The 142,668-nt window shown below is 39.7% G+C and overlaps 10 protein-coding genes and 2 long non-coding RNA genes across 15 annotated transcripts in view; 5 read left to right on the top strand and 7 right to left on the bottom strand.

The window, feature by feature from the left end:
- Nucleotides 1-3,069: 3,069 nt before the first annotated feature.
- Nucleotides 3,070-6,035, top strand: LOC143881472 (uncharacterized). The gene is made up of 3 exons (XM_077384558.1): nt 3,070-3,710; nt 3,825-3,876; nt 5,660-6,035. Exons 1-3 carry the CDS (start codon nt 3,445-3,447, stop codon nt 5,750-5,752), a joined length of 411 nt encoding a protein of 136 aa, XP_077240673.1. The 5' UTR covers nt 3,070-3,444; the 3' UTR covers nt 5,753-6,035.
- Nucleotides 6,036-8,305: 2,270 nt separating this feature from the next.
- On the bottom strand, nt 8,306-12,421 carry LOC143881490 (uncharacterized). Its single transcript, XR_013251953.1, has 3 exons — nt 12,178-12,421; nt 8,708-8,764; nt 8,306-8,574 (listed from the first exon to the last, which is right to left on the bottom strand). It is a non-coding gene; the product is annotated as an uncharacterized LOC143881490 (long non-coding RNA).
- LOC143881482 (flocculation FLO11-like protein) lies at nt 10,053-12,167 on the bottom strand. Its single transcript, XM_077384569.1, has one exon. It carries the CDS (start codon nt 11,076-11,078, stop codon nt 10,470-10,472), a length of 609 nt encoding a protein of 202 aa, XP_077240684.1. The 5' UTR covers nt 11,079-12,167; the 3' UTR covers nt 10,053-10,469.
- A 2,120-nt stretch (nt 12,422-14,541) lies between the features above and the next one.
- Nucleotides 14,542-18,235, bottom strand: LOC143881463 (Pentatricopeptide repeat (PPR) superfamily protein). Its single transcript, XM_077384545.1, has 2 exons — nt 17,615-18,235; nt 14,542-16,135 (listed from the first exon to the last, which is right to left on the bottom strand). Exons 1-2 carry the CDS (start codon nt 18,205-18,207, stop codon nt 14,542-14,544), a joined length of 2,187 nt encoding a protein of 728 aa, XP_077240660.1. The 5' UTR covers nt 18,208-18,235.
- Nucleotides 18,236-18,596: 361 nt separating this feature from the next.
- On the bottom strand, nt 18,597-26,936 carry LOC143887567 (uncharacterized). Its single transcript, XM_077391646.1, has 7 exons — nt 26,523-26,936; nt 25,337-25,414; nt 24,037-24,183; nt 22,468-22,620; nt 22,242-22,310; nt 20,895-21,047; nt 18,597-20,535 (listed from the first exon to the last, which is right to left on the bottom strand). The coding sequence occupies exons 1-7, from the start codon at nt 26,878-26,880 to the stop codon at nt 18,677-18,679; spliced, it is 2,817 nt and encodes a 938-aa protein (XP_077247761.1). The 5' UTR covers nt 26,881-26,936; the 3' UTR covers nt 18,597-18,676.
- A 3,288-nt stretch (nt 26,937-30,224) lies between these two features.
- On the bottom strand, nt 30,225-41,986 carry LOC143881494 (ubiquitin-conjugating enzyme E2 2). The gene is made up of 5 exons (XM_077384589.1): nt 41,613-41,986; nt 41,471-41,496; nt 35,349-35,438; nt 34,838-34,926; nt 30,225-30,720 (listed from the first exon to the last, which is right to left on the bottom strand). The coding sequence occupies exons 1-5, from the start codon at nt 41,735-41,737 to the stop codon at nt 30,592-30,594; spliced, it is 459 nt and encodes a 152-aa protein (XP_077240704.1). The 5' UTR covers nt 41,738-41,986; the 3' UTR covers nt 30,225-30,591.
- A 4,236-nt stretch (nt 41,987-46,222) lies between these two features.
- LOC143881504 (uncharacterized) lies at nt 46,223-66,422 on the bottom strand. Of its 3 annotated transcripts, XR_013251958.1 has the most exons (5): nt 65,360-66,405; nt 62,825-63,020; nt 56,027-56,158; nt 46,457-46,650; nt 46,223-46,373 (listed from the first exon to the last, which is right to left on the bottom strand). XR_013251958.1 is itself a non-coding variant. In XM_077384602.1 (4 exons), exons 1-4 carry the CDS (start codon nt 65,677-65,679, stop codon nt 46,528-46,530), a joined length of 771 nt encoding a protein of 256 aa, XP_077240717.1. In that variant the 5' UTR covers nt 65,680-66,405; the 3' UTR covers nt 46,223-46,527. The 3 variants fall into 3 exon arrangements, 2 of the variants coding, with proteins under 2 accessions (XP_077240717.1, XP_077240728.1); XM_077384602.1 differs by having other exon boundaries at nt 46,223-46,650; XM_077384613.1 differs by lacking the exon at nt 56,027-56,158 and having other exon boundaries at nt 46,223-46,650; nt 65,360-66,422.
- A 3,178-nt stretch (nt 66,423-69,600) lies between these two features.
- LOC143881528 (uncharacterized) lies at nt 69,601-80,557 on the top strand. Its single transcript, XM_077384639.1, has 3 exons — nt 69,601-69,769; nt 70,049-70,139; nt 80,142-80,557. Exons 1-3 carry the CDS (start codon nt 69,700-69,702, stop codon nt 80,278-80,280), a joined length of 300 nt encoding a protein of 99 aa, XP_077240754.1. The 5' UTR covers nt 69,601-69,699; the 3' UTR covers nt 80,281-80,557.
- A 2,651-nt stretch (nt 80,558-83,208) lies between these two features.
- LOC143881519 (cationic amino acid transporter 2, vacuolar-like) lies at nt 83,209-92,439 on the top strand. Of its 2 annotated transcripts, XM_077384626.1 has the most exons (14): nt 83,209-83,468; nt 85,386-85,587; nt 85,836-85,920; nt 87,467-87,607; nt 87,696-87,814; nt 87,919-88,015; nt 88,463-88,635; nt 88,756-88,822; nt 89,416-89,574; nt 89,700-89,979; nt 90,164-90,272; nt 91,489-91,601; nt 91,701-91,776; nt 91,951-92,439. In XM_077384626.1, exons 1-14 carry the CDS (start codon nt 83,354-83,356, stop codon nt 92,105-92,107), a joined length of 1,893 nt encoding a protein of 630 aa, XP_077240741.1. In that variant the 5' UTR covers nt 83,209-83,353; the 3' UTR covers nt 92,108-92,439. The 2 variants fall into 2 exon arrangements, 1 of the variants encoding a protein (XP_077240741.1); XR_013251962.1 differs by lacking the exon at nt 91,951-92,439 and having other exon boundaries at nt 91,499-91,601.
- A 1,799-nt stretch (nt 92,440-94,238) lies between these two features.
- Nucleotides 94,239-97,312, top strand: LOC143881536 (uncharacterized). Its single transcript, XM_077384651.1, has 3 exons — nt 94,239-94,385; nt 94,620-96,034; nt 96,977-97,312. The coding sequence occupies exons 2-3, from the start codon at nt 94,848-94,850 to the stop codon at nt 97,089-97,091; spliced, it is 1,302 nt and encodes a 433-aa protein (XP_077240766.1). The 5' UTR covers nt 94,239-94,385; nt 94,620-94,847; the 3' UTR covers nt 97,092-97,312.
- Nucleotides 97,313-107,438: 10,126 nt separating this feature from the next.
- Nucleotides 107,439-108,885, bottom strand: LOC143881544 (uncharacterized). The gene has a single exon (XM_077384663.1). The coding sequence runs from the start codon at nt 108,134-108,136 to the stop codon at nt 107,618-107,620; it is 519 nt and encodes a 172-aa protein (XP_077240778.1). The 5' UTR covers nt 108,137-108,885; the 3' UTR covers nt 107,439-107,617.
- A 27,464-nt stretch (nt 108,886-136,349) lies between these two features.
- Nucleotides 136,350-142,668, top strand: part of LOC143881561 (uncharacterized) — a 9,002-nt gene continuing 2,683 nt past the window's right edge. The window contains exon 1 of the long non-coding RNA XR_013251969.1: nt 136,350-136,544. This is a non-coding gene — a long non-coding RNA (uncharacterized LOC143881561). The remainder of the gene's footprint in view (nt 136,545-142,668) is intronic.

Genomic DNA, 142,668 nt, shown 5'->3' on the forward strand with positions numbered 1-142,668 from the left:
AAAAAATTCTCTTCGCCCTACATCCAAATGGCCCATTGGAGGGTGATTGGATCTAGGGAAAAGAAAATTATGTAAAATAATAGCGTCCATGAAAAAGAAAAAAAAATAAAAAAATCAAAGCTCTTGTTAGGTTTAAAGTTTTCCTTGAAAATAAGGAATTTTTTTTATCACTAGACAAGAATCCAGGTGTCGACATATGTGTGACCAATGACTAAGAGATGAGAAATGAGGCACGAATCCACATGAAGTGTGTTACAAGGGCTGAGGGACACCATGTGCTAGGGCATTCCTTGTCTGTGGACCTTCATGTGTAGCCCAAAAAATAGTCCATCAATGATAAAGAAGGAAGACAAAAAAGGGCTCACATGAAGGACATGGCGGCCGCAACATTGCCCCATTGGCGTGCACGGTTACACGACTGTAGGCGTATCACATTCTACTACTTCACATGAAACTCTCAGGTTGTTAATGGGTCCATTTTGGATGGGATCCACCTATGTCCTTATCGGTCGGATCCTTTTCAATGTTCCAGTGACCACATGTTGTATGATGTAGGGGTAAATATTTTACTTTTCTCACCCATCTGTTTTACACCAAGCAGAGCATAGGGCTACGATCATTTTCGAGAAAAGATTTTTGGGTCATGATCTATCTACGGTGAGGATCACTAAGGCACTGTTCGTTTAAGATTATGACAACCGATTGTGAGTGCCAAACCGAGTATTGGACTCAAATTTAACATAAATTTGAGTTCAGTAATCGATTGTGAGTGCCAAACCGAGTATTGGACTCAAATTGGCACTCACAATCGGTTGTCATAATCTTAAACGGAAACGACTCGAAAAAAAATGGTACACGATCTACTATTTCAAAATCCACCAACAAACAAGGGAGCTGAAATCGGAGTCATCTGTTTATTTTACACTTCTGTCAAGCGAAAAGTGCCGTTATCAAGACGAGGGGCGTGGGATATTAACAAGTAGACATGCCTCTCTTTATTCTACACCTATATGGTTATTGGTGATTGAGATAGGTTGCTATTATATAAGAATGGCACCAAGCAAAGTGAAGTTAATTAAAGTGCAGACAGGAGTGTCAATATGAAACAAATGAGTGGAGATTTCAATTCATTATTTGTTCAATCAGGGATTTGCTAGCCAACTTCGAAGAAAGCCATTCTGCGGCTTACTTTTGAAGATGAAAAGGACAAAATCTGCTAAAAAGTGAGCCCGTGTGGCTGTTATCTCCTACAAAAGTGAGGCTGTTGCATGAGAACAGATTTTGTCTTATTCATGAGGTGTCTGCTTTCTCATGCAAGAGCCGGCTCGAGAAATGCCTTCTGTGATGGTCTCCAGCAAAACCCTTTATATAAAGCCCATTGTACATTTTTTGAGTGGCTTATTAAAATTAATTTCTCGAGTTGGGTAGTGGGTTGGACCGACCGACGGCCTAACCCTTAATAAAATCATAAAGAAGTGTTTTAGTTTCTTTTATTTATTACACTACCCCTCTTTCTCCAATGCTAATCTATATTTTGATTGACAGTTGAGAGCATCTTGGGAGCTGTAACAACCTTAAAAGAGGTAATTAGAAAAGTGCAAAGCAAAGAGGCCCTAGGACAATAATTGAGACAAAAGAGTGTGAATATCAATTTTGGTATCACCATTTTTATTATTTGGGTGCTGGCATTGTCACCCTAAATATTAGGCACCTCCGCGCCTTTTTCTTGTAAATGACAAAAGTACCCTTTATACGCATGAAGGTAGTAGCCGTCTTCCTTCAGTATCCCTTTTAAATGTTAGGAGTAATTAGGTCAAGCAAGATGTTGCTTGAAGCATTACACCCGAGGTATCTAATTTGGAATACCAAGTTTGTTGCCTCCAGCCCATATATATAGAGATACACTAGGGTTTTAATAGGTTAGTGGGCTCTAGCCCAAATAGGCCCACTACTCCGACCCATCATCTTATTGGGCTTATATTAGAACATACATAGGTTATATTATATACCCAACATTAAAGAGGTAGTTTTTTAGCAGTACAGTTGCTAAAACTCATATTTGGGCCTGTTTGGATGTACCAAGGAGTCCTGGTAGAGTAGCGAGCAAGTAGTCAATTGGTAGAGAAGTTTGGGTCTTATAGTAAAGTAGTAGCGAACCCCAAAGTGCATTTGGTAGTCAAGTGTGGGCTAGTAGTAATCTTAGTAGTCTCCTTGCAGAGTAGAGAGAGAGAGAGAGAGGAGATAAAATCACACAACTATACTGCTAAAAACCACCTTTTTAAAAGTTTCTTTAGTAGTAGAGTTAAAGGGTGCGACCTCTTCACACAAGGGACGGATAGGTAGAGTAGTGGGCACGTAATCTTCTCATGTTTCGACTTCTTTTTGCAACCAAACGCCATATGACATCTGGCCATATTGTAGCCGTTTTTTCTTATACTTCCATGATACCTGAACCCAATTTTTTTCCAAGGCAAGAGGATGGTGTCTTCTATCTCTCTCTCTCTAATAAAGGATATTTCTGTCGTTTAAGTGAATATATTTAAGGGTGGCAATTTATCATCATCATCTAAATTTATGGTGGTTGAGTGTGAAGATTCAAGATTGTACCCCTGGCCTCAATTTAAATGACAAATCGCCCTCTCACAACAAACCATTCATTTGTTGGACCCCAAGTTAAATAGGCAACCCCACGAAATCATCTCCATTGGATGAACCTAACCCTCCGATTTATAAAGAAATGACACATTATAGAAACCTCTAGAGATTAGAGGGTACGATCCCTCCGATTTATAAAGAAATGACACATTATAGAAATCTCTAGAGATTAGAGGGTATGATCACCAAGTCAACAAAAGATACAAAGTCAAATCCTAACCGAGTCGAGTCGAGTCGAGCCAAGCCAAGCCAACAGTAGTCAAGCCAAGCTATTACCATGTCATCACAGAGAAACTGCCAATCAATCAACAAAAACTACCCCAATAGTGACAAAACTCGACCAAACAACATTGGTTAGAGAATCAAATTACCCAACTCCCTCTACCCACTCTTGTTTTAAATGCAAGAAAAAAGACCAGCCATGAGACCCCCCCACCCTAACCCACATTCTCTCATTTGCCACTCCTTAGAACATGGGCCAAATTATGGCAGATTTCCCACCATAAAAAGAAGACAAAATCTCACATCACAACTCAAAACACCCCTCTTCATATGGCAAAACAACAACCCTATTTCTCCTTCCTCTTCCTTGTCCACAAGAACACCACCACCCAACAAACCTTCCATGATCATGACTTCACTATTATCACAACAAGGATATAGCTCCGATTATCGATAAACAATCCGCAACCCGCTTCTGAACAATCGTTTCAGAGGGAAAGGAAAACTTGAAAAGGGTAGTGGAAATAGTTGGAAGGACACGTGAAACTATCCTCCTCAGAGATTGATATGGAGATTGAATCGGCTAAGTGCGAGTGTTGTGGATTGAAAGAGGATTGCACCCAAGACTACATAAGTGATGTGAAGGCGAAATTCGAAGGGATATGGCTATGTGGGTTGTGTGCTGAGGCTGTGAGAGATGAGATGAATAGAGGGGGTAAGAAGAGTTTTGGGGTGGAAGAGGCTTTAAAGGCCCACATGTCCTTTTGTAGGAAATTCAAGTCAAATCCGGCGGTTCGAGTCGCCGATGGGATGAGGCAGATGCTTAGGAGGAGGTCAGGAAATCTTTCATCAACATCCCAAGTAGGCCTTTTCTAACAAAAACATTCTTTTTTGAATAATCTCAAGGCTCTCTTGGCTGTTTATATTTTTTTTATTGTTTTGTACAGAGGATGTGAACTCAATGAAATTTCAGGCTTCACTCCAGTTTTGTTTAAGATGGTATGTTCTTAAATTCCTCTGTTCAAGACTCTGTCAAAGAAAGTAGATTATGCAGTAGAAATTACTATGGATTAAATTGGTTTTTTTTTTTTTTTTTTTTGTCTTTTCAAAGAAATTGTCTTTACATGCTTGGAATTTGTATTTCTGAAAGCTTTGCTACTGATTTTTTTCATCTCCCTTATTTTTATTTTTTAGCTACTTTTTGCTTGATATGCCCATCAAAAAAGAATAACAGATGTTTTAACTTAACATATAATAATTAAAAGAATAAGAGACCCATTGACCAAAATTTGATAAAAAATTAGAGGGAATGATATCTACACTCCTTTGTTTTGACTTTTGATAGGCACTCATCTCTGTTTATTGAACACTTTTCTGAATGGTTTTTTTTTTTTTTTTTATAGCTTGTGAAGGAATTTCAATAGCCTCAATCAGCAATACAGTTTTAAAATAGAAGAGTGTTATTAATAAAACAAGGGAGTACAGATATCATCATCTCTCATAAGTCATAAAAGAGTGAATCTTTTGCAAGTTCAGTGACTAACTCTCCTTTGCCTGAGCTGAGTTGACTGGAACGAGTTGCCAGCCTGAGTCGCCCGTTTCAGCTTATTGCTTATACTCCCAAATAAGAACTCATGGTGAAACAAAGACACACTGGATTGAGGCTCACTAAGGCCATGTTTGGCAACCTTGAGAAAATATTCCTTGGAATATTTGTAGGGCCAGTTGTGAGAGATGAGTAAGAGAGGAAGAAAACTGAGTGGGTGGGGGTGAGAGGAGCATGAAAAGCTATAAAAAACCAATTTTTAGTAGGTAACTTTTTTCCACTTTGTGTTTCTATGGGGAGTTTCATGATATGAGAGAACCAAAAAGAGAGAGGGGGTGACATGAAGGACAGAAGGGGTGACATGTGCACTCCTTTACATTGATATTCTCACTCCTACTTTTAGGCTGGAATAGGTAAAACCATGTTTAAAATTTCGATTTCAGTACCGGTTTTGGACTTCCTTCCAAAATTCTGAAAATTTGTAACATATTTAAAAAAAAAAAAAAAAAGATTTCAATTTCTCGAAATTTCTGACCGAAATTTCATAAATTTCGGCCTAAATTCGTAATTTCTGGAAATTTCGGATTTCAGTCGAAATTTAAAACCATGGGTAAAACAAAGAGAATGTGAATATCAAAACTAGGGAGTGCAAATATCATATTCCTTCTTTTTATACTGATTTTTTTTATTTAGGAAAAAATACACTTAGACCTCATGTGGTTTCTGACACATTCAACTTAACCCCTAATGTTTAAAAAGTTACAAGTAGACCCCCTGTGGTTTCAATTTTGTATAAGGTAGGCCCCCTCAGTTGACGGTTCGTTCACAGATTGAAGGGTTAGGATGATCCGATGGAGCTGATTTTTTGGGCACACCCTATCTATGTCAGGGCCCATCAAATGAACGCTTTGGATCATCCAAACAATGTGGGCCCATACCCGAATCCAAACACTACCAAAAACACAGTGGGCCCGCATTGTTTGGATGATCCAAAGCGTTGATGGGTCCTGACATAGATAGGGTGTGCGTAAAAAATCAGCTCCATCGGATCATCCTAACCCTTCAATTTGTGGATGAACCGTCGTCAACTGAGGAGGTCTACTTGTAACTTTTTAAACATTAGGGGTTAAGTTAGAATGTGTCAGAAACCACAGGGGATTCTAAGTGTATTTTTCCCTTTTATTTATTCAACGTATTCTATCACTTTTTAACCCAATCTCTGTATTTTTGTTTCAGAGAGGTCCACTGTTGATTACTGATGCCACATTTCGCCAACCGTCTACTGGCACAAAGCATTTTGAATCAGATTTTAAGGTGATTATGGCATAATGTAATCCAAAGTTACTTTTCCATGGAAAATTCATCAGCGAACACAAAACATTGGGTATGTAAGGCCATTGTTGCAAAAGGTTATATAAAAACAACTTAAGAGAAGAATGAAAAGAATGGATGGAGGAATCTCTTTTGAAAGAGGCATCCAAGATCCCATGTTTATAATTCCTTGTTGCAATTTAATATTTCCTTTAACCAATAACTCTCCTGCTCTCTCATGTATAATTCCTTGTTTCAATTGAATATTTTCTTTTAAGCAAAGCAAGAAACTGTTACACAACACCTCTCTCTTTCCCATGGAATTTCCTCTTTTCAATTGAGTATGTGTATTTAACCAAAACTATTTCATAGTGACAATTGTAACTTCAATAATTTCTCAATTGATGGTGGAAAGATTAGTCAGGCGGGTAAGGAGAAGAGTTTTAGTTGGACAAAGTAAAAGTGAGTGCCCTCGGGCCACATCTGCGATTGAGGCAGTCACTTCTTCATTAACTCTGTGAATCAAAGGAATGAAATGGGAGAGAGATGGGGAAAGAGAACTACAAGAGGGTAAGCAGGAAGATATGAATGGAAAGATATATGAAAAATGTTGAAAGACATTAAAACATAACAATAGACATGATACTGATTGTGTTGTGCACACAAATTCTGATTATAATAAGCTTTGTTTGACACCTTCATTTCACCAAGAAGGTGACTCCAGTGCCCACGAAGCATCTGTCAAAAAAATAAAAAAGGCTTACTGGAGTTACTACACCATTTCGGAACAATCTTTTCTTTCTCATATCTCCATTTTACAATTTATTTTCACTTCCGAATGAGATCCAAGGCGGAGACGCCCGGCCCGGAAATTCTTTACGCAACAGCCCATAAGAAATCAGACTGTTCATGATTTTGAACAGCATCCGCCCAAAGGATGACTCAGTCCCTTTGAAGGTTTGCTCATTCCTTTCCAGCCAAATAGACTAGAAGACCACAAGAGGAGCCATATTTCACAACAGTAAGCGGTGTTAAGCAGACCATTGTTTGAGCAAATCCCCAACAGCTTCAGGGAAAACCCAAACAATACCAAAGTAGGGGGAGTATGAGAGGTAAAATCAACATTTTTAAAATTTCTGTAGCACCTCCATCCTCTCACCACCCTACACTCTCCTCGTAGTAGTATCACATTTGTTTTGAAAGGCATAGTAGTAAGAAATTTTTACCTCTTTAAATCTCACAACTTTATACAAGCTCGGATAAGCTGGGAACAACGGATTGGGCCGATCCACCTATCCTCCAAAAGTTTGATCTTAACTCCACTCTTCACTCTAAATCTGACACCGGTTCCAAAGTTTTTCCCAAAATCTGGAGCTTCTAGCAGCCTACCATTTTTTTAGTCAGCAAGTGCAATCCATTTTTCCCCAAATCTTCACACAACCATTTACCCAGCGAAGATTTATTCCTATCACTAAATTCCCGAAATCTCCACAACCTGTTGGCTTGAAAAATGCCCCATGGAAATGTGGTTAATAGAGTAGTAGTCTCATCTGCCCCCGTTCCTCCTTCATGCCTCAATGCTGTCCCCCCTTCTTTTGGACTTGGGGCTGTATGGATATTTCCTTATCATGTAGCGAGTCCTCCACAAAACAGAACTAACAAAACTGTTGGTAACTGACATTGAAATACTCACAAACCACGCAGAAGCAGTCTCCCTCGCTCCCTCCGTCCATAGTCCACGCCAATTTCAGTTCTCAGGCTATGTTTTTTCCTTTGTGCCACTTCCCAACCTTTCTCTTGGTCGTGCAAGGATCCATCTCTTATCCCTTCCCTCCTCGTTTCCTGCCTGTGCAAAGAATGGCCCTTTCTATTACAAACCCGAATGGTTTATATCGTGATTATCAGCCTCTTGATCCACTTAGAGGGAAGGATCAGTCCTCCTTTGTGCAAAAAGAGACAATTCTAAGATAATTTCTTCATTGAATTATAGAAAAGCTAATGAGTGTTTAAATAAAACACTCTAAGGGATAAACATAGAAAGACCTAGAAAGATCTTATGATAACAATGGAAATAACTAAATAAAGACTAATCTAAGCTAGTATCCAAATCAATTCTAGCTACTTAATCCAACCTATCTGCCAATCTACTGTACAAGCAATCCAATAAACATTTCTTCTAAGATATGACATATCCTAAATCCAAACTAATTTGTTCTACCATAGCGGGACCCAACTAGGCGCGTAACACTTTCTTTGTCCTGAAGGACCAAAGGCAAAACCTTTTCCTTCGAAAGTTTGAAAAACCATTGCCGTTGCACACGCAATCGTGTAGCATTCGGTGATCTCTGTTCCTCCATGCCATGCCAGTCTTTTGCCTTTCCTCCACTCTATGAAGCTCCTTTGAAATCAGTTCTTCACTTCATAGTCATTTTGGCTGGATTCAAAAGCTTCATTCGGTGATCTCTATTATTGTGTTGCCTGAACTAATATTTACAATCATACACACACACACACGTCATTGTTCAGCCTTCTGAAACTACTGTCTGACAATCGAGTCTACACATGAAAATGTCCAGGGGACGGAAAAATCAAAAGATAACCTTAAGATCAGAACCATGAGTAATATGGATCAGCACATAAACTGCATCAATAACAGTGCATGGGACACATAGCCAGTCCCATAGAAATTGGCATTGCTTACACAGAAAATGGTTGCAGAGAGTAATAGACATTGCCCCAAATGCATTCTCTGCCATGACTTAATCGACCAAGACTAAATTGCACAGTAGAGTCAAGAACAGCCTGCTGAAGATTCTTCCATTGGCTCCCGGGATAAGCAACTGATTCAAAAATGATCAAGGAGATAAAAACAACAATTAGTTTTAACAACTAGAGGATGCTTCAAAAAAAAACGCAAGACGGAAATGGATAAGGCTCAAGCTTATAAAACGGAGTACAAAAAAACAGTGTTACCTTGTGTTCAGCATATTCTGCAGTCTACGAAGAGGAGGAGCCCCAAACTTTCAAAACCTGAGCTAACCCAAAACAACTTTCAGAGTCAGAAGCAACTGCTAAAAGAGTTCCTCATTCACTCAGAAGCACAGATATCGTAAGGTATACTACAGTCAGCCAAGAGAAGATTAAAAATACGACAGCAGAACCAATACTACAATAGGACAAGAGAAGATAAAAAATAGGACAGCGCAGACTAAGGCGAACCAAACTAATTGAAAACAGGGGAGGCACACAAATACTCGGCGAACCAAGCTAATTGAAAACAGGGGAGGCACACAAATACTCTTCCAGTTCCCCTCCCAACTTTTCCCTTGTAAAATACCAGGAAAGGGGGAAAGGAGCAAGCGACACCCTCAAGAAGCATCCAGGAAGGAGTCAGAAATAACGGTAGGGATGAAAATGCAAGATAAGCGAAACTTCAAACTATTAGGACAACGTAAAAGATGACACCCTGACCGATGGAAGATAAAGAGGAAAACAAATATACTGAAGATAAGAAAGACTGAAAACTTTCCGGACCTACCTACTTAATCAAATTTGAACAGGTGATTGTACTGTATTTACATAGTTCCTATAACTAGCTATCCTAACTGCTAACCCAACAAAGGGCCAGTGAGACAGAAACAATCCTAAGAGGAAATTCTCAAAGATGAAAGACAGATACTTCTCTAAATCAGATATAGATCGGGCAACTTGTCTGCCAACCAAATTGGAAAAATACTAGTCATTTAGTGTACTTCAAAGACAAAATTCTCAAGCATCCTTATTTTCTTCTGTTGCTCATACACTTGAAATTGGGAGTCATGCTCAAGTGGAAGCTTCTGGTCCATCTGAGAACCCAAAGTCAGTAATCATTTTCTTCACCTTCAGAGAACAAGTCTAAGTTCATACCCAAGTCCATAGACTAGTAGCAATACTTGTTCAAACATCCGAACATTGTTGTGTCTACCAGTTGCAAAATGCTCTTCTGTCTGCTCCGTACAGAATCCTACATGAATTGCAGAAACTAATACCCATAGAATAAGTTATTCGCTCTCTTACCGTACTTCAAAACTTAAAATCTCGAGCATGTTTCTCTTCTTCTGTCTCAGACACATGGAAATGGGAGACACGCTCAAGTGGAAAATTCTGGGCCATAAAGAAAACCCCCAGTTAGTCATCATTTTCTTCTCTGTCAGAGAATACGGCCAGGTTCAGAGTTCATATCCAAGTCCATAGACTAACATCAATCCTTGTTGGAGCATCTGAACATTGTTATGTCTATCAGTTGGAAATGCTCCTTTGTGGGCCCCATACAGAATCCTACATGAACTGTAGAAAATAATACCATAGAATAAGTTATTCAGTCTCTTACCGTACTTCAGAGATTAAAATCTTGAGCATGCTTTCTTCTGTCTCGGACACAGAAATAGGAGACATGCTCAAGTGAAAACTTCTGGCCCATATAGAACACCCCCACTGAGTCATCCTTTTCTTCTCTGTCAGAGAAGAAGTCCATGTTCATAATTCACAACCAAATCCATAGACTAATGTCAATCCTTGTTGGAACATCTGAACAATGTTTTGTCTACCAGCTGTAAATCTACTTTGGCTCGCCCAATACAAAATCCTATATGAACTCTAAAAACTAACACCACATAGTAGGTTATTTGCTCTCTATATACATGTTTCCAACAACCCAATCTACACTAATATTTACAGAAACCAACCCTCCTCTTAGTCAATTATCAGCAATATCCAGATGGAGAATCCGCCGCAGATTCTCAGTCGCAGAAGCAGTGCTGAGAAAGAAATCACTCGCAGGCGAATACAATTCTCTCGTGGGAGAAGCCGGGGCAGACTTGGCAAAAGCATGGAGCTTAATCCCAGAGGCTGAATTAGGCAAATCAAGCGAAATACTCCGTTTCGGCCTGACAGAGAAGAATTTGGGGATCGGCAATGAACTTGGCAGCGGCGAGTTCGAATACGCCGGCCCCGCCCAGAGCTCTGAATCACAATACTCATCATTGTAAGCCCTATCAGAGAGTGCTAAGTTAATAGGAATTGCAGTGCTTTTTCCTCTAAGTTGGACGTGTTTGTGATTTTCGCTCAAAGAGTGATCAGATGGTGATGATTGATATAAACAAGATTCATTTTTTGTCACAGAAGGGCTTTCGTAGGCTGGAAGGGCAAAAGGAACTGGTAGAATACCTGCTCCTGATTGAAAAGTTCTGCAACTGATCTCTTTGAAGCCTTTGGAAGGTGAAGAACCAAATCGATCTGAGATTTGAGACTTGCTCCCACTGTAATACTGATTCCGGTGTTGATCTGAAACAACAAGCGTCTCCATGTTGAATTATTACGAAATCCAGACGGCTCTGAGGAGAAACTTCCAATGGAGTGTTAAAGCTTCATCCGAAAGGACTAATTATTCTCCAGATCAGAAAGCAAGGTCACTTTACGAGTAAAATTAACCAAAACAAGACAGAATGGAGTGTTAAAGCTTCATCCAAAAGGAATGATTATTCTCCAGATCAGAAAGCCTTGATTTTTATCACTACTCATAAAAGCAGATCTTACGATCACTAAAGTTTGGAATTTTCTAGGGTAAAAGGCCGAAGAAAAAAAAATCACCTGGAGCACGGATTGAAGAAAGAGATCTTAAGAAAAATACACAAAGCTCCTGTTTCAAAAGAACCAGATCTGGATTTTTTAAACCAGATCTGGAAGGATCTAAGCCTGCGAGCACAGATTGAAGAAGAGACTCGTCAAAATATCAGAAAACAGACAGAAATCCCTCGAGTCAGCCAACAAATGCAAGGAATCGCGAAAATGAGTCGTAATTCGCTGTGCGAAAGAAGAAAAGTTCCAAAAATGCGCGGATCGGAAGAAGAACCAAAAGAATTGAAAGAGGAGGAACTTCTTTTTCAACTGGAAATGCAGAGGTACAGATCTAAAGAATTTCCTCGTTTCAAAAGAACCAGATCTTGACGGATGTAAGCCTAAGAGCACAGGCTGAAGAAGAGACTCACCAAAACATTCGAAAACAACCACAAATCCCTTGATTCAGTCACTAAATGGAAGGAATCGTGAAATGAGTCAGTAATTCGTTGTGCGAAAGAAGAAATGCAAAAACAGACCTTATCGTATAATAAGTCACAAACCTTATCGTTTCAAAAGAACCAGATCTTGAAAGATCTAAGCCAGCAAGAACAGACTGAAGAAGAAACTCGTCAAATATAAGAAAACAGTCACAAAACCCTCGATTCAGTCACCAAATGCAAGGAATCGAGGAAATGAGTCAGTAACTCGTTGTACGAGAGAAGAAATGTTAGAAAAATGCACGGATCAGAAGAAGAACCAAAAAAGATCTGAAAGAGGGAGAAAAAGAGCAGAAATCACAGAATAAGAGAGAGAGAGAGAGAGAGAGAGAGAGAGAAACAGAATACCAGAAGGAGATTACTGTAGTGTAGATCGAGATGATTTGATGACAATTTTACGACTGTTAGCGTGATTTCTTTCGTTCAATTTCTCTGTTTCCTTTTCCTTTTTTACTGTGAGATGAGAAGCTCCTTCCCAAGCTTTGAAACAGAAGCGCGGATCCGAAATGAACTCATAATTGGATTTAAATGTCCAGAAATATCTTTTGGAAGTACCCGTTGCTTTATTAAAGGTACAATTTAGTTTGAAAATGATATTTACACCCCATCCTTTCCCATCATTTATCTTTTGTGACAATGGACCGATGGATCAAAACAAATGGACCGACCAAATCCGAACTTAAACCCACAAGAACTAAATGACATTAACTGGACCGTCCGAATCCGAACCTGAACTTGAACTTAAACTGAGAGGACCTAAATGACATTATCTGGATCCGTGGACACATTTTGGATCCGTATCATAGGATCCAAAATGATTTCAGATCGAATCCAGACAACTAACAAAACCGTGGGACAATCCTAAATTTGATTTATTATACTATTTTATGAAGGGATTTGCTACGGTCCATCGCAAAAGGCATTTCCGTTGTCTCCACTCACGAGCGAAATGAATTTTGCGATGTACACTAGCAATTCCCTTTTATAAAAGGGTAATGATATATTAATCTCTTTTTGCTACTTGGAACAGCCCCCTCTAGTGTAAAAGAGTAGTCATAAACACACCACATGAAGCTGTCCCAAGTTAAATCGGGGACGAATATATCACTTTCCTTTGTGGAAGGGCGATCATTTTTTCACCCCCCCTTACGAGGGATGCGCCCTCTTTAACATGATTTGACATCAAAAAGCTTTAAAGTTGCCCACAATTCATGTTTAAGGGGAGCGCATCCCCTCCTCCAGAGAAGGAAAGGGTAGGGGATGAAAAAATCATCTCCCTTTATGGAAATACCCTCTAATTTTTATAACTTTATGTATTATATTAGAGGTATTTTCGTAACAACAAGTATATGTATTTTTTTTTTCCGAATGATTCATTTTTTAATATTTTTCCATCCAACTCTCTCAAGTCTCGAGTCACTCACTTCTCTTCCTTCTGTCACTTTCTTCCCTTCCTTCTCTAACCATTGACACTAGTTCCTAAGCTATTGTCCCAAGACTGATGTGGCTCGCCTTCGTCCTCTTCTGAGAATTTTTAACTATGTATAATGTAAGACCAACCCGACACTCCGATCAACTATCTGTTTTGAAATGGATTGTGACCAAGACACGGGAAGTAAGGATCCAAAGAACACCTGAATCTGATCCAACTGATAAGGGATTTGATTGGTTCATGACTAAAAAATCGATGGATCTGATCAGAAGTGGATCCATTGACACTCATGCTTTGATTTGTACTTTCCTAAAGGATGAATGCTAGCGAGAGTTGCATCCAGCCGGATTGAAGCTCCCGAAGGTTGTCCTGCACCAAGCTTGGCAGCTGTAGCTGCCTGCGACCCACGAGCACAAAGAAGGCATAAAAAAGGCCCAAAGTCTGGACTCCGAGGGACCCTTCGAGACTTAAGTCAGACAAGGCAACAATGGTACAAACTAAGCTGGAGATATAGAATAGTGAGACCAAAGAGTTATCAGATGCGCACCATGGAGTTTGGTCCCCCTTATGATAGGCCTAAAGTCCACATCCGTTATTCTTGGAGTCTGCTATGATTGGTCGGGCTTTCGAAGAAGTCGGTTTCAAAGTTTATCCCATCTCCAATGCTTTTAGGGTTTCTAGACGAGTTGCGAGATGACTATCTTAGGCTCAGCGACCTTTCCGTGTTCTGGTGATCTTGAATCTCCTACACCAATAGTCAGGGCCTTATTGGAGGTTGGATTTTACCCCAAACAGTAACGGAAAACGAAGTCACTAACTTTATACTAAATATAATATATTTGCCCTATACTCGTGAATTCAAGGATTTTATCAAAGAAAGAAGACATGATCTCCTTTCATTATTATTTTTTTAAAAATGTGACTTTATTGAATAATCCAAATAAGAAAAATATGTTTTCAATAAGTCCGTAAGACACACCTATATGTTAACACCAAAATGCTATTGAAGTAAATCTAGAAGTATGTCTTGTGACTCTTTCCCCAAATATTTTTGTTCTGTATTCTTGCGAAACTGCAATAATTTATAATATGAGAACATTATGGCTACATTTTAAGAAGAAATAATGCTTTAGAATTTATTGAAGAGTATTTTCATAAAAAAATTAGATAAAGCATTGAAGGATCCTTTAAAAACATATTTTAATAAGTTATACCTAATGGCCATTAGCTCAATACAAATGAAGAGAGGATTTAAAAAATAAAAAATAAAAAAATTTGTGTCACCAAAAGTCCTTACAAGAACATAAGCCGTTCCTGTAATGGTGGAAACGAGTTCTATCTCTAACCACAATCTCCCTCTCAAACACCTTTGAAACCCACTTCATAAAACTGTGGCAATCTTCACATACTCTAAGATTCTTTACTATCCGAATGCAAGGCCCTTTTCCTCCATTCAACAGCCCAAGAGCAAGAGCCAATTTCTCACTGTGCAACAGAACTGCCTCCCTCTTCTCTTCCTCTTCCAAATCAACCAACACACTACCACTGTTTGGAGCATAACCCACCACCTTCAACTCATCAACAACCTCATTCAACTTCTCATAAATTTCATCAGCTTTCGGATGAGACTCATCACCCATAAAAAATTCATGTATCTCACCATCCAATTCAATCCAACTACACCCCCGTTCTTTTGTAATCCCCCTCTCTTTCATCAATCTCCTCACCTCACCCACATCTCCCCATCTGTTTGCTTTCGCGTAAATGTTTGATAGAAGCACATAAGCTCCATCATGATCTGGGTCAATCTTCAAAAGCCTCTTCGCCGCAAGTTCCCCTAGCCCCACATTACCATGGACTCTACAAGCCCCCAACAAAGACCCCCAAACCACAATATTAGGTTCAAATGGCATTCTTTCTATAAGCTCGGCTGCTTCTTCTAGACAATTAGCACGGCCGAGGAGATCTACCATGCACCCATAATGCTCATGCATGGGTGCGATTTGGTGTTCTTTGATCATAGATGCGAAGATCCAACGGCCCTCGTCTACCAAACCGGCATGGCTACAAGCATAAAGCACGCCCACAAATGTAACCTCATTGGGCTCAATTCTCTCTCTTTTCATTTGATCAAACACTCTTAATGCCAATCTCCCCTCCCCATACATGGCAAGCCCAATTATCATACTTGTCCAAGAAATCACATTTCTTTTTGTCATTTCATCAAACACTAGGCGCGCATTGTCCAAACTCCCGCATTTTGAATACATGTCAATCATGGCATTGTTTATAGACAATATATCACCAAATCCATTCTTGTCAACAAATATATGAATCCATTTTGCTTGATCCAAAGCACCCAAATGGCCGCAAGCCGAAATAACACTCAACATTGTAACTTGATCAGGTCTTATGCCTGAATTTTGCATCTCCTTGAACAATTTGATAGCTTCATTAGGACTATCGCTCTCCGCGTAGCCGGCAATCATGGCGCTCCAACAAACCAAGTCTTTTTCAAGGATTTGGTCGAAAATTGAACGAGCAATTTTTATTTTGCCAACCTTGGAATACCCAGAAATTAGAGCGGTAGAAGCAATTATGTTTTTAGAAGGCATTTTGTCAAACAAGTGGTGGGCAACATCCATGGACCCACAAGAGGCATACATGGTTATGAGGGAGATATGCAAATGAGAATCCGATACGAAGTTGGTGTCGGAAATGTATCGGTGAATTGATTTGCCGGAATTCAGATTACCGGAGCGCCCGCAGGCTGAAAGAACGGTAGCGAGAACGACGACATCCGGCGAGACGTCGGAGCTCTTCATCTCTTCAAATAGAAGTAACGTATCGTCATGGAGGCCGGCACGAGAATAACTGAATGTTAAAATTAGAGAGACTTGAGATAGAGAAATGATAAATCCACCCCTTTAATGACTAAGGTCAGTAGGTCACCACGCACAATAATACCTAGGGCTGCAACTCGAGCGGGGTTTTACCCGACCCGCATCGACCCGACCCGAAAATAGCCTGGGTTGGGTTCAGGTTTCATGGGTTTCGGGTCGAGCCGGGTTGAGCATTCAAAAGCCCGCATGAATCTCGGGTCGAGCCGGGTTTGAAGGGCCCGACCCGACCCGAGTTACATAAGTTATAGTATGTACATTTTTTCTATTGTTAGTTAAAAGTTAAAAGTGAAAACCCACGCACCCACTGTTATTGTATGTGAGTGTAATTTCTGCTTCTATGAGTTGAGTTGAGTTGAGTTGAGTTGAGTTGATTCAAGTGTTTGATTCAGCATTGTTTGATTGTAATTACAACATTGTTTGATTACAACATTGTTTGATTCAAGTGTATTGTGAGTGTAATTACATCATTGTTTGATTCAAGTGTAATGTGAGTGTAATTTCTACTTCTATGAGTTGAGTTGCCTTGCCAAACAAGAATTTTCCTTAAAAAATTGCGTCAACGTGAAAAAACCCGACCCGAGATTTATCATGGGTAGGGCCGGGTTTGGGAATAGTGGGTTTTCCGAAAAAAAATCTGACCCGACTCAAGATATTTCTCGAGTAGGGTTGGGTTCTCCAAAACCCGACCCGCCGGACCCGAGTTGCAGCCCTAATATTAATACCTATCAAAAAAAATTAATACCAGATGGGAAGTGATATACTCATCCCCCTTACTTCCCCGGACCACCCCTTCTAGTGTATTATGAAATGAGTTATGACTTATGAGTTATGACTACTCTTTTTACACAAGGGGCAGTCTGGGGAAGAAAGGGAGATAAATATTTCATTTCCCAAATAACTAGATTTTCTTTGATTGGGCGAGACTAGTGCATTTGTCAAAATGATAAATCCCAAAAGATCAAAACAATCCTAGCCCTTGATTGTGCCCTTCTCAATGGTCTAGTCATCCAGCAGGTAGGCCCCACAAGGTAAGTGAAATTTTCGCCCCCTTCTCTTCCCCATGCCACCCACTAGTGTATTTATTACTGCTCTTTTACCAGTGTTTTACCAGGGAGTTGAATTGGGCAAGTGAACAATAATGTAAGCCCTTATAATCCAATATTTTTGAAAAATTATTGAACGGGCTACGGGATGATCCAAACTGTCAAGTCAGTTTGATGGGCCACAACGTAAATAGGTTGCGCCCCAAAAATCATTTCCGTAAGATAAGATGATACTAGCCCTTGGATTTACAAAGGAACTGCATATTACGGAAACCTGTATAGATCGAAGGGTTGGGATCATCCTTCGGACATGATTATGATTATGTTGTGACCCATCAAATGGACGGTTTGGATGGGGGTAAGCTGTACATTTCACCATGCAAGACCATGTGCGTAATACTACGTACCCGTCCAGCATGACGCTCCACGTAACAACGTCTCTCACAGACATTCTATCAAACAGAAACCGAGCATCCCAAACCCGCCCACACCCCGCATAAACCCCGACCAAACCAGTCTGAAGAAACGGGTCCGAATCAAAACCCATCTTAACAGTAAGCCCGTGAATCTCCCTCCCTTCTCCGAAAGCCGAAACCCTAGCACATGCCTTCAAAATGGGCGGGAAACTAAAGCTATCGAGCAAAACAACTCCTTTTCTCCTCAACCCACCATAAAACAAAAGGGTCTTTTCTGGGTGGGGGCTTCTAGAGAGATGTCTAAGGATTTTATTACAGAGTTGGGTGTTGGGGAATTGGCGGAGGAGGGAGAGGGAGTAGTCGAGGCTGGAGGAGCAGAGGAGGAGTTTGGTGAGGAGAGACGGGGATTGTTGGAGGAGGCCGGTGCGGAGTATTTGGGCGTGGATTTGTTTTAGTTGGGAGAGGGTGGGGGTGGGGGTGGGGGTGGAGGAGGAGGAGGTGAGGAGTGTGGAGAGGAGGAGATGGGGTTTTGGGTTTGGGGGGTGAGTGAGGGTAAGACTGGGTTGAGGGAGGATTGTTGACATAGAGAGAGAGAGAGAGAGAGAGAGAGATAGCTTCAAAGAAAACCAAGTGGTGGGCATGTGCCATTTGAAGACTGAGTTGAGGGAGGATTGTTGACGCCCAATAATTGAATGGTTTGGATCATCCAATTATATGGGCCCCAATATATTCTTTTGTGAACTGTTACTTTGGAACTATCCGTCCTTACTTTGGAACGATCTGAACCATTGAACTTGTGAGCCCCATTCTAATACAGATATAAAGCTAATCAATGGAGGTTGACACCATGTATTTGATTTTGATGGGAAATCATACAACTGCAGTTGCTCGTTTCTCTGGAGTCATCAACACTATTATTTTTGGGGTGGTTGATTTGATCTTTGTGGTCATAAGTCATTCATAACATACAAAATTAGTGCAGTAAAACTTGAGAGAAATCTTATTATTAATTTCAATATTACTTTATGTTACAAGCAAAGGAAAGTTATACTATTACATCCAACAATGATTTCTCAAATAATGACAAAATCGTGACAGCTTCTCGATCCACAATTCAATATATGCATCCATGACCCCGAAGTATTTATGCCTCCAATTCTTATTGAAGATAAGAAAGCCAACGACTCCCCAAAATCCCATAGCATATGACATTGCCACGAATGAGTAGAAAATCACATGATTGTCAAGAACCCCAGAAGTTTTCCCCTCATCTTTAGGAGGTTGTGAAGGGATGTCCAAGGAACAATTTCTTTTAAGTGGTGGGCCACATAGATATGGATTTCCCTCATAGCTATTCTCACTAAAAGTGAAAAATTGTCTCTCATAAGGAATGCTCCCTGATAGGTTATTGTATGCGACTAAGAAAACCTCAAGTGAATAGAGATGAGCTAATTCATAAGGGATTCTCCCCACCAACTTGTTATGAGAGAGATCCAAACTCTCCAAGTTTTCTAAGTCTTGAAATGATTGAGGGATATGGCCAGTTAGGAGGTTATTAGACAAATTTAATGAGCGAAGTTCTCCTAGGTCTCCTATTTGGAAAGGAATATCACCCGTCAATTGATTCAAGGACAAATCGATTCCGGTCATCAAGTTAAAAGGTAGGCCCTCGTAATAGTAAGTTACTCCCTTAGTGGTGAAAGAGGTCTTAGGCCTAGGATCAAAGAATGTTGTATTCAAAACAATACTGTGAAATTGGATTGGAGATTTTTTCTTCCACGAAGTAATGTTGTTGAGACAAGAAGGTATATTTCCGTAAAGAGAATTATTGGAGAGATCCAAGGTATTAATGTTACTTAGTTGGCACAATTGTATTGGAATGTGTGCTTGGAAGAAATTATTCCCTAGAAGAAGTGATGCCAATTTTGAGAAACTGAATAACCAACTTGGAATAGGGCCAGATAGGTTATTTTTTCTCATATCTAGAATCATCAAGTAGGGACTATTCAACAAGCTAGATGGGATTGTTCCTGTGAAGTTATTGTGGTTAACAAGTAAAACTTCTAGTTGTGTCAAGTTGGCATCTAGTGGCAGAAAGTTTCCTTGTAACCTATTACTTGATACACTTACGTAAGCCAGTGAAGTACAATTTTTGGTTAGTTGATGTGGCATTTCTCCTGAAAGATGGTTGTTAGATAGGTCTAATACGTCTAAGTCTGCCATTTCACCCATTGACAAAGGTATCCTACCTAGCAAAATATTTTTGGACAGGTTGAAGTAAGACAAATAAGGGAGAAGTGTACCAATGTTTGTAGGAAGTGACCCAGAGAGATTGTTTTCAGAGATATCTAGAAAAGAAACAAGTGAAGTGCTATGTGTAGACTTAGGAATTGAGCCTTGGAATAAGTTACCCCTCAATGACAAGGTTGTAAGCATTGTAGTATTGTACAATAGCCAAGATGGGATGAAACCTTTTAGGGAGCTATGATCCAAATGTAAAGTGGACAAGTAATGCTGATTAGAAATGAAGCTAGGAATGTCATGAGTGCTATGTTGGTTGAGCTTGGAATTTTCTATGTAAAGGTCAGTGAGTTGAAAAGTAGGAAACCAATGTGGGTATTCAGTTTCAACCTCTAATTGGACATTGTTTGAAAGGCGAACTTCTGAAAGCTTTGAGAGGTTGGCAAACATTGAAAATGAGAACACACCCATGAATTGATTATTTGAAATATCAAAAGTCTCTATCTTCGTTAGGTTGTTGAAAATGAATGAAGGAATCATCCCTGTAAAGTGGTTGTAAGAGAGATCAATCGATTGCAAGTAATGCATGTCTTTCATACAGGGATGAATAATACCCTCAATTGAATTGTTTTTGAGATTCAAGTTAAGTAGGTTCCTTAGTTTGCAAATCCCTGAAAAAATAAGACAAAACAGAAAGGATTAGGATAATAAAATTATTATTTTGTTTTTTATTTCAATTATAAAAAAGTCTGAAGGTTGAAGCGCCATTATTGAAATATGGGAGTGAGAATATCATTCCCCATTTTCTTTGTTAAATTTCGAGTTTATTTACAAAAAAACCAACTATCTGCTCTTCAAGATTCACAATGCCCTTGGGCTTTTAATATGTTTGAAACAAGCAGAGTTGAAAATCCGCAAAAGCCAATCAAATGCATCATCTTATCATTAAAATGACAGAGAAATGAAAGTGAAAACCAAAACTAGTTCACCCATCATTTAATTTGGATGAGAAAATACTATTTCCCCATACCTGTAGAGTTTCCAAATGGAAATATAAGACTATTCTCCGATAAATCCAATATTTCTAGGGAGGAAAGGTTGGTCAGACATGATGGAAGATTTTGATCTTCAAGATAGTTTTTGCTGAGGTCTAGAGTCGTGAGTCTCTTCAACCCACACAAACCTACAAGGAAAATTTCAAACATTTTATTTATTACCAAACCACAAAGACATTTTCCATACAAGGGAAAAAAACACAAATTTCTATATCACACCCCCTTGACCATATGAGTTGCCTCATGATGGTTCACCAGATCAACCATCTTGATCACACCCCCTTGACCCAATGTGGGACCTGACGTTGGCCACAAGCTTATTATAACCTCATCCACAAAGTCATATCACGTAGCTCATTATATTGGTTGCTTTCGTATTGTGTGTTGTTGGACGTTTTCTAAGTTAAGAGGTTAATAATTTTATTGGATAGCAAAAACGTTTCCATGTTTTAGACTTTCTAAAACTTGTAATACTATGTTTTAGAGTTGCTAAGTCCCTGATTGTTTAAGATTATTACAACCGATTGTGTGGACCAAACCGATTATTGGACTCAAATTTAAATGTAATTTTGAACCCAATAATTGGTTTGGAGCTGACAATCGGTTGTCATAATCTTAAACGAACAGGTCCTAAAACGTGTTGCCTTGCATATTAAAGCAACCTTTCTTTGTCTAAGCCCATTCTTTAAGTTTGGAAATGTTTTGGGAGGCAAGTTGACTCAAATAACTATTGCCAATATTGTGCCTAAAGATCCAAACGAAATTGGGCGTAATTTAGGAGTTTTATGGGAGCTCTTTGCCTATAAAAGAGTCTCTTGGTCCCTCTATCATCAACACATCAAGAGACTTTATTGAGAGAGAGAGAGAGAGAGAGAGAGAGAGAGAGAGAGAGAACTCACTTTGAGAGAGGTTTCCCATTAACCTAGGAGGGTTGAGAGGTAAGAGAAGGCAAAGGGGCGTTATCGAGTCGCTCCTGTGCTCGAAAAGTTACAAACATCGTCGGATTGCGTAGCGTGGAGAGTTGGCCAGGGCACAAGGTATATCTAAGTATCTAACCCATCTCATTAATTCGGATTTTTCTTTGTTTTTCAATGCCAAAGATCATAAGAGATCACTAAAGTTAATGTTTAGAATAACATATGTATCTGTGTCTGTGTGTCTTGTGTGTACGTGAGGTGTGTGTATTGAGAGATCCAAGGAAGATCGAAAGGGAGTGGGAATATCATTTCCCATTTCCTTTATTAAATTTCTAGTTCCTTAGCAAAAATCCTTCAGGTAACTGATTGTAAAAGAGATCAAGTGATTGCAAGTAATGCCCATACATGAATGTATATTGCCTTTGATTGAGTTTTGGAGACTCAAGCTAACTAAGTTCTTTAGTTTGCAAAGCCCTGCAAGAATAAGACAGAGAGAAATTGATCATGGAATTGGATATATAGTTCAGTATGGGAAAATACCTGATACAATTTAAAGTAATTGGCCATAAGCCTCTATCTCGCCAGCATCAAACCATGCAAGAAAATCTCGAATTAGCGGGATGCCCCGTACCTGTTGAGATGCCAATTGAGAAAGTAAAATTATTCCCTGATAAATCCAGATTTTCCATGGAGGAAAGGTTGCCTAGACATGATGGATGACTTTGATCATTAAGATAGTTGTTGCTGAGATATAAGGCCTTGAGTCTCTTCATGCCACATAAACCTACAAGAAAATCAAGAACAAATAAAATCTCTTAACCCACTTCATTTAGTATCAAATAACAATTTCCTTTCAATGTAAGGGAAAAAACAGAATTTTCTTTATCACTTATGGCATGTTTGGCAACCATGAAAAAGTATTTCATGGAATATTCGTAGGCCTAACTGTTGGATAGGGGCTGAGAAGGAAGGGAGGAGTCATGAGAGGGCATGAGTCTCACCATGGAGTATGAGAAATCTCTAAATACGGTGGGAAAAAAATACCCTACTTCATCTTGAGTTTTTTTTTTTCCTTTTTTTTTCTGAGTCTATATTTTCATTCTTCCCACTCCTATCCTTTCAAAGTCCCTCTGACTCTGCCCATCAGTCACAACACAACTTCTCCTTACTAATATTCAATGAAACATTTTTGGGATTTGCTAGGGACCATATGCGATGGTCTGCCACATGTCAGACCAGCCACAGAGGCTCACTTTTCAGCAGATTTTGTGATCATTTATGAGGTGGCTGGCCTGACATGCAACAGACCATCCGTGAAATGTCATTTTGCCATAGTCCCTAGCAAAACCCAACATTTTTTAATGGTTACCAAACATGCCCTAAGGCCTTGTTTGGATTGCAAGAAAAACATTTCTCATCAAAAAAAAGATTTCTTAAATTTTATTTTATTTTAAGTATTTAGAGGGAAATGATGTGATTATGACTTATTTATAAATCATAGGTTTTCTAGAAAAAACTTGAAGTTGAGGGGTTCAAGTTACTTTTTTTTATGTGCAATCAAACAACAGAAATTCAAGAAATTTTGGAGAAAAATTTTCTTTTCTAAAGTTTTCCGAAAAGTTCCTCCAATACAAACAGTGCCAGCCTAAACGATCACTTTCTAGGCCCACTTATACCCCTTGAATGCGATCAATTCTATTGATTCAACAAATGAAAGAACCTTACCTTTTCAGGGATTAAAGTATTGCACTGTATAGTTTGTGTTGAAAGTATAAATGATTAAATAATACCCTACCAGCTTAAGCTTTTGGAGTTATTGGTTGTTTCACATGGTATCAAAGCTATTGCCTCATGACAGGTCCTGGGTTCCAAACCCAACAATTCCTTGATATTTAAAAAAAATCTTGTGTACGGCCAACCCAAAAGAGGTGCCACATGTGCCATGTATATGGCTAATCCAAAAAAAGGGGCTAGGGTTAGAGAGAGTATTGAGGTATAAATGATTAAATAACACCGACTTTAACAGCTTAAGCTTTTGGAGTAATTGGTTGTTTCACATTTTGTAATTGTGAAACAACCAATTTCTAAATTGGATCATCTTTGTGAGAAATTTCTAAATTGGAACATCTACTCTTTTAGTTCTTACATTCTTCAACTGGTATTAAAAAAGAAATGAAATGGCAAAATGCAGAATCAATACCAGATAAGTTTCCTCTCAGATTATTCCCAGATAAGTTTAATTCTTCCAATGGAGAGAGAGTGCTCAATAGACATGTCGGAAGCGATTCATCACCAAGATTGTTGTAGTAAAGATCCAATCTTCGTAGTTTTGTCAAACCACATAAAGCTGTAAGAAGTAAGCAAATTATACACTTATGTTGTGAAAAAAATGTCATGTACAATTGGGAAAAAAATATGGGCATGCTTCGCAACCATGTAAAATTATTCCATGAACTAACATTGAGAGGAGTTGAAAAGGTGGAAAGGGGAGAGATATGCTCCATACAAATCGTAAACAAGAGTCATACAGATCATAAAAAAGAGTCAATTTCCATCCAAAGCATATATAAAAAAAAGACGGCCCAGTGCACGAGGCTCTCGCCATTGCGGGGTCTAGGGAGGGCTAGATGTATGTAGCCTTACCCCTGCTTTGCAAAGAGGCTGTTTCCATGACTTGAACCCAGAGCAGCCTTACCGTTGCGCCACGGCTCACCCTCCATATCAATAGAACATAATTCTATTAACTGGTACTCCACTAATTATTTATTTGAACATGTGAAGATGTTGCAGCCGTGCAACTCCAAATCAGCCCGGTCACAAATTCTATTATTTTCCTTTAGCAATCAAGTAAGACACTAGTATTTAGATTTTAGAAAGCATTGGAAGTTTGTTTTATTAGAAGACTAATATCTCTTTTAGTGGTTAGTTTTAGAATTTAAGAGTTTTCTCTCTAGTGTTAAGGTATGTGACATTGGAAAGATAGAAGTTTTTGGACGAAATGAATTTGAATTCACATTTTAAGACTTGAAAGAAGTTTTCTCCTCCTCCTCTTACGGTTTTGGGAAAACCGTAGACTAGTTGTATCTTGGTTTTGCTATCTTCTTTCTTTCTCTGCACTGCTTAGACAAAAGATGGTATACCTACAACTACAAATTGTTGAAGTATAAATGATTAAGTAACGCCAACTCTAATAGCTTAAGCCTTAGGAGTAAATGGTTGTTTCTCATGGCATCAGGGCTATTGCCTCACTGTATGTCAGGTTCAAAACCCACCAACTCCTTATTATTAAAAATCCACGTGTACGGCCAACCCAAAAAATTGGGACTATGCGTTAGGGGGAGTGTTGACGTATAAATGATTAAATAGCACCAACTCTAACATCTTAAACTCTTGGAGTAATTGGTTGTTTCACACAAATCATAATTTTATTTTTGTTAGGGCGGTTGTGTGCACGTGTGAGATGTGAATTTGAGAGATCCATGGCATGGCAGAGTTGATACCCGACAATGATTGGCTGCTTTCGTTTAGCATATTCAGCCCAAGTTTCAATATCTTTAAGCTTTTCATTTGTGTGAACCCTGCACAAAAGAAAAATGAAGAAGCAACACTGAGAGGGCTAGTTGGTGACCATTATAGATTTCTTCTTTTAAACAATAAAAATGTTAACTAAATCTTATATGGGATTTGGGATAAAAACTTTCATAATAAGACTAAAAATCTCATAAGCTGGTAATGAATGTTGAATACTTTCAAAATAAGACTGAAAACTTTCGTAATAAGCCTTGTGGTTGTTCTCTCCCGCAAAAGTGAGCTGTGAAATGGCTTTCCGCAAAATTATCTAGCAAATCCCATTTTTAATGTGTCCTTTGTCCATTATTGTTAGGTCATTTCTTTTCAAAAATTCAGGTAAAATACAGAGGTTTCATTCATCCATTTTGACTCCTTTTGAAAAGTAAGAAAGACCAGATTTGCTTAATCTCCATCAACATATTTGAATTCTCAAAGGCTCCATTTCTTTCAACATAAAATGGGTCTAAAACAAAGTTTACTCCCACTTTCTCACTTACTTTCTCACTTATAAATGGGCACAAATATTTCCTACACCCATTTTAGTGCAAGTTTTTTTACACCCATTTCACGTCGAAAGAAATAGAACATAATTAAAGGAAATATTTTCTAAAGAGCGCTTCTAGCAAAACAGGATTTCGTTTGGAAAATAAAGAAGATATCCCATGTGGTGACACATGTGCAAGAAGACAAGGAAGCGAGCTTGAATCCCCACGGAATGCCAAAAAAAAACACTGAAAGTGACCAAGTGCAACCAGTGTTGATTTTTGGGAATTCTGGTTGAGCTTTTACCGGGTTGAGCACATGTTGTGACACATGTGCTAGAAGACAAGGAAGTGAGCTCGAATCCCCACGGAATGCAAAAAAAAATACAAAAAAATAAACACTGAAAGTGACCAAATTTAGGGGTGCAACCCGTGTCGGTTTTTGGGAATTCAGGTTGAGCTTTTAACCATGAAATCAGGTCGGGTTTGGGTTGACCCTAATTCAGTTTTTAGAAAAAGCTCAACCAGACCCGACCCAAATTGTTGGTCAATTTCACTTTCTTCTTTATATTTCGAACGAAATCCTGTTTTGGAGGTGTTTTACTTATTTAAAATTAGACAAATTCAAGATTACCGTGCGGCATAACCCATCCACCGATATCATTCCATGTCAAATCTAACAACTCCAATTCCTTGAATTGGGCAAATAGAGTAGCATTTGGATACCATGTTCCAAGCGTGTCTCCCCTTGCAGAGGTAAGGTCCAGATTAACAACACGAGATGAAGAAGAAGCACACAATACACCATTCCATTGGCAACAATCCTCACCAACCCAATCCATAAAATGAAAAGATGAAGCATTATATGGATAGCTGATGGAGTGCTTCAGTTGTAAGAGAGCTTTTCTTTCTTGCTCCAAACATGCTTGAAACCCATAAAAGCAGCAACACACACTCACAGAGAACAACACCACTACAATTAAACCCCTCATACTTTTAACACCTTTATGTCCAAACTTCAAACTCCACACTAGAAGCGAACTTGCAATTGCCTTCCAAGCAATATATAGAGAGAGATATAGAGAGAGAAAGAAAGGCAAGCGGGGTCCAAATTCTAAAGTCTTCCTCATCCATCAAACACCAGTCAAGAAAATACTTCTATAACTTGCTACACACTCTCTGTAACCTTCGTGGTGTAAAAGGAGTGGCCGAGAGAAGAAAAGGGTAGGAATATGTCACTTCCCTAACGTGTGTAATGACTTCCGGGCAACCCTTGTATGGAATATTTTTTCATTCCACATTTGTTGCAAAATGAGAATGAGATGAAACCCACTTTTGTCCAATCTAGACAGTCACTGCATTGGATCTACAGTTCCTGACCATTCGGCCAGACCCTATAAATGGAATATCAAGGAAAGAGAGATAGAATTTGGTCTGTAATTGGGGGTAAAAATTGACACCTTATTGGTCACCACATGACTCAAAAGTCGATCTAGAAGCCAAAGAGAATGAAGATAATCTATCTGCAACGTGCTCCACACTCCACATGACCATTTCACACCAGGTTTCCACATAATTTCCGGGTTAAAAAAAAGGCTGGTGTGTAAACATAAATCTTGTTGATTACTTAAGGGCGAGTCATATATTCCACATGACCATCTCAATGGCTCTTCATTAAGTCTCTCACCATGACTCGAAGTCCCCCCATCTAGAAACCAAGGGTCAAGATAATCCGTCTACGGCGAGTTGGACACTCCACAAGCCATAAACTATTAAATTTTAATTGCTTATTTCACTCATTTAATATATAGGTCTCTTCGCATCACTCAAAGTCATTCGTAAAGGATCTAGAAGCCAAAGAGAAGAAGATAATCTATGTGCAACGTGCTACACACTCTACAAGACTAGGACTGTCAATCGGGCCGAGCTTGGGCGGGCCGGAGGTGCTCAAGCTCAGCCCATGTCTATACGACGGGCTTCGGGCTTGACTAAATTAGAAAATTTGCTTGCCCAAACTTAGCCCAAACTCAACAACGGGCTTCAGGCCGAGTTCGGGCTTGCCCATCACCTCTTATTTTCTGCACAAGAAAAGACTAAGGCAAGCACAGAAAAGCCAATTTCATAGAAAGCCATTAAACTTGTTGGCTTTGGCATGTGAGAAAAGCCACACCGATTGATTTTTTGCAAATTGTGTCTTATTCATTTAATAAATCTGAGGTCGAACTATAGCCTATAGGATATGAGGATCCAAACCGTTCATATGGAGTGGGCTGAAGAGGGGCAAAATAAAGAAAGAAAAAAAACCTATTTAATGTCGAACTATTGCCTGTAGGATATTAATGTTTTAGTAACCTATTTAATTAATATCTACTGATTTTTAAGGGCATAAAAATCTTGAAAATTATATAGTAAATATATTATCAGGCCCGAGCCTATAACGGGCTGGACGACCCTTGATCAAGCTCAGCCCAAATTAGAATTCGGGGTTCAACTTTTGACCAAGCTTGGTTTGGCTTGTTCTCATTTTAATTATGGGCGAGCTTCAAGCTTGCCCATCTCGATTGAGAGTCCTATAGAAGACCATTTCGGTCACTCAAACTACGTCTTCCAACTTATCTTCATTAGTAAAAGGTCCCTTTAGCTAGCATTTTGTGCATCCCATATTTTTTTGTTCAATTATACATAGTTTTTCAAATCTTGAATTTGAAGAAATTGATGAAAAGATTAGAGGGATTTTTATTTTTTTTTCAATTATACAGCTGTAAGGCCAGCCATGCCGTACATCTCAGAATGTTAGGCCACAAAGAAGTAGCATGCATAAGATGAGTGTAGCGGCGATGCGAATGCTCAAATGGATGTGCGGCCCACACAAGGTTAGATAGAATTAAAAATGAAGACATTCGTAAAAAGGTGGGGGTGGCACCAATTGAGGAGAAGATGAGAGAGCACTGCTTAAGATGGTTTGGACATATCAAACGTAGGCCTTTGGATGCTCCGATGAGAAGAGGTGACTCGTGCCAAATTAATGGAGTAAAAAGAGGTAGGGGCAGACCGAAAACAACTTGGGTAGAAACAGCGAGGAAAGACTTTATCGCTAGGAACATAACAATAAACATGACCTTGGATATGGTAGAATTGAAGAAAATGATCTACGTAGAAAAACCCAACTAGAACCAGGATTAATTTAGCCGACCCTAACTAGTTTGGGACAAAGGCTTTGTTGAGTTGAGTTGAGTTGAGTATTAGATATTTTGTTGGTAGTCGTCATTCATGGATGTATGAGACTATCTAGACAATTTTGCAAAACAACTTATGTGCCCTCTCGTTTTTTAGGAGAAAGAGAGAGAGAGTCTTCTTACTTGTGTGTGCTTGTTAAGGAGAGATATTTTCTTTTTGCTCCTTGCAAGAAAAATATTTCTATCGGGAATATTTTCTCAGGAGATTTGTTTCTTTCTACAATTTAGTGGTTCAATTGTATAAAAAAAAATGTGAGAAATCTTAGTGATATTTTTCCTTTCCAAACTTCTCCAGAAAATTCCTGCAATCCAAACAGGTTTAGGATTTTTTACATGCGGAAAAGTCCGTATTTATAGAAATAAAACAAAAATCCTACTTAGGATAAGTTTTATCCTTGAGACCCAGAAATTAATCTTAAAAAGAAGAGAGAGAAAAAAATAGCAATAACCCCCTACAGCAAAATCTGATCATTTTAAAAAAGAAACAACCACATTTACTGGTTTTCTGCTAAAATTGCTAGACGAGCTATTGTCCATATTCAAAGGAGAGAGAGAGAGAGATCTATTGGGTTTCTGCTAAGGCGAGACGGATTAGTGTCAAGATTCAAGGGGTTTTCTGGGTTTTGGTCTGTTTCAGAAACTTCACAAACAGTGGTGGAGCCAGGATTTATATATAAGGGGGGGCTGGGCCCATTTGCGTTGGGCCTATTAAGGAGCTTGGCCCAACTCAACAAGGGCAGCTGCCTCCCTTATGCTACATGTCGCTCCACCCCTGTTCACAAAGGCATACTCACTTGAGTTTCAGGGGTGAGAAAAACAGGATTGCTGAGAAGCCCAGCCAAATAGACAGAGAATGTTGGGCGACGGAAGGTAGGTCTGACCGTCGGGCGTGTTCACTTGAGGTGTTTGATCTGCATTAGTTTTGGAAGATGACTACAACAAATTGCTGTTTCCAGGCTTATAAATTTCACTAAGCTGTTAAACTCGAAAACGAGTTTGCTCACTTTCTATTAATAGAAACAATTCCATCCAATTACACAGCCCTTGATCTGATTTTGAACAAATTTTTATAGGTAACAATAGAAACAAGAGACATAGTATCATGCAAATTTCAGACAGAAAGCATTCTTAAACAAACAGCCCTTGTGATGTTTCAAAGTTCCTCATAGTCCAACACACTAAGTGCTATTCCCTGATGCTCATATCCTACCCACTACGAAACGTCTGATTACCACATATGAGCTACAATCCTTTATACACACAAGTATATGACATAATATTACATGGATGAAGAACATGATGAGAAAAGAAGCTGAAAGGAATTCAAGAAAACGGTCAAGAGGCAAAACCCAGAATCAATCCTCCACGAACCATGCATGCTTATGTATGTAACAATTATAAGTCCGTATTAGAACCCAATTCAAACCCACATCTACTATTTTTAGCTAGGGCAAGATGGCTGTTGCCTTAATCTGCTGTCCAGCTCTGCTCCACTATCTCCCGCACTCTTCGGTTGTACTCTCGCTTGTTCTCACTGAACATGCGAGCCGCCTCAGAATTCGCCGGCGAGTTTGGGTTCGGATCGCAGAGAAGGGACTGAAAAAAGAATATGAAACACCAGATTAGTGGAAACTACATAAAAATATGGGAAACCTTAGACCTAAAAGACAGCAAATAAATAGCTTTGAACATGCTTTGAGAAATGACCACACAAAAGTCGTTTATCTACAACTAACGAGTTTTCGAGTGACAAAATCAACATGTAAGAAAGATGAATGGGAACATCCACCTTTACAAGGTTATAGTTAGGTATATTTTTTATCAAATTATATTTCATGTAAGCAAATGTGCAAAACTGATGGCCAAATGAGAAATTAAAGTGAATAAATTCAAGAGTCCTTAGGTAACAGATTGTCAGAGTAGTCAGTCCTAACAAGACTATAGAATGGGTTTGCTTTCCTGATCAGTTTATGGAAGTACTACAACAAGAAAATAATTGAAGTAATAAAAAAATGATTAACACATCAACATATTCCATAGCTTATAGCAAGAACTTCAAACGCACAATGTTAATCAACCAGCTCAACTAGTAACTTTGTTTGGATTGTTCGTATTATGTTTCTTTTCGGGACAATTAATTATCAATTGCCCCGATTTCTATAAGTATAGCAACTTCCTTTAAACTTGCACTTGTTATTACTCATGAATTTGTTAAACTTGCACTTCTCTGTCATCTTTCAAAAAAATTACTCATGAACTTGTTGTTTCACTTTCCCTTCCATCTTCCTCTTCTAAAGAACTTATCTTTAGGCTTGTCGTTTTCTAACTAGGATGGCCCTGGAATTAGGGTTCCAGAGTTTTTCTCTTTAAGTCTTCTCTAAGCTTCAACACATAGCAATTAAGGAAAGATTTTTTGTAGTTATTTGCTAACTAGAAAAGTTAATGGTACTATTTTTTATGCATATAGAAATAATATCTGCACTCCCACATTTTTATCATGGCACTCTCACTCTGTTTAAACACTTTTATGCGAGGGTCAAACCTTCCAAGCTCTGTACACCATAAGTACTCCTGGAGGGGCTACTCCCTTAAACGCAAAGACAGCAACACTATCACAAGCGATGGCAACGGCGACATGGTCTGCATGGAGATGTTGCAAGCAAAGGATGCAGAAAAGCAAAGAGAAGGATGTGGAATGGCCAAAACACACACACACACACACACACACACACACACACACTCTCCAGCCTCCAAAAAAACCATATTTGATGGTTGGTTAAGTCAACTACATATACCTATGGGTGGACTCAATTTCATGCAGGATTTACATTCTAACCTTCTATTTGGGTGTTGTGTTGTCCACTAATAGTCTTACAATCATTCAAAAGTAAAGGCATGAAATTTTTTACATCAAATATAAGCCAAGTGGCACCATCCATGCTCTCCCCACGAAGAGGTGAGATAGTTTCACAACCAAGGACTGCAAAGGACTCTCTTTGGCAAAGACCCTTCTTCTAAAGTAGACACATAAGAGATATGGAACTCTCCCTCATGCGAGTATGTTATCAGAGAAGAGTGACATAAAACATAACACCTCTTTTAGATTTTGCTCTACTTAAAATTTCTAGGTAATCCTCCCTTTGAAGGAATCATGAGATTTAACTCGCGCAAGGTTCTTGTGAGGTTTGATTCTCAAAGAAAAATAATATATTATTAAAAAGGATGTAATTATGGATCTGTTTCAATGAAATGGAACAAACCCTCCACGAGGGCAAAGTTTGTTGTGTACGCTTCTTTGCCTACATTCTTATTCATTTATTTACTTATTTCCAGAATTTAAAGGGCATTGTTTAAAAACTCCCTGAGTCAATCATTGGTTCTCCCATGTCGACTCCTATTTTGCTCTATCAAGCAATGAAAAAGTCCTTTCCTGGGTATGGATCTTGAACCTTCTCCAAATTAAATGGCCTTCAATCTGCTCCGTACGGTGAGTACCCCGGATAATAGGATAACAAAAGAGATCTGTAAATGCTAAAGTATAATGCGGGATCTTGGTATGGGTCTACTAGTCATAGCTTGATATGCTATTAGTTCCATCGGAGATAGGCCGAGTCATTAAAAACTCGCCTAGTCTATCATCGAATATCTGAATCAACTCAGTTTTAACTTGGGTGAGTTCTTGACTGAGTACATGCTTTTAAACATTTTGTTAGAACCTGGGCAGATTGATATTGGTGCATAACAGTAGAGTATAAACAACAAACATGCAAACCACACGTATAGTGGTCCCTCAATTACTTTACATAGGCACATGCATCTAAAAAGGCATGAAGTTTTCATGTGTAGAATAGCATCAAAAGTAATCACACCCATATGAAGGCTCCGCTAAAATGCATAAGAATGCTTATTTCTCATTTGGACTATGGTTTCCAGCTCAATTAATACCATTAACGCTTACAATGCCTGGAGAAAAAATTGCTGACCTAATTTACTCCAATATCATAGCTTTTCTTCCATCAGATTACTTTGTTTAAGTTATCTACTACTATATAGCTAGAGAGAAAAGGAATTTCTTTTCTTTTTCCCTGAGATTTACACGTCAGCATTACTCTTTTACCATTAACCCCTTTGCTGATATCTAACATCTATCTCTATGAGAAATTATTTGAGGGTAAAATCGTAATCTACATACGAAAAGTACCGACCAAGGGTACCTGTCTATGACAATTACGAAAAAAAACTACCAAGAAGAGGTAAAGACATATGACAAAGACAAAAGAACTACTTGATTTTACTCATGCAGGACACTTGCAAAATATTGACGGATTCCGAGCACCTGAAGAGGAACAACATTTATGGAAACCTCTATCGATTGGAGGGCTAGGGTCAGCCTATATCGATTGGAGGGCTCGGATCAACCTATGGAAATGATTTTAAGGGCACAACCGATTGATGTTGTGTTCCATCACATGGACGGTTTGGATCAACCCATACATAACCTGCTATAGATCGGAGGGTTCGGATCAACCTATGAATATGATTTTTGGGGCACAACCTATGTAGGCAGTGGCCCATCTAATGGACGGTTTGGATCATCCTATGGTACGGGCCATACCGTACATTTTAATAAAGTTGGGAGTGCGATCATCAAAATACAGTGAGTAGTGCCATTATAAAATATGGTGGTGAGGACATTAGCACTATATATAATTTGAAACCATCGTTGTTACTTGGATGTTCCCACGCGGGTCGGGTTCAACCCGAACCCGACGAGTTCAAGCCGAATTTGGGTTGGCTCAGGTTAAGCTTTTTCGCAAATCGGGTTGGGTTGGGTTGGGAAAAATCAACCTGAATTGGAAATCAGGTCGGGTTGGGCTGGGCAACCCAACCCGACCCGAAACCCGAATTTGGGTTCCATCTGAAGAAGTTCTGTATATGTGTTTTTCTTTTTCAACATTCAAATAGACTCCACAGTCCACAATGGACGGTTTGGATAATCTTATGGTGCGTGCCATACCGTACTTTAATAAAGTGAGGAGTGTGATCATCAAAATATAGTAGTGCGGATAACATTTCCCTTTGTTAATTGTTAGTCCCTGTTTAGTTTGGATTTTGAGAACCGATTGTGAGTTAAAAACTGATTATTGGTGACTCATTATTGGTTCTCAAAATCCAAAACAACCCGGCTTGAGTTGAGGTGGTCAACAATTTGTACCATATCAAATCGGGTCAACCCGACCCAACCCAACCCGAATTGGAAATCAGGTTGGGTCGGGTTGAGGAAATTGCAAATCGGGTTGGGTCGGGTTGAACCCAGTAGGGTTGGAAATTGGGAACTACTTTTCCTTATTCACTATGTGCGGGTCAAATTACGGAAAGTTTGATATTACGAATGCGGACACCTGTAAAAATATTGACAAATTCTGGGCACCTTAAGATGAACAACAATTATCGAAACCTCTATAGATTGGAGGGCTCGGATCAGCCTATGGAAATTATTTTACGGGCACAACCTATTTATATTGTGTTCCATCACATCGACAGTTTAGATCAACCTATGATGTGGTATGTACAATTCTTTCTCGGTCCGTGCATCGCACGGGGTTGTTTGCTAGTAGATAGAATAAGCATATCTTGAGGGCAAAAAACTAAAATAAAAACTGAAAACCGATTTTATTTCTGCTGAATCTATAAAATTTACAGAAAATCACACCTGAATAGACGTCAGTATGGCTGCAACATCATAGATAGGACTCCACTGATTCTGTAAAATATCCAAGCAAATGCTCCCATCCGCATAGACTAAGTCAAATCATAAATGCATAGTTAGAGGGTAAAAGGAACATCTTGAATTCAGAGAAACAGTCCATATGCCTAAGTTGTAAGGTATGGAGTAAAACTAAAGCAAAAGAGTTTTCTCCACTATATGCACAATGAAATGCAATCAAAAGAAGACTATTTTTGTTATTTGAACAGCTGATAAAACTTTATAAAAAGGGAAGCATATACAATAAAGCAAGCCTGGCAAGGGCCAGAAAGGTAGATTGGATGGTTATAAGAATAGGCTTATTTGAACAGCTGATAACAATTTATAAAAAGGGAAGCATATACAATAAACCAAGATCTCAAGCAAGGGCCAGAAAGGTAGATTGGATGATAATATAAAGAATAGGCAAGCACACACACAACCAAAAAAAACCTCATGGTTTAAGTTTCAAACTTACTGTTTGGATGAAACATTCGTGAGACAAATCGAACAGTTGGAGGCTTATTAGGATAATCCTCTGAAAACTGCAGTGTCAACTTGAACGTACCTGAAGAATCTCGGAAAAAACAATAACTTAGATGCTAAACAAAGCAGTTGGAATTTAGACATGGCAAGGGAATAAAGGCAACAATTATAATCCTAAATGGCTTAAAATGTAGGTGTTGCTTTAGTAAAAACTAAGCTCCTTACATCCTTCCCAATATAGGAACACAAAAAATGCCCTCAACTGAAGAGCTAGGTTTTACCAATTCCTAACCCTCAACAAAAAGAGTAACATATGGTGAAAGCAGTTTGTAAAATTGAATTACTTCTAACCCACAACGAGGTTTCTTGGCAGGGAACACTTATAGCATATGGATATATCCACAGCCAGTCCTCATTGATTAACATTGATTACGAAGATGTATAAATGAAAAAATGCTACATTTGGAGACATCCCAAAATCACAATTGCTTGTTATTTTCTAGATTTGTGATTTTGTGACACCGCACTTAGTGCTTCATTACTCAAATTGCAAAATACGATCAAAATCATAATTCAAGACTTCCTCTCAGAGAAGAAATTTAGGGGAGGTGTCTTCACTTTCTATTCCTCTTCCCCGGAGCTCTTTCTCCCTCCCACTCATCATCTCCCCTCTTTCCCTAGGTTGCCAGCAGAAAATGAGGTAGTGAATCCTATACTTGGTGTTGATGAACAAAGGAACAAACTAAACTAACTGTGGAAAGGTTGGAGCTAAATAAAATTGGATCAGGAAAAGTCTGCTTAGGAGAAGATGGTATGAAATTTGATCTTTCGTATGATTTCTCAGCAGATGGAAACTCGATAAGATGATGGGAATTTTGATTTCTTAACTGGGTGTCCTCTCTTTCTTTTGTCCATAGCCAAGAGGGGGCATTATGATAGGAAAAAGAACAGGAAGAAGAGAAAGGCGAGCAAGAAAGGTGAGAGCGATAGCTTTCCACTAGCAAAGAAGGAGATAAAGTGTCCTCTGAATAACCCAAAACTAGAGAGCAGCTCCCCGCTGCTTTTCATTTTCTCCTCTATTCTTATCTTTCTGGAGCCAGCTTGCATATTTTAGGTTCAAGACCTTTTCCCATGTGGTCTTGTCCTCTTACCTTCTGGTAATGTTATAATTGGGCTGGTTTTGTTTTTGGTCCTGCTTGTCTTTTTCCTCTCCTTTTCAGAGGTTTTCCATCCTGTTCTCTATTCCTAGCTATGTCCTTCCCTTAACCCTTGGGAGTAGCCATGGCATTGTAGCCCTCTATTCGCAGCTTATTCAGATTAGAAGTTGAAAACAAAGCAGGACCCCATTATGCAAAAGAGAAATCAGCAATCCCCTATTTCTTCTTCCACACCGCCAAAGGGCTTTGCATAAAAGATTTTTTTTTCACTTTTCTATTTCATCAACTGAAACCAATAGATAAGTATTTTCAAGCCTTTCTCTTTGTTTTTTTATCTCTTTTGAATGGCTTCAAGCCTTTCTCTTTTAAAACTAGAAGAAAGTGATTTTTTTTTCTTGTTGAATTTTTTATGGTTCCTGGCCATGATCACCTCGTACTAAGGTTAGTCCATAAGAGCCCAAATCGCATTATGTAGGCCCATTGAAATTTTTAAACTTCCCACATGTGCGACCCACCACATAGTTTTCAAAGGTTTCGAAGTTGGTGGAGTCCCCATTCCTTAACATGCAGCCCATCACATTTTAAAGAATTCCAACCAGGCGAAGACCACCAAATGGTGCAAAATTTTCAAGAAGACCTCTCTCTCAATGTGGATCCCACCACAGGATACCGATCGTAATCAAACATGCTCAAGAAATAAATATAATCAAAATGCAGTTTAAGCAAGTCCACCAAACATCCCAGTACAACAATTATGTAATACCACAGTTCTTGGATGACGAAACTCGCTCTTTCAACTTTCAAGTCCTAATTAATCACAATTTTATAACACCCAAACATGGGCAAAACCAAGAATACAAGAATAATAAAAAAACAAAGGTATAAATTCGAGAGAGAGAGAGAGAGTATACAGCATCCAGTTCTTACAGTTCCGACCCTGTTTTGCTTCCTTTTGGTTTAATGATAATAAAGTTATAACTCAACACAACTAAGCCTTTGTCCCAAACTAGTTGGGGTCGGCTAATGAATCCTTTAGAAAATTTTCATGAAGAAGGTGAAAGAATCTGCCCGGCTCAAATTGACTAAGTCTAATCCTGACACTAGTTGGGTTCGTCTACATGGATCATTTTCTCCAATTCTCTCCTATCCAAGGTCATGTTCTCTGTTATGTTCCTAGCCATCAAGTCTTTCCTCATTGTTTCTACCCAAGTTGTTTTCGGTCTGCCCCTACCTCTTTTTACTCCATCAACTTGGCACGAGTCACTTCTTCTCACTGCAGCATCCAAAGGCCTACGTCGGATAAGCGGTGCTCTCTCATCTTCTCCTCAATTGGTGTCATGCCCAATTGATAATAAAGTTATAAAGAAAAGAAAATTACAAGGATAATGAACAAGGTGGTCAAACACCAAAAAGGAAATGCGCAATCCAATACATCTATGGTGAGAAAATAGTGATCTACAACTTTGGCCTCCCAACTCCCTCTTTGGTTAACAAATCTGACTCTGACCTCGCCTCACAACAAATATGATGGAAGAAAACATACCCTGATAAAGAAATATCAATAATCTCCTCAATAGGATCAGACAATTTTCAAAGGATACCCTTTCCGATTACAGGTCCAGTTTATGACTTTAGATGATTCAATTTCTAGCAGAAAGGTCCCTCAAAATTATCTAACAACATCCTTGTCCCCCAGAATTCTATCGATGCTAAAGAGAAAAAGTTAACAGAAAATGCTCCGCTAGAATTCCACTTCCAAAACTTGCAGTCCCACACAGATTCTTATGAACCAAGTATCCTCAAATGAAGAGAAAACCCTAGCTAAAAGCTTAGTTTCATGATCCTTAAGGTTTCAATAGAAATTAGATTCATATGCTATCCTAACCCCCCTCCCAGTTATATAAATCAATCACTTACTTTGACATTAAAGGTTTTAAATGTTAGTTTCAACATGCATGCCGGTCGCAACAGAAATGGAAACATGTCGGTTTCGGACAGACTTTAGTGTAAATCCTATAGATTCACAGAAGTTTACGGAAAAGCATTCAAATGATGGAAATTTAACATTGGAACATCAGGAGATACTAGAATAAGCACAAATGCACTCTTAGAATAAGCCCAAATGACTGATTATTGAACTCCGCATAATGGAGATCAACCAATTGGTGCCTCCCAAAAAAATCTAGAAAGCATGCATGCTATGATTTTATTCCTAGCCAGTGATTAAAGTATTTTCTCAAGCAAAGAACGAAAGAAATTATTCTTTATCCTCTTTCAAGATGCATCATTAGATCCATATTTTACTATTGACATCCAGTCAAAATCATCTCTAATTAATTTATATTTCAGCAACAGGTCTACAGACCATTTTCTTCCTCCCTTTTCAAACTGATGGAGTTTCCTATATGACCACCATACCACCCAAAGAACCATTTGCATCAACTTTAGCCCATTCACATTTGCACTCACCCTGAACAAATGTGATTACCAATGATCCAAATTTGGTTACAAATTAATTAGAAGATGGTTAAAAATTAGAGGTGAAAGTTGGGCTGAGCTTATGCTAAACACTTAATTAGATACGAACTGAATCTGACCCAATGAACCTGAAACCCAAGCTTTCATCTCTAGCAGACATACCACTAAACAAGAAAGATTTCAAGGAGGGAGCTAACCATAATTGGTACTGTTGAAGTACAAATGATTTAATAACACCAACTCTAACGGCATAAGCTATTGGAGTAATTGGTTGTTTCACATGGTATCAGAGCTATTGCCTCACCGCAGGTTCTAGGTTCAAAACCTCACAATCCTTGATATTAAGAAATCCACATGTGAGACCAACCCAAAAGTGGGGCCACATGTAAGGCCGACCCAAAAAAGAAGGGCCATACATTGTGTGTGTGTGTGGGTTTTTTTTTTTTAGAGGGTGGGGGGGTAACTAACACCAACTCTAGCGGCTTAAGCTTTTGGAATAACTGGTTATTTCACAGGTACATTTGATCACATTTTGAAGCTCAAGTGCAGTGAACATTGAACCATCTACTCAATGACTTGTTTTTCGTGCAGCAGCTTCAACTCTCATAGCACCAATTGAACCATTGAACCATTGAACCATTGAACCATCTACTCAATGACATTGTTTAAACATTGTGCCCAATTACAATTTTGACTTAAAAAAAAACTTGTAATCAAGCACCTTCCCCAGCATCACCAGTTATGCAAATACAAGCTTCTTCATTTTAAATCAAGGAAAACTGCTAGTACTTTCAAAAAATCAATTATATGTCCCTTGCTAAAATGCTATGCCCAAGTTAACCAAGAAATTACCAACAATATTTAACACAAGTAAATTGAGAATGCATTCAATTCCTTGGCAAAAAGCAAGAGTTTCCATAAAGAAGGTTCAGAATTCATAATATTTTCAGCATCAAGCATATACATAAAGCAGGAGTTCCACCTCTCCAACCCATTCCTGCCTTATAAACAAGGTCTGCTCTGACTACAGCAGTCATTAGAATACTAGATTGCCGTTCAAAATTGAGAATATCACTATGCGAGGACTCATTGTCCCTCACAAGAGCCCCAATTCTCCAGCCCATTAAAGATATATAGCCAAGGTCCTCTATGACCACAAAAAAATTCTTTGGATTGATGTGCACATCCAGAATATCACTACACTAGGGCTTTTTGTTCGCCACCAAATTACTCCAAGTACCATGTACTAACCAAATTACAAAACCTATTCATAATAGAGGCTTTTATCTTTGAATTTGCAACTTGACTCCAGCTCCATAAACTGAAATTGTTAACATAGCAAAAACAAAGCCAATGAATTGAAAGGAGATTCTTAAATTTCCTCTCAACATCTATGAAATGACTACACCGATTCTAAGAGCAAGCATCACAGTTCCTCTCCAAAATAAGGGCAGTAAAGAAATTAATCCTTGTTGTGAAGCTGGAGTTGTGCTACTCCTCTTAAGTAATAATACTAATACCAATCAAACATAATAGTGAAGCGAAACACTTTCTAGTCTCAGCATTAAGAGCATTACTCTAAAGAAATGGAAAAATGTAGAAAGTAAACTTGATTTATAAGCAAATTGCTCCAAGATTTCTTTAGTTGCCTGATAGTTGCAGTTAGCAAGAGTTTTAAATCTAAGGTGCTCTCTTGTTTTCCGAATCAATGAAAAGCTTGGAAACAAAAATCCATAATTCCTGTCAAAATTCATTAATTAGCACCAGCAAGGAATCACATTTAATTCTTCTTGGAAGTCATAAAGAAGATAAAATCCCATTATATACTAAGTACAAACAGAACAATTTCACACTTCTCTGAATCCATAATCACTGTTTGCATATTAAGTAAGCCAAGAACAAAGAATATAATTGAAGCAAATCAGAAAAAAAAATCCTAGAAACCAAAAATAAAAAACCTAGTCAGATTTATCATGCCCTAGCTAGCAAAAGAAGACCAATTGAACCCTAAAATATCAATCGAACATACCCAACCTCACAACCAAAACCATTAACCCATTTCCAATCTAATAACCCATTGCTAATAATGAAATTTCACAACCATAAACAACAAAACCTAAAGCGCACTCTAATCTTAACAAAGAAAACAACAACAACACATCCGCAGGCATTAACAATCAGACCCAAAAGACATATCTAAATCAAACAAGAAGAAAAAAATAACAAAAAATAAAATTCACAACCATGAACGACGAAACCCTAAACCCATTTCTAATCTCTCAAGGGAAAACAATATCTTATATTACATGGGAAAACGAAATGCCCAAAACATAGAATTCAATCAAAACAACCAAAACCCATCACAATTTCTAATCCAACAATACAAAAAGAAAACCTAACAAAATTAACCATCATAAACAACACAAAACCAAAAAAACCAATAAAGATAATAAAAATTCAAGAGGCAGAATCTGCTCACCACCATCCCAAGGCGTATCATCCGGTCTGCAAATCAAAACCAAACCAAAACAAACCCATCAAAACTAATATCTCCAAAACCAATAAAACCCTAAATTCCAAAAGAAAAGAAAAAACCCTTTACTCAAGAAAAAAAAAATTACCCAAAAATTACAGCATTCCATAGCATGATATTATTATCCTGCGGTGCACCGCTGATCCCGGCCGGCGGATCTTGCTGCAATCTCTTGAAATCCCTCATCAGCCTCTTTCTCGCCGGTGTCGACATCGCAAAATTCTCAGTTTCCTTCGGAAATTTACAGTTTCCGAATGGAAAATAGAAAAGAAAAGAGGGATCAGAAAATCTAGGGTTTTTTTCTCCTTCTCTTTTTATCTTCTTTGTGGAAACTTAGAAGAAAGAAGAGGGAATTGTGAGAGAGAGATTTGGAAGATCTAGAGAAGACCTAATACAAGGAATCTTTCAATCTCTATTTCCCTGCAAAAAAACAACTCGCCAGAACAGGGGATTTTTTTTTTTTTTGGGGGCTTATATATAATATTAGGAAAGTGTTTCTAGTTGGCCGGCCGATTAGAGATCATTCTCTAGTCCGCCACCCAAAAACACATGGGTCCCACATATTTGGGTGATGCAAAGCATTCATTTGATGGGCCATGACATAAAGGCGGTGTCCACAAGAAATTAGCTTCATAGGATCATTCCAACCCTATGATTTGTGGAGCTTAAAATGGACGGCTATAAACCGCTACAAATCTGTCCATTTTTTAACTCCACAAATCGAAATGTTAAGAAGATCCTATGAAACTGAATTTTTGTGGACATCCTATCTATGATGAGGCCTATCAAATGAATGCTTTAGATCACCACAAAATATGTGGGACCCATGTGTTTTTGGGTGGCAGACTAGAGAATGATCTCTAGTCGGCCGGACTAGAAACACTTTTCTCATATAATATATACACGTCGGATTTCCCAATTAATTTCAGTATTTTTAATATGTCACTGATATTGGCACTACCGTGTTTTGATAACTGAGCTAACTCGCCTTGTTTTTTATTATTTAACAGTTGTCCAAGGTTATTGCAATTTCCAAAAAGTTCTGAGAAGCCTATTTAAAAAGAGGAAAGTGTCTCTAGTCTCTCCCCTAGATAAGCTTATCTACTCCTCCCTTTTAAAAAACACAGTGGGCCCACGCTGTTTGGATGATCCAAAGCATTCATTTGATAGGTCCTAACATAGATAGGGTGTGCCCAAAAAATCAGCACCAAAGGGTCATCCTAGAACTTCATTTTGTTGGGCATACCGTGTCCAAAATGGACGCATATAAACGTGGACGTTTATATGTGTCAATTCTGGGTACCACAAGGCACCACAAAACGAAGTTCTAGGATGACCCTTTGGTGCTGATTTTTTGGGCACACCCTATCTATGTTAGGACCTATCAAATGAATGCTTTGGATCATCCAAACAGCGTGGGCCCACTGTGTTTTTTTAAAGGGAGGAGTAGATAAGCTTATCTAGGGGAGAGACTAGAGACACTTTCCTCATTTAAAAAAGTAAGACAAGGTGAGTGAGTTCGTGCAATTATCAAAACATGGTAGTGTCAATATAAGTATCCCCAAGCATGGGTAGACGTGGAACACTCTCATTGATTGACTGTTCATCACGTGGTGGGCCGCTATATAGTAATAGATAGATATGTACATTTGTTAGAATATGTGAGATCTCACCATTGGATTGAGTTGAAATAAACCATTAGATCATCTTAGTGGTAGATTAGGCAAGTGGGTTAAATGAGTTAACCTAGCTAGATTAGGCAACTTGATTAAATTAATAATTAGGTTAGATTAGAGTATTGTATTCTTATCTTTTTCCATATGTTTATCATGTAAGTGATTGGTTTTCTTTGCGAGTTATCCAAGATTGGGCTACATAGGTTGTTGACATGACCCAACGTTGGAAGTCGCAAGCATTGAGTAATCTCTAATTGGGCTACAAGCTCATTCAATGTTCCCCTTTTGTAATTTGTAGGATCAATTACTGTTACGTGTCAAAGAGTTGCATTATTGACGTAAAAATGTCACTTGTTGAGAAAAACGAATAAATGCTGTTTTATAAAAAATCAAAATTCTAGGACCAAAATGCCCCTCAGTACATTTATTCTGCTTCCCTTCTTCTTTTCACAGTTTTACTTTTACCCTGTTTTTAACCTAGTTGAAGTGCTTCTTCTCCGGCGAAACCTACTCTTTTCTCCGGCAATACGTAAGAAGGTAAGCCTGAAATCTCATTCTCCCTCTCTCTCTCTTTATATTTCTATTTTTTGTTTCAAAACTCCATCTAACATCATCTCTCTCTCTCTCTCTCTCTCTCTCTCTCTCTCTCTCTCTCTCTCTCTCTCTCTCTCTCTCTCTCTCTCTCATTTTTTAGGGTATTCAAAGGTTTTTTTTGCTTGAAATGCACAAAATTAGACCCATCAGCCTTCTGCCTCGTCAAATCTTTCTCAAAAAGGGTTTCGAGATCTCCCTCTCTTCTTCTCAACGCAAAAACAGGTACTCGAAGCCAAAACAGGATATTCGAAGCCAAAATTTACTTGGTCGAAGCAAAAAATTACTTGGTCGAAGTGAAAAATGTGTTTCCTGTAACATTCGCCGTTGTGTTTTTCGCTTCGACTAAAGTTTTTTAGGCTTCGAATAACTGGTTTTTTTGCTTCGACTAACATGTTTTTGGTTGCGACTAAAACTTTTAAATTCCAGTAACATTTGGAACTTTTTTCGTCTTTAACTAATATATTTTAGCTTCGAGAAATATTTTTTGGCTTCGACTATCATTTTTTTTGGCTTCGACTATATTTTTTTGGATTCGACTATCATTTTTGGCTTGGAGTAACTTTTTTTTTGCTTCAATTAGCATTTTTTGGGCTTCGACTATCATTTTTGCCTAACTTACATTTTTCTTCGAGTACCATTTTGGCTTCCACTACGCTTTTGCCTAGTGAAAGCTCTTTGGGCAACTGATTTTGGCTACAGCCACTAGAAAAGGGGAAATACTTACAAGGATAATGAGATTTTGGATATTTGGAGGAAGAAAAAGAAAATGAGAAAGGGGCGTCTCTAGAGAACTCTTTCTAATCTCTCAAGACAAATGAGCATATGCCGGAGAAATGAAGATGTTTCGCCGGAGAAGAAGGCTTTATCGCCGGAGAAGATAAAGTGTAAAAACAAAGAAAAGAAAGATAAAGTAAGGTTAGGGGTATTTTCGTCCTAAAATGTTCTTTTTTAATAAAGTAGCATTTGTTAGTGTTTTTTCAAAACTCAACATTTTCTTGTCATTTTTTCAACTCTCCAGCATGCAACAGTAATTGATCCTAATTTGTAATCATGAGAATTTATATGATGGGTGTCCGTGAAAACACGTGAAGTCTGAAAAAAGTAGGTACGGCCCACTTTTTTCGATGATCCAAACTGTTCATCTCCAAACTATTCATATGTTTGAGCACAATGTAAATGGGTTGTGCCTCAAAAATATTTCCATAGAATGATCCTAACTCTCCGATCTGTGGAAGATTCCATATGCTCTGTTTGGTTGCTGGGTTTTTTTTGTTCCCAGGATTTATGTGGGTAAAGGTTTAGTGGTCACATCAGCTTTTTCTTGCTGACATCAGCAAAATCTTGTCTTGAAAAGGGTGTTCTCTCTTTCTCTCTCTACCCTTTCTCTCCACTCATCATAATATCTTTATCTAATTAATGCTTATCCCCTCTTTTGTCTTCTACCTTTACCCACATAAATCCCAGTAAAAAAAAAAAACCCGGCATCCAAACAGAGAAATGATTTTTGGAAATCTCCATTTTCAGACCAGCTCAGATTGGAGGGTTAGGATCATCCTATGGAAATGATTTTTGGGACACACCCTAACGTTGTGCCCAAACAGATGAACGGTTCGGATCATAAAAAAAAGTGGGCCGTACCTACTTTTTTAGACTTCACGTGTTTTCACAGCCACCCATTATATAAATTCTCTGTAATCATAATCTTCTTGTGCAGCGTAAGGGCAATTTGGGAAGAAAGTTATGATATTGTGGGGCGACTTTCCTCTTTATCATTTCTTACAAGGCTCATGTGAAAGGCCACTAGCTTGGATTCTCATCATGTGGAGGGGTTTTTTTAGCCTTGCAAAGTGAAATATGCTCTCAACGTGTATTCTCCTTTTCAGGAATTTTGAATAGTGATGAAGGGCATCCACATATTCTCTCTCCTCTGGGATGAAATTATTGGATAAGTAGTTTATGGGATTGGCCATAACTATGAGATTAAGTAGCAATTAGGGTCTATGCTCACAGAGTTTTAATGGGGGAGCTAAGATATTATTTGATAATTTGAATTTGGGAAGAAATAAAGAGCTTTCAAGTGGAGGGTTCATATCATTCAAAGGTGGGACCCACTGTGCTGCGTGGGCTGCCTCATTGTATTACACAATAAGGTCGCGCCCCACCGAAGCATTCCTTCTGGCAAAACAAGCTGGATCTGTTCATCAATCATAGATCTATGTTTTCGTTCTGGTCATCAGGGAGGGCCCAACATTTGGTGATCCAAACCAATCATGTCCTATACACAGACAGGTCTGCCAGATTAACAGTCTAGATCGGCGAACAATAGCCAAAGATCATTTTCCATCCCCCTTTGCCAGAAAAGAAGCTGCTCAAGTTACCTAGTTATGACATTAAAAACTTGTAGAATATGCTATAGAGAGACCTCCAATACAGTAAATGTTATGTCAGTTCAATGTACTTTGATATATAAAATAAAGAATCCAAAATTTCAGAATTACAGAAGTTGAATAGGTTTAGCAAGAATCCCTTCTCTCAGGACACAACAAAAATGGTGAGGAGAGCCAAGAGCATCAGTTGGGCTGTCACAGAATGTGATAGATTTCTTCATATTATATAGGAAAAAGTCATATAACTCTATTTTAAATGACAGAATGAAGCTTACCAAAAGAAAACAATGGCTGCGGAATGCTGCAGCACAAACCTCTGTAAGTTTGTGAAGTCAATTTACATGATCTATATCCTCTGTCCGTAAGAGTTTTCAAGGACTTGGACTCCCGGTCCATAAATCATACGGCAGCGATCGCTGAACGAACCGACAAGTCGAGAAACCACCTCCTTGAAGAACAAGGATGCCACCTGTCAGAAAATCATCAGTGTCAGTTGCATAGTCACTATGTTCAAAAGTCAGAATCAACAGTAAATTCTTGTGTTGGCCAGATAGAAATGAATTATAAAATCCGACTGCAAACTCTATGATGTTTCAAATTTTAGCCATTTATAGAATGAGGCACTAACCCCCAACATCATATTTTAGCCATTTATAGAATTCAATGGCATTACTTAACAATAAGATATGAAGAGCATAAAAAATATTCAGATATTAGAAAGAAGTTGGTCTTATATCCATTTCTAAGACAACTAAAGTCAAAAGTCAAAACCATGATCCTATGCAAAACCTTATGGGGCTAATTACTTGGTTCATGTAGGGTCATCTTCAAGAGGATTTGACTTGAATCAAGAACCATTTTCCATGGGATTTGAATTGAATCATACCTTTGAAATGTTAATTATAAGATTTTAACAACACTATGTCCCCTTAGAAGATGAGAATCCATAGTATAGTTCTAAAGAATGTAACAGATAGTAACAGAAGGTGCTCGATCACTATTGGCCGATAGCCTCCCCTAATGATCACTACTTAATGAGGAACCAACATGCACAAACCCTTGTCCCCCTCATAAAGCCAACAAGTCCATATCTACAAATATGTTAGAAACCCACCATCAGGTTTTGGTATGTGCTCAATGATATTAGAGTGCAGCTTGACTTCCAGTGAGTAACCAATGAACTTCATCTTCCAATTGAGTTGCCACCGCCAATGAACTTCATCTTCCAATTGAGTTGCCACCGTCACAATCAAATGCCACACCCCATGTAACCGAGGTTTCAGGTTTCGGTTACCATCATTCTGCAAAAAGCCTCCACCAAGATAAGGGAACAGTAAAGGAGATGCGGGATCTCAGTGACAAAGACCCAATGATGTCTTGAAGAAACCTTTAGGCTATCCATTGACTAGGATCAAACCCCACGTCATCGATAAACATTTTGACATCCACTCCTTATACTTGAGGTTGAAAAACTATTCTTTTCTTCTTATTAAGTAGTCAAGGAAATTCCAGTCCACGGTCATAGGCCTTTCCGATGTCCACCTTGCAAAGAACCCTTTGTTTGCCTGATCCATGATAAAATTCAATGCCTTCATTAGCAAGCAGAGTTTCATCGAGAATTTTTGTACCTTGAATAAAGGCACTCTGGGTTTTAGAGATAATGCCGCCCAGGGCACCACGATGCCAGTCATCCAACACTTTGGCAGTTTGGCCAGGATCTTATAAACACTCCCAATAATACTGATGGGACACACCATCTCTTTTTGGTACAAGGGCAATGAATGTAGCGCCGTGCACCTGTCTAGATTCCACCACCATAGAATTCGTCAGATAAATCCATGATATCCTTCTTGACCCAACAATTAAAAAAAAAAAAACAAGACATCCTTTTTGACCCATTCTCAGCCTCCCTAGCAGACGGCAATGCAAAAGTCATCACGTCCAGGTACTTTATCTCTTTTTAAGGAAAAGATAGCATTTTGACCTCCTTTAAGAAAGGTCTTCCGAGATCCACCTTAGCCCCCTCGTTCAATTTATCAAAATGCGCATTTTCCAAGTTAGGAAGGATCTGCTCCTTCGCATTTTGACAGTCTATGATGAAATGATACCTTGATCCTCAACTCTTATCCCATTCATGATTAGGGAATGAATTCTATTACTATGTCTTCCAACACTAACAATGCTATAAACCTATATTGTATTCTTATCACCCTCTTTCAATCGTTTAGATATAGATCTCTGTTTTCGCTTCACCTCTTCCTGAATAATGATACAATTGTATCCTTCCAGTGGACTCCTCCAAGGTATGTTGCCTCCATTAATGCCCTCTATCGTATCAAAGCTGTCCAATATTAAGGCTTTCCTCTGATCCACTTCATCAAGCACCTCCTTGGCCCAAATTTTAAGTTTTGACTTCACAAATCTAAGTTTTGGCCCAGTTTTACAGTCGAGGCTGTACCCCCTGCTTAACACACCAAGACCTGAGAATGTCAACGGCAAAGGCTACTCAAGCCACGCAATTCAAAGTGAAAATGCAGGGGCCATTCAAAAATAAATTAGAGTCGAGGAGGGGTATGTGATCCGAGACTGATTTGGGGAGCGTGATCTGAATAGCCCCTGGGAAAGCTGTGCATTCTAGAAGGGGCAATAAAATGAATAGATCGATTCGAATTTTTCCATTATTTCTTTCCCAAGTGAAGTGAGAGCCGGTTAGAGAAAGATTGACTAAGAAAACCCCAACACCCACGCACCCACCCAAATCACCAAGGGATAGGCGACTAACCCTGACTGCGTCAAATTCAATCCAAAATTGCTCACAGAAGGATCCGTCTGTAGCAATGCAGACAGTAGAAAAGGCCCAAGACGATATATCTTGAATTCTTCTCAATTTGACCAAAACTGAGGAGCCGATGACTTCTTCCTGTAAAGCTAACTTTCCCCACTCCAAGCTATGAGAGTTCCCCGTCGCGCCCCTAGAAGCGTGAGTAGAAAGCAAATATTTTGCGAGCAGCCGACGCCTCTAAGATCCAAGATCGTAAATCCTTCGATCTTAGCCTCTTGAAGGGACAAGACAGAAGGGCTGGCCAATAAAGAAAAGATGGAAGGGCTCTTAGTGTCTTGATGGGACAAGATGGAAGGGCTGGCAATATGAAAAAAGATGAGAGGTCTTGTTTTCATTAATACCTCATTCACATGGGCCTTTTTGGTCAATGAGCCCAATCCACACACGTTCCATATGAAGATCTTCATGGATAACCATATGTAGAAAAGTTCCCCATACTAGAATTCCTGCAGCTTCTGGATTGGTCGCCTGGCACTCTACCTCCTAAGCCAACGCCACAATTCACGTTGAATTCTTTTCTTCTTCTTTTTTTGAAAATCTTTTCGTTTTGATGTAGTGACCATCTGAGTTGTGGTTGTAATCTTTTTTCCTCTCCATTAATTTTTTTACCATTACAAAAAAGGCGGCTACTACGGCAATTCACGTTGAATTCTAATCTCGCCATCTATCTGTCCCTCCAAGAGGTTAAAACACCCCTAGACCTTTTTGCAGGAGACGAGTCCTTAAAACCTGCATTTTGACTTAAACAAAGAAAGTCCTTGCTTCCTTCTCCAAACCAGCAAAAGAGAAACCCATCACTTTGCTCATTTCCAGCGTGTGATTTTCTACTAGCACTTTTAAAGCCTCAAGCTTGCCAAGCCTAGGCAACCTACTAGAGTTGGAACAGGAAGCCCAGGAAAGAGGCTATGCATTAGGGTCTACCACAGCCAAAGTTTAATCTCTATCCTCACATCGCTGACTCCCAATCTCAAAACTTCTCTTTCTAGATAGGATTACCTATAGACGATTTACTATAAGGATAATCAAGACAGGTTGTTCCATGTTGATTGAGTATGAGCTTTGTCAATTCCTAAAGTAGCAAGAACATTCAGATCTATTTCTCTGGATTCATGGTAGTATGGACAGCATAGGACATGTCCCTACAAAAGATGACAGTTGGCACGTACAAGGAGTTTATGCAACTCCAAGAGAGGTAGCGTAATGCAGTTTATCGTGTGTTTACGCCCAAAGTTAGACCGATGCATCAGAGCTTCAAAAGGTTGAGGCCTATATTCGTATGCAGGTCACTATCGATGTGAGACCACCCTTCTCTTGAGTTTGGTTTTACAAGTTCAGAACAATTATAATGGGCAGCGGTTTTCAGCAAAGTACCTCAAATTATTCTCTCTTTACCAAATGTAACAAAGCAGGTCTCTACTCATGTATGTCCAAAATATCATCACTTCAAGGGATAAGTTCATCGATCAGCTGAAGTCTTTTCATCAGTTCACATTCAAAATGAAGGATTTAGGCTTGTTGACATAATTCATTTGTTTTGAGGTATTCCGCTCTGATTGAGGCATTAGTCAATTAGACTAAATATGGCAAGGAATTGGCCTCTCGAGAACATCTCACATATATGAAGATAGTTAACAAATTGACACCCGTCTTGAGCTCAGTTGGAAGTACTGTCAAACAGATGATACTCCAATCTAGGGCCCTTTCACCTGTCATTGCCTAGTGTTAACTTACGAGAATAGGCCACCTCTATTCCTAGAAAGTATCTAAGTCGACCCAAATCCTTTGTAGCAAACTCTGTCTGTAAGAAACTCTTCAACCTTTGAATTCCTCTTGAGTTGTTTCCTGTAATAATTATGTCATCAGCATACACAATCAGAAGAATGCACCCTGCAGAGGATTTATGACTGAATACTGGATGGTCTACTGCACACTGTCTAAGACCAAAGCGAAGAACGGCCTCACTAAATGTGGATTTTTGCTATCCGGGAGGTTTGAACTCGAGACCTTTGGCTTTGATACCATGTTAACTTACCAACTTCTCCAAAAGCTTAAGGTGTTGAAGAGAGGCGGTATTTATCTTTTATACTTTAACACTCCCCGGCACGCGTGGCCCACTTGGCAAACACGTGGCACATGTGGTCCCACTTTGGGCCGACCATCGCATGTGGATTTTTGCTATCCGGGAGGTTTGAACTCGAGACCTTTGGCTTTGATACCATGTTAACTTACCGACTTCTCCATAAGCTTAAGCTGTTGGGGAAGGCGTTATTTATCTTTTATACTTTAACACCTAGTAGCCAGTTTGATATATTTGACGCTAACACATCCAGATATTGGCATAATCTATCCAAATGGTGAGTCAGATTGTATCACCTCCTTATACATCTAATCCCACAGTCATGCATCACAATATCAATTATTTATGTGGGACATTGGATCGAGGCCTTCTATTTCCTTCATCATCAATGTTTGATTTCGTTGCTTATGCTGATGTTGACTGGGCAAGGTACCCAAATACTTGTTGTTCTACTACCTGATGGTGAATTTTTTATAGGGATGCTTTGTGTAAGAAACAGGATGTTGTCTCCAAGTCACTTGCGGAAGCAGAGTAGATCTATGTCTATGACTTCCAGTGAGATTGTGTGGTTGAGCTCGCTTCTCTCTAACTTTGGTATCTGTTTCCATCTACTCCACTTTATGGAGACAATAAAAGTGCCATTTTGATCTCATCAATCCAGTTTTTTTTTTTTTTTTTGAAAAATGACAATTTATATTCCAATCTTTCAAGCAAATGTACAAGGGCTGGTACCAGGAGTCCCAAAGAAACTAAAAAAAAGATACCCTATGATATGACCTCTGAAACCCAAAATATCCTACTACTCCAAACCTAATTCCATACCGACATTTGTATAGAGATCCCCAGAAGACCTAAAACTCTAGCAATGTCCCGCACGCTATGGAAACCACCCTTCTTGCACAAAATTTCAGCAGCATCTCAGCATTAAAATGCTGACCTAGGAAGAATACTTCTCCAACTCCTCCAAAATGTGCTGGATTTGGAAATCCGGCATGTCAGTGAGAAGGTCCTCCGGAACCATTTCCAAGAAGCCAGGACTCTTTCTGCTAGCAATCCTTTCTTCCGCCAACCAGATACCCACCGCCTTGTTAGCTTCCCACTGTCGCTTCCTCGCAGCCCTTTCTTCGTTCAAAATTAATTTGAAGAAAGGAAGTTTATGCAGCGGTGAATGGGTATCTTTGACCGTATCTGTACCGCAAAGGCTAAAGAATGTCCAGGACAATCTTGGGTCTCTAGCTTAAATATTTTTCATTGGTTCCTGAGAAGATCTCCAGACATCTCTTTATGGGTTGGGTCATTAATGGATGCCCTCTCTTCATCATAGACCAACGTCCTCATCCTGTTGAGGATTTTTTCTAAAACCAAAATCTCCATAAACAACCTCCTGTTCCGACCTCCAGAGCATGAAGATGACTCGCTCGTAGTACTTTGATTATCCATTCCTGCTTGGTTGAGAATGGGAACGGATCGCCCAATACTCCAATGGAATTCCAATGAACTATCCTTACCTCTTTTTATAAGGACCATCGTCCAGAACCTGTCCCCCAATATCCACTAGCGCATATATATACTTACCTACAAACACGGGACTAATAATGCCCTCTAGCCCAATACCATACCTGTACAACTTCCATGTCCTAGATAATAGATTTAAATAAAGGGGAATGCACTCAACACGCAGAGGCGCATCGAAAAAAGGTAACCTACTCCTGACAAAATGCTTCTTTTCGCACCCAAAATGTTAGATAATTAAGGAATATGGCCCACCATCCAACACCCAAGAAATAATAAAGAAAGGGAAGCTTCTGCAGTACGCTTTTAAGCCTCTTTAGCCTCAAGCCTAGTGAACGTACATGGGACCCCCATTCCCCCACGCCCAAAGTCTCAATCTGAGATAGCGACTATGGGAAGGCTAATGGTTGCTTATCCATAGGCAAGACCGACTCTGGGCGAATGGGAAAGTGTATTGAATGATTTTGGAATACAAGATTTCTCCATTATCCCTACTGAAGGAGATCCCAAGGGTTTCTCCAATTTCCTTTTAAGAAACTTTCCTTTTGAACTCACCTTCCTGGCCTTGGATTTTAATCCAAAATGGCTCACATCAGAGCTCGAGATTTGAAGGATCCATGAAAGTTCCTTACTTTTGGAATATGACCAGATTTTTTACTCTTCGTGGTGGGATGATCCAACCAACCAGCTTTTCTTATAGGGGCAAGGTGGTCTTTTGACTTACAGCCAGACCCGTCAAAAAACGGGCAAATTTGAACAAAACTCTTGTTTCCAAATCCCATCGCACGTTTCTCAGGTCCATTCTTGGGCAGCGCGCCATTGGAATTTGACTGATCAAATTTGAAATTTGAATTCAGCGTGGATCCCAGGAGTTCGCCAGAAAGCCCACCCTACACCTTCGGAAGACCTTCGAACGGTGCTACTGTCGAAATACCCATGTCAGCGAGACCCGGGGAAAGTTCAACCACAGAAGGCGGCCGCCCCTTAGAGTTGGACGGCTCAAAATTGGTTGAACATTCCCCTATTTTCGCTTGAATTTCAATTCCAATGGTAAAGTCATGGTCTAAGATCCTGATGTTAACAAAGGTACCTGAAAACTTCCACCGGGGGCTAAGATTTTGGCCGAAACAAAGCTCATACAATGCTGGTGGTTACCTTCCATCTTTGTCTCCAAAACCTTACCAAAAAGGCCCCCTATAGCCTCCACTGTTGATATGGCCCAAGCATGTAATGGGATACCATAGAAATTGACCCAGAGATCTTCCACACCTTGACAAAAATCCCTATTCCAAGGTGAGAGAGAGAGAGAGAGAGAGAGAGAGAGCAATTGATTCCCCAATGCCTCAGACCCCTTAGTTAGGATCTGCAAGGCCTGCTTTTCTTATTCGAACATAAAAAGGAACTCATCCTTCGCCAAGATGCAGGGGCAATGTAAAGATGGAATATCCCAATGCTTTTTCGCCCAGATCCAAAGATCCTCTAAAGTTTCAATGTGATTACTCTTTTTACCTATCAGACAAGCTTTTAGGGTATCCATTCGTATTTCCACTTCCTTACCCGAAATGGACAAGGTTGAATCCCCTCCCTCCACATGTGATGAGGTTTTACCAGTGTCAGGCCACCTCTCGATCTCACCACAGTCAACCTCCCTCCAGAGAGGGTGTGGGACTAATACGGGTCACCCATTTTGGAGAGTTTCTAACCTGACGACACTAGCGGCATTTATCCCGCCATTTGAAGTTGAGGTAATTGCAGGGGGCAAAACCAATCCCCAAGCCGGCTGCCTGATCTTTTCTTAGTTCCCCATTTGAGGTCCCCCTCCCACATATAGTTGCGGGTGGCTTTTCTCAACTATCGAAGCAGTTGGAGAGATCGATTTTGCTTTATCCTGCTTACACCGTCTGCATGTGTTCTGTCAACTGAAGTAATGGTAGTTGCAGTAAAGGCACGGCCAATCCCCAGACCATCTACTCAACTTATCCCTAGAGAACTTTTCCACGGACTTGCTCTTTAGAGTCTCAGTTGATGCCTTCTGAGCCAACACCCTTTCCTCCATCTCAGGGTTTAGGGTTTTGTATTTCTTGTCGTCATCAATCCAGTTTTTATCTGTGGAAAAAGCATATTGAGGTTTTATTGTACTTGGCCACCTCGGTCCCTGGCTTTCACCCCTTTTATAATACAACTCATTATAATTCCAAAAAAACAAAAAGCATATTGAGGTGGATTGCCAATTTCTTCATTAGTTTACTCCAAAGGATTGATAATAGGTTATCTTCACCAAGGCTACAACTAGATCTCAACAAGATTGAAGATTTCTTGATGCTTTATAACATAGTCAATCAATTTGAGGAGTGGGAAAAGAAATTTATATTTACACTTACATGCAAACTTGTATGATGCATGTAAGTTGTGTGTTTGATATTATAAATGTCGTATACACACATGTATGAATGTATATAAAATATTTAAGTTAGATTACTTATATGCTCATCAACTTTTTGTATAGCCAATGGCACATGCAATTTGCTTTATATTGAGTATATAAAGGAGACGAAGGACCAAAAGAGGCACATGGGTAACCTTTTCTTCCTTCTCAACTTCAAGTAATACTGATAGTAATCAGATAAATTAAAAAGGACAATCAATTGGTATTGAATAGTATATTTGTTGGAATAATTTCCCAGCATCATAGGCAGGACAAGACCTTTCAATTTTTCTCATGTACTTATTTGTTGTTTTGTTGTGTTCTTTTCCTATCATAGAGTCACAATCATATCCCTCCTTTGCTTTTTATGGATTTTTCCCTCAAAAAGATGTCTCAAAAAAAAAAAAAAAAAACACCAACCCATACTGCAGGACTTATAGAAAGGAACTATTCATCGTCAAAATATAGTTATGATTCTAATGCCCTGTTTGGTTGCTCAAATGTGGGAGATCATTGACGTTTGAAACGCCGATGATCTTCCGAAGATCTGCCCAAAGAATGTTTGGTTGCCCACTCCCTTTGACTACCATACATGCTCCAGACATCATTATTACCATCTTTTTTTTCCTACGTGGCGGCAATGTTCCCTCCTCTAATCTTCTCCCCATCTTTCACCATTTTGGTGGAATTTGGGAAAAAGATTCTTGTCTTATTCTCTTCTCTCTTTCTCTCTCTTCCACTCTCTATTTTGACAATGACACCCCTACATCTTCCGCTAATCTTCTCGTGGATTGCCGTGCAACCAAACACTACTTACCAATCTTCTACTATTCTTCTCCCCATCTTCCATGCCTGTCTTCTTCCCTTTGACTTCTTCTTCTACTAATCTCCCAGCCAAATTCAACCAACCAAACAGAGCATTACAGAACAGAAAACATGAAATCCTACTGAAAATATGAGAAAACCGAATTAGACAAAGTACACAATACCTGCCGATAAAGTGGAGAGTTGAACTTGAAATCCACCAAGAAATAAAGATCACAAGATCCTGGAACGGGTCCCGGATTAAATTCCCATAAATTTATTAGATGGTCGAAAAGACCACTTTCCGACACAGTTGTCTGCAAGTAACAAAGGTTTAAGAATAAGCACAACAAACGCAAAATTTAAGAAAATAACTCAATCATTGAATACTTAAGTAAAATAAAAAATTATACAATATATGGTGAACAGAAACAAAATGCCCCATTATTTCTTTTAAATAATCAAACTGACACCCACAGAATCTCTCACAATTTAAATGATGAATAGACATTTGAAGTTCCTTCCGAAGTTTAGACATGTCAGCTGAGACTCGGCCATGACAGCTGAGACTCGGCCACGACACACTGGATCAACTCTGCCTAGTCATACAGCATGCTGGATGTGGTAGGAGACCAGCGGAGCCAAGACTCCATTGAATAACTAACTGACATGCTTGGTCGGTGGTGGCCAACTTACGGGTCATGTCAGCTCAGCTCAGTAAAGATAACAGGAACTTGGCCATGTCCCCCAACCTAACCAAGCCAATAAGTCCTGCCAAAAAAAAAGGCTTGCCCAAAGATGACAGGAGAATGCCAAGAGAATGATCAGAGAACTGGTGCGTCTGCAATCAAGTGTCAACTACGATGGCAATGCTTCTAGCAGAGACAAAGGATGGGGGAGGGGGAGGCTTTGCACCTCAGGGGGGATGCTCTCATCAAAGGGCCATCTGACATGGTTATAAGCCAGGAATTGTGTTATGTGAAAGCAAAGCTAAAAGATTGGAATAAGGAGAGTAAGAGACAACAGGCAGAAAGAAAAGAGCAGTTGCTTTTAAGAATCTAGGAGATAAAAAGGATGGAAGGCCTCGGCGGCCTCGGCATAGCAAACATAGAGGATTTGGAGATGGGGAAAATAAAAGAAGAGTTTAATCACATCGTGCTTTGGGAAGAGATCGCTTAGGCCAGTTCTTCAAGGTATCAGGCTAGTGGATGATAGTACCATTTCAGCTATGGTGGTGGAGGGTGATTCCCTTAATGCGATAAGGTGGTTGAATGGTAATCATCCCCATCCATGGAAGTTAGCGGACTTTATGGACGAGATTCAGGATCGTATGGGGAATTGCCATGTATCCTTTCATCATATTAGAAGGGCGGCTAATAGTGGCAGACAAGCTTGCCTGTTGGGGGGTTAGTAGTAGTAGGCCTTGGTTGGAGGTTTATGATTTCCTTCCCCCTTGAGGCTTTGTGGTATTTATATTTCATCTTTTATCCATTTTTTGTCTTTTTGTTTTGATGTAGTGACCATCTCGGTTGTGGTTGTATCTTTTTTCCTCTCCATAAATTTTTTTTACCATTAAAAAAAGGCGGCTACTACGGTCAGGCGTAGATTCAGTGAGTTCTTAAACATGTAGTCGTATATAGCCAAATGTTGTAGGAGGTACAAGAACACACACACACAAACATGTGGGCTTTCTTTGTGACTATAACCAGTGTTGCATGGATTCAGATTCGCGTGTCGGGATCCGACACGGATTCGAGGAGTCGGATTCGGCAAACCCCCAAAAGTAGGATTCGGATTCGGTAATTTTTAAATAAAATAGGAAAAATGATAAGAAAAATGTACTTTTTAGCTGAAATTGTCAGAAAGGGGGGCTGATTTCTAAATTCTTAAAGAAGGGAGGAGGGAGAAAACTTAGCCAATTTTCGGACCACAATACCCTTGCATCATTTTGAATTTTTACTTTTTACTTTTGGTTTTACCTTCTCTCCCTTCCTACTGCAACACCCACTCCGTCTTCTCTCCCCATTCTCTTCGTCCTCTCCCTTCCACCCGTAGGTTCGGAGAAATCGAACCCCACCGGTGGCGAAGTAAACCCAACCGATGGGGTTGCACACACTCACTCCGTATTCTCTCTCCATCTTCTCCATCTTCTCTCTTCCACCGCCTTTGTCAGAGAAATCGAACCCTACTGGCGGCGAAGTGCACCCAACCGACACCGACGTCCTTCTCTCATCCACCCTTCGACGGAGAACGTGAACTCCATCTTCAACGGTAATAACATAAATCCTAATTCCATTTTATTTGTATGTAGGGTTTCTTCTATTAGGGTTTCATGGGTGGAAGGTTTTTTGTACTTGAAGAAGACATTTATTGATGGATTCTATGGGCTCAAAACCACTATAGATACCCTCAAGCATTGAGATAGTCGTTCAAAACCACTATAGAGGCTCAATAGTGGTTCAGTGGCCTCTGGAGTGGTTCAATGGTTGTTCAATGGCCTCTATAGATGTAATAGTGGCTCAATAGTGGTTCAATAATTGTTGAATGCCCTCTATAGTTGTAATGGTGTTTCAATAGTGTTTCAATAGTGGTTCAGTAGTGGTTCAATGGCTTCTATAGTTGTAATATTGGTTCAGTAGTTGTTCAATGGCCTCTATAGTGGTTCAATAGTTGTTGAATGGCCTCTATAGTTGTAATAGTGGTTCAATAGTGGTTCAATGGCCTCTATAGTTGTAATATTGGTTCAGTAGTGGTTCAATAGTTGTTCGATGGCCTCTAGTGTTGTAATAGTGGTTCAATAGTGTTTCAATGGCCTCCATAGTGGTTCAATAGTGGTTCAATGGTGGTTCAATGGCCTCTATAAATGTAACAGTGGTTCAATAGTTGTTGAATGGCCTCTATAGTTGTAGTAGTGGTTCAGTAGTGGTTCAATGACCTCTATAGTTGTAATATTGGTTCAGTACTGGTTCAATAGTGTTTCAATGGCCTCTATAGTTGTAATAGTGATTCAATAGTTGGTTCCATCTACCTAACCAGTGGATTGGATTCATTGGATTGGATTCCATCTACCTTACCGGTGGATTGGATTCCATCTACCTTTCCATTGGATTGGATTCATTGGATTGGATTCCATCTACCTTTCCATTAGATTGAATTCATTGGATTAGATTCCATCTACCTTACCAGTGGATTGGATTCATTAGATTGGATTCCATCTACCTTTCCATTGGATTGGATTCATTGAATTGGATTTTCATCTACCTTACCGGTGGATTGGATTCATTGGATTGGATTCCATCTACCTTTCCAGTCGATTGGATTCATTGGATTGGATTTCATCTACCGACTTAGCTTAATTCAGTAGAACATGGAAAATCAGAACGTACTAACGAATGATCCGTAGGTTCGATACCTTATTCATTTTTTCGAAACCGTAAAGAAAGTGGATATAAGTGCATTTCAATTTGACGAACCCTTTATTCGGCCCATACAAAGAAACAGGTGATGTTAGTCATCACTGCACTTGATGTTATTCGAGAATTCGTCTTTGTTATTCAGTAGTACTTAATTCATGACCTCGTTCTGTTTTGCAGCAATGATTGTGGGCTATTTGTTTTAAAGGAAATGGAATGCCTCACAGTGATGCTGTTCTAGAGATTTCACAGGAAGATATTACGCCGATGAGAAATACTCTATTATCTGAGTTTCTAGAGGGGGTATATGGGTGGGTCAACTTAGAAAAATCAGAAGATGGGATAGAGTAGACTCAACTTCGGAAAACTCTATTATCGATGGGAAAATTTGAATGTGTTATGTAATTTATTTATCTCTTACCCTGATGTAATTATGAGCCATTTGTACTTGTTTGTCTTGATGGCTAAGGACCGATTATCTTCACCATACAGTTATGTAAATTCCACAGTATAAATGTAGTTGACATGTTCAGCAGGAAAAATGTAAACATGTTCATCAATTTTGTTATTCGTAGGTTCATTGTTGTGGCCAAATTCCATGTTTGTCGTGACATGTTCATCAGATATTGGTGTGTTTTTTTGTAAGAAGTTGACATTTTTTTGTCTTATATCATCAGGTTGTAAATTGAACTAAAAAGTCGACTTTCAAGTCGGCCTTTTGCCTTCTTCTACCATCAGGTTCCATTTGCACTCAACAGGTCGACTTAGAAGTCAACCTATTTGCGTCTTATATCATCAGGTTGTAAATTGCACTTAAGAGGTCGACCTTTTCATGTCTTACATCAACAGGTTATAATTGCACTATATAGGTCGACCTAGAAGTCGACCTGCGAAGTCTTGTTTTTTTTTTTTTTTTTTAAAGCGTCAACAATAAGAACCACTATTTATCATTGTGAACCTCTATTTTCAAAAAACAAAGTTAAGAGGGATGGAATACCATAAATTTGATAGGAAATGGAATCATAGATAGCTTGCAAGAACCCAGGTTTTTAAATACAAAGTTTGGCTTTGAGAAGAGAAGAAATTGAAGAAGAGGTTTTTAAACTATGGCGGCTTTGAGGAGAGGATTTACAAGGTTACAAGGTTTTTAATTGTTTGAGAAGAGGAGATTGAAGAAGGCAAAATGGAAGAATGGAAAGTTTTTATGGAACTGTGAGAAGTGATTTAATGGAAGCTTTTTCATCTGGTAGAGAAGAGAAGAGGTTGAAGGAGAAGGTTTCGTTGGGTAGTAATCATGAAACAAGGTGAAAAGGTGCCTTGTGAGAAGTGGTTTAATGGAAGCTTTTTCATCTCTTTGAGAAGAGAAGAGGTTGAACAAGAAGGTTTCGTTGGGTAGTAATCACGAAACAGGGTGAAAAGGTGATTTTGGAAAACGTGAAAAATGAATGATTGGATGGGTTAACTTCAACAGCTAGGTAAGGGTATTGTGGTCCGGAAATTGGCTAAGTTTCTCCCTCCTCCCTTGTTTGAGAATTTAGAAATCAGCCCCCCTTTCTGACAATTTCAACTAAAATGTACTTTTTCTGATCATTTACCCAATAAGATAAAAAATTTAAAATTTAAAGTCTATATATATATATATATATATATATATATATATATATGTATTGTGTGTGTCTATGCATATATATTCATGAAAATTTTGAGGGTAGAGAGTTGAGGCGAGTTTTGTATTAAGAGAGTTCAAGGAGGAAAGGGGTCGATGTTCAAGGATCGAGGCACTAGGGTTTTTATTAAAAGAGTACGGGTTGTGCTTTCATATAAAAAAAAGTTAAGAAGAAAATACTTTTAAAGGACCATTTCAAAAAAAAAAATACGTTTAAGGGGAAAATATACAGGATTCGCATTTCAAAAGAGACAACGATGAATCGGATTCGCTCGAAAAAAAACAGGATTCATGCGAGACACGGCTACGTCAAGAATCCGGGTGTGTCCCACGTGAATCCATGTCCGATTCGGATGCGGAGATAGACCTGGCAAACGGGCGGGCCGGGCCGAGTCAAACGGGCCGGGGGGGATTTTACGGGTCACTAAGCTTGGACCCGCACCCGGCCCGTAAAGGCCGGGTCATTTTTGACATATTTTTTAAGAATTTTTTTTGTTTGTATAGGGTTTTGCTAGCCACCTTCGCCAACCATTTATGTTGACTTATTGTCAACGTGGTGCAAACTGCAAAGATTGGCAGAAGTATGATTTGTGAAAAGGTGGCTAGCAATAAATAATAATCATGGGTACTAAGTTTTAAATGAGAAATTACGGAAAAATCGAAGCAAAGTAGAAAAATTACACAAAAAACCGAAAGATTGTTTTAAAATATGACAATTACAGAAAAAACTACATGGAAGAAGCAAAGATTATGACAATTACGGAAAAAAAAAGGCCAAAAAGGTGCCAAAATAAAACCTTTTGCACTTCTCTACGGGCACCCACGGGTACACCCGGCCCAGTTTTGACGGGCCGGGTGGACCCACAGGTCAATTTCAAACGGGTCACTGATTGGTGACCCGGACCCGTAATTTACGAGCGGGCCGGGTGGACCCGCAGGTCCAGGTCACTTTTTGCCAGGTCTATGCGAAGACGTGTCGACACAGATTCGGCATAGGGAGGCAAAGCATCCATGCAACATAGACTATAACCCTAAATCTAGAAGGTTCTCACTTAAATCTGATGATAATAAAAATAAAAAAACTCATTTAAACTCCACGAAAATAAAACCCTCATTAAACAAGCTGAAGACTATGTTGGGCCCCACCCTTATTACTAGCCCTACTCAACGACATAATGATAAAACCCAAATGACTATAACCCTACTCGAAACCCCAAATCCCAAGTAGGCCCCATCTCATCTTTGAAACTCCAAATGAAAGCATCAAATTGATTTCTCTTCCCTTTCTCCTGGAATTGACTCTCCTGCTCTTTCTTGCTCTTGCTATTAGAGGTCGATCTGATCCCTATCACATTGCCAAATGCACAGGTCCCTTTTCCACTTCTCTACGGTTTTCAGTGTACACAATCTTTTAAAAATAATCATACAGAGAATTTTTCGGGTTACCTTTTTTTCTAGTAAATCACTCTAGCATTTTATGGAGATCGGCTCTGTCGATCTATAGTCTATCCCATTGCCTCGGGCTCTACCGCGATTGCACAATCCTAAGCCATTGATCAACACATTGACCAAAACGGAGAACCAAAAAAGAGAATTGTCTATCAAGGTGTTGATCAACGACTCAGGATCACCATATCATGATCCGACATGAGGCAATGCATTGGGCTAATAAGAGTTTTATTAGGAAACGGAGAATTTGACTAACCAACTTGCAAAACTAACTAAAATAAATGAAACTAATTTGAGACCAGTTTCACATTTCATTACAACAAAGAGGCTCACATGTCAAATCAAATTATCTTGATATTCTTTTTTCATATTTCTTAGAATATGTAACAATTATTAAATTCATCAATCTCCCATACTAATGGACAATATCCCATGGATAAATGTATAATGCTTACCTTTATAGACTTTGGTTTCTTCAATTCTACATGAGAGATGTAACTTTCAACGAGGAACTTAAAACCAATCTCCAGCTCAGCATCAAAAGATCCATCTTCATTGCGCGTAACAATCTGTGATCGCTGGCACCATGGTACAAAATCTTCATACAAGTCAACAGCTGCAACCACTGCAAATAACTGCTCTGCGGAGTACCTGATGATTGCAAATCATGTTAGCTTGTTCCCCACATAAGTTTCAAGAAACTAGGATAACATATAATGATTTAACATCCAAAAGAAAAGCAGTGGTCAAAATATTGCAAATGTTCATGTTAGCTTGTTGCCCACATAAAATTCAAGAAACTAGGATAACATATAATGGTTTAACATCCAAAAGACAAGCAGTGGTCAAAATATTGCAAAGGTGTATCAAATAACAGCCTCAAAAAATTCAAAAACACGATCCAACCCAATAATTTGAACAGAAGTAGCCATTCGATAACTTTCCATAGCTCAAGTTTTAAGTCAAATCCAGAGTACAAAACCATTTGTTACTTCGAGTATTCCAATTTGAAAACCGACCACATAATATAGGAATAGAATCTCGTAGTACAAATTGAAGAATAAAAGAAAACATAAAAAATCTACCAAATCTAACCAAAATCTTGTGGAAGGCATGGGTAGCTCTGATACAATCAACTGATAATACAGTGATCAACATTTTAAACACTGGAAACAGATTTTCAGAACTATACTTTGTCATGACAAAAGGCGAGTGTCGGAATATGCTTCTCTCAATAAAAATGTTGTTCCTTCCTCTATAATACATATATACAAAACTTAATGAACCCCCATGATTCCCTCAACAAAATCATTGTTTCTTTCTCAAAAATTCACAGATACAAGACTTACAGGATCATATTCAGACCAGAATCTTCAGAGGAATTTGGAGACTTGGCAACCGAAGATTCTTAACATTGTTGCCTGTGTAGCATCAAGTCATTGGTGAGATATTGATACATTCCCAAAGTCACCCACAGTCTAAGCAAGTTCCACAAAGTCACCCACAGTCTAAGCAAGTCCCACAAAGTCACCCACAGTCTACAACTTCCACGAGACTTAAAATCCCTCACAGCTAAGCCCCCCATGGACTTTCAAGAACGTAAATAACTAAAACACTTAATTAACATAAATTCTGAGAATTTTTAGACCATAAATGAATTAAGCAAAATTACAAAACTTCGCTTCATCCCCCAAAATGAAAGTAAATAAAAATCAGAACCTTTAAAGTATAAACCCAAACTATTCGAGCCACACCACTTGGTTTGTGAATCGCTTCCCATGCATGTGGATTCCATGGCTAGGGAACCTCACATGCGGGCCCTAATCCACGTTGACAATTCTAAATAAAATATTTGGCATTGGAATCCAGCCCTTTCGCTCTTCTTTTATAATTTGCTGGTATTGATCCCCACAGTAGCATTGCAGAGCAAAGACTTATTGCCGTTCATGAGGAGATAATACAGCCAAAGCTTCAAGCTTTCAATTGTCTAAATGAAAACTAGAACCTCAAACAAAATGGTCAAATAATTGATGCTATTATTATTTAGGTTTCAGAACGCACTTCTTAAACTAAATATTTATTGCCATTCGCCTTCGGATATCAGGTCTGAATGAATATCAGTTAGTTCTAGATCTTCTCCCCCATTACGACCCTTGGATTCTTGGTCCACCCATTCTTTGGGATGGCTCAAAGCTTTAACTTTGAAAAGAGTAGTAAAGTGAACATTGTTACTGTAACAGTCAAGAAAGCAGGTTATGGCTGCATCTTCTCATACCAAGTGGAAAATTTATCTTTGGCTATGCAGGGCCTTGTGGTGAGGTTCATGCCATCAAAAGTTGATGGCTGTTTGGAATCGGCTAAAGCTCTTGGTGCAATTCAATGTTCAAAAAATTTGGATCGAAGGCAACACAAGCAATGTTATTCATTGACTTAAAAATCTGAGCCATCTTCTGTGAAAGTTTAGGAGGCTGTTCATGAAAAGGCGTGATTTTACCACTAACTTAGATCATCTGAGTGGGTTGCCCATGTTCTATTCACCGGGAAAGAAATGATCCTGCTGATAAGTTAGCGAATTTTGGGGAAATTTGTAATTCTGCTAGGGTGTGGCATGGTACACCTCCGTTGTAATTTTGGTTCTTATTTTTTGGGTTAGCAGTTGTGCTCCCATTTTGTTTGTAATGCCTTCATTCTTGTTTCTTTTGCAATGTATTAGACATTAAAAATGCATATAGATGTATTTATGATCATTCTCTGACCTTAAAACCACCAAAGTATAACAAAACAGCACATTTTTAAGTAAAACATCAAACAGCTTACAGCTTCCAAGCTAACCGTAATTGGGAAAAGCATGCAGAAGAAACTTAAAAACCAGTAGAATTATTCAAAACAAAAAAGAGTACAAAAAGCAGCACTTATAATAAAAACTATGTAATTAAAACAGTGAAAAAAAAAACGAGCAACCAATAAAGCTAGGTCAGCCGTCAGCGTACCCAATCACGCGCCTCTCTTCATAAGTCTTGGAAAGAACGTTGCCCTCCTCCCCATCACCACAACCAAGAAACCATCTGGTCTGGATCGCAGTGCGCAAGTTACGGGACATTAAGTTGAGGTCCTTATCAGCGTCAATCAACGAATGAACAGATGGGGTTTGTGTACCCACAATACTACTCAAACATCGAACCTGAACAAATTGCCCAAGTTTCCCTCCACTCTTGCCTGACCATGTCAACAACCTTCTAACATCTAAAGGCCGTTCTGCGCGAGATAACAACTTCCCAATGGCCTTCGAAGCCGATAAAAATGGCGGCATTGTAAAAAAAAATGAATTTCCTTCTTAAAAAAATCACCAATCCAATACCCCTTTACAAAAAAAAAAATGATTTTTCACCTATTTTGTGTCCTGGGCAGGGAAAAATCTTTCAACCACACATATTAGGCATGCTCTCTGAAAAACCCAAAAGAGAATTCCAAACCCTAACAAAGAATTTCAAAGCTTAAATTTCTCTGGAAAGAAAAAATCTTTCTTCGAGCCACTCGAAACCCTAGAAACCCTAAAAGATCTCCAATTGATTCCAAAATCTCCAAACCCTAACAACAAATTTCAAAGCTTAAATTTCTCCGCAAAGAAAAACAGACAAAATTGCGCGCAAGTATTCAAAACCTATCAATTGCACGGAATTATTCAAAATCTATCTTCGAGAGACTCGAAACCCTAAATTTCCAGGTGAAAGTCTCATGCCCTAGAAAATCTCAGGCAAGTTAATATATAAACATCTCCAATTGATACCGACACCCTAAAATCCCCATGGCAGACAAACGATTTTCCACTCTACAAATGTCAGGTATAAATATGCAAATAAACGGGAAAAGGGACAGAAGTGGAGAAAAAACGATCGAAATACCTGAAATTATGGATTTTGATCGACGAAAGTGTGGACAAGATTGAATAAGGTGGGTAGTTTATAGGAGAGATTCCCCTTTCAATTCGGGGTTTTTGTAATTTCAATGACAGAGGACCTCTGTTTCTAAAGAAAGGCCCAAATTTGCATATATTTTAGGGGAAGTGATATATTCGCCGCTTTTCTTAACCGGGACAACCACTTTTTGTGTATTTATGCATACTTGTTTTACGCTAGACAAGGTGTCCTGTGGAATAAATGGGGCAGCATTTATCATTGCTGTATTTTACCGCACAAGACTTTCCCTCGGTTTTTTCGTGTGAGCTATCATGCAAAGGACACGCAAGTCCTGGGCGCAACTTGGGGAGAACCAATGATATTTTGCCGAGTATCCTGCCTTTGTTCTTAAAACAAAGGCACGTGGCCAAAAATCATTAACAAGTCACAAGGAGGGTGTCTTGTGCTTCCTCTTATCATTTCCATTTTATTTTTTTTATTTTTTTACTTTTTTTTTTTATTATATTATTTTTATTTGCCGCGAGGGGTGGGTGTTTGGTGGGGGCAGGGGCACCTGTTAGAAATTGGCGTGTCCTTTCAGTAAATTTTACTTTGATATGGTGAATGCGGGCTATCTTAAAGATGTTAATAATTGTGATTATTCTTGCTTAATTTGAGGAAGCTCATTTTGCTCTATCGTTGCATAGAAAATTTTTGAAGTTCGCTTCCATATCAACGATCAGGCCTGGGGGGTGTGATTTAGTTGTAATAGATTTTTGCAGCTTTTGGCCAATTTGACGAATCATTTAGATTTTTTGTAATCTTTGACGAATTTGATGAATTGTATATATTTTTTGCGGATCTCTGTCAAATCTCTGGCGGATCTGATGAATCGTATAGATTTTGGAAGATGATAAATTCTCACCCCTTGTAGGATGATTCGCACCCCTTTTACATGTCAAATTGTGTTAAAGTCTACTGGAATTCACATTAAAAGGGGTGTGAATCATCCTAAAGGGGTGTGAATATATCATTGCCCCTAGATTTTTTGCAATCTTTGGCAGAATTAGCGAATCATATATCAGCCGCACGTTCCTTTCTAGGAGAAATCTAAAATCATGCCTTAGACGCAAGTTCTCGAAGGTGCAAACTTGTAGCCGGAGATGATCCCGGACAACGAACTGTGTTTGGTTGCACAAAAACCCAACAGCTATCGGGATTTTGTTTGAATTTGGGATGTCATTCCTCATTTGGTTGCCAGTATTGCAATGAACTCTTCGGAGACTCTTTGGGATGTCTCTAGGAAATTATTGTATATTTGTTGAGATGGAATTCTTGTCTCCTCCTCGTAGCTTTCAAACCAAAATTCTCTCAGGAAAAGGTGAAATTTTGCTTTAAAAAAACTTAGGATAGTTGCTCTCTCTCTCTCTCTCTCTCTCTCTCTCTCTCTCTCTCCTCTCTCTTTATATTGCACCTGTCCTTATTCTTCCACTATAGAGAGAATATGCCGCATAACTAAACACTGCTTACCACTATTCTTCAAGGTAATCCCAGGCAAATCAAATACTTGTGTCCTACCTATTAACTTCTTATTCCATTACTCTCTAGGTTTATGCCTCCCATCCAAACAGACCCCTTAGAGTTTCCTGTATAAGTAAATACAAAGTTGTGCTATAATAGGTGGTATTTTTAATTGTGGTCATCCCTTGAGCCCTTGGGTCATGACAATCTCTGCCTTCTTCTTCCTCTAGGGCTAAGCATCTCTGTATCGAACACAATATTAATGGGGATGTTCTCCATCTCCTTCTCCACACACAAAATTCTATTTGGAATGCGCGACCCAGAAAGCCTGTTTCCGCCTATTTCCACTTTCACACGTTTAAACGATGAGATTCCACAGAGCGACTCGTAGTCACTTCCGCAGGTTCTCATCCATCCATTCCTACTTGATAACGCAGGCTATAATGAGAAGCCTTGCCGAACACACCCCTATTCAACAAGTTATTTTTTTCTCAGTTTTCTTTGTTTTCCTTTTAACCAAGAGGTTTTTACATATTTGGAGTTGGATTTTAAGGTGACCCATTCTCCCTTTTCTCTCATCCAACAGGGTTTTTTTTTATGTGTTTGTATCCCTATCTTATGGAATAATTAGTCAAGGTGTATACTCAAGCCCTATTTGTTTTGGATTTTGAGAACTGGTTGTGACTTGTGAGTACAAAACTGATCATTAGACTCAAAATTTAACATATATTTGAGTCTAGTAACAGAGGTGTTTATCACTATTGATTTCTATTTGAAAGGGAAGGCTACACACTAATGGTTGCCAAATCATCATCTCTCTCTGCCGCCAAATGATAAACTAAATTCCATGGGAAAAACTTTCGTGGCCATCAACACCTCACCTGAAAAACTTTTTATTGTTGGATCCAAGACAATTAGACACGAACAACAAGAAACGGAATGGATCAATAACCTAACTAAATAAGTATGTATCATAATTAAGTTCCGAAGAATTCTCTGTTTAGCATCCGAATGAATTCTCCATTTAGTGGAGCAGATGTGATTAGGTCCATAACAGGCCCAGATAGGGTTGTCAATGGATACAAATATGTATTAGTCACAAGCCATTCAAATCTCTTATCAGTTGGATCGGATTCGGAGTGTTCTTCAGATCCTACCTCATACGTCATGGTCAAAATCGATTTCAAATCAGACCGTCCATCGAAGTGTCCTAGTAGGTCCTACTTACATTTTGCACAGCTAAAATTCTCAAAGAAGTGTGTGCAAATGTGACCAATAGCTGCAAGGGTGAGCCACAACCATGGCAACACAGTAGGCTATAGACTTAGGGTAAATAGTTAGAGAAGGAAGAGAAGAGGGTCACTTGAGACTTAAGAGAGATGAATGAAAAAAATACTACAAGTAGAAATCGTTATAAGAAATGCAGGACTTATTTTTACTAAAATACCCCTCAAATAATACTGAAAGTTATAAAAGATTAGATGGTATTTTCGTAAAACAGTAAAATAAAATCAGACTTAGGATTGTCACACGGGCTTTGGCTTTTGCTAGGTTGTTTGAATTCGATCGGGAGTAATTTTGGATCTTATGATAGTGCCCTGAAACATGTCCATGGATCCTGGTAATGTGTGTAGATCTTGTCTGTTTAAGTTCGGATTCGGATGACCGTTTGGGGTCCATTGACACCGCTAGCCCAAAGGGTCCGAGAGTTACAATACAGAGTTCTGTCGCGGTGCACCTTCCAAACCAAAAAAACATACGAGATCACGTGCATCACGTGGTACAATACAGAGTTCTCCCCACCGACCTCTCTCTTTTCCTTTTTTCCGTCTATAGATACAATCGCTCACCGTTATTTGCTTTTGCCCTCTCTCGATCCCTCAAAAGGAAAAGAGAAAAGAAAGTCTGTAAAAATGGCAGAAAAGAAGAGCAATATCGAGTGTATGAGAGAATGGGTAGTCGAGCACAAGCTTCGTGCTGTCGGTAATTTCTTTTTCTAGTTGTTGTTATTTTTATTTTACAGTCCTGTTTTCGTTTTTCTTTTTCGATTTAAATTCTTGAGCTTAGGGTTTTGACGTGGGTTTTCATAAATTAGGTTTATGTTCGTGTCTAATCATTCTTTCATCATCACTGAAATCCCTGATTTTTTTTTTTTGAGGGGTTTGTAGTTTTTATATATGGAATTTAAGCTTTTTAAATCCTTTTCCTTTTTTGTTTTTCATGTATTTTTATTGAGTTTTCTTTTTCTTTGTTATGCAAAAGGGACCCTCTGGCTTAGTGGCCTTGCTGGTTCCATCGCCTACAACTGGTCTCAACCCAACATGAAAACAAGCGTCAGGATCATCCATGCAAGGTACTTCTAAATCCCTTGTGGGGATTTTTGGTGAATACTGATGTGGACTTTCTGCTTGTTGGTATTGGAACTTTTATGTGTACATATCCCTTGTTGAATGTGATTTGGATGTTGTTGGGTTCTGCTGTTTATGTTACCTTTTAAGGGTATTTAAGAGTAGTAGCTTTTGAAATGAAATGATGTAAATATGAATTGTTTGTGCATGCTGAGATTGAGAGTTTGATGGCTTCACGTTATGTTTAAAAGTATTGAGGAATGGTTAGTTTCGGTCTAAAAGATGTGCCAATGGGAGAATGTTGATGTTAGAATTTTAAAGGATGTGATTTATGCCTTCAAATATATTTACTGTCATGTTTTTTGTGAATAATGTTCATGAAATATGCAAATATATTAAAGTGACGTATTATGTATGTGAATGGATGAATCTGAGGAGGCATCCGTGGTCTCTCAATCATATTCGCACTCTATATTGAGGATTAACCTAAAACAGTGTGATACATTTAACCTACAAATTGGTCAAGTTTTAACTCTTGGAACGTGAATTCTTGAATCCAAAGTGGGGTCTTATCACATTTGCCACTCCCCTTATTTTAAATCTAAAAGTTCAACACATTTGGTAACACGAGTGACTATGCTCGTGTTTGACCTAATCCATCAATTTTTATTCTTCCAATGTGCTTAGCAGGGGATTTCCATGGGTTAGCATCTTCTTCTTTTTTTGAAATGGTAGAGTAATTCATTGTACAAACAGATCGAGATGGTCTGAGAAATACAGAGGAATGAGAAATAATACAAGGGTAAAAAATCACAAACGAAGAGGAAGAGGAGGGACGGCGTCACGGCAGAAGGAAGTCATAGAATTCCAAACCCGCTTTGGAGACACCTTCCCTGGCAAGCTTATCTGTCTCCTAATTTGCTGACCCTTTCACCATGTGAAAGGATATCCCAAAACCATTAACTATGTCTTTGATCTCGTCAAAAGAGGCAGCAAATCTCCAAGCCATCTGATTATATTAGGAGAATCTCTTTACACCACAACCTTATCGAAGATACCTTGGTACGGGAATTCGATCCCTTGAAGGACGGCTTTCACTTCCGCTTCACTAGCATCAGCTACTCCTATGGGGCCCGAGAAAAGCCCACTCCACCGTTTCCACATCGTCTCAAAGAAGGCCCCCAATACCTGAAGGGCCAGGGTTTCCCAAACCCGAGCCATCAAAATTAAGCTTAAAGAAACCAGGAGCAGGAGGCTCCCAGTTCGCACTATCAAAGGCTCCCGATCCGAAGAAAGGCAAATCCCCCTCCACCCATGCCATAGAGTGAAAGCAGAGACAAATATGAAGCAAGGAACAATCTTCACCCATGAGATCGTAGGCTACTACTTTGGTAAAAAGGTATTCATAGCTCTTAGCACGACCTTTAAAGACCTTTGCGTTCCTTTCTTTCCATATCACCCAAATAGTTGCTAGGAAAGATACCTTCCATAGGATCTTCCCCTTCCTACTACAATGGGACCAAGGACCGACTTTCCAAAAGATCAACTAAATTTGCTGCAAAAACCCAAGGCATGCCAAATCTATCAAGAAGGTGGCACCGCACTGCTCTAGTGATTTTGCAGTGTTATAGCTAATGATCAGCCCTCTCACCAGTCTTGATGCATGTCGATTTGATGACGTTCAAAACACTCCCTTTTTAAAAAAAATGGGACACCCACTTTATTGGCACTTCTTGCGAGGCAGCCACAGAAAATAACTCCGAAAAAACGTCATTCAAAGGTAACTGAGAACACCAACAATCATGCCAGAATCTAATACAGTCCCTTGAGTAGACCCTGAATCTGATCCCATCTCGAAATTTATTCCTGAACCGCAAGATATTCTGCCAAACTTTAACCCATTTATGACTATACTTATCCTCTGACCCCCAATTGCCCAAAAACGGATCCATACTTGCTTTCAACCACCTTAGCCCAAAGATGAGACTCCTCTTCCCGAAATCCCCATAACCATTTGCCAAGAAGAGCCTGGTTCATTTCTTTTATTTTTCTTATCCCAAGCCCGCCAGACTTAACATGTTTGCATACTTTTTCGCACTTAACAAGAGCAAGACCCTTCTTCTCATCCGACCTACCCCCCCAAGAATCTTCTTTTGATTTGTCCTGACGATTAACGATGTTCAAGGGACATTTGAAAAGGGATAAATAGAATACAGGGATATTTGCCAACATTGCCTTGATCAAAGTTATGCGACCCCCTCTCGACACTAAGTTTCGCTTCCAAATGTCCAGTCTTTTTCTCAACTCCCCCTGCTATCGACTCCCAAAACACTTTCTTCGGTCCCCCTACTCTCAGTGGCAAACGTAGATAAATGGCAGGGAGGATGTCTGCTTTACAACCCATGATACCAAGGAGTCCTTGCATCACTTCCGTTTCAATGTTAATTCCAAATATTCTTGATTTTAGAAAGTTTATTCTTTGACCGGATGCCATTTCATAACATCTCAAAATGTATTTAAGATTCAAGACATTTTCTGGGTCAGAAGAGCTAAAGAGGATAGTATCATCTTGAACGCTAGGGTTAGCATCATCGAGTCTCCAAATTTTGGAGGAACACTATCTTGTCATAGAATACTAGCATTTAGATGATGCAAGGAGCGCCCTTCAAACAAGAAAGTTCAATGAGCCTCATAATATTGGGTCACTTTTTTTTTAAGGAAAGGGACCTCAGTGCTCATCATCTTTGGTCACATGGTTTATAGGTTGCGTCTTACTTTACCACTGTGAGTTATGTGGGCCCTTAGTTACGTTAAGTGGTCCTTAGTTATGTTAAGTCAAGGATTTAACTTAGTTTAGATTAGATGTAGTTTAGGCATTGTGAAAATTTCATTTTTGTTTTTGTGGTCTCTTTCATTGTAAAATGTGAATATAATGTTCTCAGCTTTAGTGGTACCTCTTGGGTCAAGTTAGGTCATGTCAGAGTTATAACATGAAACTAGGATCAATTCCATTGTTGTTAGAATTAGAAGTCTGGGAAGGTTTATCAGTTTTTTTTCCTATAAATTTTGATTCCGTTTGATCACTGTTTCTAGAGGCGTTTGAGGCGTGCACCAGCTGGTCTTAGCCATACACCTCTCTCTCTCTCTCTCTCTCTCTCTGGAGAATGATAGCCTTAGCCATACGCCTCTTACTTAATTTTTTTTTAATTTTTTTGGGGCTTGATCCCTTTTTTCAATTTTAAACCTAATTTGGTTCACAAGGAGGTAGGAGTATAAAGGCTATTTTACAAACCAAGGCACCTTCGTGATATTTATTGGAGACGGAGTATTTTTATAATTACTATGCAATCATTTGTCGTAATCAAAATTTGTAACTTTTGGATGATTAGTCTCATCAAGTTTAATCGGTTGGGTATGAAGTTTTTGGAGAATTGGACATACTGCAACAACGAGTCGGCCTCCATTTTCTCTCAATTCTCTAGAAGCAAAATTCATTTTTTTACATTTCTTTGTGTTGTTTCGAGTTTTTTGGAGTGTATTGAGATTTATTGGTTTGTTAATTTGCTGGATATGGATTCTTGAATTTGTTATCCATTTGGATTTAGTGGATGTTTGAGGTTTTTAGTTTTTATTCTTAAATTTGGATGTTGGATATGTTCTCATTGCAAATTAGTGTCTAGACACAAGGAAAAAGCAAGGAAAGTCGGAGATTATCTTTTAGATTGATGTGTTAAAAGCTTATGATCACATAGACTTTGATTTTAAAGATTATCTTAATGGGCTAGGATAAGGTTTGATAACCAATGGAGGAAATGGGTGATGGACTACTTATCACCACCTTATTTCGTTGTTTGGAATGATAGAAAGGTGGAAAGCTGTATTAAAGGCTCTCATGTGCTCAGAGAGGGTTACTCCTTACTCCTTACTCCTTATCCTCATTCTTGTTTATTCTGACTGCTGAGACTCTAACTAGGAAGTCGTAAGGGATGAGAAACATGGTTTGTTTGAGGGTTTCTCTACTGGGAGTTGTAATCCATCCATATCTCATCCTTAGTTTGTGAACATTGTTCTTGTATTTTGTGGAGATTCCAATCTTCATATTTGAAAGCTAAGGACAGTCTTGCTGTGGTTCAAATATGTCTTAAGGGTTGGAATGGTTTGAGTACACACTTGCTAATTGGGAGAAAGCCTATTTTGTCTTTTGAGGACTGGCCGGGTTTTGGATAGTGTTCTCAATGCATACCTATAAGTTTGACTGCATATTGCTGCCTTATTTCTTTATTCTGATTAACAGAGAGTGGTGGACTATTTTGAGAGGTTCTCGTGGGCTCAGAAAGGGAGACACTTTATCCTCTTTCCTGTTTATTCTGGTTGGTGAGGCCTTGATAAAGATGCTGTAAGGGCTGATGAAAGGAGTTTGTTTGAGGGTTTTCTAGAGGTAGTTTCTAGAGGGATTTGTAATCCTTCTGTAGCTTATCTTCATTTTGCAAGCAACTGTTCTTGTATTTTGTGAGAATCATTTTGTTGTAATTCTTCGGAGGCTGATTGTCTTTCTAATTCGGCGGAATCATTTTGTTGTAGAGTGGGGAAGGTGCCTTCCACCTATCTTGGAATACTTTTGTGGTTTGGTGCTCCTCCTCAGGCTCTGGCGGGGATCATCCTTCACAAATCATGTAACGGGCTAAATATGTTGCTGAGGCCCATCATTAGTGTTAAAAGGGTCTTTTGTTTAGCCTTGGAGTGTTAATTGAGTCCTTTTTAAACCATAATGGGATATTTCAATTTTTTAATATAAAGTCACTTAAGTCATTCATAATAAGAACGGAACACATCAATTATTATGAAATTTGAATTAACAGAGCTCCTTTGGGTATAGTTGATTTTGGGTTTGTATTTTCATCGGTTTTGGAAGGGAAGTATCTAGAGTTTCGGTTGAGTCAAGAGGGCCCACAAGTCTTTGAGTTTTGAGTCGTAGAAGGAGAGTCTAGAAGTCACAAGGGGTTTAGAGTTCTCGAGAGATGATGATATGATGAGTAAACTTTGAAGCTTACTTGCACTTATAGCGTAATTCTCCATTGATCTTGGTGCGATGTCCTATGTCGACCATCGCGTGATACCCTTGGTATTCATCGTTCTTCCATTCTTCCAAGGCATTCTGCATTATTTCTATACATCTTACTGAAAACTTGAAATCCTCTCGGTTTTTGTTTAATATTCATAAGTTCCTGTGGAATATTGTTCGACTGAAAATGTGCCAGAGTTACAAGTCATCGAATTTCATCTAATGCTAGGTCGAATTTCATTATTCTCAATCATCATTTTTTTAGATCGATTCAGATCTTAAATCCAACAGATGAATCTGGCTGTTTTTTGTCTCAGACTCAAGTGCTAGATATTATATTTGAATTCTGTGGTTAGATTTGATTCAATTTATAAAATGCATTCAAACTCTTGTTGGATTGAATATTATTCGGTCTTCTCGTATTTGAACTGGTAGGGTTCTTGTTCTCCTCTAGTTCTACATTAATTTTGGTATTATGGCTACACAAACAAGTTTTTTTTAGATCCTTAGGGCCGTTTGGATACGCGTATTTTAGAATCCAGGTTTTTAGTTTGAAAACAGTGTAAAAGATGGTTCATGATCAGGCTGCTGCATGTTGTCCTGGCAGCATTTCTTGGATTTTAAGGAAGAAAACCAGGTTTTAGAAACCTCTCCCGCATCCTGATATTTCTAAAGCCTGATCTTCTTACTTAAAATCCATGAAACGCTGCCAGGACAGCCTGGAGCAGCCTGATCATGACCCCTCTTTTACACTGTTTTCAAGCTAAAAACCTGGATTCTAAAATCCGCATATCCAAACGGCCCCTTAGGATCCTATGAATTTGTGTGGGTGGGGGGTGTAAGAAGCTTTCTCATCGTGGAAAGCCCATTTGTTTCTTTTGAGGGTAGGATTACTCTAAAAAAGGCTGCGTTGCCGAACCTCCCTACTATGTCCCTTTTCAAGATTCCAATTGTTCTAGCAAAAAAGACTAAGAAGTTATAAAGAGATTTCCTTTGGAAAGGCAAAGAAGGCAAGAGGATGAAGTGAAGCGGGAAGCGTGTTGAGAGAGAAAGCGGCTATTTGGAGCAATATGTTAATAAGGAAATATGAGGTGGGATGGGAGAGTGGGAGGAGAGAGATTTAGTTAGAAAGACTGGCTCGGGAGTTTGGCATTCTATTTTAGTGTTGGGGATAATTTTTTTCAATTGTTTAGGTAGGGTGATTAGGTTTTGGGAGGATAATCTACTATTTCTTTGGAACCAGATTTGAACATCCCCTATTTCCCCTGGAGTTCAAGCTTTTGGGTGGTCATGGCGCTTTAGATATCAACACTATCGAATGGGCTCCAAAAGAACAGATGCCATTTGGCCAACCAATGTATTATGTGCAAATTGGACAAGGATTCTAGTTCTCATCTTTTCATTCGATGTTTTTTTGATGAGGAAAATTTGGAGCTTCAATCTTCGTTGGTTCGACATCACTTGGGTTCTCTCTCTTTCTTCTTGTGCAGGAATGGAATTGCTATCACTTGGGGACGGATGGTTATACTGTTTGGAGTATGGTACCTTTGTGGTGCATGGATCTTTTGGAAGGAAAGAAGTTGAAAAACTTTTGAAGATAAAGAAGTATTGGTGACTAGTCGAGTACTATTTTACATTGGGAGGTTTGAAAAGCAGACTTCCATGATTATTCCATTCTAGAGTTATGTCGAAACTGGGAGGGATATCATTATCATAGACTGGATTCCACACGTTAAGAGGCGGGCTAAATGGACCCATTGTCATGTCACCCAACTTTGATGGATTGTCCCTTGGGGATTCAGGACTGGTGGGAATTTAGAGGGTTTTTAGTAACCACTTGGGTAAGGTGATGTTGTATTTCTTCTGTTCGATTTATGTCCTGATCAAAACGATGGCAGAGCTTTTTACCAGTTTGCAAGTATTTCTGGATGGAATTGAAGGACCTTTCTGCCTGGGTGGGGTTCTTCTAGTGTAATCTCATGGGCAAGCAAAATAGTGTTGAATAGTGTGAAATAGCCAAAATTATTAATACATTGTTTGAATTTAAGTGACTATCTTTTATCGTAAGGGCCCTTATAAGTTATAACTCATATAAAAGACCGTAAAACCCTAAAAAAGCCCCTTTGGTCATTTTCACATTCTCTAAAGCTCCCTTCTCCGGATTCTAAGCCATAAGCCGCCTTCTCTAGATGCTATGCCCTAAACCATTCTTTTCTTCGCTTTCTCCTTGCTTGGTCGTGAGATTTCACGGAGGAATAAGAGCAATGCACGCTGATTCCATAGGTATGGGTTTATTTTTATTTTACTTTTCTATTTTTTTCTTCCCTTTTTCTGTTTTCTTCTCATCCCTTCTCTCTTTCTTCTCCTCAGCTACACTAGGATTTTTTCTTCATCGGTTTTCCCCTCACTTGAGAAAATTTTGAATCTCTGTTTGTTGTGGGTTTTGAGAAGATGTTCCAACCAGGGAGCACGAAGATCCAAAAAACGCATAGTTTCTCCTCCAAAAATGACCTCTCCTGTTGGGGCATGAAAATGAAAAAAGAAGAAGAATTCATTCCAATGGATCCAACTAGATTGGTATTTTCAAATCTCGAATACCCAAACCAATTCTTCTTCATTCATTTTCTTGGGGGACTACTCAGCCATAGAAAGATGATGGAGAGTTGACCGAAATGAGTACTAAATACTTATCGGGAGATCTCCTCCTAATCACCGGTATGGCTCACCACATAAAAAAATTTCCATTAGTGAAAGATGTAAATTCATTGGAAAATAAAAAAGACGCATGTCCGATGAAATGGTTCTTGACCGATTTGATATCACCCCTCAATTAGAATCAGCAAAAGCAATCTCCCCTTGCATAATATGGATTCCAAACACTCGTTTAGGTATAACCAATTCATGGGGTGGTTGGAGTATCACAGGAGCGAGAGCTTCATCTCGATGGAAGGGTTTCATTGCGACACTGGTCTTTGTCGTCGAGCGAAGCGAGTGGCGAGAGTTCCTTATGTTATTCTCATTGGAAAATACTAGAGATTTGATTCAATCTGTTGAATTATGAAGAACCCTTCTGCCTCCTGCCTAGATCAACCTAAGGCCATGGTTTTAAATTTCGGCTGAAACGTTTCGTTTCGGCCGAAATATTTCGGTTTCGACACAAACTGAAACAAAATTCACATGAAGTCGTTTCTTTACAAGATTTCGCCGAAATTTTACCGAAATTCCGAAATTTCGGTTGAATTTTGTATTTTTTTACAAAATTTCCACCAAAATTTTAAAAATGTTCACCGAAATGTTATAATTTCCACCGAAATAGCCAAAATTTCAACCGAAATCGCCGAAATTGACACTGAAATTTTAGACATTTCGGTTAAAATTAAAAAAATAATAAACGAAATCATAATCATATTTTTACATGATTTCGGCCGAAACTGACACCGAAACCGAAATTTAAAAACTTGCCTAAGACAGTCTCTATCACTCTGCTCCGACAGTCAAATATGATACTTCATAGACCTTAAAGCTTATAGGACGAAAAGACTTCATAAATTTCATTGTAAATGTGAAATACTCATACAAATACAAATGGGAGAGATCAAGAAGATTCACAGGCCGTCGATTTAGCGTTGGATACAAAAAGGGGGCGAGGCACCCATTTTTTTGGCCATGATATATCCGATCCATGCATAATATCATGAAATATGGATACAAATTTTTGACTGCTACTTAGTATCGGCAATGGCATGACTCCCACGAATTGGGATGGCATATGAAACAGCTTCTTTTAGAGACTGGGATGTAGCGAAACTGATTGCAAAAGAGGGTAAATTGGCCACATTAAGATTGCCATTTGGGGAGATATTGAAAAATTGATACCTTCCTTTGCTGATTAACTCGAATTCTATGGGGATCATGGATCATACCCAGAGACAATCAAACAAAAAGATCCTCTTGTGGTATGCTATGTTATCTTGTACCACACCCGTAACCCAAGTTAATTCGTGAGGTTTTTTAAATCCACCTATACAATACACGAAATACGTGCAAGGGTCCGTGCAGATCTAGTATAGTGCCTTTTTCGCTGCACAAGGATCAAGATCAAATCAGTTTTTGAAGCTTCTTACGTAGGGGACTATTTGTTTTAACGTGGGAAGGCAGGATTTGATTGAGTATCGAGGAGCAGAGGAATTTAGTCCGAAATACCAAATGAAAGTGGATCAATTTTTTTTCATTCCCGAAGAAGTGCATATCTTACCTAGCTCTTTGAATAAGAAATCATATTAGGAAGGGGATTCTTATTTGTACAAATGGTACTTCGAACTTGGGAAGATCCAAGATGTACTCCTGCAAAAAAAGGGGGTTCGAATATATTTATATATATTGATTGATTGTGCTTGGAAGGTATATCTTAATTGAATTATATGGAATGATCAGTGAATTCATTTTGATTCTACATTTATTCCTATAGAATCCTAGCAACAACCTATTCAATAGATATTTTGATTCTACATTTACACGTAAGTAAAATGTGCCCCTATGTACCTCATCATCCAATAACTACATATGATTATCAATAATCTCATCCTTGATAACTGAGTTATACTGTCTGCCAAAAAATTACTTTGGTCCAGATTTTAATGTCATTTTAGATTGTGCCAACCAGTTGTGAGACGGACCCAAGCCGACTATTGGATGCAAAATTAAATGCAATTTTGAGTCCAACAGTTGTTTGGGGCTCACAATTGGTTGTCACCATCTAAAACAAACAGGCCATAAGCTGTAAGGTTATAGGAGATTTATAAGTTGAAGAGGCAGACAGTTGGTTTTAAAATAGAATCAACATATTTTATTATCTTCCGCTTACTTTATTTTCTTCTCAATGTTCAAGCATAAGTTGCATTTGTGGTCTCAATTTCAATTCCTTTTCCATTCTCTGTGGTCACAGGCTACACGCCCAGGCGCTTACACTGGCTGCATTAGCTGGAGCTGCAGTTGTTGAGTACTATGACCATAAATCTGGGTCGAAAGCAGACAGATATGCAAAGCAGTTCTTACCAATGGATCCCCACACACATAAAGAGTGAAGAAAGTATGAAGAGGCTGTATCTACCTCCCTACTGCTACTGGTTCTCTCTCATTATTGGTTCATCTAGCCTAACCCTTGAAATATTCTATATATGCAGTGTGGCATATGTTTGCCACATTGGTATTTTAGTAGAAGGGTTTCAGAGTCTCTGAAATTCTTCCATTATGATCTGAAACTAAACTGTTGGCATCAAATTAGCTTGATGATAACCTTTTATTTGTCATTGGAATGTCTTATTAAAACATGCAAGATTATTTTGTGATAATTTTCCTTGATCTGTGGTTTATATGATTCTTGTTTAAAGGAATGCAAGCGCCACTCAAGCATGTATTAGAACATACGTCACCATCACGTTCATTGGCTCCCAGTTAAGAAGTGGTTGGGTCCCTCCTTAAAATGTTTGATCTCTCACCAATCAAAGTTGTTCTCTTGTGCATTTTTCTCATATCGATTGCACCTTCCACTACCTTTTGATATTTCAGGCCACAAGTTGGAAATGTCATTTTTTTTGGTAGGTGGAAATATCATGCCTCTTATTTATTTATTTCAATATAGAAGTTTCCTGCCACCATCAGATCAAGATTGGACGGCAATAAGATGTGGGCCCCGGGATTTTTATTATATCCACCCCGATTTCTTCCTCAGGCGACCCCTTGTAGTGTAATAAGAGTAGCACTAGAGGGGTGGTTCGGGGAAGCTAATAGGGGCGCATCTATCACTGATTGCTTACCCTTAGAAAAAAGAAAAATCGATGCAAGAACATCTATCTGGGCCTGCTTTTAAATGGAATAAAATACTATTGAATTTCAAAGACCCCGTATTATAATTGTTAATCAAGGTTGTTATTTGATTTGTATACAGATAGAAGTATAGAGAAGTCCCTGTTTATGATTTGCTTAAAAAAATAATAAAATGAGGATTTCATCATTTCTCGGGACTTGCCAAGGATTTGACTTTGAAGGAAATTATTTATTAATTAATCAGCAATTTAATCTTGTTATTTTTTTCGACTAAGCAACCTATATTTTCATTGCCAAAGTCACCACCCACAAAATCTATTCCCAATATTAAATATTTTTTACTTTTAAAATTATGAATATTTTAGCCAAGCCAATTTGATTTTAATTAGTATTTATTTAGTTAATTTTGGGTGACAGGATTCCAGATGGAGATTGTTTCCCTGGAATCAACAGTTCACTTTTTTAATTAAGGGCTGTGATTAATCTGACTAAAAGTAGGTTATATATCCTCAGCCCTTCATAAAATAATAATAATAATAGGGCGCTGATATTTCCCCCCCTTGTAGGCTATTCCACCCCCCCTTGACGGCTGGCTAACGTTAAACGTTAGGATTTAACGTATATGTCACTTTCCCACCATTTGACCGGCTCTCTCTCTCTCTCTCTCTCTCTCTCTCTCTCTCTCTCTCTCTCTCTTCACACACACAACAGGAACAGTTGGTGGGCCCAACAGAAACTGTAGGGTTGTGATCATCCTACGGAAATATGGCTTCACGTTGTTCACAACCCTACAATCTGTAGGATGATCACAATCCTACAATCTATAGAGGTTGCATAAGATGTAGTTTCTATTTAGATCGGAGGGCTAGGATTAGCCTATGGAAATAATATTTTGGGACGCAACCTATTTACGTTTATGGCCCATCAAATGGACGGTTTGGATTATCCTATGGTGTGGTATGGGCGGGGCCTACGTTGTTCAAAGATGAGCCCACCATTCCACCAACGGTTTCTGTTGGGCCCACCAACTGTTCCTGTTGTGTGTGTGTGGAGAGAGAGAGACCGGTAAAATGGTGGGAAAATGTTAGCCAGCCGTCAGAGGGGGGGAGGGAATGTTGAAGGCCGCCCTTGCAAAAAAGCCCGGCTGCAAGGGCGTTCCATTGGATCTATGTTGCCTTACTGCATTTTTTATTCCTTTAAATTTGCATTTTGAGTGCGTCTAAATGCATTGTGCGAAATAATTAATCTTACTCAATTGAGAGCTTTGGAAATCAATAAAATTGAGGCCCACCCTCACATTGCAAATGAGTGGCCTTAATGTGTATGGATTGTCAGAATAGGAATCGGAATTGGCATCCCATTTTGATTCCCCTAAAAAAACAAGGAATGGAAACAATTAAAATAAAACGTTGAATTAAAAAACATTCCAATAAATATTTTATTCTGAGCAGGGCAGAATCAGAATACGATCTCTTGGTATGGGAAACAGCCCTTTAATTCCGCCTTGGCGTCATTACCAGTCCTTGATTCTGATTCTGTTCATTTTGTTTTTTTGAACCGGCTGGCAAAATTAGAATAGGATACCGATTCTAGCAATCCAAATGTTCAACGTCTGACCAACAGAAAGAGGAATGCTTTGGTAGTTGGTAGGGAAGGGACGTGAGTTTAATACAATCAAATGTGGCGCACACGGTACTGATATAGTGTAGTGGGTCCACCCAGGATTCATGTAAACCGTCCATTCCATTTGATAGTTGTTGGTTGGAGAGAAAGCATGATATTCCCCCTCATCTCCTTCCTTCTTCTCTTCTCCAAATTGTATCTCGGGACTCCTCTGAGATCCCCTTATGCTCGATTCTAAATCTTTTTCTCTTTTAATGAAATTCTCGTAGCCAAATGGATGGTTCAGATCAACCTAATGTGGGACCCACCATGCCACATTGTAATACAATGAGGTGAGGTTGGGCCCTATTGAAGCATTCCTTCTAAGATAGTCAATGAAATCTTTTTATATCATCCACGTGTAGGTTATTCATTAGACAGCCAACATTATATTATATATAATTTATACAGATTCGCATCTTGTCTAATTAAATTAAAGAAATGCAGTTCTGAATTCTGATCACTAATTTTTAGCCACGTGGAGTTTGATGATTCGAACTCATAAAACAAGTCAAGGAATTGTGGCCTTTGTTCAAATTAAAAAAAAAAAAAAAAAAAACCCTCCCGCTATAATTGGATTGAATTGGAATCTTGGGACCTGCCCAATCTCTCTGAAACAACCTAAACATCGTTCAGAGTAATAAAATTTATCTGGATTTGGGATTTTCAATGGGGTTGGGATTTCAATGTTTGATAAGAAGAAAGCAGGTTGATTCTGATCATGTGAAGCAGGGTGGTCAGCAATTAGCAAAGGAATTATCTGTTCTTCAGCTTATTGCAATTGGTATCCATTCATTTTCCTTTAAGTATTTATGATCATGGTGGTATTTTTGTTGCAAATTATTAGCAAAGGAGATATCTGTTATTCAGCTTATTGCAATTCTTATAGATTCATTTTCTTTTCTCTCTTTAAACATCTGGTTATTATTTATCATCATTGTGTTGTTTTTGTTGGTGGGTTTGTTTTTTTTCTCTCTCCTTTTGTTGTTGTCTTTTTTTTAAAAATCAATTTATTATCTTTTTTTTGGATTTTGGGCTTTTCTGTGTTTGTTGTTGATATTTTCATCTCCCCTTTATTTGTTTATTATTATTTTCTCTTCTATAGCAGTTGGTATTTTTATTTTGAAAATTCCAACTTTAATCTAAAGTGCTAGTTCAGAATAAGGGAATTTAAAATTTTTTAATTTGAATCTAGTTGATTACCAAGTTGAAGGTAAGGTTCAAGGTAGTCTGAATTTGAATCTTGTGTGTTGTTCAGGATCAAATTTCAATGTTCAATGGGATGTGAAATATGATGATTTCAAGTTTATTGGATGGAGTGATTCTAATTCTAGCAATCAAACTTGTTTTGGTTTATAATTTGGATTATCTAGTGAATGGGTTAAACGTAAATAGGTTTGGTGGATGCGATCTGAAATTGATAGTTAAAGAGACTAATTATCTGCATTTTCAATAAAAAAAAGACTAATTACCTGTTCTTCAGCCTATTGCTATTGGTATGGATTCCTTTTTTTTTTATTCTCTTATCTTCCTTCTTCGAATTTTTGGGTTTTTAATTTATGATGATTGTGGAATTTTTGTTGATATGTTTGTTTTGCTTCTCAGCCCTTTGTGTTGTTGTTGCTGCTGTTGTTTTTTTTTTTTTTCCATTTGATAGATAACTTGTTAGGTTTTGGGATTTTCTTTTTCTGCTTTTGTTGCTGGTATTTTTGTCTTTCCCCCCTTTGATCTCTTTTTTCTTTTATAGCCATTGGTATTTTTGTTTTATTTTATGGTCTCTGTTTGCTTGAGGTATCTTAATATCTATTGGTTAGGTTGGTTTTGTTTCGGGTTTTGCTGTTTTTTATAATACAACGGCGAAGTTGTCGGTTGTCTGTTGTCACTGCCACAAAGACTTAATTGTTGCATCTATGTGGACCAATTGCTCATTTTTTGTTCTTCGTATTTGAGTTGAGATGTTTTGGTTTGGGTTTCTTGATATTTTGTTGTTTTGAGAGTTATGGAAGCTTTACGTCATCTTCATTTTGGTCTTAAATGTCTGTTTTTTGGCTTAATTTTCATTATATACTTTGCTTAGCTTTTGCAGCCGTTGGGTTTGTGTTCAGAACTTGAATTGATGTTCTGCATATTCAATTGCTTTCAATGTAGTGAGAGGGTGGTTGGAACTTCTGTTGGATTGTAGAAATCTTGTCATAAGACTGGTTTTCTGTTTCTATACCTAAGAAATAATGAAAATCTCTGTCGTTAATTTTGTTTTTTGTACTACATGTATTCCCAACGAGAGATACAGAAGAACGAGAAACATGATACGCATTAAATTGAAATCCTTATCTTTTGAATATCTAATTTAACTCTGACTTGCTTTCCGTTTTATTCGTAGAACTTGAAAAATGTAAATATTTTTCTTTCATAAGCTGCTTTACATTTATTCTTCGAGTACGGTTGCTTTTTCTTTTTATTCATTTACTTTTCTCTTATATAATTTTTTATCATGAATGCCTTGGGCAGCACTTCAACCTGTGCTTTTATGATGAACTGGAGTTTAAATTCTGTGTTCTTTTGGCTCCAAGTTTATTTTATATGTTGTGATTTCCATTTGGCCGGTGCTTCTATAACCAACCTCAGGACTAGTCCAGAGTTAAACATTCAGTTATTTTTGCATACAATCCATGCTACCATTGAACGATGGTTATCTGATCAGGTGTTGGATCAACTATTGGAGCTGGGGTTTACGTTCTTGTTGGAACAGTTGCTCGAGAGCATTCAGGACCAGCCCTCAGCATTTCCTTTCTGATAGCTGGAATAGCAGCTGCCCTTTCAGCATTTTGCTATGCTGAGCTGGCAAGTCGCTGCCCATCTGCGGGGAGTGCCTATCATTATTCGTACATATGTGTCGGAGAAGGGTACTACAAACATTTAGATTATTTTCATCCTTATTTCCATTGCTACATGTTTCCATATTTGCACTTTTTAAGCCTTTAATTCTGTGGCTGATCTAGTATTTGTTAGGAAGGAGCAAGCTGTATATAATCATGTATGTGCTAAGTGATTAAAATGTTTGGCAGAAAGACTTTGAAACTTTGTACTTTTAGGATAACAAATAGTATTTGCAAATTTCTTACTATTTTTTTCGTGTTCTGATTTTGTTCAGCATTGCTTGGCTGATTGGTTGGGCTCTCATACTGGAATATACAGTTGGTGGCGCCACTGTTGCACGTGGCATATCCCCGAATTTGGTACATTAGATTTTCATTAGTTCAAAGTTTCCTTCTCTTGAATTAGACTACATTATAAGTGATGGAGATTATTCAATGATAGAGTGTAATTTACTGTAATGTTTTTTGCTGCATTTGATATCAACATCCTAGTAGAGTAGTTCCATTAAAAATCAATTCAGTTTTTTTTTTTTTTTGGTATAAGTTACTTTTGATTTTCCTACGCAATGCATTCCATTCATTTTTCCTATTCTCTATTAAGTTTTATATGTGCCAAGCCTTTAATTTTTATAGCTATCATTTATGCCCATCACTGCCAAACTGAGAACCCTTGGAAAATATGCTACCCACTCTTTTACCATTAGCAATCTATCCAAGATACTCTTTATATGCTCCTGCTGGTTATTTAACCAAGTGATTTTGAACTGCCAACCACAAATCCACAAGTTGATTTCTTTGCTCGAAAAGCATTAGCAATCTATCCAAGATGCTCATTAGGGATTGTTTGGCTGCAATTAATTCAATTTTAGGGGGAACCAATTTTGAGGGTAATCAAATTCGAGGGAAGCCAAATTACCCAATTTGGATAAGTGGAATGAATCGAAAAGGTGAGACCACCAAGCAATCGAAGGCAGATCGATTGATGCAGTCATAAAGGAGATTCTCTTTCCACACCAATCATGTACTGGACTCCTATACCCCACCTTCACCGATGATAATGTTCATTCTCTTGTTGCCATTCTCACCCTCACGTCCAATCTCACACACATCTCCATCTCCTCCTACTCCCAAGCCACTCCCAGTATATGGAGTCAATAGCTTTAATTGTAATAAGGTATAATGAAGCAAAATGGTATATTGTCTCAGCCATATCAGCCTTGTCTCATATTCTTCCTTCCTCTTGACATGGTAGCCTTTGCTTATAATTGTAGGATAGGTAAGTAAGACCTCGCTCGAACTAGTAATCTTTGGGTGACCAATTTAACAACACTCCACAAGGCACAATCTTCAGCTTCTGCGGCATCAACATCACTGCAAGGGCCTATTTCTCCATACTTCCATCAGGAACAAATGTTGATACAATAACTTGGTTATGACAACCTGAAAGATTGCATATTATACATGGCTGATTTGTGGTAGTTACACATTACATTTATCAAGATGTAAGCACTTCCTTGTCATTATCCTTTTATTCACAAAATATTCTTCAAATCCATGTTGTTGTGATATAGCAGCAACTTATCAGTGATAATAGTTATGAATATTTTAGTACCTTTTTTTTATATTGTGCTTAGCATTAATTGTTTGGATGCATGTTTCATTCTGCAAAGACACTTGGTTATTTTAAAAATAAACTATGCTATAATGGATTATTTTGAGATTAAGTTTGAGGGTTTCATGTTGCATAGTGGTTTCCCAAGCTTTCATGTATAATCTCATTTTGAAGGTTTCATGTTCCACAGTGATTTCCCAAGGTTTCATATATAATCTAATTTAGCATACTGATTTTCAAATTTGCATGGTCACTTACTGACAATCAATGTTTTATATGTTTTATATGCTTTAGGCCTTGTTTTTTGGAGGGCAAGATAGTCTTCCCATTTTCTTAGCCCGAGTAAACTTCCCCTTCCTTCATATTGTGGTTGACCCTTGCGCTGCTATTCTTGTTATCGTTGTCACTGGCCTCTTATGCGTGGGAATCAAGGAGGTACCTATTTAATAAACTTCAATTTTGGAAAGTTTTAAATGCCTTCTTGCTTCTATTGCCATCAATTTCAATGTATGTTCCCCTGTAGAGTTCTATTGTGCAAGCCATTGTCACAACAGCAAATGTTTGTGTCATGGTTTTTGTCATCATAGCTGGTGGGTACCTTGGTTTTCAGACTGGATGGGTTGGATATGCTCTTCCTAACGGGTAATTGAACTCATTATATATTTTGTATATATGGTAGATATTTCACATATTTTTACACTTCACATTTGATTGAAAACTAAATTATATTCTCTTTGAATCTTCAGAGACTTCCCTTTTGGAGTAAATGGCATGCTTGCTGGGTCTGCAACTGTTTTCTTTGCATATATAGGCTTTGATTCAGTTGCTAGTACAGCTGAGGAGGTATGACATTGTTACTGGTACTCTTTAACTTATATAAATACCTCATCTCCGCTTGAGAACAGATTCCTGTTTGAAATTCAGTACATTCAAATAGGAATTGCAGGTGAAAATTACCATGTTCTCTTGTTCTGAAATTATATCTCTATCATGGTTTTAAATTTCGGCCGGGGCCGACACCTAAAGTACATTGAATCGAAATTTTACATGAAATTTCTCCTAAATTTCGTTTTTCAGCCTTATTTACAAAAATTTTACCAAAATGTTGAACTCCGGTGGAAATTAATGAAATTTCCACTGAAATTACCAAAATTTCCACCAAAATTTTATACATTTCGGTGGAAATTTAAAAAAGCTGAAATTCTTGTCAAAATTTTACATAATTTCAGCATAAATTTTGGTTTTGATGGTGGCTGAAACCGACATTTAAAACCTTGATCTCTATCACAGGTGAAGAATCCTCAGCGCGATCTGCCACTGGGAATAGGAATTGCACTGTCTATATGTTGCCTCTTGTACATGCTGGTATCTGTTGTTATAGTTGGCATAGTACCGTATTATGCAATGGATCTAGACACCCCAATTTCATCGGCGTTTGCCAGCCATGGGATGCAGTGGGCAGTGTAAGGAATGATTAACTTATAAAATTTTCTGATTTTAATTCAGATCCACTTCAAAGTCTACACCGGGCAAATTTCATTGTTTCATTTCAGCTTTGATTTTAGCTCTGTATTTAACTGTAGGTACATCATCGCGGCTGGAGCAATTACTGCCCTCTGCGCAACCTTGATGGGTTCAATTCTTCCTCAGGTAAACAATTGCCAACCAAGATGTATACTCTCAATACTGTCTTGCTTTAGATATATCTTGAATTTTCAATTTATTATGTAATTCCATGCAATAATACCGCCACTATTTCGGCATTGACGATCTTCAATTGGTCCGATGCCACATAGCTCTTCCCCAGTGGAAATCCACTGGAGAGATGGTCTGAGTTATTGCTGTTGTGGTCAGTGGATGTGCCATTGGCGACAACTGTGATATGCACCACAAGCAATCTAACAGCTCATGTTTAGATGGTTAATCTGATAATAATTTATCTTCCAAGATTCATTAACTATTTTTTATGGTTAATTTCTAAAAGAATTTTAATGAATTTAACAATTGACTAGTCATTTCATACATTATGATTTTATGATCTGACTTTATTGTTAAAACTCTAGTTTTAATTTACAAACATTTATGATCTGATCTATAAGGTTCCCACAAAGCAGGTTTTAGAGTAGTTATGTGGGAAAAAAAAAATGCAATTTACAGACATTGCGCAATGTGGTTGTGGAAGCTTAATTCCCATGCATAGCACTTCCTGATACGGATTTCCTGCACTGTCTGTGTTTGGCCAGCCTAGAATACTAATGGCTATGGCTAGAGATGGATTACTGCCACCATTTTTCTCCGATGTTAACAAGCGTACGCAAGTTCCTGTAAAGAGCACCATAGTAACCGGGATCTGTGCTGCAATCTTGGCTTCTTGTATGAATGTCTCTCAGTTGGCTGGAATGGTAATTTAGGATTACTCTATAGATTTATTATGGAATGAGACTTTGGTAAAAGTGCTTTTTTTTCAATTCTCATGCGAACGCTGAAATAAGATTCCTTAAGTGGTAAAGGTGCTCTTTTAATGCAGGTAAGTGTGGGGACTCTACTTGCATTCACAATCGTTGCAGTTTCAATTTTGATACTGAGATATGTCCCGCCAGATGAGGTACCTCTACCACCATCATCACTTCAGGAATCAATTCATTCTGTATCACTACGGTATAGTACTCAGGAAAATGACAGCAATTCGAAAGATTTTGTTGGCTCCTCTAAGGATGATAATCAACATTCACAAGACACTCTGATTTATCCAGACTATGTAGAACCATCAGCTGATTTTCCTCTCATTGAAAAGGAAGGTGGTAAAGGTAATGGAAAGTTAGATGCTAACAACTTCTCATATGTTTTTTCTGCATATCATCTTTATTTTTACCTATTGGACATCCCCACATACTTCTATGATAAAGTTTCTTCAGGTCTTATCTTTGTTGATTTGGTTTTATGGTCCATGTCCTTTTTATTAAGTGATTAATGTTATATTGGATGATGCAGACAAAACAAAGGAACAGAAGAGGAGAAGAATGGCGGCTTTGAACATATCATTCGTGTGTGTTGGAGTGCTTCTCCTCACTTCTGCAGCTTCAGTAGAATTCTTGCCCAGGCAAGTCATATTTTGAAGCTCTTGCTATTCAGCTTTTGTGACCTATTACCCATTTCTTCAAAATAGTGAATGCTGGACTGTGTATACTTCGAAGGTTAATACACAATCTGTAACCAAAAAATATACACATGCACTACTCTACTAAAATAGGGGTTGATGCTTGACCAAAAGCTTCAGCATATAAAGATTAGGATGTGATGCTGTTGTATGTCTCACATTATTGCTTCTTAATCAAGGTATATTCAAGTTGGCCTATCCCAGCTTACCCCACAAAAGAAGCACTATTTCTTCTATGCACCCCATTTGAAAATTGTATATTTTAGAATGAAACCTTTAAGATTTGATATGAATAAAAGGGTTCTTGATACAACTTATATCCAATTTGACAAAAATATTATATGAATCTTATGGTTCACTCAAGCAGAATGGTCAATGGTGTAAGCACTTTCTATTGTTAGCGCTTTTTTTAGTAATGTTTGAAATTGAAGATGTGGGCCAAAATGTGTTCAAAGTGTCGATGCAGTGCAATGCAAGTATGAAATTGAAGATGTGGGCCAAAATGTGTTCAAAGTGTCGATGCAGTGCAATGCAAGTATGCAACCTAGTACTTGGTTGACACAGTCATAACCGAGATACAAAAGAATTTTGATTGGCTTGGTAGGACAAAAAACAGGTTTGGAGAAGAGCTCAGTCAAGGTAAAAGGGATCCGACTCGGACGAGTAGATGATTGACACGAGGAGTTTTGAAGTGGTGGTTCTTTTAAAGCTATCTTATGGTTTGATAAGGAACGAAGTGTAATTGCAGACGAATATTATAGTAATGTTCCTTTCTTATGCATGATCGGTCTGGAATATGTCCTATAGTTTATTGCTGCATAAAACTGTCATGCAATATTAGAATGTGGTTCTTTTAGCCTTAGATTTTCTTCTTCATAATCGTTTTTAATGAATTCTAAATTTTCTAAAACAAAATTTTCAAACATGTTACAAATTTTGATTTATTTTTCAGTTTAATTGATCTGCTCTTCTTATGATTTACTTGCTTCAATTGTGAGAGCATTGGAAATGGATTTTAACATCTAACATTATCTTAAAGTGTTTCGGTAGTACAAATCTTGAATCTTTGTCAGTGTGTGTAAGTCTTATAGTGATGCTGTAGTGAGTCACTTAGGTCCCTAGGGTGTTGTGGACGTTCTGACTCATTATTTTCTCACAGCCTTGTACAGTACCCAGTGTGTATAATTGGTGGCCTGCTTCTTTCATGTGGTCTGATTGTTCTCTCTTGGATTGACCAAGATGATGGTCGACACAGCTTTGGACACACGGGAGGTACATATAATGTTCCCATGTTTTGATTTATACACTTTGCAGCCATTCTACTATGTTCAAAGTTATGATCCATGTTGAGACTTGTTCTATCATATGCAGGTTTCATTTGCCCATTTGTTCCGTTGCTACCCATCTCTTGCATTCTTATAAACGTCTATTTACTAATAAATCTCGGGTAAGTACCCGAACACATTACTTTTGTTCTTTTCACTGGCTGTTTTATTATTCCAGTGCTGGTTTTGCATTTCAAAACAAACCCGTGACCTTGAAGTACCATACCAAAGGCCTAACTATTTGTGCTCGCGCCTGACTCCTAGTTATGGACTAACATCACTCTATAACTTCTCAGGTCTGGTACATGGATCAGGGTCTCTGTGTGGATGGTAATTGGAGTATTTCTGTATTTATTTTACGGGAGGACCCATAGCTTGCTGACGGATGCTGTTTACGTGCCCAATGCCCATGCAAATGAGATCTATAGAATCACTTCAGAACGTCTCGCATAAAAGAATCCTTCCTAGCTACTCAGCCCCCTCAGTGAAGATTTCAAAACTTTGTAGGCTTGTAAAATCCATTTGTTCAATGAATCTTGCTATTCTTCCCTTCAGAACTATACATACAAACATATATATTACACACCGGAATTGGACCAGTGTCTACTTTGTACAGTGAAATATTGGATGTGATTGTCCTTTGTAAAATAGATGTGAATTTTCTGTAAAATAGATGTGAATTGTGAATATTTTGTAACTGTAAGTTTTAAGTTGGAACAATTGTAAGATGGTTCTCTTATTGATCTTCAAGGAAAAATAATGAATCTAGTAAAAACTTTGTAGCATGGGTAGTATTGCATCATCTTTATGTCAGTTTTGTATCTAATTCGAGGAGGAAAATAAAGGAAAAAAAATCCAGGCATCGGTGTAAGATTTGATATCTTGTTTTCTGTTGTCATTGTGAATAAAAAGAGTTGAAATGGATTGAAGGTAGTACCCAACCTTGCTTAAAAGCTTTTTGTAGCTTACAATGGAGAGTTTTTATGTGGTGTCAACTCCTAGCTCATCATCTTTGTATCCTTTTTTCTTGAATTTTCTTGCAAATAGTCAATTCCAAAAAAGACAAACAAAATGGGGTGGAAATATCATTTCCCCCCAAACATAGATCCGTTTGGTTGCATAATATGAAGCGACCAGTTACTCCAAAAGTTTAAGCTGTTGGAGAAGGCGTTATTTATTCTTTTATTCTTTACACTCCCTCTCACGTGTGACCCTCTTTCTTTGGGTTGGCGTACATGTGGCACATGTGGCCCCATTTTTGGATTTTGCCATTGCATGTGGATTTTTGCTATCCGGGAGGGGTTTAAACTCAAGACCTAGGACTTTTGCTCTGATACCATGTAAAATAACCTGCAAAAGCTTAAGCTGTTGGAGAAGGCGTTATTTATTCTTTTATACTTTAGGTTTTAACACAACAAATTGGGAAAATTAAAGTAAAAGTACATATTTTCCTTTACCAGGGACGTGAGACTCCATGGCAACCAAGGACGTGTTCGGCAACCTTTCTCTGTAGAGCTTGACCCCACATTTCCATAATGGAAAATCACAGCAAGCAAAGGATCCTGTCTGATCAGAGGACATTTTGGGGACTGCAAATGGAAAGTTGAACAGGAAATGCACAACAGTCCGTTGAAGTATAAATGATTAAATAACACCATATCTAATAGCTTAAGCTTTATCTAATAGCTTAAGCTTTTGGAGTAACTCGTTGTTTCATGGTATCAGAGCAAAGGTTTTGGGTTCAAAACCCCTTGATATTAAAAATCCAGTTGTAATGGCCAACCCAAAAAGAGGGGCCACACGTGCCAAGTGTAGGCCAACCCTAATAAGAGGTGGCACACGCGAGATGGAGTATTAAATTATAAAAGATTAAATAACGGTATCTCCAACAGCTTAACCTTTTGGAGTAATTAGCTGTTTCACATGGTATAAGAGCTATTGCCTCGCAGGTCCTGGATTGAAAACCCAACAACTTCTTGATATTAAAAATCCACGTGTATGGCCAAATTAAAAGAGGGTCACATGTGTCATGTGCATGGCCAACCCAAAAGAGAGGGGCCGCACGTGAGGGGGAGTGTTGGAGTATAAATGATTAAAAAACACAATGTCTAATAAATAAAGCTTTTGGAGTAATTGGTTGTTTCACACTACGTGCGTTCAAACAATTTAAAGTGCTCCAAAGAATTAACATAAAAGCTAATTCTTGCCATAAGGGATTTTTTATAGAAAGATTGTACTGCATAGATGAGGTTATAACCAAGATTAATGTAACCTGTGGGGAGATTTTGTAGAAGCAAAGTTAATGATCCACCTAGAAGGGGTGAAATTTTTATGCAGTGCTTTCCCAATACCAAGATTTTATATGGTGTAAGCTCGTGTAGCCCCGTATTTTTCAAAAATGGACTGAACTGCCCACACCATGAGATGATCCAAACCGTCCATTTAATAAGCCACAACATAAATAGGTTTTTCCCCAAAATCATTTCCATAGGATGATCCCAGCCCTCCAATCTGCAGAGAAACTGTATGGTATAGATCGAAGGGCTTGGATCATCGAGTTGCAATAAGACATTGCATACGGGTGCCAATATCAAAACAAGGCATTAACATCCCGCATCGTACTTACTAGCTTTTTATTTGGCCGAAAAAGAAAGAAAAGAAAGCATGTTTTTCTTTTGATCGGGTTGGAGAGAGAAATAGGGATGATCTCTGATACCCTAATCGACACACAGTAAGTAGATTTTTACAGTTGGGCCTGTGAATCTTCTATATTCGTGTAAGGTTTTGTAGATTTCCCTTCTCCTTTATAACGTTTCTGAGATTTTTTAGGGTTAGGGTTCTCTAGAAATAGCATCATATTGTTCTGATTATGTATGCAATTTTTTATTCTTAGTTTAATCTTTCTATCCTTAGTGTGAGATATTTTCAATCCTTACTGAAAATTTTCATCTCTTTTTGGTTCTAGGGCAGCAGATTTTGATGTGCCAGAAACTAGGGCTTTTATTTTAAACCTTTGATTTATCGATTTGGGGGAATTGGTTCTGAATTAGGAAAGTTGAGAAAATCAAAAGAAGTTGAGTTCTTCTAGGATTAAGTTTTGATTCAAAGGGGAGAAGTGGGAATTGAAGGAAAACACAGTTAGGGTTGTTTTTCTGGATTGGCAAAGTTTGGTTTTTATTAATTACTTGAAAACATGTCTGTGACGGCGGGTGTTAGCGACACTGTAATTGCGATTAGGGATAAGCTTAGAGGTAAGATAGGGCAGACCAAGGTGAAAAGGTACTGGCCTGGTAAAGCCCCAGAATGGGCAGAGGACGCAGATGAAGATGGAGATATTAGAACATCCCGATCCATTGCTTTAGAGAAAGCTTTTCCAATTAGGGATGACCCAGATGGTGTAGTCAAAGATGATCCTAGGTTGCGTCGTCTGGCCGAGAATAAGGCAGATAATAAAGAGGAAGTGAGGGCAGATCATAGACGTATCCGCCAGGCAGAGATTGTTTCTACTATAGAAGAGGAAAATAGAAGGCAAGAGAGATTGGATTTTGAGGAAGATGATGAGGATGCGTTGGAGGAAAGGAGAAGAAGAATTAGAGAGAAATTGCTTCAGAGGCAACAAGAAGAAGCTGCGCTTTTGCCTGAAGAAGAGGAAGAGGAGATAGAGGAAGAGGAAGAGGAGGAGTCCGAGTATGAGACCGACTCAGAAGAAGAGCAATCGGGTATTGCCATGGTGAAGCCGGTTTTTGTTCCTAAGTCGGAACGAGACACTATAGCCGAGCGCGAGCGGGTTGAAGCCGAAGAACGAGCGCTTGAGGAGTTGGTGAAGAGGAGAATGGAGGAGAGGAAGGTGGAGACAAAACAGATTGTTGTTGAGGAGATAAGGAAAGATGAAGAGATTCAGAAGAATTTGGATGTGGAGGCCAACATTGCAGATGTTGATACAGACGATGAGTTGAACGAAGCAGAGGAATATGAGGCTTGGAAGGCAAGGGAAATTGCGAGGATTAAGAGGGATAGAGACGGCCGTGAGGCTATGTTGAAGGAGAAAGAGGAGATTGAGAGGGTGAGGACTATGACGGAGGAAGAGCGTAGGGAGTGGGAGAGGAAGAATCCGAAGCCTCTTCCTCAACCGAAGCAAAAGTGGAGGTTTATGCAGAAATATTACCACAAGGGTGCCTTCTTCCAATCAGAGACGGATGATCATGCTGCCACAGTGGGCACGGATGATATCTACCGACGTGATTTCTCGGCTCCAACTGGTGAAGATAGGATGGATAAAACTATATTACCTAAGGTAATGCAAGTCAAGCATTTCGGGCGTAGTGGAAGGACCAAATGGACACATCTTGTTAATGAAGATACAACCGACTGGAACAACCCGTAAGTATATCTTTACCATTCTTTGAGATCATTGACTTTTCTAGTATTTTCGGCTTCATTTAGATCAGGCTCATCAGTTTCTTTAAGTAGATTTGCAATATTTTCTTTAGAAGGATGAATGCTTGTTTCTTGTTTTATGTTCCTCCCGATTCTCTTACAATATCTGTCGAGGGATTGGTTATGAATTATGAGCCAAAATTTTTTCATATGTTGCCTGTTGTACTTAAGTATGAGGGTGGTCTTGCATGTTGATTTCCGTCAAGTAAATTCTCCAAGAGGAAAATGAAAAATGTCAAAAAGCAGAGTTTATAATTTTAGGTAGTCTTGTTCTCATGCAAAATGTCATTCTCAAATTTTCATATAGCTATAGGGAAGACAAATTGGGCAGCTGAATGGTTGGCAGCATTACTTGCCAAGGCAACGTTCGTTTTGGCTTTTGAGAAATGACTCGAGTCCAAAACTGATTATTGGACACAAAATTGAATTGATGCAATTTTGAGTCCAGTAATCAGTTTTGGACTCAAAATCGGCTCTCAAAATCAGTTTTCTTTTAATGCAAAATGCCATTCTCAAGTTTTCATATATCTACAGGGAAGACAATTTGAGCAGCTGAATGGTTGACTTGGCAGCATTATGCAATTTTGAGTCCAGTAATTAGTTTCGGATTCAAAATTGGCTCTCAAAATCCAAAATGAACAGGGCCTAATTTCTCAACCGGATTGAGATACATCTGCTGAAGTACTTGATTGGAATGTTGAAGATACCTCAGGAAAAAGTTAATATAGGATCGTCTGTGAGGGAGTTACCTTTTGTGTGTAAAACAGCCATCATAAGAATAAAATTGAGAACAAAAAAGTAGATTCTTTAACTATAGTATGGTTGTTTAACCTTTATATATGCATGCATCTCTTGATGATATCGATCTTTCTCTTGCTATTTCAGATGGACTTACAATGATCCTCTTCGAGCAAAATACAATGCTAAGATGGCTGCCGTGAACGCATCGATAGCCAAACCAAAAGGAAGCAAGAAGTTGAAGGATTGGGAGAACCACTAAACTGTACCGAAGGAATCACTTCTATCATAAGACTTGAAAACCTCCTTCGTTGGAGACTCCCAGCTCGTGGTGGAGCCTCTGTTCAGGTCCTGAAGATCAAGTTCAATTGGTGTACAAATGAAGGGGGTCAGTCTACTTTTGATGCTTAACTATGCAGTTTATGTCATTGTATCTGAATTTAGACAAATGCTTATTTGAAGGATTTTTTGTTCTGTTTTTCATTTGGACGTGGCCCTCATCTCCATCATATCACACCTATTGTCTAACAAAACGTTTCATCTGTACTGATAGTGTGTGAAAATTTAGCAGCCATTGGAGTTTTTATAGGCTTATCATTCAATTGATTTTCGCATCTTTGATTACACAGGGACTCAGGCTTGTTATCTGCAAATGATGTGTGTTTGGTTGCAGAAAATGCCCCTCGACTGTATTTTCTCCTGAAGGCTATTCTCTATTTCTCTCTCTCCCTCTTACCATTGATATCATCCCATTCTAATTATTCGGAGCTGTTCAATCCATGGTAAAAAATTCCCATAGAAAATAAGTTTTTCATCGTTTGTCAAATTTGTTTTCCACAGAATTTGTTCCAAAGTAAAAAATTTCCTTATTTTTTTTCGGAAAACCTCACCCAAGCTACACTCTGATTTTTCTTTTCATGAATTTTTTTTCTTGCTTTGGATCCAAATTGCCTCGAAGGGACGTTTTGATGTTAGAAAATTATTTCTTGGAAACTCGGGGGTGGTATGGCCTAAAAGAAGACCATTTTGCCACCTTTGTCTTCTCTATTTTAAGCAAGTCTCGTAACTCTAAATGAAGAAAGAAGAGGAGCAAGAAGAAGGTGAGAAGTTATGAAGAAGGGGGAGGCCCAAGTAATCACATCACCATCATGACTCATGAGAGATGAACTCAATACTCGGGTCCATGGAGAATGTGCTAAAGTTGTGGTAAATCAAACCATTCTTTCCCAAGAAAAATGAATGAAGAAGGAAATACTATAGTATCTGAAGATCGTTATCCTTACCATTCAAAAAAATAAAAATCTGAAGCTCATCAAAAGACAGAGAGGGGGAATGGAGCCCTATTCTCTCTATCGTTATCGTGGAAGAGTAATCTGATGTTTACCATTTACCAACCATAGAAGTTATGGATGCTGGCAAACAAATCAGACTAAATAGGGTATTCTAAAGATTGGACAGTTGATTGAGAGTGTCCAAACCCACTTGGCAAATCATGCAAAATTTCGACTCATACAGGCAACGTTACTTGATCAAATAGAGAACAAAACTTAAGCGCGTTTAATATGTTCCAAATATGAAGAGGAACCTAATGTATATAACACTTAACAAGGTTAGGAAATTATATTCTCTCAGTCTCAGTCTCAGCGCAGGTAAGAGTAGAATTAGTCCATTTGATGTCAGCGTACACAAAACTGCAAAGAAAGAAACAACTGCTGTGGCACACAAAACTTAAGGTAATGATGAAGTAATTAGTGAGAGGGGTTCTTGATTTGGAGGTTCTATGTGACCTAGTTGCACCGGAACCACTAACTCGAACAGTAGAATGGGTCCCACCTGTTTAGATAAACCAAACCGGGAAATGATATATTCGTCCCTTTTATTACTTGGGACACCCCTCTCTCTCTCTCTCTCTCTCTCTCTCTCTCTCTCTCTCGTGTAAAACAGTTGTCATAACTACAGTGGAGGGAGGGTGTTGTCCCAAGTAATAAATGTGGAGCCATCTTAATCCTTTGATTCTCTAAACAGTCATTTTGTCTAACATTTTGAGCCATCCATTTTAACTCGATTATAATTTATAACAGAGGTCGAGGATCATTCTAGGGAGAAGATTTTTGGGCACAGTCCATGTCAAAGATCAAGAGACGGCTTAGATCATCCAGATAGGTGGCGATCAATTTTTATTTATTTTTTCAATTTTTTTTTTTAAACGCTAACGTCTGAGATCAATGGTGATGATAATTCTAAGGTCCCACACTGGGACATTTATGTACATTCAAGACTGTTGATCTTGTACAACATCACAAGGGGACCCACATCATCTTGGTCTCATGCCAAACAGAAAAGAAGTACAGAAATCAACGGTTTAGCTTTTGCCGGCAGCAGCCTAAAAATGAATCAAGGGCTTAAAGATCATCCAATCAAGGTGTACTCTTCCTTCAGTACTGATCTCTGAATCAACAATATCATGCTAACAAGACATTCTCAATGTCTGAGTTCTTGCATGCACTCTCACTCGGCAAAGATTATGTAAAAACAAGAGCTAGGCATCGTTTTTTAAAATGTAACAGATTAATTAAGGAAAACAGATCACAAAATTTCATCAAGCAGAGGTAAAAAGCAAAGGGGAATGATAAATTCGCTACCTATTCTTCCCCGGGCCACCACCCCCTTCCAGTGTAAAGAGAGCAGTCATAAGTACACTGAAAGAAAAAGGGGTGAATATATCACTCCCCTAAGCAGAGCAGAGTTAAAAAGCAGGAACATGACAGACAATCTCCATAAACATTTACAAATAGCTTTCTCAATCTATAAGAAAAGAAAACAATGGTTTTCCTTTTATTGGAAGAATACTAACAAGGCTTGATGGATCCAGGTGGTCTTAATGGAAATTGGCCGGACTTGAGGACCCCGGTCAGAACCAATCAGCATGGCAAACGTAGAGCCCGAAATATGGCTGTGTAATAACTGTTTTTTTTAACATTTTTCAGAGAAAAAATATGGGGCAGCATTGTCTTTTGACAGTAAAGCTTCTAAACTAGAATGACAGAGGCAAGCAAGATGAGGACATGACTAAAGTCGGTTATCAAAGGAGATGAATATGAAGAGACATGGGATTTCTGGATTCCTGTTTTGGCACGATGGCACATAGAAGAATCAGAGTCTTAGAGCTGACCCATTGCCATGACAGAGCAACATTCTCCTCTCAAGAACAAGTAAACAAAACATGTGCAGAAAGGTACAATGATCCTTGCATAAGTGGATAGTGGAGAGAAACCTCAAAACTTGACTGAAGAAAGTTGGATTAAAGGTTATTCACCCAAGACCATTTGAAAAAAAGACAGAAAGAAAGCTGGATTGATTGAAATTGCTTTCGAAAATGGCACTTCTGATATAAATTATACACAGGAACAAGTTTGAAGACTACCTTGTTAGATAGCCTCAGTCAAACAAACAAAGTTCAGTGTAATGTCACAATAAGAGAGACATGTAAACTGGATCAAGGCAAGTGAAAATGAAAGGGAAATTCCCCCACCAAACCTGATGTGTCCAAGCTCACAGATTAAAACACATGCAGTAGATATACAATGGCAAATAGACATAATAAAAGGGAAAAACAAAGAGCTAGATAGGAGCTATTAGTTAAAGTTCTAAACAAATAAAATACTCTATTCAAAGGCTATAGCCTGTCCAGAATAATTTAGACAATTCAATTAAGTGAATTTCTGATGCAATTCAAGTAGGCCCACAGGCCCCACAATTCCACTAGCAGGAGGAAGAAGAAAAGGGACCAAAATAATTTAGACAATTGCAAGAAAAACTAGGGATGCTGGTAGTTTTTTATTATTATTTGGAATCGTACCTATTTTTGGGTATTTCCTAAAGGTTTCTAGATTGGGTTTTTAGAAAGGTCCGTTCGGGCAAGCTCTACTGCTTGTTTAGCAAATAATTTGGTTTTTTCCTTTATGAGAGAAGGGCAAAGTAAATTTGAATTTCAGAGAGTTGGGAAGAGTCAATACAGCAGCTCTCATTGGCCTGGCTTTATCTCGAGCTATCTCTCTCCACTACTCCAAAATATCAGAAACAGACGACCATCCAACACTATGTGCCTAGGTCCAAATGATTAAGATAGTAGTGAGACTTGATGATGATGATGAGTGATCCAATGGTTTTCTGATTCTCCTCAAAAAATTCTGGAACCATGCACTTCCCAAACTCCCCACATAACAGCATAAGGAGTGATTAGCCAAAAGATTTTGCCTCTTTTAACCAGGTTGGGGATCCTCCAACTAGAGATTACCTTTCCCAATTCCCCATCGAACCAGGCATCACCCAATCAATCCCAGAGGCATTTGAACACTGCAAATCAGGTTGTGTGGGGCTTCCTTGCGATGAATAAAGAGATGAGAAGCGGATTACTCATCAGCTATACACATAACACAGCGTTTCAACAAACTGATTTTCTTCCTCTGCAGAACGTCACAGGTGTTGATACTTTCAGATATAGCCATCCGGTTGGAAGTAGCGACCCGAGGCAGGATTGGAGGGTGCCACGCAACGCCTTCCATCCTGCTGATTAGGAGAAATATAGATATGATAAAACCTCTTCAAAAGCTGCCGAAAATGCTCTCCTTCCTCATTCCTGAAGTAACGGCAGAAATTCCGCTTCCAATCGATCCCATTCCTCCAACTCACTACATGTCTCACTTTGACTCCTTTGTTAAGGGCTATAGTGAAGAGATCTTGGAAAGAATAACTAATGGATGCGTTTGACCAGTAAAAAAAAAACAAAAAACTAATGGATGCGTTTGACAGACACTTATCTCCCCAAAAATTGGTGTCTGCTCCATTGCCATACTAAGTTTGGTGCCTTCTAATTTCTCAAGTATCGAATAGATGCCTCCCAAGGCCCCAGAAACCCTTCCACTTTTGGGAGTGACTATGATCCACTCAACACCAGGCTTGCCATTTTTGTAGTTAATAACAACGGTCATACATAAGGCATTCCCTTCCTCACCATACCTCTAATGCCACTTTCCAAGAAGAGACCAGTTCCTCCGCTTGAGATTTTTTTTTTGAAATAGTAAGTGAGACTTTATTAAAAGAAAAGGAACATACAAGATAAACGACCGAGATGATCAATACAAAGTTACATCAATAGCACAAAATTAGAGGCTTCTCAAGGAGGCAGAAAATAAAAAATTTCAAGACTTTCTCTAGCAACCCCTTCCCTTGCAAGCTTGTCTGCATCTGAATTCTTGCACCTCTTCACATGCTTTAAGGAAAAAGCGGAACCAACAGCCCGGTCTTTAAACTGAATTATCCATTGAATCCGCCACCCGAAGGGGCCAGAGAATGCCATCAAGCTCACCCCCTGACTATCTCTCAATACGCCTCCAACTCCAGCAGGCCCCGGGTTTTCAAAGCTTGACCCATCAAAGTTGAATTCTAATTTATCATAGACAAGCAGATCCCAATTCCCCTGATTGAGATTTCCAATCCCCAAAGCTCCTAAAGATACTGAGTTCTGACCTCTTTCAAATTTATCAAGTGTTTCTTCTTAAGCTTTTCCTTCCCTTTCCATAGGAAATTCTTTGGAGTCTCTCAATACATTTGGGCTGTGTTTGGTTGCACAAAATCCCAGCAGCCGTCGGGATTTTGTTTGGATTTGGGATTCCATTCCACTTTTGGTTGCCAATATAGCATTGAACTCCCTGGGATGTCTTCTAGGTAGTTATTGCATGTCTGCTGAGGTGGCATTTGTGTCCCCTACTTATAACTTTCAAACCAAATTCCACAAAAATGCGAAATTTTGCTTGAAATTTCTTGGGAATGGTGCTCTCTCTCTCTCTCTGTATATATATATATATATGGGTAAAGGCATCCCCTACTTAATCACCTACTCTCCAAGTATAACGCTGCACAACCATAAACTACTTACTGCTTTTCTCCGAGTCCGAGGTAATTACAGGCAAATCCATTGCTTGTCTCCTCCATGTTGAATACTTGCCAATATAGCTTTGGTGACTGACATTGGAATATTTAAGATAGACAAGAAGTAAATCGGGAGATTGACAAGGTAAGCTTTAATTAAGGAAATCCAAGCCCCAAAAGAAATATATTTTTCTTCCACGAGGCGAGTCTTTTTTCAACCCATTCCACAATAGGGACGCAAAGGATTTGGAAGGATTTCTAATGCCGACCGAGATATTTAATGGGAACACAATCCTCGTTTGTATCTGAATCGATTGACTAGTTGCAAGCTTACGTTGTCTTCAACATTAACCCCCACCAAGGAGCTTTTGGAGATGTTGATTCTTCGACCAGAAGTTGCCTCAAACCATCTTAGGACAGCCCTCATATTCCAGAGATCCTCTTCATCTATTCTGATGAAGACAAGTGCACTGCCAGCATATACAATATTACAGATGAGAAACCGTTACATCATGATTGATACTTAACCCCCCACCACCCCACCCATTTTTTTTTTTTTTGAAAGAATACGTATGCCTTCAATTAGGCCCTTTTATTAGATTTGGAAATGAGCTTGCTGAAGGCCTCACAGGTGATAACAAAAACTAACGGGAAAACGAATCTTCTTGCCTAATGCTCTGCTATTGTTGAAGAAACTGACTGGGCCAGCATCGATCAACATTGAGAAATGAGCCGAGGAAATGCAGCCCTTAATCCAAGCTCTCCATTTGAAGCATAATCCCATCCTCGGAAACAAATAATCAAGGAAGGCATTTGAAGCATAATCCCATCCTCGGACACAAATAATCAAGGAAGGCACAGTGCACTTAATTGTAGTTGGCTTAGGGGTGCAACTTGGGTCGGGTTGGCCCGACCCGACCCGACCAACCATTTGCTCAACCCGACCCTGATACGACCCAAGTTCTAACACGACGAGGTTCAACCCGACCCGAGGAACCCTTTTGCCAACTTGAACCCGACCCGAGTTCAACCCGACCCGACCCAACCCGAGATTTTAAGCTTAAAAAATAAAATAAAAAATTATTAAAAAATGTCAGGTTGACTCGGGCCGGGTTGCCCAAGCCCCTCAACCCGAACCCGACCTGAACTCAACCCGGGTTGAGAAAACTCAACCCAAACCTGAACCTGAACTCAACCCGACCCAACTTTTTTCGGGGTTGAACCCATCGGTTCGGGTTGAGCCCGCCCAAGTTGCACCCCTAAGTCGGCTTTCTCAAGGTCAATTTCCAGAATGATATCTTCTTCTCTTTGAGCAAGGAATCGACACACTCGAGCAACCAGCATCCCATCCAAGATTTCTCTCCCCTAGATGAAAGCCCCCTGAAAAGGAGAAATGATGATGCTAGGCGAGGCTTTTGTAAGGTGATTAGAGAGAATTTTGGCAACTACCTTGTATAGACTATTCACCAAACTTATAGGTTTGAAGTCTTTGGCTTCCAACACCCCTTCTTTCTTAGGAATAAGGGCTATGAAGGAAGAATTCATGCTTTTATTGAGACATTAAACGCTTCCTTTATATATTCCTTAATCAACTGCCAAAAAACTTGATACAAAGCCATGGGAACCCTTGTCTCTCCGTATTGAAAAAATGACTTCTTTGATCTCTTACCTCCCAGCAAAATCCCTTTCAACGAAAAAGGATTCAACCTTGTTTAAGAACTACAAATTTATAGTGTCCGTCTTTGATCTTCGACAATTACCTCCATTGTAAAGAGATTTGAAGTAGGGAAATTTGTCTGACCGGGCAATCTGGCATGCTCAAACCACCTTTCCATAGCAACAATATCATTCCTGGGAAAGTTAAGCTTTCCCACCTAATATAAGAAGCTCCAATACTGTGATATACCAGATACAATCACACTTAAAGATCTAACCCCATAGTCTACAACTTTGCAACTGTTAGCCTCCGCACTATGGTGTTGATCATTACCCACAAACGAATGAGTCAAACCATGCTCTGCCGGAGGAAAGATCTGGGATCCTTTTTCGGACCACCGGCATCTTTGTCTGCAGAACTCCAATATTTCTTGCAACTTCTACATGTGATTCACCTCTTAAAATTCCAAGACAAGCACCTGCAGCATATCCAATCCCCCAAATTCCTATTCTTCCTGCCTTCCATGGCTTTCAGAAACCTGTAAAGTTTTCGACTTCGAACTATGTCCCATCCTCCAGCTCCCAGTCCATTACCTTCTTCTCTGTGGCAAGCCTTGCTTAAAATTCACCTCTCATCGCTGGAAACTAATCTCACCCTTCAGTCATTAGGTATGCTTCCTTCCCCTACCTGGTAACGATGCCTACTCCTCAAAGTCCTACTTTTTTCTTCTTTGATTACGTCCTTGTATATGTTTCTCATTCTCTCATGAACTTGTCGCCTTTGTCTACTCCTCGCCATAGTTCTTACTCAGCCCTTGCACATAGGTCTAGAGTGTTGAGGCTTTTTAAACTCCACAGAACCAAGATGTTAACAGCAGTCTTGATAGCAGGACGTGCATACCCACATGAGCATCACCCCATAGCGGCCTTCAAAGGCAACAATTGTAATTTCGAATTTGTCAGGGCCATAATGTCCAAATTCCTACTAATCCATAAGTCTAGCACAATCTAATTTTCTAATTGTTTGAATTCGTACCTCTATTATTCCAGAAGCCTATCTTCACCGGAGAAATGTTGGATTGATTTTTTTTTTGGATTGATATTTGATGCTCCTTCTGAAAGATCCAGTGTAATGATGATCTTTCTGTCATAGTTGATGCTAGAGTACAACCTCTTAGACCTTTTTTCCCTTCAGATCGAAATTCAGCTCCCTTGCTGAGGTCAGGAGACGACCCCTTATCTGTACTTTCTAAAACTTGTAACAAACAAGAAGACTAACTGCTCTGGCATTTTCCTATATTGATAATTTCCTCCACCCTTAACGTAAATGCTAAGAGGTTTGAAGGGTATGAACTCGATCCTCTATTCCCTGACTCTCCATTAGGGCTGAGGTAATCCCTCAGCTCTTCCGATGAAGGAGGAGAATAGGGACGATAGCCCTCCTCAAATTCGAAGAGGAAAGAAACTCTTCAACTTCAAGATGGCTATAGCAAGGACGTGTAAGTGAGGTTGGGGAATTATCGCATATAACAGTAGCCACGCAATCATCTGAGGATATTTTGGATGGCTTCAGGGCTTCGACATGGCAAGAGGATTATAGTTTACAGAGGCAATCCCACTATCGAGTGCTCTAAGTGGAATAGGAGAGGGGGTATTTTCAACTTTTGATGGGTTCTAGAGATAACTTTCTGGTGCTCCCGCCATACCTTCTTCGTTAGAAACTAGCGCCATGCATCACAACTTAGGTTATTAAACTCATTGAAGGTAGCAAGCCTTTCGATTCAAGCGTAATCTGATTTTTCTACAATGTTTCTGCGATCAAAAGAATTCAAGAAGGAGAGTTGATTCTGGTTATGGTTCTGATCGCCCTCCCTAGCTTTTGCTCCCTCCCTGTCCATCCCTATCTCTTTGAGGGGTTTCGAGTGTCTCCTTCTTTCGACGATAGAGACGAGAACTGCCTTTGCTGGTCCTACATTTGTCTTTGTTCCTACTTCGTCGTCATCTCTTCCTTTTTCTAATAATCTAGATTTAGTTCAATTGTCAGCAAGTCTTCTGTTTTAGACGGTTGAAATGGCCAGGGATTGCTTTGTTAATAGGGGCTTATAATTAGGGGCTTTGCTAGTTGTAGCAAGGGAAACAATAGAGGAGATGTGCCTGGATCTTTTGGAGAAAAGTTTTTCACTTTTCAATCTATTAATTGTGAACTCCAAGATCTTCAACAAGATCAATGGCGTGAGATAATGGATTTGTGAATATTAAATAACAAACTTGCCAGTGAATCGGAATCAATCAAGGATTTTGAGGTGACAATGCAACAGTTGGAAGCCATCAAGCTCCTACTCATCAAACAATGTAAATAGGCAAACTGTCCGCACAAAATAACAAACAATCTAAATGTGTAAACTAAATCCACGCACAAAATAACATAGCAGGACGTGTCACCAACATACAGAATAAACACGAATTGATTGCATGTAATTAAGGACAATGCATCCCACTAAAGAAATAAAAGCCTAAATGCTTGTATCATGCAACCAAGAAGAGGAAATGAAACAGCCCTCAGTATAAAACATGGAATCCTATACCTGAAGCAACAGTCAAACATAAAATCCTTAAATTGGCCAAACATAGACCAAACATGCATTGCGGACATGAGTGATACATGACACTACAGATGTTACTGCAAACAACCCATTTCATTTCTGCCAAGAAGAGGACAAATTTTAGAGGAAAACACAGTCTCAGTGAAAGAACCTTTAATTTTATGAAAATTCCAGGTATGTCAAGATAGGCACTGGCAGTAAGTTTTCGATGAGAATTGGGGCAAGATTACAAATATGTGGGATCTATATTAAATTGAATTTCTAATACAGCTGAATGCATGAAAGAGGGCCAAAACCCCAAACACAGACAAAAACTATATCCATCAATCAAGGCTCTCACATACTCCTTCAAGCTCCGAAAAAATGCATGTTAAAAACCATCCTACTTCCTAGAACAACATAAAAAAGCAAGTAAAAAGGATAAAAAAGAAACTATAACTATTCATTAAAGAGCAATTAACAGAAAAATGAACTGGCTAAGTATCTTTCATGTTTACCACCAATTGCTTAACCAAAACAACAAGCATATAACAAGAGATCCTCAAACAAGCTTAAACAATTAGGCAATTCTAAAACCATCCATAATGAAAGAGGGAAATTACTGTACAAGGACAAGACGACCGACACCACCCCCATTTCCTCCTCCCCACACCTCTTCTTCCTCGGCGCTATCATCATCAGAATCTTCGCCCTTTGGGACCGTCACAATAAGCTCCCCATCAACATAAACAGCACTGGCAAGCTCCGGCCTAGTAGAAAGTGGGAGCCTAAACCTCCATAAATCAAGATCAAACTCATCCATCGCCAATTCGAGAAGGTTACTCCCTCTTATAACAATTTTCGTAACTCCCGGATATATCTCAATTGTCTGGGTCCGAACATCGTCCCCAACATCATCTGTAGTCACCACAAATCGAAAGCATTCCGAATTCTCTTCGATTATGACGTCGGCATCCGAATTAAAGGGTAGTTCTAAAACCCTATTGAATATGTGAGGGAGGCGACGGAGTTTCTTTTGGCGGCCTGAGATCCTGTTGGCGGGATCGGAAAGGGTTGAATTGATGTTGTAATGGAATGTAATGTTATTGCGTTTCTTTGGAGCAGGGTATACCTTCATGGTTTCTTCACTATGAATTGAATCTGATTTCGTTAAAATCAGAACACAGACGACTAAACCTAGTCCCAAAATTGTGCAAGAAATCCACGGAAATGAATCCAGCTTAGAACCCTAACAAACAGTGAAATCACAAAAAAATCATCCAAAAAAAACCCCTTCTAATCGAGTGTCCCAATCTTACGCTGGAAAATAGCCTTTCGGAATTAAAACCCTAATCAAATGCAGAGATAAATGGCCGTAAAATTCGGCACAATGATAAAAATCTTTAGCGGATTACTTTAATTCTCATTCAGAATCTTCGCCCTCCAACAACAAATTAATTAAAAAGAGAGAGAGCGAGGGAGACTCAGCTCGGGTCCTCCTTCGAATCGACTCCAATTTCTGCAAAATCACCGGGAAAACCCCTCCGACGAAAGATTGATGACTAGCTTTTGAACCCTAGAGAACAAACCCTAACCCTGTTAACAAAAAAAAAAGACACTTAAATCGCCCTTCAAATCAGAACCCTAATAACCGAATTTCTGTGAATCTCCACAAAATCTCCGTCGAAATGAGACGATTCAAAACTAAAAAACGAAAATTCACAAAATTGCAAAACAGACTCCGCTCAATTCCTCCTTTGAGGAAAGATCGAGGACGAGATTTTGAACCCTAGAACAAACCCTAACCTTCCCAGAAACCTTGACACAAACCCTTTTTTTTTCTTCTTCTTTTCTCTCCGAATCGCTTTTCTCAAACGAGGGAAATACTTTTTCTAGGTAAGAAGGAAAATGAAAAGAAAAGTTGGTTTGTGGATTAGAGAATCCCGCCAGGGCAGTATTAAATAAAGACTAAGATATGCTGGGACATGATACTTTCACCCCCTCTCCAGTAGGCATTCGCCCTTTGATAACGTCAGCAGTGGGCAACTTTAACGCTTTTTGACGTCAAATCATGTTACAACGGGGGTGAATGCGTACTGCAAGAGGGTGAAAATATCATCGCCTTTCTTTACTCTTCGTTTACTGCAAATATCGAAACTACCATTTCCTTTCATACCGGTTGAATTTCCGTTTTGGGTGATAGCAACCGCACCCCTTTGTTTTGATTGTGCCACCCCTCGCTCTTTATTCTGAGTGCTCTTTTTATTCTGGGTGTTGACGGATCCATTTCCTTCAAAGCGGATCCACATATATGTCTTAGCCACGATCTATTCAAATTCCGTAAATTGGTCGGATCGAACTTAGAGTGGTCTTGGGATTCTAATTCTTTTGTCTCGGTCGCAAACCATTCAAATCGGACCGTCCATTAGAGTGTCCTGGTGGTGCTCGTAGGTCTTGCTCACACTACATAATAGCTTGTATTTTTTAAAAAAAATAAAGAATTTTTTATTTTTATAAAAGAATTTCCATGAAAAAATTTATCAAATGTCCATAAATTTATTTTCATAAAACTCCAATTAAAATAAGGAGAGCAACTCGGGTAGATTTTTAGGAATTTAGGCTCAGCTTTTACTAGGGTTGCAACTCGGGTCGGGTTTTCCATAACCCTACTCTACCCTAGAAATCATCTCAGGTCAGATTAGTTTATTTTATTAAAAAAAGAGATTCATAAACCCCCACCTCCCCGCGATGGTTTTTCGAGTGACTAATTTCGAAGATTATACAATACACTGAAGCGTCACACCAACAACTCTAAAATTAAGTCGTCAGGAGAATAAATTTAAGAAGGGAACTATTTCCCACATCACAAACTTAATCGCCTCAGTGAAAACAATTACATCAATATACTGAAAAAATAATCTATCACGGTATTCAAAGATATTTAAGAAGTCATAGTACACTTAAATGAGTTGGGTCCGGTTTTGGATTTATTTCTTCTTTCAACCCGAAACGAATTTGAGATTGATTCGGGTTTTTCAACTTGAAAGCCAACCCAATCCAACACCAAGACCATGGATTTTAGACCCAACTCAGATTATTTTCGGGACGGGTCGATGAAGGTGAAGTAAAACCCGACCTAAATTGCAACCTTAACTTTTACCATAAAACTTAGTTTGTTTCGAGTCCTCTAACTCATTTGTCAGCATAAAGCTCAGCCGGATCCGGCCCAAATTGCACCCCTAATAAAAAAATCCCGTATCGAAAGTTAACTAGAAATATATTTTTTAATAAAGAAGTGTCATTATCAAACAAGGATTGATGTTGCATCATTTCCAAGTTAAAAAATCAGATTGAATTCATATTTTGGATGCCACGGGAGTTTTGGAGTTGAGGACAAAGTCGAGTAGCGTACTGACAAGGGAGGAAAAAACGTGGAACCTTCCTACAAAGGGTTACGTAGTTTAACAAACCTTTTTTTGGATTTTGGCTTGAGAGGGACTGGGCCCACTTCTTTTCTCCATGGCCTTTTTCACAACACAAATACTCTTCTTATATTTTGTCTTTACCTAAATAATTTAAAAAGATAAAAGATAAAAAAAAAAAATTACGCTTGTGATCCATCCCAAAAGAGGCTTATCGGGCCCACTTCTTCCTTTACGTGTTCAGATCTTTTGATCCAAATAGATGCCATTGACAACACCTTCACCGGATGATCTTAGGCCATTGATCTCTCAAGTCTCTTTCTGAGTTTGGGAAATCATATATTTGCACCTTTTCTTCCCCAGGCCACCCCCCTATATGACTACTAAGGGTGGCGGACCATGTAGGTTGTGCATCATGGTCTTAAAAAAGATCAAAGGCCTTGATTTCATTTGCATGCCTCTATGCCCACCTCTTGTAGGACTCAAAAAATGTATCATGACATTGATCATAAAGGCACTTTTTGCGTAGTCATTCTCATATAATACTAGTAAGAAACCCCGTGCGATCAAACGAATCCTTAAACCCAAGAATCAGGTGAAATAAAAACTGAAAATGTACTCACTATAAGGGCGACAAAAGAAATACATAAACCCACGAAATGAAGTCAAATAAAAAATGAAAATGTGCTCCCTATAAGTGCCACAAAAGAAATATATAACCCCCAGAATCAATTCAAATAGAGATTGAAAATTTACTCACAGTAAGGGCGACGAAAGAAATACACATATCCAAGAATCAACTCAAATACAAACTGAAAATGTACTCAGTCTATAAGACTGGAAAGATAAAACATTGTTATACGGCATATAGTTAAAAAAAATAAGAAGAGGAGAAATACAATAATTAAAAAAAGCATGTTGGAAATGCAGCTAGAAGCAAGAATTATAAACATTACAGTAGAGGAAGCCCACTAAGAAAATTTCATGTGCTATCAAGTTTGACAAATTAACAATATTTTAATCAAATTCGGCAAGTTCTATTGAATGGCTCCTCACAACTTGAAGTGATCTAGAGAGGGGACATTTGTAGCGACATGTTTAGAGAATTATTATCATTTGCAATCAGTTAGCTGATTATTGGCAAATCTGACATTTGTTTGAACATCTAGAACGACATCTAATGTCTTTGCAGGATCGGTGCGCTTTTCGTAGTAAACCTCGACATCGGTATCCAATAATCATCCGAGTCTTCAGTCTGCTTACATCCAAAAAGAGGATTCATGTACACGTTCTCAATACGCAGGTCATAGTAGACTTGTTGGGTGAAGATAGCAACATCATACATGTCGTATCTTGTTCTCCTGAATGAAGGTTATCGAGACATCTGCACTGTTGATGATGAGCTCAACTGCATTAGCACATGCAACAAATGTAAAAACAAAAGTAGAGGCAGTAAAAAAGAGGTTTATAGATGGCACTTAGAAACATATTTATCTAATATCTGAGGAAAGAAAGTTAATGAATTGACATCCCTTTTATGAAATTTGATAATATTTAGTAAAAGATAGTAAAAAAAAAGTCTCTCTCTCTCTCTCTCACACAGACACACACACGACGCAACTGTGTTTCCATACCAAGGGTGGCCTTTCAAAGCTCTTACATTTGCTGGAATAGGCCTTGACCGACAACAATGTTTCCCTATTTGGAAGCTTTGCAATGACAATCTTCTCCTTATTTATAAAATCTAAGGTAACATGCAAAAAAAACGGCAAGCCATAAAAAGAAAAAATATTCTCCCCCAAAAACCTCCCATAATTCTATTGCTTCCCTATTCAGTATTCACTCGGTGTTGAGAATCTTGGATTTTCAAGGATTTGATATCCTTCATTGAAATTATGGCCATCAATATTAACTTGCTTTTGATATCCTTCAAGTGACCAAATTATGGCCATCAATATTAACTTGCTTTTGAGAGGGGAAAACTCAAAATTAACACAAAAGCCTGATGGAAGCAACAGATTGAATTTTAATTCAAATATATAAGAAAAATTCATTACTACGAGACAAAGTAGAACCTGGTGGGGGTATGCGTAACCCCAAATTACCTACCAAAAAAAAGGTAGAACCTGTAACAATCTCCAAACCTAAGTCTTCCTTCAAGACTCAAGACTGCCTAAACATTATTCACAACCCCTAATTTCCTAAGCCAGCAACTTCTTTTGGTTGTGCCAAATGCCTAAAATTCCAATATATTATCCAACAATCAAGCGTAAAGAAATTCAAAGAAACTACTTCACTGTCATGGATACAGAACCAAAAAACAATAAGAGCATAGCATGAATCAAGTAGTTGCTAATAATCAACCTAAGAGAGAGAGCAGTCACCTAGTTGATTTCATTTAGAGCTCATCTCATGCTTTATTTTGGGAAATTTCATCATATACATGCAAATACATACTCAAACCCAGAAATTATGGAAATTATGAAACACAACAATTAATTCCAAAGAAATTCTAAATCAAATGATATATCACCAACCGATGAGATTGGGCAATCACAAACCTACCTACTTACTGAAGCAGTGATCTTGGCCTTGAACATTGCACTCTTTGTTGGCATCTTCGTCCGATCAAAGGAATGAAAAATACAGAATGGGCTATCATTTTATACTGATGATAAATAAAATTGAAATGATAACCTCCAATTGGCAGTCACAGGGACGTTCCTTTTATGATATCCTCCATGCTGTATAGCAATCAATGCATATAAACAAAATTGACATGATAACCTGCAATTGGCAGTCACAGAGACGTTCCTTTTATGATATCATCCATGATGTATAGCATTCAAAGCATATAATGGAAAGCGAAGCGTTTGAGAAGAAAGGATGTTTGAAGAGGCATACGGTGAAGGAAAGGATATGTAGGGAGTGTTGATGGTCAATTAATGGCAACATGCGTTTTTGGTTTGTGTATTTGGAAGGAGATTAAACAGGGAAGGTGTTTTGGGGAGAATCGGTGTAAACTTGGAAACGGAAAATTGAAGGGAGTTATTGCGATAATTTATTGCATTAAATGGAAAGTGGTGGTGGTTTCTCTAGAAAACGAAAAGCCAGAATTAAAATAGGAGGCAATAGGAAATTATGAAAATTGCAATGCCACGTATTATGAAAATTGCAATGCCACATAGGACGCCACATAGATTCGAGGGAGGAAGGGGAGGGCTGCCATCTCAGCGGTGAACAGTAAACCCCCCTTCCTCTTTATTATATATAGATTTCTAGCATTTCTTCCCAAATAAATAACATTTGTTAAAGTATAAAAGATTAAATAACACCCTCTCCAACGGATTGAGCTTTTGGAGTAACTGGTTGTTTCACATGGTATCAGAGCAACATGGTATCAGAGCAAAGGTCCTGAGTTCAAACCTCCTTGATATCAAAATTCCACATGCAATGGCCAACCCAAAAGAAGAGCGGGCCACATGTGCCACATGCAGGCGAGCCCAAGAAAAAGAGGGGCCACACTTGAGGGGATTGTTAAAGTATAAAAGATTAAAAAACACCTTCTCCAACGGCTTAAGCTTTTGGAGTAACTGGTTGTTTCAGAATTAAATAATGCCATCTCGAACAGTGTTACGGTCCTAGGGGGCCCGCCTAGGTATGGGAATGGGTAGGACCCAACCTGATATGTGAGAGGTTTAAAGGGCCTTAACTAACTCGTTCCATCAGCTCTGGAGCTTTTGGCATATTGGTAAGGTACCTAACATTCGGTATCAGCCACCACATCACATAACGGGCGACCTATGGAGAGGACTACGTGGTAAAAAGCCAAAGTGAAAGTCGTCAGAGTGAAGTTGCCATGTAGTGGGCCGTCGTGGAAGGGGCGACCTGTGGAAAGGGCCCCCTGGGAAAAAAGCCAGAGTGAAAGCTGTCACAGAGTAGGCCGTCGAAGACGGCGGATGCAGAAGCCCCGCATAGGTATGAGACTGGGTGGGACCCATTTCATCAGCTCTAGAGCCTTTAGTGTATTGGTAAGGTCTAACATTGATGGGCAATGTACCTGGTTGTAAAGGAATCCTATGATCCTGCGATTGGACTGGTGGGAGGGTAGTTTTCTCAGAACAAGCCTTGAAAGTCGCACAAAAGCTCAGACAATTCGGTTCCATAGGTTCAAGTTCCCGTAGTTCTGTCACGGCATAGAATTGCAAATCTTGAAGGTCAACTATCCCTTCATAAACTCGGGAGGGTGTGGCTCTTTGGCGTAAAGTCATGGGTATGCTCCCCAGTGACGAGCGTTCGAATCCCCCTTTGTTCAACTGATGCGCGTGGTCTACCGAGTGCCTGCGTGCATCCCTAGGGACTAGTCCCGCCCCACGAAGTGGGGTGGGGATACCCTATGGCATCAAAAAAAAAAAAAAAACTACCCCTTCATAGTATAGAGAACAGAAAACAGAGGTACAAAGGCAAGAACAATATTTGCCATTAAAAAAAATGGATGAGAATAGTATTTAGACTGTTATGAAGTCACTACCTTTCCAGTGCACTACTTTGGTTGTTATGCTGATGCCATATTTGTTGATAATTTCTCTTACAACTTGTTTCCGAAATTTATATATCACAAAGTTCTATTAATTGCATTACTGCCACTCTAGGAGATCTATCTATACCTTGTTTACAATTTAAATAATATAATCATTTGTTCAGATGTTTATTTCTACCATTTTTTCATGGGCATTTCTGTCCATTTTTGCAGCACCACAGGATCTTTTATCTTGTTTGTTTGTTTGTTGTGTCATTGGCTGTTTGGCTTCTATGAAATTTGAATTTGCTGATAGGAGCTTCTTTGGCCACTCTCGAGATTAGTGATAAGATTACTCTTTTTATATGATGTGATGTGGAACGTGCGGTGTGGATCAAGTCTTTTATTTTTTTATTTATATTTTCGTCATTTTTATTTGTAGTATTTTTTTGGGGTGTCAAAACTTGTCCGATTAGCTTGATTTTGGTATTTTTAGAAGGGTTTTTCGATTTCCTATATAAAGAGCCCAAGATTACATGATTTGGAATTGATTTAGCTAAGTTATAGGCATTTTACGGATATGGTAGGGGCATAATACGGGAATTCTATTTTAGAGATATTTTAGTCATGTTTCTACTTTTTAATTATGCTGCATTAGTTAGAAGATTGAGAATAATAGTTAGGCAAATATTTAGGGTTGCTATTCTTAGGTTTTGACTCTCTATATAATGTAATGCTATGAGGAAAGAAAGAAATAGATTGAATAAAGTTTATTTTTGAGACATCACTTTTGAAGAGAGCATTGGCTCTTTCACCCACTTCGCTCCTTTCACGTGTTATGTTGGAGTTTTTCTCCAAACCGTGGCATGGGTTTTCAAACCCCTATGAGATTATTTTAGTTGCTACTTGTGTTGATCTCCATCTTGTGTTGCCGCTCTACGCTCCCTGCATCATGATGCTACAAAAATCTACCTTGAAGTTTTCTTTTTGGTCATATTTGGCAACCTTGAATTTCTTTCATGATAAATTAGTTTTTCAAGCGGTGAGAGAGGGGTAGGGAGGGTGAGAGAAGGAGAGACTTTAGAGGAACGAATGAGTAGAGGGTGAGAACTGACTAAAAAACTCTTTGTTTATCGTTCTTGACTACCTATGTGTATTGATGGGGAACATCTTGCCCCCCAGTCCTATGTAATGATCTTTTGGATTATTCAATAGCAATTGTTAACTTTCAGAGAGAGAGAGAGAGAGAGAGAGCTAAAAAACGAAAACAAGGAAAAAATCAATCATATTTTGGGTGAAGTTTTTTGTTTCTTTATTTTTTTCAGGCTTCTTTTATCCTCCTCACTCTGCCCCTCTCTGTCTATCCCTCACCCACTCTTCCTCACCATAAATATTCTAGGAAAAATTCATGGTAGCCAAATATGCCCTTTATTTTCTCTAGATGTCTGACTTTATATCAGCAGCAATGAGAATCTTCGTCAATTAGAATCCAATGTACCTTGGCTCCAAATTATGAAGCTAAGGGTATGTTTGGCAACCATGAAAAATATTCCATGGAATATCACTGGGGCTGGGGCTAGTTGTGAGATATCGGCTTGAGAGGGTGGGAGTGAGTGGAGCATGAAAAGCCCTGAAAAACAGAACATAAACCCCAATTTGTAATTGCGAATTTTTTATTGTTTTTAGGGATTTCTCATGCTCTCTCCACTCATAAAGCACTCCACTCCTACCATCTCAAGTCTACCTCCTCCCTCCTTAGCTCCTCTTTCTCAATTTGGCCCATCAAATTTCTGGGCTAGAGAACCATTATTTTGGTTGTGTTGGTGCTCAAATTGGCTAAGCGAATGAACGGTCGTGATGTTGTTGGTCCTGCTCGTCGTCTAGTACTGACGACAAGAAGGTTAGCAAAACCTGTGACTTGCGCTCAAAGACTAAGGGTGCAACTTGGGTCGGTTTCAACCCGAATTTTCGGCAGGTTGGGCTGGTCTCCCTGAAATTCGGGTTGGGTTCGGGTTGGCAAAAATGAATCCGAATATAATTCGGGTTGGGTTGGCATTGGGGTTGTGTAGACACCCCATTTTGACCAGACCCAAATTCGTATTGATTGTGCAAAACCCTGTCCAATGAGTGAGTACGTGCCCCAAATTTAACCCCAGCGTAGATTAGGGTCCCGTCCAGATCCTCACAAAATTTCGTCGAGATTTGAACCCATTCACCTAGCCAACGAGCCGTGAGAATGTGCGTAGTACAGATGTAGAAATGGAGGGTGAATCATATGTAAAGGGGCTGTCCATGGAATGGAAAGGAGGCGAATTTATCATTTCCCTTAAATATCCACCGAATTAGGGCTTTCAACAGAGGAGGGCGCCTCATTTTTCTCTCTAAACAAAAACAGAGAGGGAGGAAGAGAACTCGACCCCACAACTTCATCTCCTCCGGCCACTCCTCCGGCAAATCCCTCTGTTGCCGCCACTACTACTTCCTCCATAGCCACCCATTCTACCCCCCCTTTGCCTCCATTTCCATTAGACCTAACCTCATCCCACCTTCATTTTCACCGACCACTTTTTCTTCCCTTTTTGCCATTGATTCCGGCAACCTTGCCGGAATCCGGCGAGCCCAAGACCATCACCACCACCATCTCCATTAAATCCGGCCCACCCTAACATCAAACCCACTTCAATCGACCTCTAACCCATCTCCACCATCACCGAGCGTTGGCCAAGGCACCTACTTCGGCCAATACCCCATCTGCTCCGGTAGACCTTCTTCCACCCACCACCGGAATCCGGCTGCATCATCCCCAACCGAGCCACCATCTTCTCCCCTCCTCTGCACCAGCCGAGCCACCCAAACCCATTTCCCCTGTTAAACCCTTACTCAAACCCACTTCGATTTCTCCATTCCCTAAACCCAAATCAGCCATTAAAACCCACATCTACCTTCCCCCCATTCCATTTTCTCAGGCGAAATCCCATCTTCTCCGGCCAGGGTTGCCGGAATCCGGCGAGAAGCCACCAACCCCCCTCAAAACCCATCTCTACAATTTAATCCAAGCCCTTGCCTCATTTTCTCCTTCTTTTTCTTCTTTTTTCTTCTTCTTTTTCTTCTTCCAGCCACCACCCTCTCCTCCTGCCGAACCCATCTTCTTCGGCCGATTCTCCCCCTAACTCCGGCAACCTCAAATCCATTTCTACAGACCAATACCACCATCCAATCTTTCTTTGCCATCGCAGAACTCATTTTTCATTTTAACTAGGATTTAGAGAGAGAGAGAGAACGAGCAGAGAGAGAGGGTTTGAGAGGCTGAGAAAGAAGAAATCTCCATTTTCCGGTGAGGTCATCGGAGCTCCGGCCGGCCATTTTCCGGCTCTTACTAGTTTGAATCCTTCAGAAGATCTTGATCTATTAATTCAAAGTCATTTGCAGATCAGAATAAGGTAAGTTTCTGTTCTAGCTTGTTCATTTCATGGAGCTTGTCTGATTGCTTTACTATTTGTTCTATGAATTCTGTTGGCTGTGAAATGCCTCCCTATGAAATTCCTTAGCAAGAATCTGCATATGATATTCGATCTTTGAGTGATTTCTCTGAGCTGAAATACTAGAAGGGTTAGGTGTATTAACACCCACGTATATGATTTAAAAGAGATCATGTGCGTTTATTCTAAACTGTTGGCAGATTTATAAATTGTGGTTTTCCTCATCATGTTTTAGTAGCAGTTTGCATCAAATTTTGTTATTTTGTTGGCATTTGTGATTAAGTTCAGATTGGCATAAATGTTATAATATAGATGATGTCATCATGAGCTGTAGAGGTATTTCACTTTTAGAATAAAAGTTCAATGTGTATCTTTCATCTCCTTTTGCATCAATTTGGACTTTGAAGATGAGTCTCTGTAGTGTAAAGAGTTGTCATAAGAAAAAATTCTCATAATGTGTATTGTGCGTAGATCTCATATTAACTATTTGCGGGGAGTGGAACCCATTCATTAACAAAGTGTCTCTGTCCCCTACAGGGCGATGAAGGCGCTAGCCTAAGCCCATCTTTAGGGGACTCGCTCAATCCAAGTAGCGCTCCCCTCTTTTGTTTAGTAGGCCTACCCAACCTTTTGGATTTCTTTTAACCATTTCCTTTTTTTTTAAAAAGAACCCTTCTCTGGGCAATGATAAGGTTACTTGGAGCCCGTCTTTATGTTTTGTTGCTCACTGCTTCGCACTTGGATCTGCACAAGTTGATGTCCCATGTATGCACTGAAATTTTTAATAAATTGGAATTATCATAATCTTTTGATATTTTTTTTATATTCTTCTCTTGTACTAATCTTTGAGTTAGGTTTTGAAGATGATAATAAATGGACTGCTCAGGTGAGACTCTCTTGAGGTTCATAAACTTGTCTTTTATTTAAATAAATTGTTTTAGGAAAGAAGGAGATCAGATGACTACTCTATTCGATATTATCGACATGAGTACTGTCTGATCTCAAGGCGTTCTTAGAAATATTATCCTGTGTATTTGTGATATCAGATGATTACTTTAGCATCATCTGATTTCACCCCCATATTGGGGCAGTGGTACTTGTGGTTGGGCATAGAAGTGTTTAATGTTGTTTCTTGCTTTATTAGGCTATCCAGCGGCTGGTCTGGACTAATTAATGTTGTTTACCATTTTATGGTTGATATTCTTACAGATTGTGCACTCTTTAGTTGTAAATCATACTTTGCGGATATTTGTTTTGTTTTTATAATAATTGATTGAAAATTTGAGATTATCTGGTAGCCTTTTCTTCTCTCTTTGATAGACTAACACAGTCTTATAGATTTCTGTTAATTTTCTTTAGATACTAGAATCCTCTCTCATTGCGAGGGCGATGAAGGCGCTAGCCCAAGCCCGTCCTTAGGGGACTTGCTCAGTCCGAGTAGCATACCCCTCCTTTGTATATAGGAGACTTGCCCAATCTCATTCTCTTGCTAAACCTCCTCTTTGTGCGTCGTTTGGTTTTGGAAGAACACCCTACTCGGCTTGGCTCCATACCCCTACCCTTATGGGTATTGGGTTGCACATTTGTTGCACCCTAGGGCTAGGTAGCTGTCCGGCCCGGCTGGGTGTTTTACCTTTGCCAAATATGCACAGGGTCTCTTATTCCTTTTTACGTCATTTGTGTCTCGGAGACAAGCCTTGTCTCATGTAGAGAGTTTCCCCTTTAGGAGGCTTACCTAGCCTCATGTTAGAGTGACCTCCTCTTTTAGAGTGAGTCTTTGACTCGGTAGTGTTATTAGAGAGTCTCTGACTCATTTGTTCTCCCGTCTTTAGTGTTTTTTTATAGTTAGTTAGGAGTTTCTCCTTTAGAGTTGTCGTTATTCCATTTTAATTAGAGACTAACTCAGTCTTATTAGAGCTTTGCTTGTTTGAGATCTTGGATCGTTTTCTCTCTTCTTGGGACGCTATCTTTCGTGTTGTGGTTTGTCTCTTTGATACGCTAGTTGCTTATCCGGGGTTTCCCCTTTTGGATTTAGGGCTTTGCCCTAGTTTATGGTTGTTCTTGCGTGTTCCCTTTAAGATTGAAAATATTTTAAGGTCCTGAGCATTGGAAAAGCTTTAAAATCCAAAAACATTAGAAATTTAAAACTCAAAAAACATTTGAAAATATAAAAAACCTTAAAAAAATCTAAAGTGTGAGTGTTTCTTTTAGAAGCGTAGTTTGAGAGTTCGTTTCGAACTACGTTGGCTTGATCCTCTCTCACGAGGTACGTAGTGCAGCTCGGGATCTTTATCCCAAGTCCAGCCAAACTTTGTAAATAAATATTTTAACCATTTTTCTTCAAAACCTTATTTTTAACAAAAATCTTCCTCTAGAGTTAGGAGTTTGTCCTAGATAGAGAGTTTTAGAGTTAGGAGTTCGTCTTTGATTTGTTGTGTGCTTGTGTGGACCCCGATCCGGGACGGGCCCGGAGGACGGGCCCCCGCGCGAGTCTCTCTAGATCGTCCACGTGAAGGAGAGCCCCACCAAGGAACTCTCGAAAGAGTGCCCCTCACAGCATGAGCGGCGATGTAAAGTGAGATACCTCTCGATTCGGGGACTAGCCCAGATTCGAGGCGTATCTTAAACAAAGAAGAGTCGCCATCCAAGGAAGTGGGCCCTGGATCCCATGCTGTGCTCTGTTGCAACGGATAACCAGAGATATAAAATAGGGTTCGTGCCTGATGACGAATGGGGAAGGGATTAGGCGCCCCCAATTCGCCCAAGTGCTAGCACCTGGTCTCTTATGCCGTTTATTATTAATTTTGAAGAGTTTTGGGAGAAAATCATGCGAAATGGGAACGAATATCCCCGAGATAACGTCTAGCTAATCATGCACGTCTCGGAGATGAATAAGAAACACACATAAAAGAAGTGAAAGATATGTCGCCTAAGAATAGCTAGGTTATGAGTGACATGCCTAATTGGTGTCTAAGTTCTGGTGGACAAGTACATGCATGTTACAGCTAAAGGTATAGGATCTGTACATAAAAATAAGAAAACACAGCAAAACACACAACACAACACGACTCGACACACGACCCGACACGACAAACCCTAGACTCTAATGCAATACTTGACTCGGACCAGGATGGCCATCCATCCTAGCTGCACTACGTATCCCGGCCTCGGGAAGAATCAGAGCCAACGTAGTTCGGTGCCCTATTCTAAACTACGATGCCTAAAACTCTAGGACCGCTATCCTAGACTCGATCCACTAGACTCGACTGATGTTTAAAGCTTTTTGTGCGATTGCTTAAATTCAAGTGGATTGTAATTTTTAGGACTCTATATGCCCTAACTAATGCAAGTTGATTAGCCTTAAGCTAATGCAGGTGGGCCCTATATCCTATGTGTATCTAGGCTGTGCATTCTAAGGAAAACCATGGGTTGACTATATGCTTCCTAGTCTAGCCATCGGTTCGACTAAATGTCTAACCGATCGACTTGAGGCCTCCTAATTCTAGGGACACTCACACGACAGGACACACCATATCAATACAAATCAGGACCGACTCCTAACTCTAAAATACCCTAAATATCTAGGACAGACTCCTAACTCTAGGGGAAGATCTTTTTTGAAAAGGTTTTGAAGTTTTTTTGTATTTTTTTGGAATATTTGAAATGTTTATTTTTAAAGGTTTGGCTGGACCTGGGATGTGGACCCCAAGCTGCACTACGTACCCTGTTGAAAGGGATCAAGCCAACGTAGTTCGGACAGAATTCCTAACTACTCTGCACATGACTCAAGATTTTTTGAGATTTTTGATTTTTCAGATGTTTTTGAATTTTTAAGTGTTTTTGAAATGTTTTTGTTGTTTTCAAGTATTTTTGAAATGTTTTTGTTGTTTTCAAGTATTTTTGAAATGTTTTTGTTGTTTTCAAGTATTTTTGAAATGTTTTTGTTGTTTTTTTTGACACCAGAGAATAAAATCCTATCATCATAAGGGTAGGGAGACTTCTGGAATCCCGCAAAGGTTGGACATCATCCTATACTTTGCGGGGGAACGAACAGGAAAATAACTCGGCAAGGGTTGGACAGCATCCTATACCTTGCCGGAGCGGGTAAAGATCACGACTTGATGAGAGGATGGACAGAATCCTAACCCCTATGATGATAGGAAAAATTCCTGGACTGACTGAATGACTGACTCTCAAACTGGAAATTCTAAAAAATATATGCTAATGAGACAAGGCATGTCTCTTAAAGAGATGGAGGACAAATAAGGGTGTTAACACCATTTGCAAGAGGGTTGCACATACCAAAATGAAATGGGTTGCCATTATTAAAGTGAAGAGTGCTGTACAAACCAAAATGAAATGGGTTGCCATTATTAAAGTGAAGAGGGCTGACAATATCAAGATGAGGGGGCTGACATATATATATAAACAGAAAAATGAGGTGGCTGCCAATACAGAGTCGGTATGCTTGTGTGGGACCCGCTGAGACCCGCCGCTGTGGGACCCGCTGATGTGGGACCCGCTGGGACCCGCTGTTGTGGGACCCGCTGTGGGACCCACTGATGTGGGACCCGCTGTGGGACCCGCCGATGTGGGACCCGCCGATGTGGGACCCGATGTGGGACCCGTTATGGGACCTACTGATGTGGGACCCGCTGTGGGACCCGCTGAGGGACCTACTGATGTGGGACCCGCTGTGGGACCCACTGGGACCCGCTGTTGTGGGACCCACTGTGGGACCCACTGTGGGACCCGTTGTGGGACCCGCTGGGACCCGCTGTTGTGGGACCCGCTGTGAGACCCGTTATGGGACCCGCTGTGGGACCCGCTGATGTGGGACCCGCTGATGTGGGACCCGCTGTGGGACCCGCTGTAGGACCTACTGATGTGGGACCCGCTGTGGGACCCGTGTAGTGCGAAGAATGAATAATTATAAAATAAAATAAAAAAAATGAACTTACGCCAGCTATGGGAGGAACAAGAGATCCAGGAAGGTGTTGACAGAGTCGTGCTTGTGTGGGGCCCGCTGATGTGGGACCCGCTGATGTAGGACCCGCTGATGTGGGACCCGCTGGAGGTGGGGCCCGCTGGAGGTGGGGTGGAGGAGATGTGGATGCCGGTGGAGCTCCGGTGGTTGGTTGGGAGGATGCCGGAGAAGGTGGCCGGAATCCGGTTGGGTTGCCGGAGGAGAAGAGGTGGTGGTCTGTGGTGGATGGAGGGTCGGATGATGGTGGTGGTGATCGGTGGATGGTCGGTCGGAAATGGGTTTGGCCTCGCCGGATTCCGGCTGGGTTGCCGGAGGAGAAGACTCTCTCTCTCTCTCTTTCTCTCCCTCTCTCTCTCTCTACAGATCTCTCCTCTCTCTCTCTCTCTCTCTCCCCTCTGGTGATCTCTCTCTCTCTCCCCCTCTGGTGATCTCTCTCTCTCTCCCCCTCCCCTCTGCAGATCTCTCTCTCTCTCTCCCCTCTGGTTTTTTCTTCTACTGTCGTTTTTTTTTTCTTTTTTGTTTTCTTTCTTTCTCTGCGAGAGAGAGAGATCAGAAGACCCATGATGACGAGTCATCATGAGGGGAGAAAATGAGAGTCTTTTGTCCCCCTCTTGTCCCCCCTAATTCCCTTAAATTTTGCAAAAAAATAAATAAAAAAATAGAAAACAATTTTCAAATGGCATCGGATGCCATACGAAAACCAAAACTACTCATTACGCCCACTTTAAAAACGAAGAAAATGATGACCGTCCTTATTCTCTCTTTGACCACATAAGCGGGTCCCACAACAGCGGGCCCCACACAAGCGGGCCCCACAAAAGCGGGTCCCACACAGGCGGGTCCCACACAAACGGGTCCCACACAAGCGGGCCCCACATTCTCTTTTGCTCGGATTAATTTCATTCATTTTCCGTCTGACCTCGGGATTTTATTCGAATATGCGGGTTTAGGGCCTTGTCAAAATGGGGTGTCTACAGATGCCCCTCTTTGGCAGAGTGTGCTTGTCGCGCGAATGTCAAAGCTGAACAGACAACACATTTTGACTGGCCCAAAATTTATTTTACAAAGATTGAACTCGTGGAGGGAACAGATGTCTCAGGGGTCTCACTCGAATTGGAGGGAAGGGATGCCTCAGGGGTTTTGAATGAAAAGGATTTTGATTATTGGCTTGATGCTCTCAAAGATGCTCTCAGAGAGACTTTCGTTTTAAAATTTCACATTCAACATGACTTAATATTAATTTGGTGAAATGCTGGACACATAACTCAGCATTCAAAACATATTGGTGAGATAGCCTCCCACCAGAGAAATAACTCGAGTAACACATCGGTCACACTCGAGTAACACATCGGTCACACAGGTATTCCTGACTCCGCACTTGGGTGACGGCACACTGTGGAACGACGGACCATGACTTGACAACAAAATAACTAGAGAGAGTTGTTGTCCAGCTTTTCACCAAATTAGACAAGGAAGAACAACAGTTGAATGAAAATTTTGATCAGGGGTCCATGGTAATAAGCCATGAAGAGCCTTGCAGAAAACGAGGGTCCACGGTGGTGAACCGTGAAGAGCCAAGCAAACGGGAATCGAGGGTCCATGGTAGTAAGCCACGAAGAGCCTCGCGGAACGAAATTTATTTATATTTTTTTATTTTTAGGAAACTAGAAATCGAGGGTCCACGGCAACAAACCGCGAAGAGCCAAGCCATAATCCGGGGTCCGTGGTAATAAGCCACGAAGAACCTTGCAAGAAAGATATTGAGTGATTAATGGATTAGAAAAACTGAGAATCAAGGGTTCATAGCCATAAGCTATGAAGAGCCAAGAAGTAATCGAGGGTCCACGGTGACCAGCCGTGAAGAGCCACGCAATGAATCTAGGGTCCATGGCAAGAAACCATGAAGAGCCCAGCAGAAAGGAATTTAGGGTCCACGGCAATACTCCGTGAAGAGCCAAACATTGAATTTGGGGTCCATGACAATAAGCCATGAAGAGCCCAACATGCAGAAACAAATGATATGTAAAAGATATGAATGGAATGACTATGAATAGTGGGTCCATGATATTTCTGGAAGGACATATCACGAAGAGCCAATCGGGGAGCATGGGTCCATAGTATACCTGAATGGTAGACCATGAAGAGCCAAGAAGTAATCGAGGGTCCACGGCAACAAACCGTGAAGAGCCACGCAATGAATCTAAGGTCCATGGCAAGAAACCATGAAGAGCCCAGCAGAAAGGAATCAAGGGTCCACGGCAATACTCCGTGAAGAGCCAAACATTGAATTTGGGGTCCATGACAATAAGCCATGAAGAGCCCAACATGCAGAAACAAATGACATGTAAAAGATATGAATGGAATGACTATGAATAGTGGGTCCATGATATTTCTGGAAGGACATATCACGAAGAGCCAATCGGGGAGCATGGGTCCGTAGTATACCTGAATGGTAGACCATGAAGAGCCAAGAAGTAATCGAGGGTCCGCGGCAACAAACCGTGAAGAGCCACGCAATGGATCTAAGGTCCATGGCAAGAAACCATGAAGAGCCCAGCAGAAAGGAATCAAGGGTCCACGGCAATACTCCGTGAAGAGCCAAACATTGAATTTGGGGTCCATGACAATAAGCCATGAAGAGCCCAACATGCAGAAACAAATGACATGTAAAAGATATGAATGGAATGACTATGAATAGTGGGTCCATGATATTTCTGGAAGGACATATCACGAAGAGCCAATCGGGGAGCATGGGTCCGTAGTATACCTGAATGGTAGACCATGAAGAGCCAAGAAGTAATCGAGGGTCCACGGCAACAAACCGTGAAGAGCCACGCAATGAATCTAAGGTCCATGGCAATAAGCCACGAAGAGCCTAGAATGAAATTTGGGGTCCATGACAATAAGCCACGAAGAGCCCAACAAGAATAACAAGTAATGGAGATGAATGAAATGAGCATGGAGAGCGGGTCCATGATATATCCTAAAGGACAGATCACGAAGAGCCATTCAGGGAGCAAGGGTCCATGATGTGCCTGCCTGACAAACCACGAAGAGCCTTGGAAGGACAGTGATATTGCTGAGAATTGATTGATTTCGAATGATGATTTTTTATTTTTTTTTTTTTTTTTTTTTTTTTTAGACTGATTGCCTCTTGCCGAGGAAATTGGGAGTATGAGTTCCTTGCTGAGAATTGGACTCAGATAACTTGCAGGGATTTGGATATTGACCATTTTTTCTGATTTTGCCGGGGATTGAAGGCTGCGCGAGCAAATTCTAGACTCCGCTTGGGAAACTGATTTTCTTAGAGAATTGACTCTTCTGAAGAGAGGACTCAACTGAGGAGTTTAGAGGTTAGGCTTGAGATGTGCTTGTACCCCTCTTATCCTTACTTGCTTGAGACATTGTTACTGATTGCCTTTGTGCGCTTGACATCTTTTATGACGCAAGTCATAAAAGATGCCCCTAGTATATTGTGTTTCCATGACAGGAGTTTTAAGAAGGCAAGACAATGATGGTTGAAGAAAAGATGTTTCGTTTCATGAAGGCTTGAGGATGCAAAGTTTTTTTTTTTTTTTTTTTTTTTTTGTATGGAGAGAATAGGACAATAACTATGATGGCTGAGTCTGAAAATCTCTTCTTTCGTATGGCTCACTTTTGGAGGCTTAAGGTCTCGGGTAGGTTTGAACAAGATGTCTCCCGCCCCTTCTGATACCTAAACCAGGATTTACTCTGAATTTTCTTCGCATTTTGGAGGACACACTCCCATTCTTCCAGCACCTGACAGTTTGGACTTTGCAAGGAAAGGGAACACAAATATGAAGGAGGAACAGATTTCCAAGGACTCAATCAAAGAAGACTCTTATTGCTCGAAGGACTCGACTCGCTTTCGACTTCGCTCTTGGATCTGATGTGTTATTTTTTAAGGGTATGGCTTAGCCACTCTTAGAGTATTTCGAAGACCGTGTCAAGAGGCACCACTATCCTCTTTCGGTGTTTAGGTCATGGTTATTATCCCTTTTGGATTGCTCGGTTTCAATGCCCCAGTTTAGAGGAATGTTAAAGTAAGCTTGCTGGCACTACTTGGACCCCGAGATTTTACGCTGGTTGAAGGCTGTTTCTCCATCTCAATGATTCGCTTTTTTGTTGGAAGTCATTGCCATTGATCAGATTGCCTTTTCAGGTTTTCAATCTGACGGACCGCTTGCCCTAACTTTTGCCTGGTTCGCCCTTTCGGGTTTTCAATCCAGCGGGCTCGATACCCTAACTTTTGCCTAAGCCGACTTTTCAGTTGTCAACTTAGCGGGTGAATGACCCTAAATTTTGCCTAGACCGCCCTCTCGGGTTTTCAGCCTAGCGGGTCTTCAGACTCCATCGTTTTTTTTTTTTTTTTGACTTTGAACCTCTGCTTGTTCACCAGAAGGACTTTCTAGGCGGGATTGGGTTCAAAAGGGTTGGATATTTCCTTTGGATTTCAAAGTTTCAACCGAACCTGGATTGGTCAGGTTGCCTAAGTACCCCAAAAATGGAGGATCAGGTCCGCGTAGTTTGCTGGGGTTTGGAACACAATGATTTGGCTTTAAGCTCAAAAGTTGAAAGGGAATAATTTGATTTTTATTCCAAAGGTTGAAAGGGAATAATTTGACTTTTATTCCAAAGGTTGACCGAACCTGAATTGATCAGGTTGCCTACGTACCCCCGAAGAGTTGGGGATCAGGTCAGACGTAGTTCGGACCGAAATGCCCCTAATTTGCGGGTGTTTGAAAAGAATGTTTGATTTTGTTGAGGCTCGAAGGTGTTCGCAAAAGGATTTTTTTTTTTTGAACTTGGGATTTTTGGCGTTTAAGGCTCAGGCGTCCAAGGATGGCCTTCTGATGTTTTGGCATACAAGCTTCTTGAATGGCTAAGGTTCAATGGCTTTGAACTTTTTTCCTTTCTCTTTTTTTTTGAGGAGTCTGGCGGCATTTCCTGGCAAGACTTCATCTGCACTGTGCAAGCTAGACTGATTGAATTCCCACTTTTTCTTTGGGATCTCGCACTGATATTCGGGATTCTACGGCTCTGGGTCTTCTATGAATGCTGAAGATGATTTTGAAATTTTCAATCCATTTATCGACTCTGCTTCCTGCGATTCTGACGTTCTTGAGGAGTTGACGTGGGGCATGCTCCCTTCTCCTTTCTTCTCTGGATTCTATCTTATTTTTCTTTGTTCATTCTGATTTTAATTTTTTTGCTTGGATGTGGGGAATGCCCCTACACCTGGAATGTTTTAACTGGAAATTCCATCACAATTTATAGCCCAAGCATTCTTCTTGGGGTTCATGTTCTATGCTCATGACTTTGTTGTCTGAAAGTCTTCTCTCAATTTTTCATTCATTGCATTTGATGTCTGGTATTCTTCATTTGAATTTTTTTTTTCTTTCGACCTGATGTCTGAAGCTGAGGGTGACTCACGTTGAACAGTGCCAAGGCACGCTTCTGATTTATCCTCATAGGACCAAGCAACACTTCCTTGAACCCTCTAAATAGGTTTATCGACTCTTTGCACTCTTCGGGAGATTTTGCCAATCCTTATTTCCCGAGTTTCGGATTTCGATACCACTATCCACGGTATCAATTTCATCTTCAAGTGGCTTTGCTCGACGCTCTTCCTCTCGTTTGATTATCTTTCAAATCTCGAGGAGAATTTCATCGGCATCCTCATTCGAGGAGGGTGTCTTAATTTGTTTATTAACATTAGATCCAAGAGTGAACATATACAAGAATATTGACGACACTGGAATCAAATGTTCTTTTCATTGAATGTTTGAAGTACATACAATGATTTTTGATGCGCCACGATAGGCTCTCCATCAAATTCAGCAAAAGATTGGACATTGGCTCACAATGAGAGAGACCGGTAAACACAACATACTTAGAATTGATACTGACATGGTTAGACTTACCAACTTTGACAGGAGGGTTGGTATACACACTTCAAAACAAATTTCAAAGATGAGACACTTTATCGGAGGCAACGGATTGGCGCTGAAAGTTCAAGGACAACGTGCCTTCATTAATGGCGATAATGATCGGAAAGAGTAATCCTAGAGTTAGAATCTCAGAAGGGAGGGCCTCTTCGGTTTCTGTTGACCCAGCTCAAATTGTTCTTTGGCACCTGACAATGGCAAGGCTTTCTCTGGTATGATATTTTTCTTTTCTCTTCCCAATCATTTTCCAGCCCAGAGGTGGTACAGGTAAAGGTGGTAAGATATATGAAGGGTTGAATGGGTGAAATGGTTCCCATGGTGGGTGTAGGAGGTGCAACACGGTTAGGTGTAGGGTTCTTGGAAGCACTTGAGTTCAAGAAGAATGAGGGGATCCCTGTCTATCAGGTCTTGAATGTCATCATCGTCTCTCTCATTTCTGTCAAGATGAGATTTTCAGTGTACTCGGCCATCTGGGCAATGTGAAAGGAAAAAGGTACAGCAGACTGGCTAGACCAAGCGAGTTTAGAAATGAAAGCTCTTTTGGGGTTGATGGCAGACGAGTGACTAAGACTCCTTTCATGGACACCACAAACACTAAGCTCAATGAGAATTAATCACATGGCAATGCAATGCGCAAGTTGAGACAAAAGGTAGCACCAATACATCCTTCCGTTGGGTAAAATCCGACAGCATAACAACTGTACATAAAGATGTGGTACGGCAAGTACATGGTTTGTCAACAAGCCAAAAAGGATGATGATCACACTCAAGGTATTTGGAGAAAATTCGACAGCATAACGGCTATACCAGGAGATGTGGTAAGGTAAGCACATAGTTTGTCAATGAACCCAAAAGGATAATGATTACGTTCAAGGGTTCTGAAAAGAATCAGCAGCATGACGGCTATACTAGGAGGGTCTCAGCAACTAAACATGAAGAGTATGCCGTCATGATCAAGATAAAGCAGGGCTCTCAGCAAGAACACACACTCCGATAATGATAATGGCAAGATAGACTCACAATCGACATGTGGAACACGGTCTGATCAGGATCAATCAAATGATCAAGCTCACGGAAGACAGATCATGACTAAAAGAGCCAAGAATCTGATGATAATCCACAGAATGGATAGATGGGGAAAAATTGATTAGATTAGAAGGAAACCTAACTAAGAAGCAAGCCCTAATCTAATAATAAATATATACATATATATATATATATATATACATCCTAACCAGGGGCACCAACCCTAGTCTAATCTAGCGCAGCCAAGAAAATCTTGACCCAGAAGTGTCTGTGAGTGTACTAGATAACGCGGCGGGTAACCACGGTGTGACTTACCCTTCTACACTACATGGGTAGGCTGACTTCTATCCTAGGCTTACATATGCTGGTCGCACATGTTCGTCCTATATGAGTACATATATATAGTGTCCTAGCAAGGGTTCCCTAATTTTGGTTCTAAAGGGAGAAACTAATATATATACATAATATAATGAAATAAAAGTAGGGCCCGGGCATTTCTGCAGGGTACTATGCTTATGACCATACCCTTGATGTATAACGCCAGCACACCCAGCATTATACAAAGTATGTTCATTGCTCATCGGCTGCTGTAGAACACCAGCACACCCAGTGTCTACGGCTGCAGCTCCGGCGCATAGCTCGGAAATAGATACAACGGTTCCCATCTGGTACGCGTCATATCTATTCCCTGAGGCCAATAATGAAAATGATGAAAGAAATAAAGAATATGACAATGTATGATGTGCGATGTGTGAATCCCTTGTTTTATTTACGCGCCTACTTGGTGCCCCTGGATTTCTAACGATAAAGTTCCCATTTAACTCGATTTTGGCCCAAATTTCCTCAAAATTAGTAACAATGGCATTTTTACAGAGTTAGGCAATGTTTCAAGAAATCCCCAGCAGAGTCGCCAGTCTGTGGACCCCGATCCGGGACGGGCGTGGAGGACGGGCCCCCGCGCGAGTCTCTCTAGATCGTCCACGTGAAGGAGAGCCCCACCAAGGAACTCTCGAAAGAGTGCCCCTCACAGCATGAGCGGCGATGTAAAGTGAGATACCTCTCGATTCGGGGACTAGCCCAGATTCGAGGCGTATCTTAAACAAAGAAGAGTCGCCATCCAAGGAAGTGGGCCCTGGATCCCATGCTGTGCTCTGTTGCAACGGATAACCAGAGATATAAAATAGGGTTCGTGCCTGATGACGAATGGGGAAGGGATTAGGCGCCCCCAATTCGCCCAAGTGCTAGCACCTGGTCTCTTATGCCGTTTATTATTAATTTTGAAGAGTTTTGGGAGAAAATCATGCGAAATGGGAACGAATATCCCCGAGATAACGTCTAGCTAATCATGCACGTCTCGGAGATGAATAAGAAACACACATAAAAGAAGTGAAAGATATGTCGCCTAAGAATAGCTAGGTTATGAGTGACATGCCTAATTGGTGTCTAAGTTCTGGTGGACAAGTACATGCATGTTACAGCTAAAGGTATAGGATCTGTACATAAAAATAAGAAAACACAGCAAAACACACAACACAACACGACTCGACACACGACCCGACACGACAAACCCTAGACTCTAATGCAATACTTGACTCGGACCAGGATGGCCATCCATCCTAGCTGCACTACGTATCCCGGCCTCGGGAAGAATCAGAGCCAACGTAGTTCGGTGCCCTATTCTAAACTACGATGCCTAAAACTCTAGGACCGCTATCCTAGACTCGATCCACTAGACTCGACTGATGTTTAAAGCTTTTTGTGCGATTGCTTAAATTCAAGTGGATTGTAATTTTTAGGACTCTATATGCCCTAACTAATGCAAGTTGATTAGCCTTAAGCTAATGCAGGTGGGCCCTATATCCTATGTGTATCTAGGCTGTGCATTCTAAGGAAAACCATGGGTTGACTATATGCTTCCTAGTCTAGCCATCGGTTCGACTAAATGTCTAACCGATCGACTTGAGGCCTCCTAATTCTAGGGACACTCACACGACAGGACACACCATATCAATACAAATCAGGACCGACTCCTAACTCTAAAATACCCTAAATATCTAGGACAGACTCCTAACTCTAGGGGAAGATCTTTTTTGAAAAGGTTTTGAAGTTTTTTTGTATTTTTTTGGAATATTTGAAATGTTTATTTTTAAAGGTTTGGCTGGACCTGGGATGTGGACCCCAAGCTGCACTACGTACCCTGTTGAAAGGGATCAAGCCAACGTAGTTCGGACAGAATTCCTAACTACTCTGCACATGACTCAAGATTTTTTGAGATTTTTGATTTTTCAGATGTTTTTGAATTTTTAAGTGTTTTTGAAATGTTTTTGTTGTTTTCAAGTATTTTTGAAATGTTTTTGTTGTTTTCAAGTATTTTTGAAATGTTTTTGTTGTTTTCAAGTATTTTTGAAATGTTTTTGTTGTTTTTTTTGACACCAGAGAATAAAATCCTATCATCATAAGGGTAGGGAGACTTCTGGAATCCCGCAAAGGTTGGACATCATCCTATACTTTGCGGGGGAACGAACAGGAAAATAACTCGGCAAGGGTTGGACAGCATCCTATACCTTGCCGGAGCGGGTAAAGATCACGACTTGATGAGAGGATGGACAGAATCCTAACCCCTATGATGATAGGAAAAATTCCTGGACTGACTGAATGACTGACTCTCAAACTGGAAATTCTAAAAAATATATGCTAATGAGACAAGGCATGTCTCTTAAAGAGATGGAGGACAAATAAGGGTGTTAACACCATTTGCAAGAGGGTTGCACATACCAAAATGAAATGGGTTGCCATTATTAAAGTGAAGAGTGCTGTACAAACCAAAATGAAATGGGTTGCCATTATTAAAGTGAAGAGGGCTGACAATATCAAGATGAGGGGGCTGACATATATATATAAACAGAAAAATGAGGTGGCTGCCAATACAGAGTCGGTATGCTTGTGTGGGACCCGCTGAGACCCGCCGCTGTGGGACCCGCTGATGTGGGACCCGCTGGGACCCGCTGTTGTGGGACCCGCTGTGGGACCCACTGATGTGGGACCCGCTGTGGGACCTGCTGTGGGACCCGCCGATGTGGGACCCGCCGATGTGGGACCCGATGTGGGACCCGTTATGGGACCTACTGATGTGGGACCCGCTGTGGGACCCGCTGAGGGACCTACTGATGTGGGACCCGCTGTGGGACCCACTGGGACCCGCTGTTGTGGGACCCACTGTGGGACCCACTGTGGGACCCGTTGTGGGACCCGCTGGGACCCGCTGTTGTGGGACCCGCTGTGAGACCCGTTATGGGACCCGCTGTGGGACCCGCTGATGTGGGACCCGCTGATGTGGGACCCGCTGATGTGGGACCCGCTGTGGGACCCGCTGTAGGACCTACTGATGTGGGACCCGCTGTGGGACCCGTGTAGTGCGAAGAATGAATAATTATAAAATAAAATAAAAAAAATGAACTTACGCCAGCTATGGGAGGAACAAGAGATCCAGGAAGGTGTTGACAGAGTCGTGCTTGTGTGGGGCCCGCTGATGTGGGACCCGCTGATGTAGGACCCGCTGATGTGGGACCCGCTGGAGGTGGGGCCCGCTGGAGGTGGGGTGGAGGAGATGTGGATGCCGGTGGAGCTCCGGTGGTTGGTTGGGAGGATGCCGGAGAAGGTGGCCGGAATCCGGTTGGGTTGCCGGAGGAGAAGAGGTGGTGGTCTGTGGTGGATGGAGGGTCGGATGATGGTGGTGGTGATCGGTGGATGGTCGGTCGGAAATGGGTTTGGCCTCGCCGGATTCCGGCTGGGTTGCCGGAGGAGAAGACTCTCTCTCTCTCTCTTTCTCTCCCTCTCTCTCTCTCTACAGATCTCTCCTCTCTCTCTCTCTCTCTCTCCCCTCTGGTGATCTCTCTCTCTCTCCCCCTCTGGTGATCTCTCTCTCTCTCCCCCTCCCCTCTGCAGATCTCTCTCTCTCTCTCCCCTCTGGTTTTTTCTTCTACTGTCGTTTTTTTTTTCTTTTTTGTTTTCTTTCTTTCTCTGCGAGAGAGAGAGATCAGAAGACCCATGATGACGAGTCATCATGAGGGGAGAAAATGAGAGTCTTTTGTCCCCCTCTTGTCCCCCCTAATTCCCTTAAATTTTGCAAAAAAATAAATAAAAAAATAGAAAACAATTTTCAAATGGCATCGGATGCCATACGAAAACCAAAACTACTCATTACGCCCACTTTAAAAACGAAGAAAATGATGACCGTCCTTATTCTCTCTTTGACCACATAAGCGGGTCCCACAACAGCGGGCCCCACACAAGCGGGCCCCACAAAAGCGGGTCCCACACAGGCGGGTCCCACACAAACGGGTCCCACACAAGCGGGCCCCACATTCTCTTTTGCTCGGATTAATTTCATTCATTTTCCGTCTGACCTCGGGATTTTATTCGAATATGCGGGTTTAGGGCCTTGTCAAAATGGGGTGTCTACAGCTTGTTTGTGTTTGTTTTAGAGTTAGGGGTTTGTCCTAGAGTTATAGGAGCGCCTCCGTCCGGTCAGTTGGTGATTCACATCGCCGACTGATGACTAGGTCTAAGATGCGTTAGCAATCCTATTGTTTTCCTTAGGGCACACAGCCTAGTTACACATAGGTTGTAGGAACCACCTGCATTAGCTTAGGGCTAACCTGCATTTTAGTTAGGGCATATAGGGTGTCCTAAAATCTACAATTCACTGGAATTTAAATAATCGTTCAAGAAGCTTTATTAACTAGTCCGGTCTTTTAGATCGAGTATAGGATATAAGTCTAGGTGTCTTAGGCATCCTAGCTTAGAATAGGCGCGAAGAACTACGTTGCCTTGATTCTCGTGGAGGCGGGGATACGTAGGCTTCTTTGGATGAACATCAGACCATCCGAGGACTCGGGCTAAATCATTTAGAGTCTTAGGATTTGTTGTGTTATATTGTATATTTTGTTGTGTTTTCTTATTTTCTTGTGCAGACCTATACCTTTAGCTGTAGCATGCATGTGTTCGTCCACCAGAATTTAGACACCAGTTAGGCATGTCACTCATAACCTAGCAATATTTAGGTGGCACCTCTCTCATTTATTTTTTGTGTGCTTATTATTTCTATTCTCAGGAAATGCATGCTTAGATAGACGACTCCTGAGGATTGTTCCCATTTCACATGATTTTTACCCAAACTTCTTCGAAGTTAATGAAAAATGGCATAAGAGACCAAGTGTTCGCACTCGGGCGAATTGGGGGCGCTCTTCGGACCTTCTCCATTCGTCATCAGGCACGGACCTTTTGTATCTCTGGTTATCCATTGCAAACAGAGCATTTGTTTTGGTTCCATGGCATGTCCATGGATGGCGACTCTGAGTTATATTTTCAGATATATCTTGGTTTCGAGCTCTGGCTCCGGATCAGGATGTATCTTTCTTTTTATGTCGCCACTCATGCTATGCTGTGAGGGTGGCATCCGTTTCGAGAGTTCCCTGGTAGAGCTCTCCTTCACGTTGTGGAGATCTTAGAGGATTGCTGTGGGGATCTCGCGTCCCTCGGCACTCGTCCTCGGATCGGGGTCCACAGGTTGGGGTGTCGGGCAACCTGACCGGACCAAAATTTGAAATACCCCAAAATTTCATTCCTTTTGACGTTTTCCCAAGTTTCCGCCTAAACGAAAAAGTAAAAAAAGGACACTTCCATCTTTTCTGATATTATATATTTAGGGAAATGATAAATGGGCCTCTTTCATCACATGGGACACCCAACTGCAGTGTACTTGGCAATCAAATCCTTTGAATCCTTCTGATGTGAAGTACATCAGCCCCTTTGTAGTCTTTGATACACTGCTGCTGGGTGCCCCAAGTAATGAAAAGGGGTGCATTTGTCATTTCCCTATATTTAAGCCATTTGGTATTTATTGTACCTAAAACATTGAAAAACGAAATAAAAGCCGAAAGCCCTAAATCGGTGTAAACCCCAACCTAAACTATGGAGAAGGCTAAAAAGAGGAGCTTCGTTTTGCCGTTCTCCACGGCGGCCGCTGACCTTCGTCTTCCTACATGCTAGACACGCGCCCTTTAGCTGCTCTAAAGTCTCTACCTGCATCTCCCTAAACTAGGGTATTGAAGCAACAATGGTGGGCCTTCAAAACCCAACAAGGTTGGCTTTCATTATTCATTTGAATGATTTCGGTCATATTTTTATTTGAATGATCCATTTGTATTCTCCTTTTCCTTCTATCATTGTTGTTGGATTTTTTTTCCTGCAAAAATCAAAATCACTGGATTAATAAGAGCTTCAATATTGTTTTTTTAATGAATCATTATTGCATCGTCTGTTTTTCTTTTTTTTCTTTTTTTTTGTAGAGATAGATATGCTTAGTGTGTTTCCATGAATTCCTCTTTCATCTCAGATAAAAAATTGTTGAATTAGGGTCGGGCTCGGGTTGGGATTTTTTATTCACGGGTTGGGTCGGGTTGGCCTCATTCCAACTAAACCCGACCCGAGTTGCATCCCTATCAAGACAACCGGTTAGGTATCGCCTGGAGTTGGAACTTTGGGAAATTCTCCGATGCTGAGTCAGTTTGAGATCAACAGAATGAGAGCTTAGCACATGAAGATAGTGCGTTACCTCTAGAGAAGGGATCTAGTCCTGTTAAGTGCGGATCCTTTAGCGTGGAGAAGAGGGTTCGCCTTTGTAGAAGGAGGTTCCGTGTTCTGGGTACGATGTGACGGTGTTATGAGGCCGTGCTTATCACTGGTGAGGATATTAAGACTGAGTGGAGTACGATGGGTCAATGGTGGTGTGATGGAGTGGTGTTTGTACTGTCCATGATGGTGACATTGCGAGAGTTGGTGACTGACAATATATGCTCCAGGTGGTGGCATGTGGCAGCAGTGGATAAGGTATGGTCCCTTTAAGCAACGAATTGTGCTTGCACCCAATCGGCTTTGGGGGCGTTTAGCTTTGGTCTTTCGGGAAATTAATTAGCTGGCTCGGGTGTCCCTAGATCCTTTGCCACATGTCGCCATCCAGCGAAGTGTTCAGATTTACCCCCATCATATGAGCCACTCACTTCCACAAGTTGGTACGAGTTGGGGAAGTAGCTTAAGCCCTTTGATTGTTCGCATGCTGGATCTGCAATGAGGTTTTGTTGATGGTTGGTGAGGGTGAGAAGGATAGTGTAAAACACGGGGTGTTCGTTGAATGTTTTGATTTCTTCCCGGTGTTAAGGGGAAAACTTGTTGGAGCAAGCGGTTGAAAACAATGGATCTACTAATGAAAAACAGTGCAAAAATATAAAATTATACTGACTTGAATGGAGGATGGATTAATAACGATCTTGATTGCGATACTGTCGTACGTCCTTGAACGCCCACCTTAAAGTGTTATTCGGCCCAACTCCAGTGCAAGGATCACATGACCGAACCACCTCTATGAATAATAGGAGAATGGATTGTTGTAATGCACCACTCAACAATCCTATAAGGCAAGCTCTCTATTGAATACTTTCTATTTTTCTTGAGAGGCTCTAGAGTAGTTTCCTTTCTTGGTTTCTCTGGATGCTAGAATGATGGCTCTATTTATAGAGTTCAAGTAGCAACCCAAAGGACACCCATTAAAGGTGACCATTAATGGATACATGTATTTATAAGTGAGTCTTCTAAGAGTCATACATGAATCCTTAATCATAAAGGTCATGCATGAATCTCTAGATGAATCTCCATAAATTCCAAGTCCTTAAGAGATATGCATGAATCTCCATATTCATTGAAACTTCTAACATTTAATGTTTCAATAAATATAGAGTCATACATGAATCCTAATTCAAAGAATCATGCATGAATCTCTATAAACAATGTTCATCATTATTAGATACATGTTCAAGATTTAATAGAAGATTTGAAACTCATTTATTAGAACAAAATTCAACAATCCCCCACAAGTTTCAAACTTATCAACCAAGTATTAGAGAGCACTAGTCACATTGTGCATAATGAAAATGTCTGAAGACTTGAATTCCCAAATAGATTATCTGAATTGTAGTTTAAGTACATGGTGGACTTAGCCTTGAACCAGCACCTTTCTACTTTTCAGTAATCACACATGACTAGATCTAGAGTACGTATGCATAGTGGACCAAGCCTTGAACTATCACACTACTCACAAACTTGCCTGAAATAAATAGCACACACAGTGCTCGTCCTGGTTCTGCGAGGGCTCTAGGAGTATGCCAGCTCCATAGAAGACACATAGTCTCCACCCTAACATAGGTGTGTCCTTTAGTGTGTTCCTGTCAAATATCCCGTACCCGTAGTACTTCGGACCACATTAAGGCTTAAAAGTCAACCTCTTTATCATGACAGGTTTCTGTGTGGGCTCTAGCAATCCTTTAGATTACATTGGAGATGGCAAATCTCCGCCCGCACATAGGTGAGCTCCTCAGAGTATCCACAATACTCAGGACTCATTAAGGCAGTAAAGCCAACCTCAACTCATTCATGTTTCTGCATGGGCTCTAGCAGTCTTGCCTGCTCAGACCACATAAGAGGTGATATGCCTCTACCCATACATAGGTGAGTCCCTCAGGGCATGCACCTGTCATGCATCCCACACACAAAGTGCTTTGGGCTCATTAAGGCTTATAGCCGTCCTTTATTCCGACAGGTTAAGTGCACTAACACAGGAATAGTCTCAAACAATTTATATTAAAGTGCACCAAAACAAATCCATTTATATTTTATTATTTGAACCATGAACTATATTTGATGGTAGACTAAGCTTTGAACCACTAATTTAGTTTAATGGTAGATACAAATACAAATAGATTACCTAGGCATGAGACCCATTCCGATAAGTAAGATACTATTTCTGCAACAAATGCATATAGACCTTTGTGCAACACATGCAATTAGACCTTTGTGCAACACATGAACCTAGTCCTTTATGTAACAAATGCAATCAAACATGAATCAATCTACTTGTGTTTTATTCTTTGAACCATGAATGGCATAATTAGGTAGACAAGTCTTTGAACCATAAATGTCATTACAATGGTAGATATGAACACAAATGACCATTCCCAGATGCAAATTATCATAATTCAAATGCAAATTGTCATACCTCAAATGGACATAAGTCCCATTCTGGAGGATGTCTGCAGGACCAATTCCCTTTTTAAACATTTTGTCATCGGATCAGCAACATTCTCTGATGATCGAACATCAATCACTGCAATGATTCATCGACTTATCAGATCATATAGATAGCTGTGCTTCAAATGAAGAGTTTTTTCTTCCGTTGAAGAGTTCGTTTTCTGCAATAGTGCTGGCCGCTTGATTATCACAAAAGATAATAATTGCTGACAAACACAATTTCCTTAGCGGAAGATCTAGCAGAAGATCTTTGAGCTACTCAGCCTCATCTTCAGCACTTGCTAAAACAAAAATCTCTGACTCCAAGTGTTGTTCTGCTTCAAAGAGCTCATTTCGTCTTCTACGGGTTCTTTCCAGAACAGTGCATCTCTGTATTGCATAGCTTCTTCAAACGTTTGAGGATCACTCTCATCATTATAGGTGATAAAGTCATCACCAAAGGACGTGGGCTTCCTTTGTCATTTAGGCCTTGGCTCACTAGCTTCTTCCACAGGAACATCAACAGGTTCATCATAGACTTTATTTTCCTGAGAGGTAGAGGGAGGAGTAGGAGGAGCCTCAGAGTTAGTTTCAACTTGAACCACTTCTCTAACATTCTCAGGTGAGTATTTTAAAGATATTGCCTTTTCCTTGATGAACTTGTCTTCAAAGAATTCAGTATCTCGAAATTCAATGATAGAGTTGGTGCTGATATCGAGAAATCTGCAGGCATCACTGTCCACAGCATATCTAAGAAAAAAGCACTTGTTTGTCTTGGCTCCAAGCTTTGGCCTTTTAACATCTAGCACTCGAACATAAGCCAGACACCCCCACACTTTGAGCATTCCCAAAGATGGTGGATACCCGAACCAGAGTTCATGCGAAGAGATCTTCGTCTTGGCATAAGGAACTCTGTTCAAGATGAAGTTAGCAACAAGAAGCACCTCACCCCAATAACAGGTTGGAAGTCCAGACGTAAGAAGCATAGAATTCACCATCTCGGTCAAAGTCCGGTTCTTCCTTTCTACTATCCCATTTGACTGAGGAGAATAAGGGGCAGTCGTTTCAGCGACAATCCCATGTTCTTTGAACTACGCCTCAACATCTTTAGAGCGGTATTCACCTTCTCAGTCGCTTCGAAGTCTTTTCACTAAACATTCCAACTGCTTCTCGACTCGAGTTAGAAACTCGACGAACTTATCGAAAGCCTCATCTTTGGACTTCAGTAGATAGACATGACAGAACCTTGTCTGGTCGTTGATGAAGGTGATAAAGTACTTCATGCCACCTCTTGTAACAAAACTTTTGAAGTCACATGTGTTAGAGTGAATTAGGTCCAACACCTCTGTACTCCTAGTGCACTGGGGAAAGGCTTCCTTGTGATCTTGGCCTGCGCACAGACCTCACATTTGCATGCTTTCTCACCCCCACAGTTGAGTAGAAGACCTAGCTTACACATGTCATGCAACTTTCTGTAGTTAACATGACCTAGCCTATTGTGCCACAATTCAGAGGAGTGAGCAGAAATATAAACTTCATTTAATTCAGGGGCATGAGTTACAATGCTCATTTTAAACATACCATTAGTCTTGTATGCATTGCCAAAGTACAAGATTTTAAAGGATAGCAGCGCCTTACCGCCTTGAAAATCCAGACGCATTCCAGCATCACAGAGTAGACTCCCAGATACCAGATTCTTGGCGATTGATGGAACATGCTTCACATCTTTCAGTGTAAGAGTTTTACCACATGTGAGCTCCACTACCACGGTTCTGACTCCAAGAACAACAACTAAAGATCGGTCCGCCATAGCCACTGATTCTGATCGTGCAGTGTAGGTAGAGAATAAGGACTTGTTGGCACAGACATGACATGCAGCACCTGTGTCTAACCACCAGTCCGAAACATTAGAGGGATCCATAGCCTTTGACACCATTGCCACAAAATTCTCAACAGCCACAGACTCTTTCTATGGTGCCTTGCAGTCACTAGCATAGTGGTCAGGCTTTCCACAGTTGTAGCAGTTTTCCTTCTTGAAAGTCTTCTTCTGAACATTTAGGTTAGACTTCTGTTCTACTGCCTTTTTCTTCTGGAACTTGGTTTGCTTCTTCTTCTTCTGGCTTTCACCAGTATTCTGATGAAACGCCTCAAATCAGAAAGTGGCACTTGCTTCTTTCTGTGGTGCATTTCGGTAGAGAAAGACATCCAAGATGGAGGCAACTTATTTACATTTGTTCCAGCGACAAAGACGTTGTCGAGCTTCACCTTCTCTTCTTTCAACTTCTGAACAAGTTTCTCCAACTCTTTAACTTGAGGTAAAACCTCCTTGTCATCTTCAAATTCCATGTTAAGAATTTGTCGATAAGGTGGGTTTTGGAGAGCTTCTCATCATCTCGGTACTGCTGGACTAAACCATCCCAAATCTCCTTAGCAGACTCTTTTTGAGTGTAGACATCTGCTAGGTGGTTGGAAAAGCTATTTAGCAAATAGCTCTTGCAGAAGTCATTGTCACGCTCCCATTGAGCATCTTCGCCAGCATCATCCTCACCAAATGTAGGTTTGGCGTTGGTCACAGTATAATAAATTTTAAGCAATTGCATGCCAAAAACAACTTTTCGGCGCCAAGCATTGAAATTAGAACCATCGAATGTTTCCAATATCAAGTTGCTAAAACCCATAGTAGAAGCATCCGTTGCTTTCCAACGAATAACACTTTAAGATTGTTGGAGCAAGCGGTTGAAAACAATGGATCTACTAATGAAAAACAGTGCAAAAATATAAAATTATACTGACTTGAATGGAGGATGGATTAATAACGATCTTGATTGCGATACTGTCGTACGTCCTTGAACGCCCACCTTAAAGTGTTATTCGGCCCAACTCCAGTGCAAGGATCACATGACCGAACCACCTCCAGGAACAGCAGGAGAATGGATTGTTGTAATGCACCACTCAACAATCCTATAAGGCAAGCTCTCTATTGAATACTTTCTATTTTTCTTGAGAGGCTCTAGAGTAGTTTCCTTTCTTGGTTTCTCTGGATGCTAGAATGATGGCTCTATTTATAGAGTTCAAGTAGCAACCCAAAGGACACCCATTAAAGGTGACCATTAATGGATTCATGTATTTATAGGTGAGTCTTCTAAGA

The sequence above is a fragment of the Tasmannia lanceolata genome, unplaced genomic scaffold (genome assembly GCF_043159265.1).
Source record: "Tasmannia lanceolata isolate RefF3 unplaced genomic scaffold, GAP_Taslan_0.1 ptg000002l, whole genome shotgun sequence".
NCBI classification, from domain to species: Eukaryota; Viridiplantae; Streptophyta; class Magnoliopsida; order Canellales; family Winteraceae; genus Tasmannia; species Tasmannia lanceolata.

What these genes read in the sequence shown, in the direction of transcription:
- LOC143887567 (XM_077391646.1), bottom strand. Translation starts at nt 26,880, where the DNA reads ATGAGGGGTTTAATTGTAGTGGTGTTGTTCTCTGTGAGTGTGTGTTGC. An exon ending in AAGCAGCCAATCATTGTCGG is followed by an intron (nt 24,184 to 25,336) that starts GTATCAACTCTG and finishes TACTTCTTACAG; the next exon opens with CTTTATGTGGTTTGACAAAA. An exon ending in CTCAATTGGCATCTCAACAG is followed by an intron (nt 22,311 to 22,467) that starts GTACGGGGCATC and finishes TTATTCTTGCAG; the next exon opens with GGCTTTGCAAACTAAAGAAC.
- LOC143881519 (XM_077384626.1), top strand. Translation starts at nt 83,354, where the DNA reads ATGGGGTTGGGATTTCAATGTTTGATAAGAAGAAAGCAGGTTGATTCT. An exon ending in GGATATGCTCTTCCTAACGG is followed by an intron (nt 87,815 to 87,918) that starts GTAATTGAACTC and finishes TTGAATCTTCAG; the next exon opens with AGACTTCCCTTTTGGAGTAA. An exon ending in CAGCTTTGGACACACGGGAG is followed by an intron (nt 91,602 to 91,700) that starts GTACATATAATG and finishes TATCATATGCAG; the next exon opens with GTTTCATTTGCCCATTTGTT.
- LOC143881463 (XM_077384545.1), bottom strand. Translation starts at nt 18,207, where the DNA reads ATGTCAACAATCCTCCCTCAACCCAGTCTTACCCTCACTCACCCCCCA. An exon ending in TGGAGCGTCATGCTGGACGG is followed by an intron (nt 16,136 to 17,614) that starts GTACGTAGTATT and finishes TTTAACATTCAG; the next exon opens with TTATTCTCGTGCCGGCCTCC.
- LOC143881494 (XM_077384589.1), bottom strand. Translation starts at nt 41,737, where the DNA reads ATGTCGACACCGGCGAGAAAGAGGCTGATGAGGGATTTCAAGAGATTG. An exon ending in TGATACGCCTTGGGATGGTG is followed by an intron (nt 35,439 to 41,470) that starts GTGAGCAGATTC and finishes GAGATTCTTCAG; the next exon opens with GTACGTTCAAGTTGACACTG. An exon ending in CCATACTGACGTCTATTCAG is followed by an intron (nt 30,721 to 34,837) that starts GTGTGATTTTCT and finishes TTCTTTTTTCAG; the next exon opens with TCCCTTCTCTGCGATCCGAA.
- LOC143881482 (XM_077384569.1), bottom strand. Translation starts at nt 11,078, where the DNA reads ATGGAGACGCTTGTTGTTTCAGATCAACACCGGAATCAGTATTACAGT.
- LOC143881536 (XM_077384651.1), top strand. Translation starts at nt 94,848, where the DNA reads ATGTCTGTGACGGCGGGTGTTAGCGACACTGTAATTGCGATTAGGGAT. An exon ending in ACAACCGACTGGAACAACCC is followed by an intron (nt 96,035 to 96,976) that starts GTAAGTATATCT and finishes TTGCTATTTCAG; the next exon opens with ATGGACTTACAATGATCCTC.
- LOC143881504 (XM_077384602.1), bottom strand. Translation starts at nt 65,679, where the DNA reads ATGCCGCCATTTTTATCGGCTTCGAAGGCCATTGGGAAGTTGTTATCT. An exon ending in AGAAACCAAAGTCTATAAAG is followed by an intron (nt 56,159 to 62,824) that starts GTAAGCATTATA and finishes TGTTACTTGCAG; the next exon opens with ACAACTGTGTCGGAAAGTGG. An exon ending in ACTCTCCACTTTATCGGCAG is followed by an intron (nt 46,651 to 56,026) that starts GTATTGTGTACT and finishes ATTTTCTGACAG; the next exon opens with GTGGCATCCTTGTTCTTCAA.
- LOC143881544 (XM_077384663.1), bottom strand. Translation starts at nt 108,136, where the DNA reads ATGAAGGTATACCCTGCTCCAAAGAAACGCAATAACATTACATTCCAT.
- LOC143881528 (XM_077384639.1), top strand. Translation starts at nt 69,700, where the DNA reads ATGGCAGAAAAGAAGAGCAATATCGAGTGTATGAGAGAATGGGTAGTC. An exon ending in GCACAAGCTTCGTGCTGTCG is followed by an intron (nt 69,770 to 70,048) that starts GTAATTTCTTTT and finishes GTTATGCAAAAG; the next exon opens with GGACCCTCTGGCTTAGTGGC. An exon ending in GTCAGGATCATCCATGCAAG is followed by an intron (nt 70,140 to 80,141) that starts GTACTTCTAAAT and finishes CTGTGGTCACAG; the next exon opens with GCTACACGCCCAGGCGCTTA.
- LOC143881472 (XM_077384558.1), top strand. Translation starts at nt 3,445, where the DNA reads ATGGAGATTGAATCGGCTAAGTGCGAGTGTTGTGGATTGAAAGAGGAT. An exon ending in AGGCAGATGCTTAGGAGGAG is followed by an intron (nt 3,711 to 3,824) that starts GTCAGGAAATCT and finishes TGTTTTGTACAG; the next exon opens with AGGATGTGAACTCAATGAAA. An exon ending in CTCCAGTTTTGTTTAAGATG is followed by an intron (nt 3,877 to 5,659) that starts GTATGTTCTTAA and finishes TTTTTGTTTCAG; the next exon opens with AGAGGTCCACTGTTGATTAC.